General features: G+C 36.9%; 6 protein-coding genes, 1 non-coding gene and 1 pseudogene across 8 annotated transcripts in view; all 8 read left to right on the plus strand.

Annotated features, from left to right (window-relative positions):
* Window positions 1-2456: 2456 nt before the first annotated feature.
* LOC132316019 (AUGMIN subunit 5-like) lies at window positions 2457-18714 on the plus strand. The gene is made up of 10 exons (XM_059814503.1): window positions 2457-3398; window positions 4187-4729; window positions 5878-6016; window positions 6199-6372; window positions 8277-8486; window positions 10979-11164; window positions 12382-12541; window positions 14162-14357; window positions 15047-15179; window positions 16100-18714. Exons 1-10 carry the CDS (start codon window positions 2866-2868, stop codon window positions 16226-16228), a joined length of 2403 nt encoding a protein of 800 aa, XP_059670486.1. The 5' UTR covers window positions 2457-2865; the 3' UTR covers window positions 16229-18714.
* On the plus strand, window positions 17880-18714 carry LOC132316020 (cytosolic sulfotransferase 5-like; annotated as a pseudogene).
* Window positions 18715-49401: 30687 nt separating this feature from the next.
* LOC132316023 (cytosolic sulfotransferase 5-like) lies at window positions 49402-51010 on the plus strand. Its single transcript, XM_059814506.1, has one exon. The coding sequence runs from the start codon at window positions 49467-49469 to the stop codon at window positions 50388-50390; it is 924 nt and encodes a 307-aa protein (XP_059670489.1). The 5' UTR covers window positions 49402-49466; the 3' UTR covers window positions 50391-51010.
* Window positions 51011-52986: 1976 nt separating this feature from the next.
* Window positions 52987-54382, plus strand: LOC132316022 (cytosolic sulfotransferase 3-like). Of its 2 annotated transcripts, XM_059814505.1 has the most exons (2): window positions 52987-53503; window positions 53594-54382. In XM_059814505.1, the coding sequence occupies exons 1-2, from the start codon at window positions 53239-53241 to the stop codon at window positions 54211-54213; spliced, it is 885 nt and encodes a 294-aa protein (XP_059670488.1). In that variant the 5' UTR covers window positions 52987-53238; the 3' UTR covers window positions 54214-54382. The 2 variants fall into 2 exon arrangements, with proteins under 2 accessions (XP_059670488.1, XP_059670487.1); XM_059814504.1 differs by having other exon boundaries at window positions 52987-54377.
* A 2177-nt stretch (window positions 54383-56559) lies between these two features.
* On the plus strand, window positions 56560-58331 carry LOC132316024 (vegetative cell wall protein gp1). The gene is made up of 2 exons (XM_059814508.1): window positions 56560-57076; window positions 57204-58331. The coding sequence occupies exons 1-2, from the start codon at window positions 56911-56913 to the stop codon at window positions 58109-58111; spliced, it is 1074 nt and encodes a 357-aa protein (XP_059670491.1). The 5' UTR covers window positions 56560-56910; the 3' UTR covers window positions 58112-58331.
* Window positions 58332-59218: 887 nt separating this feature from the next.
* Window positions 59219-59291, plus strand: TRNAV-UAC (transfer RNA valine (anticodon UAC)). The gene has a single exon. It is a non-coding gene; the product is annotated as a tRNA-Val (tRNA).
* Window positions 59292-65982: 6691 nt separating this feature from the next.
* On the plus strand, window positions 65983-100001 carry LOC132316025 (auxin transport protein BIG). Its single transcript, XM_059814509.1, has 14 exons — window positions 65983-66392; window positions 66493-66599; window positions 70483-70648; window positions 70742-76824; window positions 78958-79575; window positions 79703-79880; window positions 86662-86896; window positions 86970-91517; window positions 91597-91819; window positions 92266-92670; window positions 94222-94365; window positions 96559-97584; window positions 97841-98344; window positions 98977-100001. Exons 1-14 carry the CDS (start codon window positions 66149-66151, stop codon window positions 99763-99765), a joined length of 15270 nt encoding a protein of 5089 aa, XP_059670492.1. The 5' UTR covers window positions 65983-66148; the 3' UTR covers window positions 99766-100001.
* Window positions 100002-110633: 10632 nt separating this feature from the next.
* LOC132316026 (rhamnogalacturonan I rhamnosyltransferase 1-like) overlaps window positions 110634-113898 on the plus strand; it is a 4348-nt gene continuing 1083 nt past the window's right edge. Inside the window, exons 1-7 of the mRNA XM_059814510.1 lie at window positions 110634-111723; window positions 112329-112396; window positions 112523-112611; window positions 112734-112899; window positions 113002-113291; window positions 113550-113754; window positions 113832-113898. The exon at window positions 113832-113898 is cut by the window's right edge and continues 91 nt beyond it. Of these exons, the coding sequence (XP_059670493.1) occupies window positions 111468-111723; window positions 112329-112396; window positions 112523-112611; window positions 112734-112899; window positions 113002-113291; window positions 113550-113754; window positions 113832-113898 (1141 nt within the window). The 5' untranslated portion in view covers window positions 110634-111467. The remainder of the gene's footprint in view (window positions 111724-112328; window positions 112397-112522; window positions 112612-112733; window positions 112900-113001; window positions 113292-113549; window positions 113755-113831) is intronic.

Consider the following 113898-nt stretch of genomic DNA (forward strand, 5'->3'; position numbering starts at 1 on the left):
GTAGCTGTCTCACTCTCACACCGACGATTGGTGTCGGCCACCGCTTTAAATGATTAGTCGCCCTTTTGAAAAGTTTAAGCAAATGAGACGAAAAAAGTTCGGCCATGAATTAAAAAAGATCTGCAAAGACAAAATTACCCTTCTATAGTGCAATTATTATGTCTCTGTTTTTCTAAGAAAAATTGGCATGAACCCATCACACACACTCTTTTTTACCCACAGGGAGGGGGCAAATATCTTCGGTCACCTTTGAAGACAAGAAAGTTGTATTATTGGACTAAATGCTCTTTAGTAACCCTTTTATGTCCAACGTATTAGAACTATCAACCAAGTAACCGGTTAGATGATCCCATTAAACAGGTTAATTTATGGGGTAAACTTATATGGTGGGTTCATTTTTGTAATTTTAATGGGGGGTTTTCTTCATAAATTTTTACAAATTTAAAATACCCTATCGCACCAATGACAACCAAAGGAGCAAGATCTAGTTCAAACTAAACCATGTGTGCCATAGAATGGCTCAAACAAGATAAACAAGGTCCTTTTACTTTGAAGTCAGGAGATCGAATCACAATGATACCCTAATGGTAAAGATTCTCATCTCACATTTTGGAGATCCGGAGTTTGATTTTCGATCCTTTGAGTCACCCCCATAAAATTTTTTCAATAATTACCTGGTGAATGTTGCACGTGCTTAGTAATGAATTGTAGGGTGTTCTAAAAGGCCCGACACTTACTATCATTCAAAAAAAAAAAAAAAACCTTTTACTTGAAAAAAATATGAGTAAAAAAATATATATATACTATATGCAAAATATACAAATACCTCCTCATATTGTTCTTCTATAAATTCCTTACATAAAATAAAAATAAAAAAAACTTTAACTTGGGGTATACACTCGTATAAAATTTCACTAAGTTACAACTTCAGGTTAAAAAATATGTATTGTAATAATAGTATAATAGTACGGTTCGAAAGCGAGATCTTACCTCCCGGATCCCTTACTAATGTTGCTATGCCTTTCAAAAACTTATTTTTCGAATCTTTTGTCAACCACTCTATGTCTTGGAACAGTAATATAAATATTAGATAAGACTTTTGAGAAGAACAAAGGTTTTGGACAACAATGCTAATGCCGTCTTGTTGAAGAGCCTCTTGAATCCTTCATCGCATAGGACAATTTAACACGTTGTTTGGACACTATGACCCTTTTTTGGGTAACGAATAAAGACTCGTACAGTATTATTGCAATATAGGAGTTATTAATGTTAGACTACCAAACTTGTCCTTTTGTGACCGTGATTTTTGGTAACATTTTGAAAAAATTGGAGGAAAATGAATCAAACCCGTCACACTTGGACAATCTTAAACTATTGAAGAGTAATTTTTTTTTAGAAACATTTAAATGTAACATAATATATAATACTTTTTTTAATTGGGAGCGAGTTTGGGCTCCTCGTGTCCGCAACCGTTTAAAAATATTGCCTTCGTCCCCGCCCAAAATCGCAGAAACAGGGAAACTTTTCATTCCATTCCTGCAACTGTTTAACATTTTTATTGAAATAGATTTACTATTTTTTTTTTCCCCTCTTCTTCAGTTTTTCACCGTTGCAACTATATACTGAGAAATATATACTAATGAAATAAATGTACTTAACTAATTTGTCTATCTAAATGGGGCGGGGCGACCTCCTCCCACCCCTCCTCTCCCAGCCCCCGCACCAAACTCACACGGTTTTTATTACATCATATCATCCTTGTCCAAATAAGTTAAACGGTCTCCCAAAATCACCAAAAACGAGATGGATAACCGCAGGAGTGGGTCAAATTACCATCCATACTTATGATCATGAATTTTGTTAACTTTTAATTAAAAAATCAAACATATTATGAAAAATGATTGACAATATATATATATATATATATATATATATATATATATAAGTTAGAACTAACAATTCAATGTAAAATAAGTTATGAATATCATTTTCAAATATCTTCTAAAGTAACACTGAAAATATTATGAATATCATTTTCAAATTTCTTCTAAAGTAACACTGAAAATATTTTTCAAAATACATTTTATCTCCAAAACAACACAACTCCAAACAAAAAAAATTATTGGTATTTTATTTGTTTGTTGTTGTTGTTGTGTTTTTTTATTTATTTTATTTTATTAGGAGAGTAACATATAAAACCGATAATTTTTTGTACGACTCCAATTAAAGTGAATCTCTATTTTTGATGCGATTAAAGTGAATCTCTATTGTTGCCACATCAGTTGGTAGCAAAAACAGATATATCATTTTCTATTTTCTATTTAATCTTATATACCCAAAAATATAAAAATAAAGGGACTAAAAATAAAAAAGAAACGAAAAAGAAAATAGACACTGCAGCTAAACCAGTATTATACGAGTAGATGATTAATACGATCTATCAACAGGCGGGACCATCTATTTGAACTTTCATGCAATTCGACTCGCTACGGTTCGAACTTCTTGTACGATCTTATATACATACACAAATGTATATACATCTTCTTCCTTCGCCGACCACATCCAATTCCAAACACTTCAAAGATTACGCAGATCTATTTACTCGTCCTACACCTCTTCTCTCTCTCTTCACTTCCTCTCTCTAGAAATCTAGGTTTTAGTCGTTAGTGGTCTCTGTACTCGTTCCTCAAATTCAGCTTTCACTCTTTCTATATATCTATCTATTTCTATATATTTTTATGATTCTATATATGCACATGATCTTCTATTGGTCTTCAGATTTGTGAATTAGGGTTTTGAAGTAGAATGTAGTGATGATATATATTTTAAATTTGTTGGGATTTTAGAACCCTAGATTTCCGCAGAATGCAGAGCTCAACGAGCTCGGTGGCCCAGCCTGAGGCCATACTCGATTGGCTACAGAAGGAGATGGGGTATCGACCGTTGGGTCCGTACATTGCGTCCAACAAGGCGGCAATGCCATCGATTGACTCGCTTCGCAAGGTTTGCCGCGGAAACATGATTCCAGTGTGGAACTATCTGTTGCTGAGAGTGAAATCGGCGAAGACGGTGGACAATATCCGGCGAAACATACTGGTTCATGGTGATGACGACAGTGGTGGCGGCGGAAATGTTGATCCTGTGAAAGCCGGCCAGGTGGGGAGGAGTAGAGGGAGGAGAAAGGAAAAGTTGGGTCTGGGAGGGGAAAGTTCGAGTTCCAGTTCAGTGGACGGTAGTAGAGAGATTGCGTTACAGGAGAGAGAATTGGCGGAGAAAGAGGTGGAAAAGTTGAGGCACATAGTGAAGCGGCAGCGAAAGGAGTTGAAGGCTCGGATGTTGGAGGTTTCGCGAGAGGAGGCAGAGCGTAAGCGAATGCTTGACGAGAGGTCAAATTACAGGTTGAATATCTCAACCTTTTTCACAGTACTTTTTCCATTCATAAAAGAAGTCCTTTACTCAGTGTTGCTGCTGCTAATGTGGGGTGCTAGAAGGGAAACAGTAGAGCTGGTATATACATAATATGTTATATAATATAGGAAACTGCACTATGACCTATGAAATGTTATAACTTTTTGCTGCATTGTAAATTTATTGATGGAGCATAGTTGACACACTCTACTTTGTTTGGATACGTTATATGAATTTGAATTCCAGAGCAAACGGTTAGTTACTAAGAGAGGATAACACAATGGTGGAAGCTATTGGTTTTATTTTGTAAACCATGAAGGGATGATAAGAGGAGCTGAAACAAGCAAGTCTTTTGTGTTTACCCGAAATATTGCACCATGTGATTGTACTGGATATACTTGGGCACATTGCTTCTAACTTTAATTTCAAATAACAAACAGTTAGGTGGTCAAAGAGGAAATTGAAATAATAGATGAGTACCTTCTTATGCTAATGCCAATTGTACTTCTATATATGCCAACTTATGTTCGCTTGGAACTCACTTTATTTTGATAAAAAGCTCTGAACTTGATCCTTAGATAGTGCGAAACAACCAATAGATGGTTGGAGAGGAAAATCAAGCAATTAATTTATTGGGTTTTTCATGTTGTGAAAAAGAACGTTTATAAGGTGTATTGACAGCTTGGCAAGAGCTGCAAGACTTTAGTGACTTGTATCTGAGTTATTGTAGTGTCAAGTGTATTTAGAATATATTTATATTTTTCTACTCGTAGTGCAGGCACAAGCAAGTGATGCTGGAGTCCTATCATCAACAATGTGATGAAGCAGCAAAAATATTTGCAGAGTACCATAAGCGTCTTCGTTACTGTGTTAATCAAGCAAGGGATGCTCAGAGTTTGAGTGTTGAGTCTTCTGTTGACGTGACTGACAGTTTTGGTACAAAAAGCGAGAAAGAGGCTGTTTATTCAACTGTTAAAGGCACCAAATCTGCAGATGATGTCATTCTTATAGAAACAACTAGTGAAAGAAATATCCGAAAGGCATGTGAATCTCTTGCCATGCAGATGATTGAAAAGATCTGCAAATCATTTCCGGCTTATGAAGGAAGTGGAATACATTTTAATTCCCAGTCAGAAGTCGCAAAGTTGGGTTTTGATTATGATGGTGAACTACCTGGTGAGGTTGGAGATGCGATTATGGACTGCCTGAAGAGTCCTTCCCAGTTGCTTCAGACAATTACTGCATACACTCAACGTCTGAAAACTCTGATTACTCGAGAACTAGAGAAAATTGATATTAGAGCTGATGCAGAAACCTTGAGGTAGTATTTATAACTCAATGTCTTATTTTCTTGATTTTTTTGGTTCTGTAACGCATAGCTTATGGTTTAATAATCAGGGGTATTTGATCCTCTGAGCTGTATATACTGATTATGCAGTTATTTAGTATTTATCCTTGTATCCATGTCGCCTTTCCATTTCAATTTGCTCAATGGATAAATATTTGAAACTTAATATTTCCTGTCAGAATGAACAGAGCTTTTGTTGCTTACCCTAATACTGGGGACAAGGCACTGGTTAAATATGGAATTCAAATATTTCTGCAATTATTGGGAATTCTTTTACATATATCTCAGTTACCATGGTTCCATTTCAGATGAATGAGCATGCTTGGTTGTGCTCCCATAATGAAATTTGAATGTTCATTTCTATTAGCTTATTGAGTTGTTCATATAGTTTTCAAACTTTACCTTAATAGCAATACTTGGGAATGGATTTTGGTTGCCATTATACATTCTATATATAATGTAAGCCTAAATTGATCTCATTTTTTTGAAATTGATAAATGAAATATGTGAACTGGTTGGAGAAGGTCAAAGATCATACATCCTGCCAATTCTGTAAGCAAAGATTTTTGGGGATTGTATTTTGGTCAAATAGGACATTTGGTTTCTGAATCCCTTCAGATGAATTTTTTGTTTTAAAATTTAAAGCATCTAGTTTATTGGAATCTACATGATAGGCTCTAGTTGACATTCTTTATGCTGACATGTATCAGCAAGGCACATATGGATTTCTCATGTTACGTTGGGCACCACTTTCCACGTTACAGACTGATATCTCCTCGTGTTATTGAAATGACTCAAAACCAACCATTGGTAGTGATTGATGCATTTGCAAGTGCAAATGTTTGACTATTTATATTCAAATTTAGTCATACTATATCCTAGAAACTTGTCAATCTTGTCTTATCAAGTGACTTTCATTTGTCTGTCTTGACTTGAACTATTCCGAGTGCTGAACTTTTCCCTAAGTTGACGTGTGCTTGATTTTTAAGTCTGCTGTATTCTAGGCACAGGGATGACATCTCTTGTTGTTACATTTAAGTGCATGTTTTGGTCTAGTCTCATTCTTGCTATGCTAAAGTACATAGCTTATGTCAGACTAATTTTCTCATCTTCTTAATCAGGTACAAATATGAGAATAACACAGTAATGGATTCTTCTACTGATGTCAGCTCATCGTTGCAATATCAACTTTATGGCAATGAAAATATTGGAAATGATTTGCCTTCAAGAGGAACGCAAAATCAACTTCTTGAAAGACAGGTCTTTTCTGAGTTTGCTTTAATCTCTTTACTACTAAATTGTTTCTGTTTGGAGTTGTAATATTTTACATATATTTGGAAATCTTCCCTGAGTTTAGTAATTATGATTGTTTTGTTGCTTTTCTGAGTCCAGATTTTATCTCTAGGTGTACATTGTTATCTAACATATCCTTGTGCTTACAGAAAGCCCATGTTCAGCAATTTGTGGCTACTGAAGATGCACTTAACAAAGCTGCAGAAGCTAGAAATACGTGTCAGAAACTTATAAAGCGTCTGCATGGAAGTGCTGATGCTGTTTCTTCGCACACACTTCTTGGAGGCACGCCACAGAATATGGGCAGTCTCAGGCAACTTGAGGTAATACTTGTTCGGTTATCACACTCGCTTCATACTCACTTCTTGGAGGCACATCACAGAATTGTATTGGGTGTAATTAGACGAATGTTTTCCAACATTGAGATTCAAAAGAGCCTAATTGTTCATGAGCAACTTTTGCTTGATTTGATTAATTCACCAAAAAGTTGAGTTGAGCAGAAGCTTGGCCTGTTTTAGGCAGGCCAATGCTTGAATTGGTCAGGTTTGTGAAAGATGGCATATACAGTCTAGAGTTTCAATTCATTCCACCTTTCTGGGACTTTGGAATCTTATAAACATTTGGATGGTTCGGGGCTTCAAGGTTTCAACTTCACATAAAAATAATCAGGGTTTCTGTGTCCTTTATCTGAGGTTTTTAGTTCTCCTACCCCTCCTTTTTTCCCATCATAGGTAAAATGATTTGTATTGTTATTTTGATTAATTTTTAGTTAAATATAGTTCTTTTAGTTTTCTATATTCATTAAATTTTTGCAGTAGTTAGGACGCTTATTTTTGGTTTGCCTTCAAATGAATTAATTGGGTTCATTTTATGTATGGTTTTAATTTGAAATCCTAAACTAACCGAATCCAGCCTATGGCTAGCTCTACCTTGCTTCCTTTGCCTTATCCTAAGGTGGGTTTCTTGTTCAATCTGTTTGCTAATGGAGTGTGTATAAATTGGGTTCTCTTTGACTGTCTTTTTTAATGCATGATTTTTATATTTGGTTAACTTCATTATAGATTACTTGATCAACTCAATGTAACCCACCGGATGGTGGGTCCTAGCCCCATTGATTTTGACTTTGTGAACTGTGGATGGTGACTTGAGAATGTAATGGAGTTGAGTTAAACTTTTTCACTAGCTGCTTGTTATGGCTAAAAGGATTCAACTCAGAAGTGCTTGAGATGGAATGGCTAACCAAGATTTATGTAGCCAATCCTATGCTGGGATAAAGTTCAATTTAGTTGAAATCATTATACAGAGGTATATAATTGTGGTTTCTTGTTCCCAAAAAAGAAAATAATATGATAACTGTGACGTTGTGGCCCGAATTTTGTTTTGACCCGACCCGGGACGCGATGCGGCCCGGGTTCGACCTGAAGAATGAGAAAAAAATTGACATATTTTCCTCTTGTGGGTTGTGGACCCTGTTTTGGACTCTCTTGTAGCCCAATTTATAAGGGCATTTAGGGTTTGGGGTGTGTAATGCGAGAACACTGAAAATTGCAGGAAAGAGAGTGAGAGTGAGAGCGAGAGCGAGAGCTAGGGTTTGGGGGCTGAAACTTGCATTTTTCTGTTTTTTACATATTGAAATCTTTCGCCGGATCTTCACTGTGGATGTAGCCTTATGCCGAACCATGTAAATATCTGTGTTCTTTGTGTGTGGCATGTTTACTTTTCTGTATTGTTTCTTAATCTGTTCTTGGTTTGCGACATTTGTCGTTACATTTACCTTGGTTTAGTGGATCATGTGGCCCTGAAAAAAGTGGAAAGGAGTAGCAGCATTGGTCTTTCTGTGCCAAATAATTGCATTGATGCTGAATTGTATTCAGTCTGCAGTAATAGCTTGAAACAGGGAAATAGTCAACGCATTCTGTCTTCGAACACTTAAGGGTGAACTCCCCAGTACTATAAAGACCCTTATATGGATATCTTTAATTAGAGAAAATTCCACAATGTTATTCTCTCTTTAATTTGTTTAATTGCTGGTAGAAATTCTTATATTCATTTAAACTCAGTTTTCATCTTTTTTCTGCTTAAGGTAAAATTCATGACTCTGGCTTATATATATTTCCAAGTGTATCTTTTTTTTTTTTTTTACAAGTAAAAGTGTAATAAAAAGTTATTTCCAAGTGTATCTGCAATTTGTGCCTTCTTTTAGCAATTCTTGTATTTCTTTTTGCAGTTGGAGGTGTGGGCCAAGGAAAGAGAAGCTGCTGGCTTGCGGGCTGGCTTGAATACATTGATGTCTGAAATACACCGGTTGAATAAATTATGTGCAGAGAGGAAGGAAGCTGAGGATTCTTTGAGAAAGAAGTGGAAGAAGATTGAAGAATTCGACGCACGCAGATCTGAACTTGAATCCATATATACTGCTTTACGTAGGGCTAACATGGTAAGATAGCTGTGTTTGGATGTCCCCTATTACGAAGCTCTAACTCAGTTATGGTTATTTATCAGATTGTCATGGAATTAACTTCATAATGATATAAAATTCCAGTGGGTATATTCTTGTCAGTCTGTTGTTTCCTTGGACTGAAGCATTGCAGATTTCTATCTTATGGAAGGGAAAATCAACTTGTGCAGCAACTATACATAACATTATGTGTTTACTGCTTCAGTCCCCCTAACGCACACACCCCACACCACCACCACCGGTCCACCACCAGCAGAAAATAAATAAATAAATAAATCCCCACTATTGCTTATTTGTCTAGTTATTTTGTTCAGTTGGACCACCAACTGAAATCTCGTTATGGATGTGAGACTGCTACTAGGGTTAGCACTGGGTTGGTTATTGTTTGAACATGCCAACTGACTATAATATTCATATGCAAAAATTTGTAGAATATCTGAACTATAATTGGTTTAATTTGGTCAATGGTTGCATCCGACCTATTCATAGAGTGAATCAAATTTGTTTATTGAATTGGCTGAGAACCTGGTTGCAAAGGATAGCCCCGCAGGTCCTGGCTAGTGTTACTAGCTGCTTATATAATGAGTATACCTACTTTCTGAAATAAACAATGCAAAATGGATTTATTAGTACATTTGTATGGGACGGAGTTATTATATTACTAGACTATGTAAGTGATCACAATATTTAATTACATTTATTTATGTGTAATTCATGCTCAGAAGGCTGTTTATATGTATTATATTACTGATTTACTCCATTGTTTTTTTATTACTTTTCTCTTCTTGTATTCCTTTCGATATTTTATCATGACATGCCATGGGAATGCCTTGGCATTTCATTTATATGAAAAGAGAAGAAGAAAGAGTAATTTCCTTGGATCTTGAAAGCTTAACCTTGAACTTTTATTCAGAGAAAACCTTAACCTTACATGGCCTCTTTTTCTTTTACTATCTTCACGGTTGTTTGGCGGGGCAGAAGAGTGGGGGAAAGAAAAGAGGAAGGATAAAGGGAAAGGAAGAGAGGAGAGAAGTACTTTCCATTTGGCCCACCATACTTTTGTCCAAATGCGGGTGAAGGGTGAAGGGAAGGGAAAAGAGGCTTGTTTTTGCCTTCAAATAACTTGCCTTTAATATGAAAGTGTATCTTGTGATGACAAAAAAATCCTTTTCCTTCCATGTTCATCCAAACGAAATGAGGAATAGGCAACTTCCTTTCCCTAGGAATGTCTTTTCCGTTCCTCCTGCCTTCCCTTCTAGTTTTACATTCCTGGTACCCAACAAATCATTCTTCTTCTTTTCAACTAACAATTTGAAAATATTCCTTACACACACACATACACACTCACAAAAAAAAAAAAAAAAAAAAAAAAAAAAAAAAAAAAAAAACGAAAAAAGAAAAATGAAATTTGGAAATATTTGATTTTTCTCGTTCACCATGCTTCTTATAATCAGCTTGCTGCTTCAACCCTGATCTGGCAAATACATGGCATACCTTTCTACTTTTGATTCCTTCTGATCTTTTTGCCATGACTTATACACAGTTTGTTTACCCTCTATATGTCTTTGTGTTGCCTTTACTAATTGTGTCATTACCTTGCCATAGGGTCAAATTGTTGCATATTTGGAGTGGGTACTGAAATTCTGTATCAACCTATATTTTAGGTATAGAATTGTATACAATCAATTTATCGAGGGACACCTGTAGCACCACTTGTCCTGTGAATTTTTGTCATTCAGTTTGATGGTGCTGTATAAAATCCATGGTTACTAAAGTTTTTTTTTTCCTGAAAATTTATATTGTTGTTTCATTTTATGTCTTTCTGTTTCTATTTATTTTTTACCTTTTATTTTAAATAATTTACATTATTCTATGGCCTCATTCTGTTAGCTTAACTGGTTTATAATCTGGATCTTGAGGTTGTTATATTGTTCTCAGTTCACCATTTAAAAGCGAGAGAAAATGGAAATACTTGAGTATTATCTATAAGCTAGGCATAGAGGGCATACCTTGTAGCTTGTCGCTCATATTTTTTTATATCAAAAGTGACTATGATGTCAATATGTTAGATGATCTTCTGTAGACAATGCAAATATATGGTGAGTGAGGTTACGTTACCTACTTACCTTTTAGGATTATACCTTTATTTAGCATTTACATTGTACATTTCTTATAGTTTTCTTTGTTTTTTAGGAAGCATTAATTTTAAAACAACTTACCTTCTAATAAATGCTTATCTTTAAAAATCACAGGTGTGGGTTCGTGATCCGTGTTCGGTTTCCTTACCTCATCATATTTTTTCTTCTACACATTTAGTTATTTTTTTCTATCTCTGTTTTTTTCTTATGTTACATGTGCATCTGGTGACATTTTAGGGAAAGAACATGCAAAAACGAACATTCCAAACAGACTAATAGTAGTCTCCACTTAAAACTGTAGATAATCTTATGTTGCTTTCTCTCACCTTTTAGGATGCTGCTACATTCTGGAATCAGCAGCCATTAGTGGCAAGGGAGTATGCATCTAGCACCATAATTCCCGCATGCACAGTTGTTGTTGACATATCAAATAATGCAAAAGATCTTATTGATAGAGAAGTGTCAGCCTTTTATCAAAGCCCTGATAATAGCCCCTACATGCTTCCATCAACCCCACAGGTATGTAGAATTTCAGAATACAATCTTTTCTATGATTTTATTATAACTCCTCATTATTGTAATTAGTAGCAATTATAGTTTCTGGAGTGTTTTTGTGAACTTTTTGCTGATGAGGAAATATTAAGTGTTATTATGTCTACTGTAAGGACTGAAAATTCACTGCTTATTATCTAGTTATACTTTACCCCCTCAGGCCCCAACATGCAATTTTTACCCTATGGGAACTCTCAACCTTCCACTTTGGGATGTGAGGGGATACCACTGGACTAAGTTACATCCTATATATATATTAAATACCATGAATTAGTGTTTGAATTTACAGTTCTAGATTTTAAGTCTGAAATTGCAAGATTGGAGCAAACAGAAGTATGTTTAACTGTTATTGATGTATTTGTCATGAACATATTTGAGACTAAAGAAGAAAGATCTGATCACTTGCTTCATATGTTTAAAGTCAATCACAAGACTTATCAATACTCATGGTTAGTGTTCTATTAACAAGGAGAGAAATATTCACAAGTTTTGCACTGGTATGTAACTTATAAAATAAAAAAAAAATAAAAAAAAATGTTTTGCACTGGTATGTAATGAGGTGCCCTGTACCAACTGTGTTTTGTCAACCATTTGTAGTTTAATGGTCAAATTTAACTTTGTGTGAAACCTGATCATATATGTCTAGACTAACGTGCTCATGCTATATCACTTCTGACATAGCTATTTTATAGCTTCCTACCATAAAATTTTGGCGACTTTATAGGTTGCTCTATTTGACATCCAATTACTGCTATTCCACTATATTTAGTGCCTGCTTCCAAACTCAATTGTTCCTCGAAAAATTCGTTGATCATTATGTCATTGAATGTGTTATAGGCTTATAGCTCGGTAAATATTGTTTCTACTGGCTTGACTATTAATTGAGGCTTTATTGGTTATGTATAAAGAAAATGTTGATTTCATTCCTGCTTTACCCTTCTATGGTAAATTCTTGTCTAGTGGTTCTACAGGAGGCGTTTCTTTTCTTTTTTCTTAAAATCATTCTGGACAGTTCTTATCTTCACCTTAATAACGACACGATATTGTTAACACTTCATATCATGGTAAATAGTGGATTGCACGTGATGACTGTACTACGGTTTAGTTTATAAATCCTATACTTAATTGGTATATCTTTGCAGTTGTCTAGTGCACTTATATGCCCTTTAATTTCAATCAATCAGGCTCTCCTGGAGGCCATGGGTGCTAATGGGTCTACCGGACCTGAATCAGTTGCTGCTGCAGAAAGGAATGCTGCTCTGTTGACTGCAAGAGCCGGTGCCAGAGACCCATCCGCAATTCCTTCTATATGCCGCGTTTCTGCTGCCCTTCAATATTCTGCTGGTGAGTCTCTATTCATCTTTTTAGAAGTATGCCTTAGATGCTTTCTGCAATATTGTGAAAGCTTGGACTGACAAACCTTCAGTCCCGGGTTTTTGAGTCTAGAGCAGCCACTTTGTGTGAAACAATGCCAAATTTTTTAGTCTGACTCCACCTTTCTCCTCCCTGTACCATGTGTCAAATGGACTTACATTGTGTGATGACCTCTCTTTTAGAAGCATGCCTTACTTGTATTCCTTCTCCACGGCTGATGTTGGTGAGACCAGATCATCCGTGCTAAATGCTACAAGTCATTTTTGTGCCTTCCTTGTCTTGACATCTCATCCTTGGCCAATTGGGGCCAAGCTCAAGGTTTGCTTGGTACCTGATCCGTAGCGATGCCTCAGCCTATCGGAGGGGTTGCCTTTCATGGGGCAACACAATTATAGACATCAGCCCTGACCATTAGCAAAAACCTGTGTCACAAAGGGAGAAGTATGTTGCCTCTAATTTGAGAACTGTCTACCAAAAGCATTAAAATATTAACGGGCTTGTGAAAAACACTCTTTGTGCACCACTAGAAAAGGAAAAGTAGAAGAGCAACTTTTGTTGGATGTCTCATTTATGTAATTAGTGACTTGGGTCAACCCAAACCAAGGACTATTTGATCCTCCTCAACTCTCGCCCTTTCCTCTTTCTTTTTTTTCTTTTTTTTTTTTTTTGTTTTTGTTTTTTTGTTTTTTTGTTTTTGTTTTTGTTTAATACTGAACAGAGCCAGATTCAAACCCCATCATATGTAATAAAATATGTGCACTTTACAAGTCTGGGGAAAACATAAAATTGGAGTACGAGTGGGATTCACTTGTCATAAGATTAAGGTGCAAAGTCTTATAAGTTGTAACATAGCAGGGGAACCTATTAATCACAAATTTATTAACACCAAGGGCTGTAACCTAGTGGTACTTCTTCAGCTTCTTGCCAAGGTAAAATGTATACGGAGTGTGTGTATATATATATATATTACTCACAAATTTATTAGTCTTGGAGCTAACAGCTGAGACTCCTTCAAGATTCTGATCTCCTTGACTTATCAAAAAAAAAAAAAAAAAAGATTCTGATCTCCTTGATTGAAATTATTCGAACTTTAAATTAATGGTTGATGAGTTTTTTTTTTCTTCTTCTTTGAAATAAATCTTGTTAGTTAATCTCGGTGACACTTACTGGAGATCACTTTTTAGCATATCGGAGCTGACATGTTTTTGATTCATCATAGGCTAGATTTCTTTAAAAATCCTGTTTCTGCTACTGATGATCTTTTCAGATTATCTTCCTGTCCTCCTTTCCCATTTCCTTTCTTTTTTTCTTTTCCTGGCAATCAAAGTCCCCTTTTCCCATTTCAGTACACTTATAGTAGTTAGCAGTTTGAAAAATAAAGGAAACAGTCTTCCTTTTACCTAGCAAAATGAAACGTTATTCTGTTACCATGAAAAAGTAACTATACAAAGCTAAATGTTTTTGACTAGGTAAATTTAGGAGTATTCTCTTTGCTTACAGAATTTTGAAATTCTTCAGATGCCTTCTAGGTGGCAATGTTATCCTTCTTTTACTCGTGATTATCCCAACTAAGTTGTCATGTATTTTTAGGTCTGGAAGGTTCTGATGCTGGTTTAGCATCAGTATTAAAGTCCCTGGAATTCTGTTTGAAGCTTCGTGGTTCAGAGGCTTGTGTGTTGGAGGACCTGTCAAAGGCAATTAGCTTGGTTCATATGAGGCGGGATCTTGTTGAAAGTGGACATGCAATGTTAAATCATGTTTTCCGTGCACAACATGAGTACGAAAGGTATGCTTGAAGTTGTTGCCTTTTTATTTATTTATGTCCAGACAGAGCTGGACACTGTATAAATCTAACCTTTTGAAAACCTTGCATCTTGCTGAAAGAAAATTTATATTTTATATAAATTTATTGAGCGGCCAAAGAAACCCATTGAAAGTTAGTCAAGTAAGAAGTGCAGAGCCGGCACTTCTATGAACGAGCCATGTCCATGCTGGACATCAATACTTTTTATACAACAGTTCTGGATATGTGTTTAACACATCTTTGAAGTGTCCATGGTTCAACAATAAAATTCTTAAATTTAAATATGAAGCCAACACTGCTTAAGTAATCATAATATGACCAAGAAACCTTGAGTATTAGATGGGACTTTCTTCAAGTATAAAAAAAATTATCATTGTTAAGGAAAATTAAATTCAGGTTTATATGGGATTTATAAGAAAGATTGACCATATCTAAAAACAAAAGTCAGACACAAGAAAGTTTTTTGAAAGTAACAAACAAATACCCCCATCCTTCACAACTGCCACCATATGTGCACTCACAGATCATCATCATATGCACACTCACAGATACAAACACAAACCAACTCATTGGGTTCCCCTTTTCCTATGTTGTTTAATTCTTTATATTTTCAATTTGTTAAGTCAGACATTGTATGGTTTTGCTTGATGTTCATTGACTACCTCTTCCAGGACAACAAGTTACTGTTTGAGTTTGGCTGCTGAGCAAGAGAAAAATATAACAGAGAAGTGGTTACCAGAACTAAAGAGTGCAGTCCTGAATGCTCAGAAATGCCTGGAAGATTGCAAATATGTCAGGGGCTTGGTATGTTACTTCCACTGCTCTGTCATTTGTTGCTATAGTTATAAAAGGTGTCCTTGCCATTCACTGAAGCTTATTATATGATTTACAGTGTGCTTATGCCTGACCTCCCAATGGATTAGATCCTTAAATCAATTTTCATTCTTCTTTTCTGTTAGGGTTGGGGTGGGTATAAAGTACCTTCTAAAGTGGTTTTCTATTTCAGCATTATTGTGCTTCAAGCAAACCTGTTACACACAATTTGACTTATCTTAAGCTTGCTTTAATTTTTATGTCACCGAAAATGCATCTGTATTGGGTTGTTTTCTCCCTTTGATTTCTCTCTCTTGGAAAAAGACATGTAACTTCTGACATTGAATTCTTTATCTGATGGGATTGCTTGAAGTTGTGACCACATAATTGTTGGTTTCATATAGTTCACGTATTCATAGTTTTTGATATGAATAATCAGAAAGACACGTGACTTTCGTAAATCATTGAAAGAGCCAAATGTGCCCTATCCCTCTCTTATGAAATAACGTCTTTTAACTTGGATGACCATCATGCAAGGGACAACAGGATTCAAACCTCACTTTCTGTGAAGAAAAGGAACCCGTAGTATTAACCTTATCTTAATTTTTGTGTATTTAAAGTATTATTATTAATTATAGAAAAAAAAAAAAATTTATTGTAATGAGTCTTGTTAAAATGAGAACTGTAATTTTTTAAAAAATAAAATAAAATAAAATAAGAAAGTACATAAAGAGATTTTTTTTCCAGACATGATGGTTCTGAATATATAAATTCAGTAGTAAGTAATTTTTTTTATTTACTTTTGTTCTCAATACTTCTGCATTTGATTTACAGCTATATAGTTTTATTTTATTTTGTTATCATTCTTATTTTTTGATTTATCTGTTTATTATCACTGCACTCTTCTGCAGCTTGATGAATGGTGGGAACAACCTGCATCAACTGTTGCTGACTGGGTTACAGTTGATGGGCAAAATGTTGCTGCTTGGCATAATCATGTGAAGCAACTTCTCACATTTTATGATAAGGAACTTCTGTGAGTTAAACTTCTAGGCTACAAGAGCAATTGGTTTTGTCTCTCTTTCTCTCAGCTGCCTCCGTTCCTTTCCTACTTCCATGCCAAATTTGGATACCGTCAGATCTTTGATGGAGTTTGCAGGTCCCGGATAAACCTGGAGCCACAAGTGTTGGCGTTTGCTGAGGATATGGCTACGATTTCATTGTGGGAAAGAAGATAGGGAAGGGGGCGAGCAGAGGTGTTTGAGGTTACTGTACGAGAAATTATTACATGGTCCGGTCAATCACATGAAAGCGAGTTTGAGTTGAAATTGACATAAAACTGACACATTTGCTTATGTGTCAGCACATGATTGGTCCGGACCAATGGTCCCAGGACCATGTAATATCGCTAGTGTGCACCCACATCATTATTTTCTCCTCCATTTGATTTTGTAGATAGTTCTTCGTACAGAAGGATCTTTTGTGTATTAATCGGACTAATAGTTGTTGGGTACATGGGGGGCTTATTCTACGTTGTATTTTGTTAGGGTCGAGTAAATTCATGGCATTGAAATGGCAGAGTGTGATTTAACTGTAGAAATTGTCTTTGTTTTTTCATTGTTTTGTGTCGCATGTTCCAAGTAAATGAAAAAGTTGATTGGTTTTTGGGCAATTATTATGATAACCCCCGACAACAAAATAATCAGTAGTCTGCAGTTCTGCACCATGTTTTGCAATTATTATGGCACATGCATGTCGCTATATTAGACGTGGTCCTTTATTTGCAGTTATTGATACTCAACGACCACTCTACATTGGATCCTTTCTATGTTATCTGTGAAATGATTTTGAAGAATAGCAATGGCAGATTTCTCTGAGAATAAGTTCTAGCACCCATATCTGTAATTCAAAGATTGGTACTGTGACCTGAAATTCATGCTGATCGCAAATGTACGTGCATATTTTAGTTATTCCGATTTCCTTCATTATTCAGGGTAAATTATAATTCAATTTTATACGGAGATCCATTTGGGTTTTAATTTTCAGTCTCATTATAAAGATTTGGGTGGTGTTTGGGTGAGTTTTTTAACATCAAAAGTCCTTCGATGAATAAAGACTTTTATAAGGAATTTTGCTAAAAGGAATTTATAAGAAAAAAGTTGTTTGGTTAATGCATTTTTTAAAAGCTTTTTAACTATTAAATTATATTTTATATGACAATAATACCCATATCTTTTTACGGCATTTTCATTCAAGCCCATCTTCTATGACCACTCTTTCCAAAAAACTTTTGAATCATTTGTTACTGTTTACAACATGAAAATTAGAATGAAGTAAACAAAAACTACGGCAACAAAGAACATCATTCAATGGCCTATTGCTGACAGAAAATTTTCAATTTTTCATCCACATTTCAATTCTTGACATAATTTTCTTCCTAGTTAGTTGACAGAAATTTATAGACCCATTTTCAATTTTTCATCCACATTTCAATTCTAAAAGGACCATCAATATTAGTTGTATCCTAAATTTTATCACTAACATCTCTGCAAATACATCCACGTGTCTCTCTAAAAATTTATGAAAATTCAACTTTGAAGCCTTTTTCCTCTCTCTCCTCTTTCCATTTTGAATCAATTAGAGAATAGATCACTACATACATGGTGGCTGTTTTGAGGACCTTGGAGATAAGTGACCCATCCAAACGTGCTCATCCCATCTTTAGAGATCGAAGTCTTTGCAGATAACTCTACTTGCAACATCTCAGATATGCCATCCCCTAGGCTCTTCCGAACTCACGCGCCTTGCACAATGCTACCGGAGTCCGTCCAAGACTTCCGGCTGCAAGATTGTGTACGTCACTAGGAACCCCAAGACACATTTGTGTCAACGTGGCACTTCATGAACGCGAGGAGGATGCCAGGCCAAGGGGCGTTCCCCATCGGTGAGAGTTTTGAGAAATTCTGCAAAGGGGTTCATAACTACAGGCCCTTTCATGACCATGTCCTAGGGTATTAGAAGGAGAGCATGACGAGGCCCGAGAAGATACTATTCTTGAGATACGAGGATATGAAGAGCGATGCGAAAGGGCAAGTGAAGAAGTTGGCTTCATTTCTTGGAAGACCTTTTGCCAAAGAGGAAGAGGTTGACAGGATAGTGTGGATGTGTAGCTTAGAAAGGTTGATGAACTTGGAAGTGAACAGAAATGGTGTGGACCCTTCTGTTGGGATTTTGAAGAGTGCTTATTTCAGGCTTGGTGTTGTTGGGGATTGGAAGAACAGCTTGTCCAAGGAGATGAAGGAGCAAAAAGATGGAAGGCTCTGGTTTAGATCTTTTAATTTAGTAGTTTTCTTGCATCTTTTAATTTAGTTTGGAACTATTGTTAATTTTTCTTGCATGCATCTCTTGTATTTGTCCACTTGTCCTAGTAGAAATTTAGAGAAGTTTCTCACCTCATGAAACTTCTCTAAAACAATGTATGAATAACACCAAATCTTTAACAAAAAATTGTTGAATTTTCAAGTAATTTTTTATTTATTTATTTATTTTTCCATCCACACACTTTTGGTTGAGAGGGAGATCCCCTGTTTTATGTTCATGCTTCCAAGTCTATGATTGGAGGAGCCAATCCATACTGATCCCTGTGCTGGATTAGGTAACATAAGGCAAAAGATAGAAACTAAATGGAAACCTCTATCTTCACTTGCAATGGCAACTATCAATTCACCAAAGACGACGACTTCTACTTCTGCCTTATTTGATGACCTCCCTCTACAAAAATATAGGGGTCGAGTTGATCTCTATCAATGGGAAATGCTTCTGGTATGCACTTCCACGCCTTGCAGCTGCCATGGAATTTCTTCATCTGACCCATAGATAAGCTTTGGACTGTCAAAATGCCTGAAAAACTCTTTATAACTAAGTTGTGCGCGCAGATTGAATCACCTTGGGAAGTCACAGGACTTGTTAACCTCTTGTTATTTTGAAAGTACTCTTTTTCTATTACATTTTTTTTTTTTCTTCGCGTTCATAGAATAGAACCAAACAGAATTGTGACTTCCATAGATCTGGTAAACCTGAAAAGTGAGGCAAGACAATGAAAACAAACAAACTATAGTAATCTATACCATCTAGTGTTTTCAAAGAACAGAACCATAGATTTGGTAAACCACTCATTTATATGGCCATTTTGTGAAATTTATAAAATCATTGACAAACAGACATAATATAGTAATCTACAACGTCTTGTCATTTTAGTATATGCAATTTTTGATACTCAACAACCATAATATAGCAATCTACACAATCTGGTCCTTTTAGTCTATGCAATTTTTGATACTCAACAAACCACTCTATATTGAATCCTTTGCCGTGAGACATTCTATGTTAGCTATAAAATATGTCTTCTGCAAAGGATGATCTACCTTCACTTGCAATGGCAACTACCAATTCACCAAAGACTACTTCTACTTCTGCCTTATTTGATGACCTCCCTATCGAGAAATGGATGGGACTTTGTTCAAGTATAAAAAAAATTAGATGGGACTTTGTTCAAGTATAAAATTTTTTTTATCATTGTTAAGGAAAATTAAATTCAGGTTTATATGAAATTTATAAAAAAGATTGACCATATCTAAAAACAAAAGTCAGACACAAGAAAGTTTTTTTGAAAGTGACAAACAAATGCCCCCATCCTTCACAACTGCCACTATATGTGCACTCACAGATCATCATCATATGCACACTCACAGGTACAAACACAAAACCAACTCATTGGGTTCCGCTTTTCCTATGTTGTTTAATTCTTTATATTTTCAATTTGTTAGGTCAGACATTGTATGGTTTTGCTTGATGTTCATTGACTACCTCTTCCAGGACAACAAGTTACTGTTTGAGTTTGGCTGCTGAACAACAGAAAAATATAACAGAGAAGTGGTTACCTGAACTAAAGAGTGCAGTCCTGAATTCTCAGAAATGCCTGGAAGATTGCAAATATGTCAGGGGCTTGGTAAGTAACTTCCACTGCTCTGTCATTTGTTGCTATAGTTATAATAGGTGTCCTTGCCATTCACTGAAGCTTATTATATGATTTACAGTGTGCTTATGCCTGACCTCCCTATGGATTATCTTTAAGCTTGCTTTAATTTTTAAATATTCAAGTGTTATGGGATGAGGGTGTCACGCCCCGCAAACTCTAATACAAGTCCAAATACATTAAAATACACCAGGATCATAAAAAAAAGGGTCAAGTGCAAAAAACACCCTTATACTATGCTTACAGTGCATATTGCACCCATCCCGTGCAAAAAACACCCCTAAACTATGACATTTGTGCAAATAAGTCCTATTTATAAAAATTGAACTAAAATACCCTTAGTAACACATTTTATAATATATATATATATATATAATATTTTGTGAAATGACTAAAAAGGGTTTGCCCCTTTTTCTTCTTTATCTTTGTTTGCCGGTGCAGAGAGGGAAGGGAAGATTGGAGAAGACCCATCGTCTCCAGCAGGCTTCCTTCCATTCAAAACAACTATTTAGCTTAAAGAATTATATTAAAACACTAAAATATGTAATTTTACAAATTATATATATATGTAGATACACACACACACACACACACACACACACACACACGAGTCGACTAACAAACTGGGGAAGAGGTTCAAGCATCAGATCGAACGCTGTAATACCCCTAGTTTTGAAAGGGATATAATCGAAATTTTATTATTTATTTTATTGTTTTCAGTATTTATTTTATTATTTTTAAGTGCTTATGTGGCTATGTGTGGAATTTGAATGACGGGTTGTTTGAATTGATTTGTGGATTTAAATAGATTGTTTTCTTTACTTGTATTTTTATTTGATTTAATTGATAAATTGTTATTTAATTGACTTGTCTGATTATTTCTTTGTATTTTTGTTTTCTTTAATCAAATTAAATAGTTTTTAATTGTGTAAATGTTTTATTGGTTTTTGAATGGAATTAATTGGATTAATGGAATATTCTTAGTTGTAATGAAAAATAGGGTTTAGTCTCTTACTATCTCACGCCGACTAAACTGGGCCTCAATTAGGTTTTCTATGGTGGATTAAGATTAGGCTTAGGGTTTTGATTAGTGCCTATATATATATACGGTAGTATGTCTTCAAAAAGGGTTGAGAACCCTATATACGTATAGTGTTGATAGAGAGAAAAACAGAGAGAGTAACAGAGAGTTACAGGGAGAATTACAGAGAGAGATAAAAGGAGAAAGTCTAGGGTTTTGCCTTAGGCTAGGGCTGAACCAAGGAGGAGGAGGAGCAGAGGTTGACTTGTGGGTAAAACCAAGAGTAACAGAGGTGGAACGGTCGTCGGAGATTTCATCGGAAAATTCAGAGACGGTTAAGGCAAGTTCTATTCTGTCTCTCTCCCCTTGGCCTGTGTTTTGTGCACTCTTAGATGGTCTATAGGGTGTTAATTAAATATTAATTGAGTTTTTGCATGCCTATCATATGCCAAAATAATCATATGTATATGTTTACAATATGTCTGAAATTTTCCTCGCATCTCTGTTCTTCGTTGTTAGTTTTAAAGTATGAAACTGTTATGGTTTTAATTGTTGTTGTGGTACTTACTATTGTAAACCAAGTACCGGGATGACAATGTATGAATATTAGATTGTTAAAGTTAGTCTTAAGGAAGAACAGAAGGGTAGGAAGAGGCCGGAGATGAACAGATAGTGCAAAACGAAGAAAGAAGCGAAGCAGTGGCTCAAAGGAGGAGAGAGCCGGCTCCAGAAATTTGGAGGCGGCTCCCCCCTTTTTGGAGGCTGCTCCAAATTATTTTGGAGTAGGCTCCAAACACTTTGAGCCTGCTCCAAAAGTTTTTGGAGCAGGCTCCCTTCAAATTAGACATTCTGACATTTTTTTTTTTTTTTTTACGAACTGTGGTTATTGCTTGAGCATGGGAATTGTTCTGATGGTTCTGGGATTTCACAGAGGAATTAGGAAGTTGATTTTTGGGTGTTATTAAGACCTTAAATTGATTAAAGTTGACCTCTAAGTCAATGGGACAAACAATACAAAATTATTAAACTTTCTACGCTGTTAACGGATAGAAAAGACTAAATTGTTAAACCTTGTTTTAAAGATTTAACGGATTGTAGGATGGACTCTAAACATGATATTAGGCTATACTAGAGCCACATTAAATAAATTAATAGCTTTGCACTCTTGGAGTTAATCATAGGAAAGTATATAGCGGTGCCGGCTGTTAACGGATGGAAGGGGTTTAATTGTCTAATTTACTTTTTAGCAATTTAACGGATTATATATATATTCATAAATCTTATTTTTGGTTGCATGCTAGGGTCATTATATATCATGTTTGATCTATGCATACCTTGGATGTTAATTGTTGGAAATATTAATTCTGTACTGCGATACATGGAATTAAGCTTGGAGTTGTAACTGCTGTAATATTAAGCACTACACAACAATTATTGGGATTAGGGTTTGGACTTAAATTGCTAAATTAGTACTTAGGTTTCGTTAACCTAACTGGAGGTTGGTCTGGAATTAATTGAAGAATTAATTGTGTATATTTTTTTCAATTACTTGGATGGATGCTGGATAATTAACTTGATGAACTATTAAATCTTGTTTTGTTAGTTACATGGATGGATTCTGGATTATAGATGATGAACTATTTAAATTATGTTTATTATCTATTTGGATTATATGGATGTGTTTGATGTACTGCATAAAATGTTGCATCATTTACGGATCATATGCATGGTATGTACCGGTATGGGACGGTGACATACGGAGGGACGGATTAGATCAAAACACTAATTCCAACCCATTCATACATACGAAATGGATTAACTAAAACAGTTAAATCCTATATGGTTTCATGTCCTCTCAACTAAAATAGTTGAACGACATATTGGATGGTTGTTTATATTTTCTGTTAATAGGAAGGATAGGGATTTAATTAAAATATTTAAATCCTAATTATATGTTGTGTTTTGGCAACGAATAGTTGACCGGCTCAACATTGTATTTGGAAGGAACTTATATATATAATTGGAGTAGGGATTTAATTAAAACACTTAAATCCTAATTTTATGTCGTGTCATGGCAACGAATCAGTTGAGCGGCACTACATTGGTTTGGATGGGAATTTATATATATAAATTATGGTACCGCGATTTGAGCTTGAGTCTCATAGTCGACGGTTAGGGAGCTAGCTACGTTGGTTGAGGTATACCCTGTTAGGCTTAGGTAGTCATGCCCACTCAGGTGCGTATTGCATGTTACCTTCTATTCAGGTTGAGACCCTCAACATAGTTAGTGAGAGTCCTGTAGTGTGGATATTTATTTATCTATTTATGGACTATATAGATATGGTTGAGACATCTAGGATGTATCTGCGTATCGGGTCTCTGTTTGGATTGTAGTTAGGATAGAACTTATTCGTGGGCCTGACTCACTATTATTTTTCAGGTAACGGACGGTTCTAGGTCTTAGAGCTTGTTCGTGCTGAGCAGAGACGTCTTCTCATTCTTCCGACGACGTAGGCGGTTCCTGTATGTTTTAGCATTGGATTCTTTTTCGGTGGTTCATTTCTCAGTGATGATTTTATTAGGGGTCCACCAGATGGATTCCCGAGTTGTATTAGAAATGGAGAATTTGGATGTAACAGACCAGTTCTTATTTATAAGATTTATTTTGAAGTTTTCAATAAAGGATTTTCATTTAGTTTCTTTCCAGCGAATTTTATTTACTCATGTTTATCTTAATTATGTTTTGTGTTCGGTTATTGCTAATTGATTTGATATCATCGGGTAATCGGGCGTGGGCCTGGCCAACCCGCATCCGGAAATCCGGGGGTATCACAAACGCCTTGTGTTGGAATTGTAAAGAATACCAGATTGATGCTAGGAAAGGGTTCAGAATAGGATATCCATGGTGGGTCACTTTCCGGTCAATGAGCTCCGGCGGGATGGAGAACTCGTCGAGCATGAAGAGAGGTATGGAGCCGGCGGGGATGCACTTGAGTCTCGAAGAGAAAGGTCTCGATCCCGAGGTTGGAGGGTGTCAAAGTGAAGTTGCTGTTCTTGTGGGTTGACATCGTCGAGGTGAATCGGAGGGGCAACGACCTTGAATTCTCCGTCGGGATTGCATTGGCCGAGTTCTCGATTGACAACTTTGAGGAGAGCCCTCAATGTGGGTGTGGATTCGATTGTGACAATCGACAAGTAAGCAAGCTTAGAACATACCCTTTTGGTGTTTCTTCGTGTTAGTTTAATTTTTTGTGATGGAAAGCATCTGTTTTGGAACTTTTGAAATGCTTTGTGATTAATCCACATGGGTGTAACTTACTTTGGTGAATTGTTGGTATTTTAATTGATTTGCTTGACTTTGTTCATTGACTTTAATGGTTTATTATTGAGCAATGCATAGTGGGAAAATAAGTAATTTCAGACCGTCGGCAGCCTCCACCTCTCCCACTTCGATCTTGGTATCAACAAGATGGGTTTGGTAGGGGTATTTTTGGAAGAGCAAAAAGGGTAAAATGGGTATTATATTAATTGATGGATGTTTTTGCACAAATTGAAAAGAATAAGGGTGTTTTTTGCACACCTTTTTAAATAGGGGGTAATATTGCTATGAAATGTATAGTTTAGGGGTGTTTCTTGCACTTACCCCTAAAAAAAATGTCATTTTTGATACAAAGTCAATTTCCTAAAAATACACAAAAATTCTCCAAAATAAATAAAATAAAATCCTACAACGCCGACTCTTCACCCTAAGCCTGTATCTAGCAATCCCCGTTCATCTTCGGTACCTGAAACTGAAGGGTGGTAAGACAAAAAGTCCCAGTAGGAAAAGCCATAACAAGAATTTCATGGAGGTTTAACAAAATAGCTTCACAAAGTATACATATTCATGTGAGTATATGGATAAAATAAATATGCATTTAATCAAAACATTTTATAAAATCATTTGAAGCAAAACCACCCCATGCCATTCAAGGTATAGAGAACCCTACACTGAAAAAGAATTATTTCTACCCTGGATCATCAAGTCATCAAACTTCTGGACTCTCTTCTGCAACTCTCGACTCCCTCACTATCCTCAAACTCTTTCTATCCCTCAAACTCCCATTGTCTTAGCTCTTAGCTCACTGTCTCTCAACTTTCCTCTATTTTGTTTTTTTTCTTTCTGTTTGCCTTTGCACCAAAGCCACAAGCCTAATTTATAGGCAAAACCATATACTCAACCCACCAACCCGCAAAAACGGGGGAACTTTCCTGTAATGTTTATTCATTTATGCAAAAGTATAAAAGGGATATTTGGTTTTTTTTTTTTTTTAGTGGGCCTCATAAAGCACTAAACACATTTTGTATCACCAAGTATCATTTTGTGGCCATGTTCTCTTCAGCTTCAGGACTGAACTCTTCTGTCTCTTCTTGATTTTCTTCTTTTATTATTTTTCTACCATTTCAACTCTTGATTTCTTACTCATCTTTTGGAAATTTTAGTTTCCATTTGCGGCAAATTGAAGCCCACGACGAGATCTTCAAATCCATACCAGCAATTTCAGCTTTTGGCCATTCTAGGGGGTCCAAAAATTGAGACCCATTTTGAGGGTTTGAGGTGAAAATTGGGGGTGCATAAAAGTAAGGTAGGGGTTCCTAATTCATGAGATTCTTGCTCCCTTGTGAATTATTCTTGGTTAATTATAGTTAAACATGCTTAATTTGAGATGAATGCCTCTAAAATGATTTGGTTTTGTATATGGAATTCATGATTATGTATATATGTAGATTTGTGTGAAAAACATACTTAAAATGTTGATTTTATATGCTTGTGTGTTTGATAACTTGTTAAAACTTACTATGTGGAAAGCATGCATAAGTGTTAATTTTTCATGCCTATGGTGTTAGTAACTCATTAGAAATTGTTAAATGGAAGCATTCTAAATTGTATAGTATAAAAGTCTTTCATTTGTCATGGCATTTGAGAAAATATGTAATGTTCATGCATGTCATTGGGTATGAAAATGGAGAAAGTTATTTTGAAATGAAAAAGGGATTTTGGGGAAGAAGCTTTGATTAAAATGTTTTATGAAAACCCGGTTGCTGCGGGGGTAGCAAATGGTCGGTGTGTTAATATAGCTCAGAGGGAACTAGCGAGATTGCCCTAACGTGGTTGAGCTAGTGTGATACCCTCAGATTTCCGGATGCGGGTTGGTAAGGCCCACGCCCGATTACCCGAGGATATCAAAACAATTAGCAATAATCGAACACAGAATAATTATATCAAAAGAGATAAATAAAATTTGCTGAAATGAAAACTAAAAGAGTAATCCAATATTTGAAAACCTCAGAAAAATAACTCCATTGATAAATAAGATATTTCAGATACAACTGATTCACCACGAACACATATCGTTCTCTAATACAATTCGGGAATCCATCTAGTGGACCCCTAAAATAACCCACTGAACTCAAAAGACGGGAAACAAAACCCAAGTCTACACACAAAATATACTCCTATGTCATCGGTGGAGTGAACAACTGTATCTGCTCAGCACGATCAAGCTCTGCAGCTTGGAACTAACGAACACCTGTAAAGAATAATAGAATAGTGGGTCAGGCCCACGAGCAAGTTCTAATCTAACTGCAATCCATACAGTGACCCGATACGCAGATACACCGTAGATACCTCACAATATCTATCTAGTCCATACATATATATATCCACACTATGGGACATTCACTGAACTACAATAGGGGTCTCAACCTGAATAGAAGGCAACATGCGAAAACGCACCCAAAGGTGGGCATGAGTACCTAGACCTAACAGGGTACACCTCAACCTACTATAACTAGCTACGCATCCACTGCATATACGCGTCCTAACCAACGAGTCTGAGACTCAAGCTCATCTCGTGGTACCATAACCATATATTTAAAGTCCATTCAAATCCATCCATAGGAACTCCAATAAATCGTTCAGCTTATTCAGCTGCACAGACTTATATAAGGTTTCCAATAAGTCGTTCAGTTTATTCAACTGCACAGACTTAACTATAAGGAGAATTATGTTTTTATAATTTGTGCCCTTCTTCCCAAAATAGGTAGGACTGAGTATTCTGAATCAGTCTGTCCCCAGTATGCCACCGTCCCATACCGGTGCATACAATCCACAAAATCCATATAACTGATAGAACATGTAAAACTGTTCACCAATTTAAAATCCATAAGGCAGGAATTAGCATTTTAAGCTAAACCATACCTAGTATGCCACCGTCCCATACCGGTGCATACAATCCTCCATATCCAGGTAAATTACAAGGCATAAATAATAAGCGCGTAATTTATAGTCCAAAACCAACCATCCACATCGTTACAGAATAGTATTTAGTATTTCAACAACTTAAAACCAAAACCATGTAAATTACAGACTATGAATGATAGTACAATAATTTAAAATCCAAAACCAATATCCAATTAATTGCAGAAGATTTTTAAATGTTTCAGCAATTTAAATCCAAGCGTTAAACCATATAGTTGCAAGAAGCAATTAATAATTCAACAACTAACATACAGAGAATGCATAGATCACCTCTAATATACCAATGACTCTATCATGCATTTAGAATAAATTCTATAATCATATTATAGTCCAATAAATTACTAAATTAATTTAAGCAATTTAATTCTTTCCATCCGACAACAGGGTACTAAGTTGTATACTTATATTCTGTTTTATCGTTTAGCCAGAGCCATGCACTATGCCCTAAGTCCAATCTATTAATTTAAAAGACTTAACTGTGCTTTTAAACTTAATTTAGAATCATTATATAACACCTTAAATTGTCACATTAAAACTAGACAATTAATTTCCTTCCAGCCGTTAACCGACGCGTAGGGGTTGAATAGCACACTATTAATTCCATTAATATAAAGAGGGTATTTTATGCCATTCAAGACCTTAATTACATCTTAGAATAATTATTGAAAACCCCCATTAATGTTTCAAAACTGTTCATGAACCCAAGTGCTCCAACAGTAAAGTTTTTACGCCTTAGAAATAAATCAAAAATGAATTTCAGAAAAGAGCCTGCTCAAAGTTTCTAAGGAGCAGGCTCTTAGAGCCTTTTTTTTTGCATGGAGCCGGCTCCATGGTTGGTGGGAGACATCTCTCTCCTCCATGAAGCCGTCTCTTTCCCTCTCTGCAAGCTTCAATCCGTTCCTGCTCTGTTTCAATCCGTTCTCTTCATCTCTGGTCTATTCCTAACACTCAATTGGTATTTAAATCTGATCTTGGGAGTTTAATTAACATCCAGTAGCATCCCATTAGTTTGTTACAATATTTGAAATCAATTGCAGAGATTTAAACAAAGCCATTAAACTAAGATGATTAAATTACAATACTGAAACTAATTGGTAGGATCAGTTCTAATCCATTCCCCCTGTCCTTCATTACCCCTGAACTTAGGAGTCCTATAACATCCCATTAACATCCCCATAGTTTGTTTACAGTAAACAAAAACAAGTACAGTACACCAAATACAATAGAACTATCATGCTTTAAAGAACGGAACTGGAAACAGTCATGCAAAAATTATATCAGTTTTAATTTCCACACAAACATACCATTAATATAGCATACAATAATATGAAGTTCCAGTTAATGATTTGTTAAATCCTAGAGGCTACCTAGGTGCACAGAACACAAGCCAGAGGGAAAGAGGAAGATCAGAACTTGCCTCTGTAATTGTTGGTTTGCTTTCCTCTGTTCTGGCCACACTGAAATACTGCTTAGCCTCCTATTACTTCTGTTCTTCCCTTCTCCTAGGTCTGACCTTGAAGCTTCAGTCGAAAAGCTCACAAACTTGCTCTGTTCTCTCAAAACCTCACTCTGTATCTCTCTGTGTTTTGATACTTGAATAGGGTTCTCCAACCCTTCCTTCAGATTATAACCGTATATATATAGGCATAGATAAAACCTAATTCTAATGATAATCTAATATAGAAAACCTAGATTAAACCCTAATCGGCCATAGGATAAAACCTACGTTATAACCCTTGTCTGCTTCCAACTACTGGACCTCTTAACAGAAAACCTAAATAATTATTAACGTAATCCAACAAAAATTAATTAACTTATTATATTAAAATTAAAATTACTAAATTACTTCAACTAATGAAAAAAAATACCAAACACATTTAAAAAAAAAAATAAATAAAACAATTCAAAAACACCAGAAAACAATTAATGCAAGTATACCTCCATAATTAAACAATTAAACCACAATTAAATCAAATAACAAAGTCAAACAATTACACACTTAAACAACTAGTCACATAAAAAATGAAATAAAAATACCTGAAATTCCAATTTTATCCTTTTTAAAACTAGGGGTATTATAGCTAGCTAGGCCAAAATGACGCAGCAGGGGTACCAAGGGTTAGGGACACTAGCCAATCATTCTCTCGTGTTACTGCGGGGTCACCAAAAGGCAGGTTATATAAACAGTTTGAAAGTGATGGATTTGAATGATGAAAATGGGGAGCGATATTGGCATGCATTGCATTTCATAGCATCATATTGTGTATGCTAGGATTGGATTTAATGTTGTACTTTCCCGACATAGTATGACCCCGATTCCTATTGTCCTATTCCTTGTTTGGATTCACGGGGACACAAGAGGTGTGTCTTAGGCACCACCTACTGAGCAATTTTGCTCATCCCTTTTTATTTAACAATTTTTCAGGAAACGGGAAAGAAGTGGCGGATGACGTTCCACCACAGGCCTAAATTGGATTAGAAGATTGTTTTGTTATTTTTGTATTTAAGTCCCATATTTTTTGAAAAATCTTAGTTTGTTATATTTGGTATAGAAATTTGTGAACTCTTGTTATTGTAATTATATTTATGAGCTATAATTTTATTATAAGTGGTCTAAACGTTGTAAGACATGGACTTTAGATCTTAACCGTGTATTGTTGGGACTGTAATCACGATATTTGGATTAAATGGTATGTGGATGTTCCACGATGAGATGAACCATGTTGAGGCATGATGAATGGATGAAATGGATGCTGGAATGTATTATTTGCATTGTGTTGGGACAGGTTAGATAAATTTTGAAAGTCCAAGAGAGACCTTTGCATTTTTATGCATTTAAGCAGGTTGTCGTAGGACCCCTTTTAGCGGAGGTCATGCCGATTTTTCTTTTATAAATGGTATCAATTTAAGGGTCGTTACAAATTTGGTATCAGAGCCTTGGTTCGAAAAGCATTAGGACGATGAGTAGAGACCTACCTAGGGTTGTCTAGGAAGTCATTTGCATTGTAAATTTCTTATTTGCAAAAGTGTTTTGCTATGTGAAAAAACATGCTTAATTGTTTCCTTGCTTACGTGCTTATGTGTTTATATTAATGTGTTCATTGCATAGTATTGCATGCTAAGTGTTAATATAGCATTCTTTTATGTTGAGTTGTTCACGGTTGGACTTTAGTTTTATCGTTATTGAACTGTTTTCTTTGTTTTATAGAACGATGTCACGGCGTGAAGAACCAAGGGAAGTTGGCCCTAGGCCAACAAGGGGTGATGTTGGCGAGAGCTCTAGCTCCAATCCGGCGGAGCCAGTTGATGAGGACACACTTCTTAGGGATTTGATTGCCCCAAGAGTTATTCCTACAAGGAGGGATAATGTGGAAGTACCCGTTGAAGAGGGTGAAAGTTCGGCGGAACTAATATTGAATCGCTTATTGCAGAGAGCCTTGAGGGCTACAATTACTTCTCATCCGCAGCCAGTACCTCAACCAGTACCACAACCTGTAGCCCAAGTTGAAGAGACGCCAGCACAGAAACGTCTTAAGATTATTAAAGGGTTTTCTCAGTTGATGCTGGTAATGTTTGAAGGTGGTGCAGATCCAATGGAAGCGGATGACTATATGGATCAAGTTGAAACTCAATTGACTTCTATGGGTGTGACGGATGATCACTTGAAAATCATCCCAGCCACTTACAAGTTTTCAAATGATGCCAAGTTTTGGTGGAAGTCGGTCACAAATCAGTATAAGATTGAATAGATGAGTTGGGATAGGTTCAAGGAGCTGTTCTATGAGAAGTATTTCCCTACTTCCAAGAGGTGGGAGTTAAAAGATCAGTTTATTGGCCTTATCCAGGACAATATGTCAGTGACAAAGTACGAGAACAAGTGTACCTCACTCTCTCGCTTTGCTCCAGAGATGGTGAGTAATGAAGTTGATAAAGTTTGGAAGTTTATCTCCGGACTTGACTACAAGATGAGGCCGTTGTTAATAGCACAGGGCATCAAGGTTTATTCTGAGGTAGTGGAAAGAGCATTGATGCCAGAGGCGGAGGCCAAAGATAAAGATGTAAGAAGGGAACAATGGAAGCAAAAGAGGAATGCAGGGTCATTTTTAGAGGGACCTTTAGGGAAGAGGAACAGAGGTGGTTCATCTCAGTTTCAGGGGCAGGCGTCTACATGATCTACTCCTACCACTCCTATGCCAGCTGGGTCAGATAAGAGTGCAGTTGTTTGTTATCAGTGTCAGCAGCCTGGATATTACAAGTCCAGATGTCCTATAAACTCGACCACAGTTTCTGCGCCATCGAGAGCTTGTTATGGGTGTGGACAGCAGGGTCATTTGATTTGAGACTGTCTAAGTCAGGGAGCAGGCACCACTAGTGGCAGAGGGTCACGGTAGAGACCGTCACAGTCGGCTACAGTTCAGTCAGGTTTCAGACCACCGCCACCATCACAGCCTGCCATGTCTTCTCAGGGTTCACGGCCAGTTAGGAGGGATACTCCTACTATGTCAGTACAACATTCAGGTGTTCAGGTTGGCAATTCTCAGGCACAAGCACCACAGGGATGTGTTTTTGCACTTGCACAAGCTTATGCATCTTCTTGTCCATTAGTTCTCCGAGGTATATTTCCAGTGTTTAGTTCTTGGGCCCGTATTTTGTTTGACTCTGGTGCATCTCATTCCTTCATATCATCATCATTTGCACTTGCATCGGGGTTGGAGGTCAGTTTCATAGATCGGGCATTATGTGTAGATATGCCAGTTGGGGTTTCAGTGTTTTTGAGCGGAATTGTGCGGGATTGTTCCATTGTGATAGCCGAACGGACCTTTGTGTTTGACCTTATCCTCCTGGAGATGACTAGCTTTGATGTCATTCTCGGGATGGATTGGTTAGCTTCCTTTCGTGCCACGATCGACTGTTTTAGAGGTAGAGTCACAGTTTGCACTCCCGAGGGAGACTGTTTCTTTTTCGTGGGAGATCGGAGTGATTCCCACATTTCATCGTTTTATGGAGTTCGTGGACGGAGTCGTAGTGATTACTTCTTGGCTAGCCTTATAGCCGAAGAAGATAATGTTGTTGAAGAAGATTATCCTGCAGTTGTTCATGATTTTTTGGATATATTTCCGGAGGATTTGACAGAGTTGCATGCATACCGAGAAGTGGAGTTCACTATTGATTTAATGCCAGGTATAGCGCCGATTCTATGGCACCGTATCGTATGGCACCAGTTGAATTGGAAGAATTAAAGAGGTAGTTCGATGATTTGAGGATGAAATGTTTCATCTGACCGAGTGTGTCACCGTGGGGGGCACCGGTCTTGTTTGCTAAGAAGAAAAATGGTTATTTGAGGTTGTGTATTGATTACCGGAAGTTGAATCGTGCTACCATCAAGAATAAGTATCATTTGCCAATGATAGATGATTTGTTTGATTAATTGAGAGGAGCCAGTTGTTTTTCGAAGATTGACTTAAGGTCAGGCTACTATCAGTTACGGGTTAGGGATGAGGATATCCTGAAGACGGTGTTTCATACTCGGTATGGACATTATGAGTTCCTTGTTATGCCTTTTGGCTTGACTAATGCGCCAGCGGCATTCATGGACTTGATGAACCGCGTCTTTCACGATTACTTAGACCAGTTTGTGGTAGTTTTCGTGGATGACATTCTTGTGTATTCACGATCTCGGGAGGAGCATGAGGTCCATTTGAGTATTGTTTTACAGATTTTGCGGGAGCACCGATTTCATGCCAAATATGAGAAATATGAGTTTTGGCTACAGGAGGTGAAGTTTTTGGGACATGTTGTTTCAGAAGGTAGAGTATCGGTGGATCCATAAAAGGTTGAAGCAGTTTTGAATTGGGAGTAACCCAAGAATGTTTTTAAGATCCAGAGTTTCCTTGGCCTAGCGGGTTACTATCAGAGATTTGTGAAAGATTTCTCCCATTTGGCAGCCCCTATGACCCGTTTGACCCAGAAATTGATCAAATTTGTCTGGAATGAAGCCTGTAAGACATCTTTTCAGGAGTTAAAGACAAGATTGACTACAGTTCCAGTGTTGTTGATACCTAAGCATGGCTTGGGTTATGTGATTTATTGTGACGCTTCACGTGATGGTTTGGAATGTGTGTTGATGCAGGATGGTAGAGTAGTGGCTTATGGGTCTCGACAGTTGAAGACTCACGAGCTTAACTACCCTACTCATGATTTAGAGTTAGCGGTAGTTGTATTTGCCTTGAAGTGTTGGAGACATTACTTGTATGGTGAGAGATTCGAGGTGTACTCGGATCATAAAAGTCTCAAGTATCTTTTCTCCTAAAAGGACTTGAACAACAGACAGAGAAGACGGGTTGAGTTCTTGGAGGACTACAATTTTGACTTGCAGTATCATCTGGGCAAGGCAAATGTGGTAGCAGATGCCTTAAGCCGAAAATCTCGTGGGACTCTGGCCTGTTTGGATATTCGGAAGTGGAAGATGCTTAAGGATTTGGCAGAGATGGGATTGTATTATTTTGATGACGATGTTGACAGTGAGCCAGCATTCTTGTTTAGTCTTGTGGCTTAACCTACTCTTGTTGTACGAGTGATTGAGTCACAGAGACAGGACCCAGATTTAGATGTCATTCACTCTTTGATCTTCAGTGGTGAGACAATGAAAGATTGGGCCTTGCACATAGATAGAGGTCTACGGTTCAGGGGTTTGTTGGTGGTTCCCATGGTTTGTCGTGAGGACGTCTTACGGGAGTTTCACACTTCCCGCTTTGTAGTTCATCCAGGTGGTACCAAGATGTATCACAATTTGAGACGTCAGTATTGGTGGAACGGGATGAAGAAAGATGTTGCTCAGTTTGTGGCTAAGTGCCTTACCTGTCAGCAAGTGAAGGTCGAGCATCAGAGACCAGCCGGTTTGTTGTAACTATTACCTGTAGCGCAGTGGAAATGGGAACATAGTGCTATGGATTTTGTGACAGGTCTTCCAAGGTCACGGAGGGGCAATGAAGCCGTATGGGTCATCGCTGACAGGTTAACCAAAACGGCTCACTTTTTGCCTATTAAGGCAACAGATGATGCAAAAAAGCTTGGTGTACTTTATGTGAAGAAGATTGTAAGGTTGCATGGAGTTCCAGTAACCATTGTCTCAGATAGGGATGCCAAGTTCACTTCGAAGTTCTGGGAAGGACTTCAAGCAGCGTTTGTCTCAGCATTACACCTGAGTACGACATTCTATCCATAAACGAACGACCAGTCGGAGCGTACTATCCAGATTTTGGAGGATATGCTTAGGGCATGTTTATTTTCATTTTTATTTTCCTTTTATATTTATTTTTTTAATTGCATTTTGTTATGTTGTGGGGCCTAGGTTGACTAGTGGGTAAGATATGTGTGTATGAGAATGTGTGTGATATGTATATCTGTGTTTGTATAGAGAAAGAAAGTGTAAGATAGACCAAAAATCCTCTCATTTCTCTCACTCCACCGACACTCTCTCTTTTCTCTCCCATTCTTTTATTTTTCATTTTACTTCAACCATTTCACCTCCAACCTTTGAGATTTTGAGCTTGTATAGAAGGAAAATTGACGGGGACTACGAGAGGAACAAAACCCCTCAATCAATTTTGGATTTGGAGCACATTTTTCTTTTGGAGTAGCTAAGGTTTGCTTCTAGCTTGAGGTAGGGGTGTATTGTGCTTATAACCTAGGAGTTCTTGGAATTTTATGACCATTGTGTGAGTTATGCATATACTTATGTGTGTGGGTATAATTAGAGAGCTTATATAATGATTTAATTGCATGTCCATAATGTTTTATTGAATTTTTATATCAATTTTTATGTGTAATATGCTATTTGTTCCATTGTTGATATTATGGATGTTAATTAAAGTCCTAGATCTTAATGTGTACAATTTCTTGTAATTAAAGTGCCTTATATTTTGTGTTTATTCAAGGAATTATCATGTATTTGTTATTTTGTGAAGGTTAATTTTGAAGATGTATATTTCTATGATGATGTTAAGCATGGCTATGTGACCGAGAGTGTGGGTGTGTTTTGAGTTATCCCGTTAATTGATTTCGACTTTTATTTTCAAGTTGGCATTTATGTGTTATTGCAACTTGTGAATTTATGTACATTACACTATATTATTTATGTTTGTCTTGATGAATGAATTAATATTATCTATGCTAGACTAGGATGATCCTATTTAGGTTCCCCTTGAGACTAGACGTTAGGGAGCATGTTCTTGTGTTGTATGACCATGCAATGTTTGTAGAATTTTGAGAAACCTAGTTTATATTCATAAGACATTCCTACGGAGCAATTCGTTGCTCACCTCGTTGATTCTTATATTTTTCAGGAAAGGGCATTGCCCAAGAGAAAGTTCCTCATCCCTAGCTTGATTGGGATCTTGACAACATTTTTGAGCTACTTGTGATAATTGTGACATCCATTGTGTAGCTTACTTTTGGACTTGTATTTTGACACATGGTGTATTTTGGATATTATATTTGATGACATGTTTGTAATATTCTTTTGGATGAGGGAAATGACGTAGGAACTTACCCATCTATCTTTTGGAGTTCTTATGGAATTTCCTCTCTTATCTTTACTCATGTAATCCCTTAACATTATTTCTCACCTTATGGATTGTAATGAGGCCATGGTGGCCATGACTTATATAGTGGGATTAAACAATTATTGTTTAAGTTGTGCACATGTGGGTTCATTTGGATAGTCTAATATAAATGGTTAATTAATCATGCTATTATTTATTTTATGAAACTATTATTATTATTATTTATGTGGTGGATGACACCGGTTTTCTCCAATTGATTATTTATTTACTCATTTGAATATAATTAATTAATTATTTATTTAATTATCTATTTTTATTATTATTATTTTTTCTTCGCAACCCAAGTCGTGGAATTCGGGGTGTGACAACGTGGTATCAGAGAATTCAGGTTCAAAAACCTAAGGACGACAGGTTGGGTTTATTTCGTGTTCCATGTTTACATGATAATTATTTGTTACGTGTTTATGTGTTTAATTGTTTAAGACATTTTGTTTTATGACTTAGCATGATTTATATGTTGTCGCATTATCATGCATTGTGTTTCATGCTTCCATTGAGTGAATTGCATGGGATTGTGAGCACTTCCATTTAATTATTGACTTACATCTATATTCATCTGTTTCCATTGTACTTATAGAACCATGCCGCCTAGACGTGAGACTGGAGAGACTTCGCGTCCTAACCTTGGGGAGCATGTATATGAGACACAACTTCTTAGGGATATGGTTCACTGTAGGAGGGATAGGAGCAAAGGCGTGGGTGTTGACCCACCACCTACTTCTTTTGATGGCACACAAGTGATAATAGAGATAACACGTGGATTTATAGTGGCCATGGAGGAGATGGTTCGGAGAGTTACTGCAGGATTGAGACCTCCAGAGCCGGTAGTGGCTAACCCGGCTATGGATTACCTCGTGATGTTTCAGAGGCTCAAGCTTGAGCCATTTACAGGGGGTTTTGATCCACTAGTTGCAGAGTTTTGGCTTGATTAGGCGGTCAAGAAACTTGACAGTATAGCGGTACCCACAGATCGGTTAAGGATCTCTCTAGCATCTTTTTCATTCACAGGTGATGCCAAAGTTTGGTGGAGATCTATCACCAACACCCATGATATTGAGATAATGACTTGGGAAGTCTTCCAGGGGCTTTTTTATGAAAAGTATTTCCCAAGGACTACAATGAGGGAAATAAGAAAGAAGTTTGATGGCCTCTACCAAGGGAGTATAAGTGTCATGGAGTATGAAAACAAGCTTACGTCTCTCTTCCACTATGCACCGACTTGGCACGGACTGATGAGGACAAGGCCTTGAAGTTTCAAGATGGCCTACACCTTAACATTAGGCCCCATGTTTCAGTCTTGGATTTGAAGGTCTATTCTGAAGTGGTAAGGCGGGCATTGCTTGTGGAGGCAGATGACAGGGACTCACAGCTGATTAGGGAGTCCAAGAAGTATTTCAGGGGTGAGGCTTTATCTTCAGGGAGTCAATCGAAGAAGTTTAGAGGAGGAAGGGGCAGTTCATACTCACAGGGGTCTCGGTAGCAGGCACGTCCTGCACCCAGAGTTCCCTTATCTTTGGGATCCACACATGAGGTAGTCTGCCACCATTATCATCAGTCAGGACACATCAGGCCACGTTACCCACAGCTTCAGACACCTACCACACAGTCTTTTGCTGCTTCGACTGGACTTTCGAATGCTTGCTTTAGTTGTGGTCAGACGGGACATTTCAAGAGGTAGTGCCCATAGAGGGGGAGTGGATCACGTGGTGGTACGGGATCACAGTTCAAACAGTCACAGTCATCCGTGGTCCAGTCTGGATCCAGGGTTCCTCAGACACCACAGCCTGCAGCTTCAGTTCAGGGCCCACAACCTGCTGGGGGCTCTAAACCTAGTATGTCTTCACAGCAGTCAGGGTATCAGGATGTTGGACAGCAGGGTTTAGGAGTGCAGGGTAGAGTTTTTGCTCCTCCCCAAGCGGGTACTTCAGTGGGACCTTCAGTTGTTTGAGGTATATTTCCTATGTTCAGTTCTTGGGCTAGAGTTTTGATTGACTCAGGTGCATCATATTCATTCATTTCATCATCATTTGCACATTCATTGGGGTTAGAGATCACATCCTTGGATGGGGTTCTTTGTGTTGACACATCGGTTGGAGGATCAGTTACGTTGGATAGGATTTGTCGGGGTTGTGCTATTGAGATAGTAGGGCGGACATTGTGGTTCGACTTCATTCCTCTTGAGATGAAGGGTTTTGACGTCATTCTTGGGATGGATTGGTTGTCTTTTTTTCGAGCCACCATTGATTACTTTCGAGGGAGGGTGACCATATGTACTCCCAATGGAGATTGTTTTTACTTTGTGGGAGATCGAAACGATTCACACACTTTGACCGTTTATGATATTGGTGATTGGGGTCATCACAGGTTCTACTTGGCCAGCCTTTTACTTGAGGAAGAATGGAGTCTGGGTGATAGTTTTCCAGCAGTGGTTGGTGAGTTCGTTGATGTTTTTCCGGAAGAGTTGACAGAGTTGCCTCCTATACGGGATGTTGTGTTCACCATTGACGTCATACCCGGTACTGCTCCCATCTCTATGGCGCCGTATCGCATGGCACCTGCGGAGTTGAATGAGTTGAAGAGCCAGTTAGATGATTTTAAAGCAAAGGGCATCATTCGCCCTAGTGCTTCACCGTGGGGAGCACCGGTTCTTTTTGTGAAGAAGAAGGATGGGTCTTTGAGAATTTGCATCGAGTATCGTAAGTTGAACCATGCTACGATCAAGAACAAGTATCCTTTGTCGAGGATAGATGACTTGTTTGATTAATTAAAATGAGCTAAGTGTTTTTCGAAGATAAACTTGAGGTCGGGCTACTATCAGTTGAGAGTCAGGGATGAGGATATCTCTAAGACCGCTTTTCGCACACGGTATGTGTAATAACCCTAATTTTAAAAGGATATTCCTGGTATTTAATTTTTGATTTAATTATTATTTTTATTTGATTAATTGTTTTATTGTGTTGATTAAATTGTTTTATTGTGTTGATTAAATGTTATTTGTTTAATTGGTTTTAGTTAATTATTTAAATTAATTTAAGTGCTGAATTTATGTAATGGGGAGTAATTAACTGTTTAATTATTAAACTGATTTAATTGTTTTATTTAGTTAATGTACTGCTTGTTTTCTTTTATGGTAACTTAGGGTTTCAGTGATAACTTGGATTAAAGTTCACGTAAAGGTAGCCGCCGTATGATACAACTTGATAGTTTCATGGGCCGGTTAGGATTGGAATTAGGGCTTAGCCTCTAATTATATATGGATTAGGGTTAGTGTTAATTTACACCTATAAATATATCCAAAACGGTGGTTTAGGGTTTAGAGAAAATAAATGTGCGTTCTGTAAACCACAAACAGAGCCTCTAGTTTGGTAGGGAAAACCAGAGAGATATAGAGAGAACCGGAGTGAGAATTTGGGTGGTTCACAAAACAGAATCAAGGAGGGAAGTTTGGTGTGTGCTACTGGACTGCAATAGGAGCAGCAAGGGTGGTTTAGCACTCAGAGACGTGGAATTAGTTTTTAAGTTTGAGACTCAAAGGCAAGTCTCTGTTCTTCTCTTTCCCTTTAATTCGTGTTCTGTGCATGCCTAGTTAGACTCCAGGGATTAATTAAAGGCTAAAAATGGATTAAACAAACATTATATCAAGTCTTGTATGCATGTATGAATTATATAAATCTCGTTGAAATAAGTGATTTGTATAATCCTTGATGTTTTTGTTATTTGTTCTTCCCGGTGGTTGCGTTTAAGTTCTGATTAAAATTGAGATCATGATTATGTATTGATGACTTGTAATTAATCTGGGTCTAAGATTGAACCCTGAATCAAGTATTAAAAATAGTATTCGACTTCACTGGATAAATCTGTTTTGAATCACTTAAGTTTTTAACTGAGATTCTGTAGTTGTTGCTTCAAAAGGTTGTGTTCAATACATGTTATGGTGGTATGTCAGTGGTTTGAGATGTACCTAGAGATTTGAACCTAGAACAAGGATTTAAAAACACCATAAAGGCTCTGTTAATAATCGGAGTTGGAGAAGAAGACGCAGAAACGAACGACGGCATCTAAGGGAGGAAGAACAGACTCTTCCTACTCTTAGAGCCGGCTGGGAGCCGGCTCTTGCAGCCTTAGAGCAGGCTGGGAGCCGGCTCTTGCAGCCTTAGAGCAGGCTCTTGGAGCCCTAGAGCCGGCTCTCACTTTGTTAGAACAGGCTCTCAAATTTTGGAGCCTGCTCTTGCTCAGAAATTTCATACTGTGTGATTTTGTGCATGGTTTGGACTGTGCAGAGTATTGAGACTTCGTTTAAACTGTTTTAAATGTTGTATGGAACTGTTTTAGACCTAAACTTAGTATAGAGTAACATTAATCTAAACTGGGATTAATTGAAGGAGCAATAAAAAGTTTAAAGAAAACTTAGTCAATTACACACTGTTGTATCCACTGGAACTTAGCAAGTTTTATGGATGATTTAATTATGTAAAATCATGTTTCCACAGGGTTCTAAGTATAGTGAATTAATTAAAATTACCTGTGCTTAGTTTGGGTTCAATTGATATTTAAATTTCTATTAACTGTATTAATTCATGGATTATGTTGGAGGATGTGAATGCTTGAATTTAATATAGCAGTTTACATCATTGGAATTGGATTTTAGGCTCTATAGTGAATGCCTGTTATTTATGTATATGCATTAAATTTATTTTGTGCATATTCTGGAGTATAGTTGATGACTATTTAATACTATATGGTCAACTGTGTTAACTGGAGGATTGTATGTACCGGTATGGGACGGTGACATACTAGGTATGGACTAGTTCAAACACTAAGTTCTACCTAATTTGGAATAAGGTATGGATTAACCATATTGGTTAAGTCCATCACCTACTTGTGTTATATCAATAAAATAATTGAATGACGTACTTTGGATTCAGGATGGATTTGTTACATATATCAAACCATAATACAATGGTTGGTATTTTGTATTGGGAGTACGGATTTTATATATATTTATTATATGGTGCCATGGTATGAGCTTGAGTCTCAAGACCATAGTTAGGGCACGTATATCGCCTAGGATGGATAACTGGACAGTAGTTGCCGTTCCCTAGTAGGTCTAAGTACTCATGACCACGTTATGTACGATTTGCATGGTATCTCTACTCAGGCTGAGACAGACCTACTGGACTAGCGAGCGTCCTATAGTGTGTACTATATATACATATATGGACTACTCTAGATATTGTTGAGTCTTTCTAGGATGTATCTGCGTATCGAATTCCTGTTTGGATTGTAGTAGATCAGGACTTGCATGTGGGCCTGACCCACTCTTTATTTTTCAAGTGTTCGTCGGTTCCAGAGTTAGAGCTTGAACGTGCAGAGCAGATACAGACATTCATTCCTCTGACTACGTAGGAATCTTTTTTATGTTTAATAATAGATTAATTTCAGTTGAGATTTTAATAAGGGTTCACTGAATGGATTCCCGAGTTGTTAAACTTATGGAGTTTGGATTATCGGATTAACAATTTTATTATTGAGGATTTCTAATTTTATTATTTTAGTTTCTTCCAGCTCATTATATTTTTCTTATTCACTTTGTATTCTGTGTTCATTAAAATATTAATTATTGGATATTCCCTCAGGTGTGGGCCTGGGCCTGATCAACCCGTGTCTCGGATTCGAGGGGTATCACAGTATGGCCATTACGAGTTCCTTGTGATGCCATTTGGTTTGACCAATGCTCCAGCAGCTTTTATGGACTTGATGAACCGTGTGTTTAGTACCTATCTTGATGAGTTTGTGGTGGTATTTGTTGACGATGTACTCGTGTACTCATCTTCGGAGGAGGAGCATGAGTCTCACTTGAGAATTGTGTTGCAGACCCTTAGGGATAACCGGTTGTATGCCAAGTACGAGAAGTGCGAGTTTTGGCTACCAGAAGTGAAGTTTCTTGGACATGTTGTCTCAGGAGGAGGAGTGTCAGTTGATCCTTCGAAAATTGAAGCAGTGATGGATTGGGAACGTCCGAAGAGTGTAATTGAGATTTAGAGTTTCCTTGGCCTAGCTAGCTATTATCGAAGATTCGTTCAGGATTTCTCTCGTTTAGCGGCACCTATGACTCGACTTACTCTCAAGGGAATCAAGTTTGTATGGAATGAGGCTTGTGAGCTAGCCTTTCGGGAGTTGAAGACTAGATTAACTACGGCTCCAGTTTTGGTGATTCCCGAACGTGGTTTGGGTTATGTGATCTATTGTGATGCTTCACGGGATTGTTTGGGTTGCGTCTTGATGCAGACGGAATGGGTGGTTACTTATGGGCCTAGACAGTTGAAGACTCATAAGCAGAACTATCCAACTCATGATTTGGAGTTGGCGGTAGTGATTTTCGTATTGAAAGGATAGAGACATTACTTGTACGGGGAAAAGTTTGAGATTTTCTCCGACCATAAGAGTCTCAAGTATCTTTTCTCACAAAAGGACTTGAACATGAGGCAACGACGATGGGTGGAGTATATGGAGGACTATAATTTTGATTTGCAGTATCACCCAGGAAAAACTAAGGTTATGGCAGATGCCTTGAGTAGGAAGTCACATGGAAACTTGGCTAGCATTGCTATCCGGGAATGGAAAATGAATGAGGATTTTGCAGAGATGGGTCTGTATTTTAATGATGATGATGCAACAGCTACTTTGTTTAGTTTTGTGGCTCAACCAACCTTTGTTAGCGGGGTAATTGAGGCACAAAAGCAAGATAACGAGATTGAGTCCATTCGCACACGGAATTCAGGTGGCGAGTCTGTAGATGGTTGGACATTACATTCAGATGGAGGTCTTAGGTTCAAGGGAAAAATGTATGTCCCTTTGCCTTGTCGTGATAGTGTCCTTCAAGACTTTCACCATTCTTGACTTGCAGTTCATCCAAGTGGTACCAAGATGTATCACAATTTAAGACGTCAGTTTTGGTGGAAGGGTATGAAACGGGATGTTGCACAGTTTGTGGCCAAGTGCCTTTGTCATTAAGTGAAGGCCGAACAACAGAGGCCAGCGGGTTTGTTGCAACTATTGCCAGTAGCGGAGTGAAAATGGGAGCACATTACCATGGATTTTGTGACAGGACTTCTAAGGTCAAAGAAGGGGAATGACGCCATTTAGGTCATAGTCGACAGGTTGACAAAGGCAGCTCACTTTTTGCCTATGCAAGTATCTGATGATGCAAAGAAGCTCAATAAACAGTATGTGGGGCAGATTGTCAGGCTCCATGGGGTTTCGATGTCTATTGTTTCAGACAGGGATCCACGGTTCACTTCACATTTTTGGCAGAGTTTTCAGGAGGCTTTTGACACAGGGCTTCATTTTAGCACAGCATTCTATCCTCAGACTAATGGTCAGTCAGAACGTACCATTCAGATATTGGAGGATATGCTACGAGCTTGCATCTTAGATTTTGGAGGCAGTTGGGACGATCACTTGCCCTTGGTAGAGTTTGCCTACAACAACAGTTTTCAGGCCAGCATTGAGATGGCATCTTTCGAGGCATTATATGGCAGACCTTGTAGATCTCCAGTTTGTTAGACCGAGGTGGGAGAAATAGCTGCCTTGGGTCCCGACATTGTTATTGAGACCACGGAGAAAATCAAGTTGATTCGACAGCAGTTGGTTACGGCTCAAAGTAGGCAGAAAAATTATGCTGACAAGAGGAGGGGACCATTGTCCTTCGAGGTGGGAGACCATGTTTTTCTCAAAATCGCTTCACGCAAGGGATTAATGCGTTTTGGACGAAGTGGAAAGTTGTCTCCTAGGTTCATTGGGCCATTCAAGATTTTGGATTGTGTTGGTGAGGTTGCGTATCGCTTAGCCTTACCACCATATTTAGATAAGGTTCACAATGTCTTTCATGTTTCTATGTTGAGGAAGTATGAGCCAGATCCGTCACACATTTTGAGATAAGCCGACATTGAGGTTGATGAGAATGCGACTTACGAGGAGGGGCCAGTGCAGATTCTCGATACTAGGGAGCAAGTGTTGAGAAACAAAACCATTCCATTGGTCAAGGTTTTTTGGAGGCATCACGGAGTTGAGGAGGCTACCTGGGAACGGGAGGAGGAGGTTCACTCCAAGTACCCGGATTTGTTTGCAACTTAAGGTATGACCTGATTTCGGGGATGAAATCCCTTTAAGTTGGGGAAGTTATGATGACCAAGTTTATTTTCATTTTTATTTTTCCTTTTATATTTATTTTTTTAATTGCATTTTGTTATGTTGTGGGGCCTAGGTTGACTAGTGGGTAAGATATGTGTGGATGGGAATGTGTGTGATATGTATATGTGTGTTTGTATAGAGAGAGAAAGTGTAAGATAAACCAAAAATCCTCTCATTTCTCTCACTCCACCGACACTCTCTCTTTTCTCTCCCATTCTTTTATTTTTCATTTTACTTCAACCATTTCACCTCCAACCTTTGAGATTTTGAGCTTGTATAGAAGGAAAATTGACGGGGACTACGAGAGGAACAAAACCCCTCAATCAATTTTGGATTTGGAGCACATTTTTCTTTTGGAGTAGCTAGGGTTTGCTTCTAGCTTGAGGTAGGGGTGTATTGTGCTTATAACCTAGGAGTTCTTGGAATTTTATGACCATTGTGTGAGTTATGCATATACTTATGTGTGTGGGTATAATTAGAGAGCTTATATAATGATTTAATTGCATGTCCATAATGTTTTATTGAATTTTTATATCAATTTTTATGTGTAATATGTTATTTGTTCCATTGTTGATATTATAGATGTTAATTAAAATCCTAGATCTTAATGTGTACAATTTCTTGTAATTAAAGTGCCTTATATTTTGTGTTTATTCATGGAATTATCATGTATTTGTTATTTTGTGAAGGTTAATTTTGAAGATGTATATTTCTATGATGATGTTAAACTTTTACACACTTGAAATTTGATATAATGATAACATGAATTTAAATGACTTTAAAATACCTAATTTGTTGACATTGCATCAAAGAGTATGCCATTATAATGATTTGGACCATATGACATAGATTGTGTGATTAGTATAATTTATGTGCACATGTGAAGTGCAATTTGGGCATATCATAGTATATAGATTATTTTGTGGACTTGTTTATTGATTTTGGGAGATACTCGGGGGTTGTTACTTTGAGAATGCTACGGCTCGGTGCTCGCGGGTGAAACATGAGTTTCCCCACTTTATATTGGCCAATCGGTTAGTTTCCGGTGGACTAGTAATCCGAAAACGACTATTTTTATTTAGGCACATAGCATGGCTATGTGACCGGGAGTGTAGGTGTGTTTTGAGTTATCCCGTTAATTGATTTCGACTTTTATTTTCAAGTTGGCATTTTTGTGTTATTGCAACTTATGAATTTATGTACATTACACTATATTATTTATGTTTGTCTTGATGAATGAATTAATATTATTTATGCTAGACTAGGATGATCCTATTTAGGTTCCTCTTGAGACTAGACGTTAGGGAGCATGTTTCTTGTGTTGTATGACCATGCAATGTTTGTAGAATTTTAAGAAACCTAGTTTATATTCATGAGACATTCCTACGGAGTAATTTGTTGCTCACACCGTTGATTCTTATATTTTTCAGGAAAGGGCATTGCCCAAGAGGAAGTTCTTCATCCCTAGCTTGATTGGGATCTTGACAACATTTTTGAGCTACTTGTGATAATTGTGACATCCATTGTGTAGCTTACTTTTGGACTTGTATTTTGACACATGGTATATTTTGGATATTATATTTGATGGCATATTTGTAATATTCTTTTGGAGGAGGGAAATGATGTAAGAACTTACCCATCTATTTTTTGGAGTTCTTATGGAATTTCATCTCTTATCTTTACTCATGTAATCCCTTAACATTATTTCTCACCTTATGGATTGTAATGAGGCCATGGTGGCCATGACTTATATAGTAGAATTGAACAATTATTGTTTAAGTTGTGCACATGTGGGTTCATTTGGATAGTCTAATATAAATGGTTAATTAATCATGCTATTATCTATTTTATGAAACTATTATTATTATTATTAGTATTATTATTATTATTATTTATATGGTAGATGACACCGGTTTTCTCCAATTAATTATTTATTTACTCAAGTGAATATAATTAATTAATTATTTATTTAATTATCTATTTTTATTATTATTTTTTTTCTTCGCGACCCGAGTCGTGGAATTCGAGGTGTGACAATTCACCATTGCAACTTTTCTTTTAATAAAATTCAATTGTTATTTTAATATTATTATATAGGGTACTTAATATATCTGGGAAATATATATATTAATGAAATAAGGATATTTAAATAATTTGTCTATCTAAATGGGGCGGGGAAGTGCGGAGCGACCTCTCCCGCCTCTGCACCAAACCCGCGCTGGTTTTTATTGCTTCAAACAATTCACGCCCAAATAAGCAAAACAATCCCAAAAAATCGCCAAAAACAGGGAGGGGTGGATCGAATAACCGCGGGGGCGAGTCAAATTGTCATCCTTAAACCCACTACTTTCCTTCTTTATCTTCCCATTTCAATACCAACCTGCCGCCACCAGGGGCGGAGCTAGGATTGTAAAATAGGGAGGGCTAAAAACAATTAAACCCATGATTGCTTAATGTGTCATCCATGCTCTAAATATATAATTATCATGCATCAGTTATTCAATTAACCCAATAATTTACAACCTTCTAACACATTTACACTTCCAAACTCTAACGTATTTTCACAGTCAAAAATCCATTGAAGTTTGTTTCATACAAGTATTAAAGCAAAAAACTACAAGAATGCAAGATATATATGTTCCTTATCAATAAATTCACAATAGAAAGTAAGACATATGTGTTCCGCCTCTGACTAGTTATTAATCCATTATATAGTAAATTACCCAATTTAACAAGAAATTATCAAGTCATCAACAAAGCCCCCCCCCCCCCCCCCCCCCCCCCCTTTTTTTTTTTTACAAAAATAAAATTCAATATTTCATTTGATTAACAATAATACTCCATGATATCCATCCACCTATGCCTTAATGCCTTATACACGAAGAGTTTATGTCTTGTTCCATAAACTAATAATGTGTTTGATTTATTGGGTTGGGCCCTATTATATTTTCTTATGGTTTATTTTGTGATTGGACATGTCTATGGTTTGTGGGCTTACTCATATTTAAGGCTTGACCTTTGTAAATTTTATTACTTTTTTTATTTATAGAAATATTATGAATTGGGCTTGGCTGATATGAAGAGGAAGAGTAGTACATAAGCTTATAGGAACAATAGTATTAAATTTTTTTTTTCAATTGGACTTGGGCTATAGCCTAAGTTAGCCCATTACTAGTTCCTTCCTTGGCCGCCACCTGCTCTCTTTCTTTCTCCATCATCATATTAAATATATATATATATATATATATATAAAAGTAACAAAATCAATGAACCCATCAAATCACTTTTCTCTCTTTTACTCCTTATATAAAATAATCAATTACCCATCACATGGCTTCCAATAACAAATATATATATATATATATATATATATATATATATATATAAGTAAATCAAATCCAATCTCTATGGGACTCGCCCACCATCTCAGTTTCCTTTCCCATTTCAGCCACAGCACCACCATTTGATGCCCAAAAAAGATTTCGTACAAAACTCCACGAACTTAATGAATAATTTATTAAAATTAACACTAAAGAATAAAATATTAATAACCCAAAATCACCAATAAAAAATTTTAAATACTCAATCTTGACTAAAACTCATAAAATATAATTTAAATAAAAATCTAAAAAATCCGCGTTATCACAGAGGGAGTGTGTGGAAACATGTAAAATATATTATTTGAAAAAGAAAAGTGAACTATTATTTTGGGACAGATAAAAAAAGAAAAGAAAGAATGACACTTATTTTGAGACGGATGGAGTATAGAATTCGATAAATTATGTAATGACCAACTTAGTTTAGTCCAAATTTCGGTTCCATGGAACCGTTGAGTGAGGAAGATGATGAAGCCGTGATAATAACGAGACGACGACGTCATATGTGTGGTTCTGAGAAAATAAGAGGCCGGAATCACCAATGAACAGGACATTGATATAGAAGATGGGAGGAGGCGGCATCACCAAAGAAGAGATGAGAGGTTTTTCATCAGACGAAACGAAAAAAAAAAAAAAGATGGATAGGAGGAGGCGGCTTCACCAAAGAAGAAATGAGAGGTTTGGTAGGTTTAAAACTTTACATTATGCTTTATTGCTTTTGTGGTTTCCAAGAAGTCAATGACACCAAATCCAGCCCTCGAGGCTTGGACAGGTTGGTAAGACTTGAAACTGCCACACACAATGCCAGTGATCGAATCTCGCCGCATCCCTTATCACCTTCGACTAACCTGATGTTATAGCTTTGGGGCCGGCTACTGTATCTCCAGTTTGATGTCTTTGGGGTGGGTCTGAAGGGCTTTACCTAAGGGAGTTCTGGGTCATTAAAAAAAAAAAAAATGACACCAAATCCAATAATGGGACCACCTGGTTGGGGAATCTGATGTCCACTATACAATTAAATATATATGGCAGACAAACTTGACATTTCATGGTATGTACTAATATAATATATCACTATACAATTAAATATATATGGCAGACAAACTTGACATTTCATGGTATGTACTAATATAATATATATACGGTTCTGATTTTCCCAGTTCGGTTTGGTTCTCACGGTTTCATGATTTCACGATTTTTTTGTGCATCCCTTTCTCTCATGTATAGCCTATGCGTAAAATTATTTTGAAAAAAAACAAGTGCAGATTTCTTTCAATATCCCAAATATATAACTAAAACCTCTATGTTTCCAACATAAACAACATTTCCTACAAACCCATCGGTTAGAACCAATCTAACCTGGAAACTGAGATCTAATGTGTGCCTCACTGAGCCTTTGTTGGGGCTACTGACCCAATCAAACCTGGAATGTCGTCACACCATATGATTCAACATTTAGCATTAATGTGCACCGCATGTGGGATCTGTCAATTAAAATATACTATTTTTGTGCAAGTATTATAAAATATGCATGTCAGATGTTGTCATTGCAAAGGTCATCTATTTGCAATTATTGATACTCAATGATAATTGCAAATAGATTTTTTAGTATAAAATATGTTGCGAAGGCAATGGATGGTCTATCTTCACTTGCAATGGCAACTCCCATTTCAGAAAATATTTACTCTCCTTCTACCTTATTTGGTGACCTCCCTAAGGAGGAATGCATGGGATTTGATCTCTACCAATGGGAAGGCTTCTGGTACTACCTTCCAAACCTTGCAGGTGCCATAAGATCTCGTTCGAGCTTCCAGGCACGTGATGAGGACGTTATCTTGGCGTCCTCTATGAAGACTGGCACCACCTGGCTCAAGGCTCTGATACCATGCATAATGCACCCTAATGTTCGTAGTATTGGTGATGGTGATGGTGATGGTGATGGTGATGGTGATGACGATGATGATTCTGATCCGTTGCTCAAAAACCATCCAAACGCGCTCATCCCATCTTTAGAAGTCCATATCTTTGCAGAGAACTATACTTACAACATCTCAGCTATGCCATCCCCTAGACTCTTCCGAACTCATGCGCCTTGCACAATGCTACCGGAGTCCATCAAGACTTCCGGCTGCAAGATTGTGTACATCACTCGAAACCCCAAGGACACATTTGTGTCAGCATGGCACTTCATGAACACAAAGAGGATGCCAGGAGAAGGGACATTCCCTATAGGTGAGAGTTTTGAGAAATTCTGCAGAGGGGTTCATCTCTACGGGCCCTTTCATGACCATGTCCTAGGGTATTGGAAGGAGAGCATGATGAGGCCTGAGAAGATACTATTCTTGAGATACGAGGATGTGAAGAGAGACACAAGAGGGCAAGTGAAGAAATTGGCTTCATTTCTTGGAAGACCTTTTGCCAAAGAGGAAGAGGTTGAGAAGATAGTATGGATGTGTAGTTTAGAAAGGTTGAAGAACTTGGAAGTGAACAGAAATGGTGTGGACCCTTTTGTTGGGATGTTGAAGAGTGCTTATTTCAGGCTTGGTGTTGTTGGGGATTGGAAGAATAGCTTATCCAAGGAGATGGAGGAGCAACTTGACGAAATCACGCGCCAAAAGATGGAAGGCTCTGGTTTAGATCTTTTAATTTAGTAGTTTTCTTGCATCTTTTAATTTAGTTTGGAGCTATTGTTAATTTTTCTTGTATTTGTCCACTTGTCCTAGTACAAATTTAGAGAAGTTTCTCACCTCATGAAACTTCTCTAGTAAATTTTTTTTTTTTTTTTCATCCACACCCTTTTGGTTGAGAGGGAGATCCCCTGTTTTATGTGCATGCCTCCAAGTCTATGATTGGAGGAGTCGATCCGTACTGATCCCTGTGCTGGAGTAGGTATTCAAAGCTAATATAAGGCAAAAGATAGAAACTAAACGGAAACCAATCCCGACCTCTATCTTCAGCAACTATCAATTCACCAAAGACGACGACTTCTGCTTCTGCCTTATTTGATGACCTCCTAAAGAAAAATTTAAGTTGATCTCTATCAATGTGTGTTGGCTGATTGATGGGCACCTTGGTTTTGATTGCTTGTAGTCACCATCTTGATTGATCTTCTTCAGAGTTTGTTTTTCCGTCAATAAGCTTCACACCCAGTTTGTTCTTGATCGAAATCAAGCTTTGATACCACTTATGTTGGTGTAGGAATGAAAGAGTCAACAAATATTATTATTCTTGTATTTAATTCTTTGTTGTGTTGATATATCTTAACAACAAATCCCTTATACTATATATACTATTTTCTCAAAGACCTTTAAACTTTTCAAAACAATTCTCAACCAGACATATGATACATGCACTCACTTGATACATGTACACTAACAAATACATAAATAAACGCAAAATGCATAATGAACATGGCATTAAATTAATTTTAACAATGGGAAGGCTTTTGGTATGCACTTCCACACCTTGTAGCTGCCATGGCAGCACGATTGAGCTTCAAGGCACGTTTGTGGTTTTGTTGAAATTTTTTTTTTTTTTTTTTTTTTTTTTTCAGTAAAATATATATATTTTTCATTTTTACTTTTTTGGTGCTTGTCAAAGGTCTAGATTGAGTTTGAGGTCGAGTACGTCTATCGGGCTGGACGTGAAAAATAACTTGTAAAAATTAATGGTAAGTTATTTTTATTAGATTTTAATTTTTTTTTCTTAGTAAATATTTTAGGACAACCAAACGCCATAAAATTAAAAAATCTAAAAAATATTTTAAATCCAAACACACAGAGCCTTCATTTAAGAATTTATATGACATTATATCTGTTCAGATGCAGTATCCAAGATCAGTATGATGATTGTATAAAACTTATCTGATGTACGAATAGATAAAAAGGTTAACTGTGTTTTACACTAAAAAAACATAATCCTAAATGGTCACTCCTTCATTTGCTTTCTTATGTTCAACACTAGCAGTTGTTGTTGATGTTGATCCTAGTATAATTTCAACATATTCAGAATACTTGACAAGAACAAATCACATGAATTGGTTGTATCTTGCTGGACTCAACAAGAAAAAAATGCTTCTGAAATCAGGACCTGTTTGGTTTCCTGGAAAATTATTTCCTAGTCAAGATCCAAATGGTTATTACTTCCAATGCTAGTATGAATCACCTTGGGAAGTCACAGGACTTGTTACCCTCTTGGTTTTTATTTTTTAATTATTATTTAAAAAAAAAAAAAAAAAATTCCAATGCCACAACTCATAATTAATCTCTTCCACCTCCTCATCTATACCATCACCCTCAAGAGACATCCCAAGAACTCAGCCTACCTCTTGAAATAAGTCTATGGATAATTCTTTTGCTTTTTGTAAACGATAAAGACATTGTCTTGGATCTCTCCAAGCTCTTCTTCTGGTATCCAACTCATCCTTATTAGGTGCATTATGCATATAGGTTTTTCCGTAGTTGCCAGTTTTGCTTCCAAAGTTGAGGAAGAAGTGCTGATGAGACAAGTGACAACTTCTCAAGGCAATGGTTATGGCAGAAAATAATTTTTGTAGAGGTATAATAAAATCTTCGTCAAGTCTGCATTATTATTAATGAAAGTAGTTTTTCTGATTCTATTTCTAAGAACAATTTGTTCTTGGACAATAGAAGTAATGAAAATTCTTAGAAAATCCGTTTACTTCAATAATGCACCATAATGCTCGTAGAATTGGCTATGGTGATGGTTATGATGATGATGATTCTGATCCTTTGGTCAAAATCATCCAAATGCACTCATCTCATCTTTAGAAATCAAAATCTTTATATAGAGAACTCTGCTTACAACATCTCAGATATGCCTTCTCCTAGATTCTTTCGAACTCTTGTGCCTTATACAATGCTACCGGCTTCCATCAAGAGTTCCAGCTGAAAGATTGTGTACATCACTCGAGATCCTAAGGACACGTACATTTGTATCACAAGGAGGATGCCAGGAGAAGGTTCCCTATGGGTGAGAGTTTTGAGACATTCTGCAAAGGGGTTCTTGGAAGGAGAGCATGATGAAACCTGAGAAGATTCTATTCTTGAGATGTGAAGATATGAAGAGAGACACTTGAAATGTGACTTTAAAGTAAAAGCAGTTACTCTCAAACTCAAAGAATTTATGCTAAATTGATACCAAAATTTTCAAATGTGGCCCCTGCCATCACTTTATCTTAGTAAGACTTGCTGAAACTATTATTGTTCAATTCAATCACAATGAAGTTTACCATCACTGTATTGAGTAGAATTTAGTAATAAGCAATTCAATGGTTGTTGAGAAAAGGGGCTCTTTGCCCCCACTCTAACCTGGAAAATGAGACCTAATGATTCACCCTTTAGTCAGTGTTCCCCACTATCTTATGCAATTATTGGAACTTTAATAATCAACCCATATTGATGCCTTTGCTGTATAAGGTATTCAAAGTTAATATATAAACTAAAAGGAAACCAATCCCAACCTGTATCTTCACTTGCAATGGCAACTATCAATCCACCAAAGACTACTTCCACTTCTGCTTTATTTGATGACCTCCCTACAGAGAAATGGATAAATCTTGCTAATCTCTATCAATGGAAAGGCTTCTGGTATCGACGTCCACACCTTGAAGCTGTCATGGAAGCTCGATCCAGCTTCAAGGCACGTGATGAAGACGTTATCCTGGCATCCTCTATGAAGACCGGCACAACATGGCTCAAGGCTCTCATACCATCCATCATGGACCCTAATGCTAGAATAGTTGGTGAGACTAATAGTGATGATAATTCTGACCCTTTAGTCCAAAATTTTCCCAATGTACTAATCCCATCTTTTGAAATCCAAATATTTGCAGAAAACTCCACCTACAATATCTTAGACATGCCTTCTCCTAGACTCTTTAGAACTCACATGCCCTACGCAATGCTACCGGATTCCATCAAGACCTCAGGCTGCAAGATTGTGTACATCACTCGAGATCCCAAGGACACTGTCCTGTCACTGTGGCACTTCATGAACTCAATTAGGAAGCCAGAGGAAAGGCCATTTCCCTTGAATGAGTTTTTTGAGAGCTTTTGCAAAGGGCTTCATCCCTTTGGGCCTTTTCATGACCATGTACTTGGTTATTGGAAGGAGAGTATGATGAGGCCTGAGAAGATACTTTTCTTGAGATATGAAGATATGAAGAGAGACACAAGTGGTCAAGTGAAGAAGTTGGCTTCTTTTCTTGGAAGGCCTTTTGCAAAAGAGGAAGAAGTTGCTAAAGTAGTGTGGATGTGCAGCTTTGAAAGGCTCAAAAACTTGGAAGTCAACAAAAATGGGGTAGAACCTGATGCTGGGTTTCCTAAGAGTGCATATTTCAGGCTTGGTGTTGTTGGGGATTGGAAGAACAGCTTATCTATGGAGATGAAGAAGCAGCTTGATGAGATTACTTGTAACAAGCTTGAAGGCTCTGGTTTAGATCTTTTAAATTAGTTAGTGGTTATTGTTTGTCTTGCATATTGTACTGGACCTACTACTAGAAAATAAAATTACAAAAATGTTTCGCACATATAGTGCAACCCATATCTAAATTATAACCACCACCAATTTTTATTTTTATTTTTATTTTGTTAACCACCATCTGCTCTAAACGATGAAGTTCTTACAGGGAGTGTCACATTAATATTTATATCCTCTAACACACCCCTCATGTGTGTCCTTCTTTTTGGTTCAACATGTGTTTCAATTTTAATTATCAGTGACATTTGTCTCTGGTACCATGTTAACCACCATCTTTAAAAACTTAAGCTCATAAAGAGGGTGTCACATTAATATTTATATCCTCCAACATTTTTGACAAAAACTAGTGGCATCTTCAACTACTTGGGTTAATTTAAAAACTTTCCACGGGTACTTGATCCCAAGGATTTTTTTATTTTTATTTTTCTTATTAACAAAGAAAATTATTGCATAGAGTATTGTTGAGTTTCATTACCATGAATGCCTTCCCATAGTTTTATCATTGGTAAACCTCTAAAATGGGTGTTTTTGAATTGCTGAGCCAAAGCTTGTTTGGATGGTGGTCAATAGTGAAAACAACTAAAGATGGCCATTTAGTCCAGTGGAACTAGGAAGAGGTGGGAAATGAAAACATGGTCATGAAAAAGTACCTCACTTTATTGAGCTTAGGTCAGTGAGACCTAAAATTGGGGCCTCTAAAACCCAAGAATATAGGGCATTGTAGGGGCTATTATGGAAAATTGAACCTGGAATTACATAGCTGAGTTAAGTCCATTTTTTGTTTTTTGCTTTGGTTGGGTCCTATTCTGGGAAATTGCTCTACTTAGAGATAAGTTAGGTTCTGTTTTGGTTTCTTCCAATCATCACACTTCATGTTTCTAGTGAGCAGTCACACACCCCTTTCCTTACTGCCATACTGCCCTTAAACCCATCCCTCCATAGAGAAAGAGAGAGAGAATCTTGATATAAAATCGGACGGCATTATTTCAACGACTATAGATTTGGAGCCAAACAGGTATCACCGCATGTTAGATTGCATTAGCTGGGGAGGTAGAAGAAATATTGAGATGATTCCTTTTCAATGTGAACTAGACACATGTCCTGTATCCCCACGTACATATGACTCACTTTGGACACTTCTCATCGACTGTGAGTCCGATCGAGCTACGCGTTGTATTGCATTATTGCAGAGGATCCTTACTCTATAGAGACCACCCATGTTTCTACTTTGTAACATTGGAACATTCATGATTTGACAAGCAGACATAACATTAAAGAGTCTCTATAACTCATCCCGTGATGAGACATAGACCCGTGAAGAGAGAGAGAACCTCTGTTGAGACAAAACCATCACTTTTAGCATCTTTAATTAACTGAAGACCTTTTTTTTTTTTTTTTTTCATTATCACAACTGTTTTACTAAGAATATTTACAACGTTTGGAATTACATTTGTTGCAGTAGAATGTCTTCATCTGACCCAAAGATAAACTTAGGACTGTCAAAAAGTCTGAAAATCTCTCTGGGTTGATAGCCAAGTGGTGAAAATTAAATAATAGTATATATTCATATGTGCACAAAATATTTAACTTGGACACAAATATGTGGTGTTGATTTCACTTAAGAATTTGTAATAATTGGTGCACTGAAAACAATATATCTATTCACATGCAATATCCAAGATGAGTATGATGACTGTATAGAACTTGTATGATTGACATATTGATAGAAAGCAGAAATTTCTTGACATTAAGCACAAATCACATCACTTGGTTGTATCTTGCTAGCCTTAACAAGAAGAAAGTTTTTTCTGAAATCAGGACCAGTTCGGTTGCCTAGAAAATTTGAAATCTAATTTCTTGTCAAGATCCAAATTGGTTAAATAGGACAGTCTCATTGCTATTTGCTACACCATTATGATACTGATACTTATTTTAAGGGGTGCGAATGGTTTAGGTGCCATTGTAGGATTTGGGAGGGGTCAGATGTATGCAATCTTACTTCTGTTGTAAAGAGACTTTTAAATTTCAAACTCGTGACCTCTAAATCACAACGGAGCAACATTGCCGTTGCGCCACGGACTATCCTCGAGAACATGTTAAACACTATCTTAGGATATAACACATATCAAGTGTCTCATGAAAAAACATTACAACTGTGTAAAGCAAACATATGGCATGACCATGCATGCAAACCACCACCTCCAATTCAGTTATTATAAATCATAAGAGTCATAGCTCATGAAATATGTGGCCACTAGCTATATGGATCTCGTGAACCAACAGCTCTTCTAGCCAATTCTACATCAAGAAACAACAAACTCAATAAAGTTAAATAACAAAGAACAGCAAAGCAGAGCCAATCACTCTCGATCTCTATCATCTTTCCATCTCAAGATTTCCTTCTTTTTGTGTGTTTGGTTGCAAGGAAATGAATCTACATTCACTGCTTATAGTTTACAGTTGACAGGTTTGTGCATGAATGACATAAAGAGGCTTAGCCCCTTGTTTCATTTCACATTATAAATTAAAGAAACCTTATCTTTTCTATCTTAGACAACTAGGAATGACACAATAATACATTCTAGTACAGAAACACACACTTGATATATATATATATAAGCCAATCCACCTAGTCATTGTTAATCATATTGGAGAGATCGAAGTTTCGAAATGTCTTGGTTCCTGACTATCATCATTCTCAGCTTCATCACATTTCATAATCTGGCAGACGCTAAACATGAGAAGAAGCAGCTTCCATCTGCAGTTGTTGTTGGCACTGTTTATTGTGACACATGCTTCATGGAGCAATTCTCAAAGACTAGCCACTTCATTTCAGGTTCATTTCAACACTAGTGAATTTAATTTGTTCTCTTTATATATATATATGCACACACACATATATCAATACTAATTTTCAATTGAGAGGGCTAAAATATGTTCATTGTCGGGAAAATTGTGCTTAGGTGCATCGGTTGCAGTAGAATGTGGAGGAGACACAAGTTCAAGAACAAGTTTCCGCGAGGAAGTGAAAACAAATGAGCATGGAGAATTCAAAGTTCATCTACCCTTTTCAGTTAGCAAACATGTCAAGAAGATTAAGCAATGTTCGGTGAAGTTGATCAGCAGCAATGAGCCCTACTGTGCTGTGGCATCAACAGCAACTTCGTCTTCGCTCCATTTGAAGTCGAAAAAACAAGGAACTCACATTTTCTCAGCAGGGTTTTTCACATTCAAGCCTCTAACACAGCCAGACCTATGCAACCAAAAACCAAGTATAAAAAATTCCAAGGAATTCAATTCCATGAAACCTTTTGTCCCAACTCCTCCTATTACAACATTTCCACCCACAATTCAAGACCCTCCAACACCAGTTATACCACCCATTGATCTGCCTACGCTTCCACCACTGCCACTACTCCCTCCTCTGCCACCACTTCCTGGATTTTCAGATCTCCCAATCCCAACAGTGCCTAAAAAGCCAACACTTTCAAAAACCACAAACAATTTAAAAAAATCTCAATTTTTAGATCAAAAGGAAATCTCCTCAGACTTTTTACCAACCATACCTCTCTTTCCTTCACCACCGGTTTTTGGAATTCCGAATCCATTTCAGCCGCCTTCACTACTTCCTCCTAACCCTTTCCAGCCACCACCTTCCTTGATTCCTCCCAACCCTTTTCAGCCACAGCCACCACCTTCAATATTTCCTCCCAACCCTTTTCAGCCCCCATCTTCACCGCCTACTTTCAATTTGCCACCATTACCGGGCTTGACTCCATCATCACCGCCGCCACCACCACCCTTCACAATTCCTCTCCCTCCATTCCCATTTCAACCATCCCCTGGCTTCCCTGGTGTTCCACCAGCTTAAAGCCTTTCCTTGATTAATATATAATTATCTAGTCATGTATAATTTTATGAGAATAACTGTCAGATGTAGCTCAATTCTACCTTTTTTTTTTTTTTTTTTTTTTTTTTGGGTTTTCATAATGATAATATGGTCATGGCCTTATTTTGGCAGAACAATGGGGTTGACTGGAACACGTAATGTGAATGTTAAGTATCAATGAGAATTGCAGGATATTAAATCATTTGTATTTGAAATAAAGCTGAAGCTCCAAAAATGCAACAATCATTTTTCAGCAGAAAATTCACTCTGAGACGGTTATGCAACAGTCACTTCATTAAGAAAACTAATATAGCTTATTAATTCAGCTGTCCCTTAGAAGCTAACTGTTAAATATTAGTCTTCTCTATTTCAATATGCACCCTCCATGTTTAAGCCAAGATTATAGCTTAATCTTCTTTTCTTCAAAGATCAATACTTTGATAGTACCTCATTGGAGTGGCAGCATAACAAATTGCAAGTTTTGTTTTATTGTTATGACAATAAGAACGCAGTCAAGAAACACGACAGTAACCACACTCCACACAAAGAAAATAAAGATTTATATAGTTCGGCGTAAAAACTACATCCATGAAAAAGAACCCATGTAAGACAGGAGGTTGCAACTTTCAACTCCCAAACCCTCTTTCTTTGTCACTCTTTAAATTGTGTCTCTAAGTGTTTTCTCATAGCATATCCTAAATCTTAATCTTCTGAATTACGAGAGTTCTCAAAGTAGTAAGAAAAAGATCGGTCAAAAAGTAAAAATTGAGAGGCAAGGGATTTGAGCCCAAACAAAATTAGAGCCACGACTTCACATTTAACATGGCCAAAAATAATATTCGCCCATCATTTTGTTAACCAGTGCAAAACTATCAAAACCCAAAAAGGAGAACTGGTTACAGTACATTAAATTGGCCTTTGTCAGAACTTAAAACTTTCATCATGGGCTTTAATCAATCAATTCAAACAGGCCATGTGGTATTGACAACATTGTTACATTGGACTCTTTTGACAAAAATGAACATATCCAATTTTTAATGTATAGCTGGTTATGAACTTATGATTAATTCATTCTAATATGACCAAGCGGTTGCTGTGGTGTAGTGGTTATCACGTTAGTCTTACACACTAAAGGTCCCCAGTTCGATCCTGGGCAGCAACAGGCCTTTCTTTCTTTTTTTTATTGAATAATTAACTAGCAACCTTTATTTATTTTTTTTTTATTGTTTTGCTACAACTTATTGCCCTCTCTTTAAATCATCCACATCTTTAATTATCTTTTATTTATTCTTTTGTTGGAACCCCATTTTTTTGAACAATTTTGCTCCAACTTATGAAAAATTATTTTGTCCCGAAACAATCATCATTTTAGATGGTGATTGGCGGAGACCATATAATAATTTTTCGCGACTTATTCTCCTCTCTCTCTCTCTCTCAAATTCTCCTACTGGAATGCCATTTCTTTTCTTTAAAATAGGATAAAAATGAAAACAATAAAAAACTAGTACCTGAGCTTGGTTTTTTAATGAAACATCAAAAAGCATTGTGGATTGCTGGCTAAGAAAACTAAAAGTCTAAGAAAGTAAAAGCAGATAAAAAAGAAGCCATGTGATACATCAGCTGACAAAGGCATGGAAAAAAGAGTAAGAAAAGTTCAAAAAAGTGGGGGAGGGTGGGGTGAGGGAAGAAAAAGGACTTGACCAATTGCAAAACCAAACAAAAGTACTGGCAGTAAATTAATACCATAGGGATCACACCACTCCACCAAAGAAATAACTTTTCACATGATAGAAAGGTTTGGTAGTCTACTTATCTTTCTCATTACCTTTTTTTTACTCCTTTTGCCTTCCACTTGTGACATTCTCCCGTCCCCAAACTTCGTAACGCCTTTATTGCAGTCAAGTCATCCTACTCATTGGTTTATAGAAGAGTTCGAGAACTTGACGTGACACTGAATCGATTAAAGAATGGATCTAACTTTGATATTAATTATTAACAGGTCGAGTGATTTGCAATTCTATCAAAAAAAATTAAACTATTAGAGGAGACTTACACCTAACTCAAATATACTCATTCACCTCACCATTCGAATCCAATGTGGATCAAGTCCAACTTGTAACAGTTAGTACCATTTCCATAATTCTTGCCATACTATTAGATTTGGATATATATATATCCAAATCTAATAGTATATATATCCAAATCTAATAGTATGGCAAGAATTATGGAAATGGTACTAACTGTTACAAGTTGGACTTGATCCACATTGGATTATATATATATATATATATATATATATATCCAAATCTAATAGTATGGGTCGCGCTTTGGCAAGAATTATGGAAATGGTACTAACTGTTACAAGTTGGACTTGATCCACATTGGATTATATATATATATATATATTGGATAATTATATATATATCCAAATCTAATAGTATGGATCGCGCTTTGGCAAGAATTATGGAAATGGTACTAACTGTTACAAGTTGGACTTGATCCACATTGGATTATATATATATATATATATATATATATATATATATATATATATCCAAATCTAATAGTATGGGTCGCGCTTTGGCAAGAATTATGGAAATGGTACTACCTGTTACAAGTTGGACTTGATCCACATTGGATTATATATATATATATATTGGATAATTACCTACTAAATTTTAAATATAACTAAGATTTTAATGTTAATGAATCTACAATGGTCTCTATGTAACATTTCGTGTGTTTTTCAATATGAGAGTTGAACCTTGAATTATGACGTTCAAGTATGATAAACTAACTTGAACGTGGCTCGAAAAATTCTTCAATATTGTCATTCACCAATCTGTCAAAATGAATTTTTGGTTGCTTAGAATTTGGAGGTATTCATTGATATATATAATTTTTTTCTCTTAATTTTGTATTCATCTTCTAATTATATTAATTATTTTCTCTATGGCTTTACAAATTATAAAAGATAATAATTTTGTTGGGGGTAGATTCTCAGTAATTGAAATTAGAAAAAAGACAAGTGAAGGGCATTTATGGGATATGATATTTTAGATTGGGTCGGTTGCCCTTATTTATCAAACAAATTACTAGTATAATTTTAGGGATGAGTCTTTTATAAAAATATTAATTTTTTTTTGGAGAGTATGCCTTTATTATTAAAAAATGACAATTACGCCACATGCCTTTATTATTAAAAAAATGGAGACTAATCTCCCACAGAATTGACGATTTCACTTGAGCGTACTGGGTTGATTATACAATTATGGGTCGAGCTTAGAAAACACTTTAAAATAATTTTAAATTTTAATTTGATTAAATTATTTTTACTATATCATTTTATAAAATATATAAAAATAAATAATTTTATAAAATGATCATAACAGATACGATTGGAGGATGTCCCTCTCGTGCAAAAAACATCCACAAAGTTTCAATCTGATGCAAATAAGTTCCTCTCAAAAATTTAAACCCTAAATTTACTAAATTACTCTTACTGAACCATTTTATAAAATATATAAAAATAATAATAATTTTATAAATGACTAAAAATGACACTATTGGAGGACGCCGGCGGGCAAGTAAAGATAAATATATAAAATAAAAATAAAAGTATGAAAGAAAAGTAAAGATAAAAATAGAAAATAAAAAACAAAAATAAAGTGTAAACTAAAGAAAATAAAATTTTGCCACACTCCGAAAACCAGTGCACACTGATATTGAGATTTTTTTTTTTTTTTTTTTGGTTTAATAATGTTGGTATGAAAAAAAAAAAACAAAATAACGAAAAAAAAATTTAATAGAAAAGAATGAACTAGAATCTCAAAAAATTCAAATTCTTATTCTACATATTCTCAAAGTTTTTTTTAAAAAAATGTTTAGAAATATATATAGAGAAAAAAAGTTTCAAAAAAAAAAAATATATATATATATATAAGGTAATGTGCACATAACACCCTATACTATGAGATTAGTAACATATATACCTTCGGCATTCTTAGAAGAGTAAAAGGAAAAAACGGGTATTACAATATTAATTTATGTCAGATAGGCTATATTTGCACAATATGAAAAGATTAGGGATAACTTTTGCATACTTTTTCAAATAAGAAGTAAAAGTGCTACACGAAAAATACTTTAGGGGTGTTTTCTACACTTATCCCGTTTAATTGTAGTTGGTAAATACTTATATTATTATGCACTTGGAGCAATATATATGGTACTTACAATGTGGGGGCATTTTTATTCCCCATATATCATGCAATTTTGATTTGCAATCAGACATACATGTTTCATTGAGTAAATCATATACTTGACATAAGAAAGCACCATTTTTACCTATTTTTTATGTATCCAAAAAAAAAGAGGTTAATATTACTGTTTACTTCATATCTTCAAATTTTTTTCTTTTCCCCTTATAATGCTCAACCATATCATCCTATTTCCCCTTGAATGCATGACAATGAGTTGGCTAACACAATGACTAAGGGTATGTTTGGAATGTAATTTTTTTTTTTTTTTTTTTTGGATTTATTTTTTCTCTGTATATTATGCAAATTTGAATTGCAATAAAAAATACTCGTTTTATTGAGTAAATCAAATACTTAGACATATGATTAAGGTCCCCTCGGTAAAATTTAGTAAATATTAACAAATAATTAATAACGTGTATAAAACATTATTTTCTTCCAACTTTTTTTACCGTATTCTTTTGTTAAATGCTGAAAAATGATCAATGTCTTTTATTTTTATAACATGTATTAAGTGCATGAACCATTTAACAATATTTAAAAAGCTGAAATTTAAGAAAAAATTAAAACTGTATTGACAAGGTTTTGAAAATGTTGTAGATTAAGATAAAAATAATTTGTTGTAAAAAATAAGTATTTAACAACATATAAGTATGTACCATTTAAATTTTGGGTTGTTAATAATCATTTTTCTTGTAGTGCAAGCTTTTTCTGTGGAAGGTTTAATGGTGGTTTTCAATGATATCCTCTCTCTCATTAAGGATTGTGTGGGTTTTTCCCTTGCTTGGGTTTCTCGTTGAAGGAACGTCGTAACTCATGTGTTGAGCAAAAAGGCTCTTACAGTCAAATGTGATGATGTTGAGTTGAACATATGGTTCCAATGGTTGTTAAATCTTCTTCTCTTTTCTTGTGAATGAATTCTTTTTCCTTTTTGTCAATACACACACACACACACGCAATATACTCGAGACAAAAGAAACCGCCATTTCTACATATTTCTTATTTACTTATATAAAAATGAGTCGTGATACTCGGGCGAAAATATTAAACTAATTTGTTAAGTAGAATTTACAAAAAAAAAAAAAAAAAACAAATTAATATGACAATCATATGGTCTCACTAGTATGTCCATTAAAACAACATGAATTTTCAAAGGCAAAATTACCTTATAATACATTCTCGTATCCATCCTATCTTTGTTATGATTACTTAAGTGAAATCATCGTTTCAAAAATAACTGTAATTAAAAATCCCTTAAATTTGTTTTATAAATTTTATTAGAACACTATATCTCTCTAAATAGATGTGCAATTCAATATCCATAACTTTGTTTTTAAAATTTTTATCAAAACACTCCCCCTCTCCTTTATATATATATATATATATATATATATATAGATGTTTAAGAATATGGAAAATTATATAGATAGATGTATAAGAATATACAAAATTTTGCAAAAGTTAAAAATAAATAAATAAATAAAAACCAGCGAGGGAGCCCCTGCCCTGCCTTTTTTTATTTCTTACAAGATTTCTCCCTAAAATTCTAAATTTCTAAAAATATATGATAAAATTTTCTTGTACTTTTTAAATTCTTTTGATTCCTTATTAGAAAAAATGTTATATTCCCTTTTTTAGTTAAATCCTAATTTTGTTTTCTTTTCAAAGTACTTTCTTTTTTCTTTATTTTTTTGTTAAAGACTATGATGCATCGTTAAAGCGACTAAGTCTAATTAAATTAATGAAAAGCAATGGGCAGTTGATTTTTTTTTTTTCTTTTACTTTTTTCATAAGTACACTACACCCCTTGAAATCCTGACTTGACTTGATCAACACCCTTATACAAGAAATCAATAATAGACTAAATTGAATTAGCTCGTCAATTCCAAGTATTGTAAAATGATATATTTGTGTATCGGGAAGAAAATAAAGAATGATTTGATTATAAGATAAAGATGGATGAAGAGAGATAATATGGGTAATTGAGATTCTTGGTAATTAGGATTCTGTAAGGATAATTTTGTCTTTAAAATTTTATATTTCTAAGTATAGTACAATTATAATAACACATTACTATCGGAGTGACACATTATCATCGACTTAAGTTTTAGGTTTGAGTATTCGGTATAAGTATCATTTTTTTATACAAATAGATTAATATTAGTGTTTATTTCCATATCTTCTGTTCTTTCCCCTTTTAATACTCTACCATGTCATCCAATTTTTTTTTGGAAGATATGGCAATTAATTGGCTAACACAGTGACTAGGCTTAGTTTGGTGTATTTTTTTGTTTTTGGGTTGTTGTTTTTGTTCTTTTTATATATATATATTAATTATTTTGGGCCTAGCAGCATTATTTTGGATCGTAATAGCTGTGAGTAGTGATTTGTTTTATATACTACCGAAACATTTTATGGTTCAAAGTCAAAAAACTAATTTAATATTTACATGTTTCTGCACCCTAAGAGCAACACTATGACAATGAACAGTACTTGAAAAAGAAAATTTAACTTTCTAAAGAATTATAAAATAGCGGTTTTAAACTTAGATATTATATTTTTCAAATTTATAATTTTTTTTTACAAATTGTATTTTTTCATATCTTTCACTTTCAAAAATTTTACTTCAAATTTTATGTTATCAAACGTGTTTCCAATCACTATTAAAAACCACAACATAAACATTATATCTTTTTCGAATGAAAACAGTAACACAAAATATTTTGTGTTTCTAAGCAGGCCTTGAGCTGTGGAAGGAACATTTAGGTTGATTGTTCTCATCCCCCAATCTAATCTCTTTTATTGTTAAATAAAAAAAATCCTTCAATATTCTTATTTAATAGTATTCAATATTCTTATTTAATAGTAGTGGTCGCATATGAAACCATAAAATGACAAAATATAAACAATGATTATAACATGTATAAGGAAATAAAATAAAAATGAAAATAAAAATAAAAATAATTTCAAAGTTTTGTCTCAAAATTATACCCATACCCTAAGTCATATATAGTAGGAATGGGAGCGAATTTGAGAACAGGAGCGTAAGAGCGGCATAATTAAGTTATGAATAATGAGAATTTGAGCAAGAGTGTGCACGAAACGTAAGAGTGGGAGCGCGTTCGGAATGTGAGGGTGACACGTTGTGAAGAATTGTGTAACTTAGCCCATACCTACAACTACATATGTATTTTTAATATTTTAATAAATACATTTTTTTATTAAAAAATGTTACTACCTCCGTCTCAATTTAAGTATTCTTTGTGGGGAGTATTAACTTTTAAGGAAACAAGAAAGACATGCATTATTTGTTTAGAAAATTACTAATTTGTCCTTTTAAGTTTTGAATATTTAAGTTTAAAAATTTAAATTCAAAGGATATATATGTAAAGATGTGAAAAAGAAAATGAATTATTATTTTAGGACAGACAATATATATATATTTTTTTTCAAAATTCACTGATTTTTGCAAAGAATGACTTCGAAATTAAGCAAATGCTTTAGAATACATTCCTTTCTGGTTGCCCAAATGTTATTTCACCGCCTTTTAATAACCATGTAGTATGTAATATATATATATATACATCATCATTTCCACTGAACCCTCCGCTTAAATCTTTCAATAAATCCTCTCTCTCTAACTTCACCTCAATCTTTCTCTCTCCCAAACTTAGCTCTGCAATTCGGGAGCTTCCGCTCTCCGATCAGACTCGTTTAATGCACTGATCATCAAACCACACACTAGTCCAATCGCTTCACAGTCATGGCCGAAATTGCCAAACTCGTCGAAGCTCTCTTCGAGGACAAGCCATCTAGCGATCTCTCTCAGAGACTTCGCTTCGATTCGTCAATCAAGCTAGGGCTCGAGAAGTTCTACTCGATCCTCACACACGGCGTCGAAGCTATCGGAGATGGAAAAGTAGGGCTGGAACGCTGGGACGAGTCTCAGAATCAAGCCGTTGGTTCCGTAGCCTGCGCGATAGCTTACGCCACTCGATCTCTCTCAGGTACTCTATTCATTTCCATCCAGTTCCACGAGAATTATATGCATATGTATATAGAGTTGAATTTTGTAATCAGTTTTGCGTTTATATTGTGATTGAACAGTTGAGCATGCGGAGCCTATAATTGTTGCTGTGGTGCAACAGTCGTTGAATTTCGCAATATGCTATTTGGAAAAATCAATGCGTAGCAGTGATGATTTGACTGTTCAGGTTTGTACTTGTATAGCTTCGTTTAGTTCACATGAGCTACTGTTATTGTTTGATGGAAGCATAGAGGGGATTTTAATACCTAGAATTTATAAGTTTTTCTTACTAATCAATCAAAATTTTATTACTATTTTTTTTCTTTTAAAATAAATTTGTTGATGTCCCTGTAATAAATAGATTAGGTTCATAGGTGTATCTGCTCTACATCAGCTAGTTGCAGAATTGCATCATGTTTGGAAATTAATTTCTAGGAAAATTGTATGTGGCCTGAATATCAGATTTGTTTTTTTTTACAGAATAGATATTATTCTTGATTAGGTGCTAGTTTCGTTTGTTTGCTTTTTTTTTTTTTTTGAAATGGAAAATTTAGTTATAAATTCGAATTTGCATTGAGTGAAAATCATTGTTTTGGTTAAAATGTTCAATAATGTTTGATTATTGATAGTAGTGGTTTATCTTCAATTCTTGTTTCTTGTCTAGTAGGTGCATGTTGTGGCGATGTCAATTGATTTCCTAGCTTTGCACAACCAGATAGAAGTGGATGTATATATATATTTCTATTAAATTTTATAGAATTTGCAGGGTCTCTGTTTATTTATTTACCAATTTTATATTTGTTCATTGCAACACATATCAGGTATTGTTTATTTTGGACATCTTCAGTTGGACAATTTTTTTTTTTATGGGGTGTTGTTGACTATTCACAAACACTGAACAAAGGTTGTGTTTTATTTAGTACAATTTGGAATATCTGATGCCAACCAATTGAATCACCTAATTTTTTCATGTCCAAAAAAGCCCCAAAAAAACTCATTTTTAGATGTCACAAGTCTTTCAAGCTGGAAAATAAAATATATCAAATTGGTCGGCAAAGGTGCTATGTAATACAATATGGAATGCTACTACAAGATTTCCATGAACGATTTCAGCTTTTGAGGCAATTGGAAGCTCCCAAATTGATATGCAAGTGAAAGAACTGGGTCCACTGCCCATGTGAAGTTGGTAAAATTAGTGAATGAATAAGTTCGTGAGAATTGCTTCACTTTGAATTGTTACCTATTTGGAACCTAGCTGTTTCCTGGTGTTTTTATTTTATGTTAGTGCATCTTATATATTTTGAATTCATAATCTTTTAGGTTTTGCCAAAAGTTGTAGTCGACAAGCCATTTGCAATGGTGAAGAGATGCTACTTGATATGTATATAAAGTCAGGAACTGCCTTAGTTTATTTGTCTGTCTGTTTGTTTGTCTTTTTTTTTTTTGGTGCTATGTGGCACAGTGTTATTAAAGGCTCAAGGCGCTAGAGGTCCTTTGGAGCCTAGGCGCACGGCGAGGCGCGCGCCCGAGTGAAGTGAGGCGTACAATTGAAATTTTAAACTACCATAGTAGCATTCATATCTCACAAGTCATATCAATATTCTAAAAATTAATATCAACTATAAAAAAGTAAATCCATCAACTATATAAGCATTCAAGAACCATAAAATATAGCACAAATTTGTTTTCTTGAAAGGCAAAACAGAGTATAAAAAGAAATAAGTCTATTAAAAAAATCTGGTTACAAGAAAAGAAAAGAAAAAAATAGAGCCAAAAAAAAAAAAAAAAGAGGCAGAGACAAAAGAAGTAGATGAGAAAAGAGAGTGTGTTAAAGAAGAAAAAGGAGAAAAAAATAGAGCCCAAAAAAGAAAGAAGGACAGAGAGGAGAGCTAGACGGAAGAAAGAAGTAAACAAAGATGAGAAGAGAGGAGTAGAGGAGAAGAGAAGAGAGAGAAGTAGAGGAGAAGAAGAAGAAAGAACTGACATGGCTTTGTCATTCGTCTTTGCCACTAGGGCTTTGTCGTTGCTCTCATAGTCACTCTTTTTATGTTTAGTCTTGGACTTTTTTATTTGTTTATTCTTTTGAACAAAAGATCCTTCTTTGATATGCTTAGGCTTTCTTATTTGTTTATTAAGTTGCCAAAAGTACCATTTTTGGCTTAAGAGATAGAACAATCATTTAAAAAAAAAAAACAAAAAACAGCGAGGCGCACCTAGACAATTAGGATGAGGTGCAACCGAGGCGTGTGCCTAGTAAACATCAGTTAGCCTGGGATAACAATAGGCGCTAGACCTGCGCCTCGAGCTTAGGTGCACGCCTAGGCGTGCCTTTAACAACACTGGCTAGACTACACTCAAAACTCACAATATATAGCAAATTTTTAATTAATTAGGCAATAAATTGAAAATCCATTAGATTAGGGAACATAATTTAGGGAAAGATACTTCTACCAAGCATATGTATAGAATAAACCCTATAATCAAGCAAAATAACCATAGATGAACACAAGCCCATAACCAAAATAACCATTGATTTGGATATATAATTTCACACCTCCTTATATACATCGATAGAGCTTAGCATATGTAAATATATATGTATATAACCAGACTCTTCGCATGGGTCTTCTAGATTCTTCCTCCCCAAATCAACTCCACCCTCATGCCGCCGGTGGAGCTGGTGGCTCGTTCCCATCATGATCTCCACCATCCAACGGCATCAACAATTTGGTGATGGAGCTTTGTGCCGACGGTGAGCTTTTCAATTGGATCATCGCCAAGGCACACTACTCCGAGCGTGCGCTGATATGTGTTGCCAGATAGCAACTGTTGTGCACAACTACCTGGTCTTCTGGTTGGGAGGTGGTGGTTCGTCAATGGGTGAAGAGAAAGGGAAAGGGTAAGGGTAAGGGTAAGGGGGTTTGGAGAAAGTGGTTGGGTGGTGGGCGAGGAAGGGCTCGTCTGCACGAAGAGAGAGAAAGTCCCTCAATCTCGCCAGCGTATTTGCAATCAACGAGAGCATGATGAGGGCGACTGATAGGTTAGAGGGAGAAAGTAATAAATAAATTAAATAATAAAGGGTAATTGTGATGGCTGTTTTTGGTCATTTTCCACCTTTGATATTTTGTCATAATTAATGAATTAAATAATGAAGGGTAATACAGATATTTCACTGATTTTTTTTTAATGAAAAAACTGACGGGGTGTCATTGTCCAAAAATGAGTTAACTTTCATCTGCTGTCAATTGAGCAAACTTCGGGGGGTGTGTGTGTAATTAACCCTAAATGTTATAGAGAAGAGAACAAAAGTTTACTTTGCAACACTGCTTCATATTAATCAACTTTGATCTTTCTCTCCCCTCAAAAACAGTAAGTCTGCTTCAAACTACTTGATCTCTTATCCAAGTCCTAGTGCTCATTTTGTTTTCCCCAATATCATAAGCTCTTCCACAAAGCTTTAATGACCAGACTGCCCTCAGTATGTTATAACACGATCTTTTCTTATGTAAATTAAAATTCTAATGGGTTGTGTGTTCTCATTAACTTTTTTCATTTCAATGTTTGCGTCTGCTATTGTAATGTGCTAGCACCGATGGTGTTATGCGAATTAAAATTTCTTTTGATTTTTTAGATTTGTGAGGGCTAATGTGCTTCAAAATTATTGCAGAGGGCATGTGGAAGCTTATGTGCTCCAAATGTTTTTCTATTTTATTTTTTATTATCTTTTTATGAGTATTAGGCTTATTCTTTATGCACTTTGTAGAAATCTTAAGATGCACAAATACCATCAAGTATCAGCTTTTTCATTGTGTAGAATCTTATGATTTTTATTTGATTCTATGATCTGCTAGGATCTGATTTTAAAGGCTCCCCATCAGTTCAACGTAGGATCCTGACATCGACGACCTTTTTTTTTTCCTTGGCATACTCTTTTTTAATAGTGACGATGGTATCTGTCATTATTCTGTTTCAATATTTTGTACGGCACCTTGTGTTTTGTGCATGTCTCTCTGTCTCTTCGTCTGTCTTATCTTCATCTGTTTTCTGACTACCTGTTGTTTGATTCACAGAATAATATGGTACAGCTGTTGGAGACAGCTCTAGTTGAGGGAATGGATAAAGAGTCTGATACATCGCTGCCTCATGCCGTGAATACACTTATAGACTCGTTACCGATGTTTTCTATTGAAACTGGTAGTATTGAGTTGCAGAAACACAATACATGCACGCTTCAAGGTACTGCTGGTGTTAACTTAATCAAATCTTTCTATTTCATTGTTTCAGACTAAGATTTTCTAATCCATGTTTTTCATACTTGCTTTGAAAAAGGGGGAAGTTGCTCAATGGAAGAGAAACCAGTGGATCGGCTCCTTTTGACATTAGCTTCTGAATGCATGCAACCTGATCGTACAACTTCACAGATTGGCGGACCCAATTTTCACCAGGATTTCTATAAGTTGATTTCATTATCTCAGCATTGGGCAGTTGTTCATTTGGGATGCATCAAACGTCTCATTTTACTCTGCAAAGAACTATTTGAACTTCCAGATATGTTTGATGATAAAACTGTGGGTACAAATTTTCACAAGGGATTATTTTTCTGTGTGAGGATACTCAAGTTACTCAGTATTCTTACAAAGAGCATTCCATATGTCGAATACGATGTTGAATTGTTGAATGCTGTTGCTTCATTTGTTGGTGTTCTGCCTAGCTTGTTCAGGCCAAAATTTGACTTTGTAAACATTGATGCTACTTCTGAGAGTAGTTTTGAAAGTCCCGTATTGTTGCTGTTGGATGAATTTCTTCAAATTGTCCGGAGTATTTTCTGCAATAGCTTTGTATTTCAAAACATCCAGGCATGTGTAGTAGCTTCTATGTTGGACAACTTGGATACCGTTATATGGAGGTACAACAAGTCTGCTGCTAATCAAAAGCCCCCACTGGCTTACTTTCCCCGGATTGTTATTTACATTCTGAAACTCATCGAGGATGTTAAAAAAGAAACACATCAGGAGTTCGATAAAGAACACATTGGTAGTTTTGATGATTTCCAGAAAAGTCCCCCTTCATTCCATGCTTGTTTTGAGAAAGTCTCTTTGCTAAAGAAGCACAGAAGTGAGGAACTATTGAAAATAATATTCTCTTCATCAAATCAGTGGGTGGACAATCTGATACATCTTGTTCATTTTCTTCATTCTGAGGGCGTGAAATTAAAGCCAAAATTGGAGAGATCATTTTCCTGCGGTACAAAAGTGGTCAGTACCTCTGAACCAGAAAGTGCGGTTTGCCATGAAGAAGAAGCACTCTTTGGAGACCTTTTCTCTGAGGGTGGTCGCTCAGTAGGATCTGCAGATGGAAATGATCAACCTACTGTTGCAGTCAATTCTGTCTCCAACTTCTGTAATATGCCAATTCAAGCTGCCACGGAACTGTTCAGTTTTCTAAAATTGTGTGTGTTTAGTCCTGAATGGAATCCTTCTATATACGAGGATGGTTGCAAAAAGCTTAGTAGTTGCCATATTGATATTCTGCTTTCAATTCTCAACTGTCAGGCTTGCTGTTCTGAAGATAGGACTTTTGATAGTGGTGTTGCTTTACAAGAACAGAGGAAGATTGGGTATACCTATGAACTCTGCTTTGAAATTTTGAACAACCTTCTCTCACTCCATGCTTTATCTGATTCACTTGAAGAGTACCTTGTTGAGCAAATCCTGAATATTGACAATGGTGTTTTTGTTTACAATGACCAGACCCTAAGCTTGCTAGCTCATACTCTTATCTGTAGGGTTGGTTTGGCGGGTAGTCAACTGAGAACCAAAATTTACAAGGTATTTGTGGATTTCATCTCCGAGAAGGCAAAAAGAGTCTGTTCAAGCTATTGTAGCCTCAAGGAACTTCTAGAGACTCTTCCATCTGTGTTTCACATTGATATTCTTCTTATGGCATTTCATTTGTCCTCCGAAAATGAAAAGGCAGCATTGGCAAACTTCATATTTTCTTCCCTTAGAACAATTGATTCTCCTGCTGCTAGTTTTGATAGTACACAACTGTCATGCTGGGCTTTATTAGTCTCAAGGTTGGTTTTAGTGTTCCGTCATATGATATTTTACCCCCATGCTTGTCCTTCATCATTGCTTCTGGAGTTGAAATCCAAGTTGAGGGAGGCCCCACTTACTCGATCATGTCCTCCTAGTAATGTAAATGATCATGTGTCATCTTGGGTATCAATTGCCGTGGAGAATGTGATGGGTTCATGTATCAAAGAAGGGTCTGTCAGTAGTAGCTTGCTTAAACAACTGATTGATATTGCGCCCCTCCCTGCTTCAATATGCAGAAATGACCTGGCAATTGAAAGGTTTAATCTGAAGTGGGGCGATGTATGTGGCTCTTTTTCATGTATTCTGGGGTTTTGGAGGGGCAAAAGAGCTGCAATGGTGGAGGACCTTATTCTTGAAAGATATATATTTGTGCTATGTTGGGATGTTCCTATCACCGGCTCTACATCGGAAAATTTGCTTCCCTTTTGGTGTGGCCTGCAGACCATTGACACCTCAAATATGGAGCATTTCTTCTACTTTAGCCATTCAGTTCTAGGCCACTGTGGTATTATTGGTGAGGGCATTAACTTTCCACAGGTGGTGTTTAGTGTGCTACAACAGTTGCATTCTGTGCAAACATCAGGGGACATTGGGGAATTAGGCTGGGACTTTTTGAGGAATGATTCATGGCTGTCTCTGCTACTGTCATTACTTAATGCTGGCATCTGGGAATATTGCAGAAAGAATGCAATTAGTTCGGTTGGTCCAATCTGGTCAGAGCACACATCTAGTGACAATGAGTTTCTTAGTCTTGCCGATGGCCTGGTTTCCAGTGTCTTTGGTGCGAATCAAGTAGTACTGCTGGTGAGGATATTGTCTTCTTTGTTGAGCAGATGCTTACAGGTTCATGAGAAAGCTTTCCTTGCAGCCTTTGATAATGGCCAGTACTCTTCTGACGGGTTTTCGCCTCTGTTACTTTTAAAACATATTGGATTTGACAAATGCATCCAAAATGAGCTCCTTGACAAGGGTGGATTCAGTCCTTGCCCGCTGGAGTCTGTTTATGACATTTTGTTGAAGTTGGATGGAACTGTCGACAGAATGGCTTCGGGAATCCGATCTAAGGTCTTCTGGGAAGTTTTGTTGCATGGTTTTCCCTCTCATCCTCACACACCCAGTGGAATTCTTGTTTCTTGTATTCTTAGCATTAGGGGAATCATTTGCTTTTTAGATGGGCTGCTCAAGATCAAAGATGCTAAAGAAATTATCTCCAGGGAGACTGAGGTACTTCGACAGATTCTTGATTCAGTCATGGTGGTCAAGTCTGATAGGATTTTTGAGAGCCTTCATGGAAAATGTGAATCTGTTTATCACAGCTTGAGTGCAGGCTTGGAATGGCCTGATTGCAGCAATTTGTTTATCCTGAAGAACATGGAAGAATTTTTAAAGAATATCAACGCTAGAGAAGTCATGGATGGCAGAATTCATGAATTGATAATTACCAAGGCTATTGATATCATGGATAGCTTAAGGAAGGAACCTTCAAGTGCTGTCATTGTCAAAATATTCCTCTCTGTGGAAGACATGTCTGAACAGATCAAGGTTCTGTATGGCTCACAATGCGGTGATTTACTGGTTCTGATCGATTCACTGGATAAATGTAACTCTGAATCTGTTGACATAAAGGTTCTTAACTTCTTCGTTGATCTCTTATCCGGAGAAATGTGTTCTATTATTAAACAAAAAATACAGGAGAAATTCCTTACCATGAATTTGCTTTGCCTGTCAAAATGGTTGGAAAAGCGGCTGTTAGGTTCCATGATTGAAGCTTCAGGTGGGATCACCAGTGCTAAGGGCAGTTCGGTTACTCTGAAAGAGTCAACCATGAATTTTATTCTGAGCCTTGTATCCCCGTGTTCTGAATTTCTTTCTAAAGAAGTACACAGTCACTTGTTTGAAGCTATGCTGGTTTCACTTGATAATGCATTTATGCTATTTGATAATCAGACGGCAAAGTCCTTCTTCAGTTTCGTTGTTCAGCTTTTAAAGGGGGAGGCTTCAATGAAACAACTTCTGCAACGGACTGTGATGCTGATGGAGAAGCTGGCTGGTGATGAACATATGCTTCAAGGGCTGAAGTTTCTGTTTGGCTTTCTTGCTTCTGTTTTAAATGATTGTGGGTCTACGAAGCATACCACTGAGAAATCTACTGGGAAGTCTTTGTCTAGCAATAGTTCTGGGGTGGGAACTCTTTCTTCTAGATCTCTATGTTCGAGAAAAAATTCTGCAACTTTGGTTCTTTCTGCTAATCAAGAAGGCGGGTCCACGTCTCTTGAATGTGATGCAACTTCTGTAGATGAAGATGAGGATGATGGAACTTCTGATGGTGATGTGGGTAGCATGGATAAGGATGATGAAGAGGATTCTAATAGTGAAAGGGCTCTTGCTTCTAAAGTTTGCACATTTACATCCAGTGGCAGCAATTTTATGGAACAACACTGGTATTTTTGTTACACATGCGATTTGACTGTATCAAAAGGCTGTTGTTCTGTGTGTGCAAAAGTTTGTCATCGTGGTCATCGTGTTGTGTACTCCCGCTCAAGTCGCTTCTTTTGTGACTGTGGAGCTGGTGGGGTTAGAGGTAGCAATTGCCAATGCTTGAAGCCTCGAAAATTCTCTGGAAATAGCAGTGCACCTGTTCGTAGTGCTAGTAACTTCCAGTCCCTTTTGCCCTTCACTGAGGAGGGAGATCAGCTGCCTGATAGTGATTCAGATATTGATGAAGACGGTTCCGTAGACCCAGATAACTCTATCAGGTTATCTATTCCAATAGAGGTTCAAGATGGTATGCCATTGTTACTTGAAGAACTTGACGTTGAAGGAAGGGTACTTAAACTTTGCTCTTCGTTGTTGCCTTCTATAACTAGCAGAAGGGATTCTAACCTTTCAAAAGATAAGAAAGTTATACTGGGTGAAGATAAACTGCTTTCTTACAGTGTTGATCTTCTGCAGTTGAAGAAGGCATATAAAAGTGGGTCATTAGATCTGAAAATAAAGGCTGATTATTCAAATGCCAAGGACCTTAAGGCCCATTTAGCCAGTGGTTCTCTTGTTAAATCCTTACTCAGTGTCAGTGTCCGAGGTCGACTTGCTGTTGGAGAAGGTGACAGAGTAGCTATATTTGATGTTGGGCAGCTGATTGGCCAGGCCACCATTGCACCTGTGACAGCAGACAAGGCTAATGTGAAGCCTCTCTCTAAGAATGTTGTTCGTTTTGAAATTGTACATCTTGTCTTCAACCCAGTGGTAGAGAATTATCTTGCTGTAGCGGGCTATGAAGATTGCCAGGTCCTTACTGTAAGTCATCGTGGTGAGGTTACTGATCGTCTAGCCATTGAACTTGCTTTGCAAGGTGCCTATATCAGACGTGTGGATTGGGTTCCAGGTTCTCAGGTTCAGCTAATGGTGGTTACCAACAGGTTTGTCAAAATATATGATCTATCTCAGGACAACATTAGTCCCATGCATTACTTCACATTGCCGGATGACACGATTGTGGATGCAACACTTATTGTGGCTTCCCAGGGAAGGGTTTTTCTTATTGTCCTTTCAGAACTTGGATGCTTATTCAGGCTTGAACTGTCGATGAAAGGAAATGTTGGGGCCAAACCATTAAAGGAAGTAATTCAGATTCAGGATAGAGATGTGCAAGTGAGGGGCTTATCTTTATACTTCTCGTCGACTTATAAGCTGCTCTTCCTGTCCTATCAAGATGGAACCACCTTAGTTGGCCAGCTAAATCCTGATGCAACATTTCTAACTGAAATATCCTCCGTGTTCGAGGATGAGCAAGATGGTAAGCTGCGACCGGCTGGATTGCATCGTTGGAGAGAGTTGTTGATTGGCAGTGGGTTATTTGTTTGCTTCTCTAGTGTGAAATCAAATGCTGCACTTGCTGTTTCCATGGGGGAGCATGAATTATTTGCACAGAACTTGCGGCATGCAGGGGGTTCAACCTTGCCGTTGGTTGGGATAACTGCTTTCAAGCCATTATCCAAAGACAAAATTCACTGTCTTGTTTTACATGATGATGGAAGCCTTCAGATATACTCACACGTTCCTGTTGGGGTAGATGCTGGCACAAGTGTGATGTCAGAAAAAGTTAAGAAATTGGGTTTTGGTATTCTTAAGAACAAAACTTATGCTGGTTTAAACCCAGAATTCCCACTTGATTTTTTTGAAAAAACAGTATGCATCACAGCAGAAGTGAAACTGAGTGGTGATGTCATCAGGAATGGTGATTCTGAAGGGGCTAAACAAAGCTTGGCATCTGAAGATGGATTTCTAGAGAGTCCCAGCCCTGCAGGATTTAAGGTATTATTGTCTGGTTTAGCTTGCCATATTGTGTTATTCTGATCTTCGCTCTTTTCACCTACAAGTCTGTTTAATTTCTGTGGTTTATGTTGTTATGTTTTTCTTCAGTAACAACAGTTTCTTTCACTGCATATTTGTGGTGGAAGTTGGAACCAGCATCAGCAATATTGTAATTCTTAGTGGAACCAGCATCAGCAAGATTGTAATGCTTAGTCATTACCATTTTCATATGAATTGTTTCTAATTCCATTTATAGATGATAGTACTAGAGTTTTGATATTCAAATGGTCTTGATAAAGACTCGCATGTCAATAATGTATTCAAGATTGTTTTAGTTTAGTCGTTGATCATAAACCTAAAAATTAGTAGTATGGAAATTGAGAATAATGCTGATTTAGACATTGCATCGTTAAACACTAAGGTTGAGCGAATGAAACATTTTTACTATTTATTTATATTTATCATATTTGTTGTGCAAGTAACTTCTGTTCGAGTTATGTGATTTTTTCAGTTAAATATTTTATGTTACTTCATTGATGATTGAACAAATATTTGTAGTGTCTGTTGATATTGGGTTAAAGAACAATGATGAATACTTTAATAACGATGAGAGTACCAATAAGTAGAGACCTAAGTGGAGAATTGAGCTGTCACACAAGGACCTCACTTTGAGGAGTGAGGAAGAGGTGGTGGGGCTAAGCTTTGGTAATGTCTTTTGAGCCAGAACACTTGGTATTAGTTTCGCTCTTCTCTCTTCTAACTACCATTGTTCAGGTTATTCACTCTGTTTATACTAATAGAAAGAGTCTAAGGACCCTTGGTCCAAAGAATTATCAGACATTTTCTTGCCTATTTATTTTTTATTTTTGCAAATCTCAGAGGTTATGATTATGGGTGTTCTCATTAAATGCGGGGACTCCTAAGTTACTCCACGCATCTGCCTCTTTAGAGATCACCTCCACTTCCTTTGTGGCAGGCCAAGAGAGACTGCAGTGGGAGTCTCTCGACTTCCCTGAGTGCTCAGCCGCCTGGCTGATAGGCTTCTCATTCCATTGGGGGAATAATAGTGCAGGGTCATGCCCCAAATGGACTCCGGGGCACATTCCATGACAAATTTTCCCACAGTTGGGCCCTTTGGAGCTTCAATGCTTCCTCGAGGTTTATTTGTAAAGAGGAGCTACTCAAGGGTCTTCGACTCTTCCCTGGGGTTTATCTGCAAAGGAGCTTCCCGAGGGCCTTCATTATTCCCTCAAGATTTATCCAGAGAGAGGAACTAGTATTTATTTAGTCGGTTTTGAGGCTTATGATTTGTTCAGAGGAAGTCATCAATTATTTTAATGAGCATCCTCTGGAGGGCTTAGGGGATTCCCTTGAGGCTTTATCTATTGCCGTGGCTGCACCAGTAATCTCATTTGCAGGAGGAGTGATCGCTAGCTTCAAGTTATTGACTAGAGGATTCTTTAGCCACGGGGTCACATGAAAGATTGCCTGCAGAGCGGGACTTAGTGTGATATATATATATATATATATATATTTGTGTGTGTGTGTAGATATAAATATAGAAATTAAAAATGTTTATTGGTGAGTCATCGGACACATGTCGAAATGCACGCCATGTGGCGATCTTATGGCACAAGGTCATAGCACTGGGTACCTACAGTCTTCCCTTCCTTTTTGGGTGAGTATAATTTTATTAATGAATGAGAAGAAGATTTGGCAATAGATTTGTACAGACACAAGTATGAACGTGAAATAGCACCGGCTTAATGTTACTTTGTCTGCAAATAAATCATGTGGTTGTTGTACCCATGTTTGGATCATCCTCAGTTGTGGAGAGGTTCTAAGAATCATCTTCCTTCCAGCCTTTGATATTGTTTTGATTCTGTCTTGTAAATACATTTATTTGATGAATTACAAGTAGCTACTTCAACTATGGCATAGAACTTCTCCTTGCTTGCTTGTTTCTTTTTTGGTTTGTTTTTCTTGCATTTAAATTCTGATTTTAACTTAGCTTAGTTCATTAGTACTCTTTGTTCCTCATGACTGTTTTCTATTTAAATTCTGAAACCTTTGATTTTTCTGAAATGTTTAAATATTTTTCTTAGTTTAATATTGTTTGTCTTTCTTTCTCAGATAACTGTTTCCAACTCAAATCCTGACATAGTCATGGTTGGTATTCGTGTGCACGTGGGTAATACATCGGCAACCCATATACCCTCCGAAATCACTATTTTTCAGAGAGTGATAAAATTAGATGAGGGCATGCGGTCTTGGTATGATATTCCATTTACTGTGGCTGAATCACTTCTTGCTGACGAAGAATTTACGATCTCTGTTGGGCCAACATTCAATGGCTCTGCATTACCCAGAATTGACTCATTGGAGGTTTATGGCCGAGCAAAGGATGAATTTGGTTGGAAAGAGAAGATGGATGATGTTTTGGATATGGAAGCTCGTGTTCTTGGTTGTAATTCTTGGGTTGCAGGATCTGGGAAAAAATTCCGTACTACACAATCTGCTCCTATTCAGGAGCAGGTGGTAGCAGATGGCCTGAAACTTCTATCTAGGTTTTATTCGTTATGTAGGCCAAAAGAATGTTCAAAAGCTGAGGAAGTAAGACTGGAGCTGAGCAAACTCAAGTGCAAACAATTGCTAGAAACAATATTTGAAACTGACAAGGAACCCTTGTTGCAAGCCGCTGCTTGTCGTGTCTTGCAGGCTGTGTTTCCCAAAAGGGAGATGTATTACCAAGTAATTACTTAATGTCAGACTTTCATATGAATTACCACTAGTTTCTTTCTTTATTTTAGGCTTTGTTATTTATGTATCTGTTTGTACACAAGCTTGTTGAATCACTAACTGTAACTTTTTTGCTTAGGTCAAGGACACCATGCGTCTGCTTGGTGTGATGAAATCGACCACCATTCTCTCTTCAAGACTGGGTGTTGGTGTTGCAGCAGGTTGGATTATTGAAGAGTTTACAGCCCAGATGCGTGCAGTTTCTAAGATTGCACTGCACCGCCGGTCAAACTTAGCTACTTTCCTGGAGACGAATGGTATTTTGAATATTTTTTCACATTTTAATTTTTGTTGCGGGTATGCTTTCTATGGTGCTTATGTTGGATTTAGCTGCACAAATCAGAATTTTATAGGTTTAAATTTTGAGTATTACTACTTGAAGCTTAAAATGGGATTTCCTTTTCCTTAATTTTATCAAAGGGTTAGAAAATGCTGTTTCAGTGTTTGGGCTGCTGTTATCCTGATTGGTTGCTTGGGGGCGTGGTTGGCAAGTGTAACCCTTTCCTCCTTTGGTGGTCCCAGTTGTACATATAGGTTCAGGAGCTGCTTTTTTCTGCTCTTCCCCTCTTTGTATTTGTAGTAAAATAAAGTTTGTCCAGAATTGACGCAATGGTAAAGTTACTCCATTCTGACCTGGAGGTCACAGGTTTGAAATAAGGAAACAGCCTCTCCGCATGCGGAGGTAAGGCTGCGTACATCTAACCCTCTCTAGACCATGCAATGGCGGGACCTTTTAATGTTTTTAATCAGAAGGATCAATTGACACTTTATTCTGCTTTATTTTAAGATTGTTTTTCTTTCTATTTTTATATATATTCTGTTGTGGTCAACACGGTAACATGGTATCAAAAATTTTTGCAAAGTCATGCATACACAAATAGCCCCTTGAAACTCCTAATGAGGTCGTTCGTGGATGTCGCGAGGTTGCCCCGTCTGTTTCAAGGCGGATCTGTTAGATCTGCAAACACTTATCGAGGGCATTCGTTTTTTCTGGATAATGATTCGGTGGAAAGAAGAAGAGAGGACCTTCGATCGTGTTTGGTAGGAAAGTTCGACAAGGATGTGGGTGATTGGGCTCAAATCGCGGCTTGGGCTTCTCGTGCTTGGAAGGTTTCTCCCGGGGTTGTTATCTCACCTCTACCGGATTCGTTGTTGCTTTTTCATTTTCCTTCTCCAAAGGAGGCGTCTCGTGTGCTTAAAAAAGGTCGTCATGTTTGGGGGACGGCCACACTTCGATTGGAATCTTGGTGTTTTAGGGTGGGGTGTTCCTAGGTATTGAAGGGTAAGGGTCTGAAGTTTGTGACGTTGTACGGTCTCCCGCTCCATCTTTGGAGTCATGCCCTGTTTGTTATGGTCGGCGATCTATGCGGTGGTTTCATTTGGGTGGATGCCGATGAAACAATTGACGCTGAAAGGGTTCGCATTACAGTGTCCGACGGCAAGGTTTGTCCTCCTTTTGTTTTCATCCACGATGATCGTCTCTGCTACAAAGTGAAGGTGTGGGAAGAGAAGCCTCTTGAGCTTGTTCCGACAACGGATAGCTTGGAAGGAGGTGATGGTTCGCACCTGCTAAAGGAGAAAGAATGGTTAAGGTGGGAATCGTTGGGGAAGAAAGGTTTGGCTGAGTTTCAGAGATGGGAGGAATGGAGGGACGATTTATGGAAGCAAAACTCGGACTGTTTTAGGAGGTTTTTCTCTCTTAGAAGGAAAGAAGGCTTATCGGATGGAACTGGTGTTCGAAGGCAAGAGAGATCCCGGGAAAGGCATAAGGAGGGTGGTCTCATCGGTCTTGGCCGGCGGGCGTTCATGCAGATGTGGAGAAAGGAGCGTCGTTATGATGTTTCTCACGTCAATCAAGCGCGTGGGAGGGTGAGTGATGAAGGCCTTACACGTGGTTGGCGCAGAAGACTTGGCCGTTCAATGTGGATGACAGCTGCATCCACTTTTGTTTCAAAGTCTTGGGCTACGAATAAAAGAAAGGCCGAATTTGGGGTTAAGTCGGTGGCTGGGCCTAATTTTGGGCTGAGGGATAAAGTGCCATCTACTGGGCCGGATGAAGGTAGTGCGGCCCAAACTTTGGATGTTGTTTGTGGTGGACAAGGATCCGTTGTTGTGGGTTGTGAATTGAAAGAAAGGACCGGATTCTACTATTGTTTCTTCTGGGCCAGTGTTGGGCAACCGGTTTGGGCCTTTAAGTGATGGTATTGATATCATTGAAGTCCAGTCGAACAGAGAGTTTCCTGAAGGCTCTAGAAGAAGTAGACGTGCTAAGGGGCAGGTGCAGGGCCATCGTATGAAGAAGAAAGTGATATTTCCCCTTGTGCGCAAAAAATGGTCTCGAAAGGAAAAGCAGAAGTGGATTCCGGCTTCGCAGTTCGCCGCTGGATCGGGTATGTCCTTTGCTTCGCCTAATCACTCTCTCTCTCTCCCTTCTTCTTCCACTTTTCATCCTTACGGGGTGTCTCGAAGGAGTTTGGTGCCGAAAAAGGGAGTTGTGTCTTCTGTGTCACAATGTTTATCTCCGGTTTTTGAGAAGGAGCCGGTGCTTGGTTTTGAGAAAAGACATGGTGACGATGGTGATTTTGAGGTGGGTTCCACTCGGTTGTGTGATGTTAACAGTGATGGATTTACTGTGTGTGTGGGTCGGGATGTGAAGATATGGATTGATGATGTTTCAGCAGCTGTGCTCTTGAATGAATTGAGAACTCATCTTGTGTCGAAGGGCCCTGTCACTAAACGGAATGAACGTTTGGCCGAGGAGGTGTTTGGAACTCCTCTTTCTTGTTGCTCTCCATCTCTGTCTTTTGTTGAGTTTGGGGAGGATGGGTTGTGTTCCTCTGTTCATGGGGATGCGGGAATGGTTGTGTGGAACGGATGTGAGTCCGATGTTGACTTGCTTACACCTTTGGCAGTTGTTAGACCAGAAGAGAATTTTGCGGAAGGAAGGGGATTTGATGTAGAGTTGGCTGATTCGGAGAATGATTGGAGGAAAGAAAATGGTGTCGAGATAGGCTCTCTTTTGGGTGTGTCATTTGAGGGTCGGATGGAGGAGGCGACTAATCTATTCCTAGATGTTCTTAATGCTCAGTTTGCTGATAGAATGGATTGTAGGGGGAGTGCTCCAGTGGTGAGCGAGGAGAGAGGGGTTCCAAGTCCCTCGACTGTTGTTACTTATGAAAGGAGGAGGAGGGGGGCTAGGGAGAGGGCCAGTGGGAGGAGGGGTGAGACGGTTAATTCTACTGTTTCCCTATGAAGCTCCAAATTCTCTCATGGAATGTCCGGGGTCTTAATGACCTGGTTAGAAGGAAAGTGGTGAAATCGGTGATTCAGAAAGCGGGTGGTCATCTTGTATGTCTTCAAGAAACAAAGATTGCTTCCATGAAGGAAGTGATTGTTCGAAGTTTGTGGGGTGGGAGATTCGTGGAGTGGTGTGTGTTGGATGCGGTTGGCTCTTCTGGTGGTATCCTGATTATGTGGGATGTCTGTTGGATCTCTTTGCTGGATTCTCAGGCTGAGCGGTTCTCGGTTTCCTGTCTTCTATCCATGGTGGAGGATGGCTTTCGGTGGGTTTTTTCTGGAGTTTATGGGCCTACGGAGGATAATGAGTGCCTTTTGTTTTTGGAGGAGCTGGGGGAGATTCGTAGGCAATGGTCGTTGCCTTGGTGTATCGGGGGGGATTTCAACGTTGTTCGTTCCCCTTTTGAGAGATCGACAGGGGGCAGATGGACAGCTGATATGGAGGCTTTCTCACAGTTCATTGATGCTTGTTGCTTGCTTGATTTGCCTTTGGTGGGTGGGCCTTTCACTTGGTCCAGTGGTCGTTCTCCTCCCTCACTTTCTCGTCTTGATAGATTTTTGGTGTCGAGTGATTGGGAGGTGAAGTTTTCTGATGTTGTTCAGACCATTTTGGCTCGTCCTTTGTCTGATCATGTTTCGTTGCTGTTGGACTGTGGCGGGCTGCGTAGCAGAAGATCCCCATTTAGATTTGAGAATATGTGGCTTCGGGCTGAAGGTTTCTTGAAGCGAGTTCGATCCTGGTGGGCGGGGTATGGAGTGGTTGGCACTCCGAGTCATACTTTGGCAGGCAAGTTGCGCTTTTTGAAGAATGATCTTAAAGTCTGGAACAAAGAGGTGTTTGGTAACTTAGTCTGGAGAGAGAATCGGGTTCTCTCTGAGATAGCTGACATTGATAAGATGGAGAATCAGGGTCTTTTGACGGGTCCTTTGAGACTTAGGAGGGTGGAGTGTCAAGTAGAGTTTGTTGAGATTGCTGTTATGGAGGAGATTTCATGGAGACAGAAATCTAGAGCTTTGTGGCTTAAAAAGGGTGACAATAACACTAAATTCTTTCATAGACTTGCTAATGCTCACAGAAGGGGCAACCACATTGGGAGGATTAGGGTGGATGGGGTGGTGATTAATAAAGAGGAGGAGATTAGTAAGAGCTTTTTCCGAGTACTTTTCGTCTTTGTTCACTGAGTCAGCTGATTGGCGTCCTTTGCTTGATGGGCTTCATTTTGACTCTATTTCGGGAGAGGAGGGCTCTGTTTTGGAAGAGCCTTTTTCAGAAGAGGAAGTTCTCTCTACTCTGAAGAGCTGTAATGGGGATAAAACTCCTGGTCCGGATGGTTTTACTATGAGGTTCCTTTTGGAGTGTTGGGAGGTGGTTCGTGAAGGTGATGGGTTCTTTTCATGCCTTCCATGCACAGGGTTCCTTTGAGAAAAGTTTGAATGCAACTTTTATTGTTCTTATTCCGAAGAAGGGAGAGGCAATGGATGTTAGAGACTTCCACCGTATTAGTTTGGTGGGATGTTTTTACAAGTTGATTGCGAAAGTCTTGGCCTCTAGGTTAAAGAAGGTGATGGATGGTGTCATTTCTGACTCTCAGAATGCTTTTGTGGGAGGTCGGCAGATCCTGGATTATGTTCTTATTGCCAGTGAATGTGTTGATTCCCGTTTGAGCAGCGATGTTCCGGGTGTTCTTTGTAAGCTTGATATTGAAAAGGCATACGATCATGTGAGTTGGAGTTTCCTTCTCTACTTGTTAGAGAGGATGGGATTCGGTGGGCGTTGGAGGAGATGGATTCTTTTTTGCATCTCTAGCGCTCGTTTCTCTGTCCTTGTGAATGGAGTGCCGTCGGGTTTCTTCTCTAGCTCGAGGGGTTTGAGATAAGGGGATCTGCTTTCCCCTTTCCTGTTCCTTTTTGTGATGGAGGCTCTTAGCAGATTGCTAAAGAGGGCTGTGGAACTGGGTTTTTTGAGTGGCTTTCGGGTGGGCAGGAATGTTGCTAGTCAATTGGAGGTTTCTCATTTGATGTTTGCAGATGACACTATTGTGTTTTGTGATGCGGATGAGTCCCGGTTGAGGTATTTGAGATGCGCTCTGATCTGGTTTCAAGTTGTTTCTGGCCTTGAGGTTAATGTTGGTAAGAGTATTCTTGTGCCTGTTGGGGATGTTCCGGAGATTGAGGTGTTTGCTCACATCCTTGGCTGTTGCACTGGCTCTTTTCCCATTTCTTATTTAGGATTGCCTTTGGGTGCTCCGTCGAGATGTGTGGGGAGCTGGGATCCGGTTGTGGACAGAGTCGAGAGGAGGTTGGCGGGTTGGAAAAAGCAGTACTTGTCCAAGGGGGGTCGGGTTACCCTGATTAAGAGCACCCTTTCTAGCCTGCCTACATACTTCTTCTCTCTGTTTCAGATTCCTTCTTCAGTGGCTGAGTGAATTGAAAGATTGCAGTGCAACTACCTTTAGGGGGGGAAAGGTGAAGAGTTCAAATTTCACTTGGTTCGATGGGAACAAGTGTGCCGTCCAATTCGGTTTGGAGGCTTAGGGTTTCGGAGGTTGTTACCTTTTAATAAGGCTCTTCTTGGTAAATGGCTCTGGAGGTTTGGGATCGAGAGGCATTGGTTATGGAGGAAAGTTATTGCTTGCAAATTTGGGGAAAGTCGTGGTGGGTGGTGCTCCCTGGAAATGCGTGGTCCAAGGGGAGTGGGAGTTTGGCATTGTATTCGGAGGGGTTGGGATGATTTCTGCAAGCATGTTCGTTTTCGTATTGAAGATGGAAGGAGGATCAGTTTTTGGTTGGATCTCTGGTGTGGGGATCTCCCTCTTGCTCTCGCGTTCCCACGGCTCTACAGGATTGCTTCTCATCGACAGGCCATGGTTGTCGACTGTTATCATCTTGATAACGGGAGACTGTCTTAGGATGTTCGTTTCAGGAGGCATTTTCAGGATTGGGAGATCGAGGATGTTTCTTGTTTTCTGGAGTTGTTGTATAGCCAGGTGTTTTCTATTGGGGGATCAGATCGGTGGTTCTGGATTCCTACCTCGCATGGCCGTTTTGAGGTTAGGTCCTTTTTCAGATGCCTTTCGTTTGGTCATGGAGATCCTTTCCCTTGGAAGTCTATTTGGCGGTCCAAGGCTCCCCGCAAGGTCGCCTTTTTTGCTTGGACCTCTGTTCTGGGTAAGATTTTAACTCAGGATAATCTGAGGAGGAGGAATCAGGTGGTGGTCAATCACTGTTACATGTGCTTGTGTCATGAAGAGAATGTTGATCACCTCCTTTTGCATTGCAGCATGGCCAGAGATTGTTGGGATTTGATGCTTCGTTTATTTGGGGTTCATTGGGCTATGCCTTTCTTCTCTAGAGGGTTGATTGAGGCTTGGAGAGGCGTCTCTGTTGGGGCTGGCATTAGGGATGCTTGGAGGGCTACGCCGCTCTGTATCTGGTGGTGTATTTCTTGAGAGAAATATGAGATATTTTGACGGGAAAAAGAAGCCTGTTTCTATGCTTAAGTTCTCTATTATTTCTACTCTTTTTTGTTGGGTTTCAGGGAGAGATTATAGATCTGTGGAGGAAATTATTGTTTTTTTGGCCTCTCTGAAGGTCTAAGGCGCCCTCTGGCCCTTGTGTTCCTTTTGTTTCTTTGGGTTTCACTCCCCTTTTTGAGCGTTTTTAATAAAATCTTACTTATCAAAAAAAATATATGTATATATTCTGTTGTGTGTTTAATATCCTTATTATCACCTGATGTAGGTTCTGAAGTGGTAGACGGGCTTATGCAAGTTTTATGGCGAATTTTGGACATAGAGCAGCCTGACACACAAACTATGAACAACATTGTAGTATCATCTGTCGAACTCATTTATTGTTATGCCGAGTGTCTTGCTTTGCATGGAAATGATGCAGGGGAGTGCTCTGTTGCCCCTGCTGTTTCGTTATTCAAGAAGCTTCTGTTTTCTTCCAATGAGGCTATTCAGACTTCTAGCAGGTAGTAATGTCTCTTTTAGATGTACTTTCTTATCTTTGTCTCTCAGGTGTTTACCCTCTCTCTCTCTATCCAGCTTGGCTATATCATCAAGATTGCTTCAGGTTCCATTTCCAAAGCAAACCATGTTAGGTACAGATGATGTAATGGAGAGCGCAGTATCTGCTCCTGTGCCTTCTGATATTACAACCTCAGCTTGTGGGAATGCTCAGGTCATGGTTGAAGAAGACTCTATTACTTCATCTGTTCAGTACTGTTGTGATGGTTGCTCCACTGTTCCTATACTTAGGCAGAGATGGCATTGTACTGTTTGCCCTGATTTTGATTTATGTGAGGCATGTTATGAAGTACTAGATACAGATAGGCTTCCTCCACCACATTCCAGAGACCATCCGATGTTAGCAATTCCTATTGAAGTAGAAACATTAAGTGGGGATGGCAACGAAATTCACTTATCTACAGATGATTTGAGTGATTCGAACTTGTTGCCAGTAATTGCAGATGTCAGCTTGCAGAATCCTGCTCCATCAATTCATGTGTTGGAACCCAATGAATCTGAAGAGTTTTCTGCTTCACTGATAGAACCTGTCACAATTTCAGCATCAAAAAGGGCTTTAAATTCTTTACTTCTCTCTGAGCTCCTTGAACAACTGAAAGGATGGATGGAGATCACATCTGGGCTTCAGGCTATCCCTGTTATGCAGCTTTTCTACAGATTGTCATCTGCTGTGGGTGGGCCTTTTGTGGACAGCTCAAAACCAGCAAGCTTAGATCTGGAGAAACTAATAAAATGGTTTTTGGATGAGATGAATCTCAACAAACCATTTGCAGCGAAAAACCGTTCTAGTTTTGGAGAAGTCACCATCCTTGTTTTCATGTTTTTCACCCTGATGCTACGAAACTGGCACCAACCTGGCAGTGATGGTTCTATTCCAAAATTAAGTAAAACAACAGATTCACATGACAAAAGCACAATCCAGATTCCGCCTTCCCCCTCAGTTTCTGGCACATCTTCCTTCGATGATCAAGAGAAAACTGACTTTGCTTCCCAGCTGCTTCGAGCTTGTGGTTCTCTTAGGCAGCAAGTTTTTGTTTATTATCTAATGGATATTCTGCAGCAGCTGGTGCATGTTTTGAAATCCACCTCTGTTAACTTTGACACTGCACACGGATTGAGCCCTGGTTCGGGATGCGGGGCTTTGCTAACAGTCAGAAGAGAACTACCAGCAGGTAATTTCTCTCCATTCTTTTCGGATTCATATGCCAAATCCCATCACACCGACGTATTTGGGGACTACCATAGGCTCTTGGTAGAAAATGCTTTCCGATTGCTTTACAGTCTGGTTCGACCAGAAAAGCATGACAAGGGTGGGGAGAAGGAGAAGATTTACAAAACTCCTTTTGGTAAGGAACTGAAGTTAGATGGATATAATGATGTTTTCTGCAGTTACATCAACAATCCTCATACAACTTCTATAAGAAGGTATGCAAGGAGGCTTTTTCTGCATTTGTGTGGTAGCAAATCTCATTATTATAGTGTTCGAGATTCGTGGCAGTTCTCAAGTGAAGTTAAGAAACTTTACAAACACGTAAGTAAATGTGGTGGCTTCCAAAATACTGTCCCATATGAGAGGAGTGTTAAGATCGTGAAATGCCTGACTGCTATTGCTGAAGTTGCTGCTGCACGACCTCGAAACTGGCAGAAGTATTGCTTGAGGCACGGGGATGTTTTACCCTTTCTTATGGATGGAGTTTTCTATTTTGGGGAAGAGTCCGTCATTCAGACTCTTAAACTTCTAAATTTGGCCTTCTATACTGGAAAGGACTCTAGCCACTCTTTGCAGAAAGCTGAAGCAGTGGATGCTTCGAATAAATCAGGAACACTGGATTCGAAGAAGAAAAAGAAAGGAGAAGATGGAACTGAATCTGGTTTGGAGAAGTCTTACTTGGATATGGAGTCCGTGGTACACTTCTTCAGTGCCAAGGGATGTGATGTCCTGAGGCAATTCATCGATTGTTTTTTACTGGAATGGAATTCAAGCTCTGTGCGCACGGAAGCGAAGTGTGTTCTTTATGGTGTATGGCATCATGGAAAGCAGTCATTTAAGGAAACTGTGTTGGTGACTCTCTTGCAGAAAGTGAAATGCCTGCCAATGTATGGTCAGAATATCATTGAGTATACAGAACTTGTGACCTGCTTGTTGGGGAAGATACCTGACAATATATCGAAGCAACAGAGCTCTGAAATTGTGGACCGCTGCTTGACTTCTGATGTCATTAGGTGCATCTTCGAGACGCTTCACTCACAAAATGAGCTTTTAGCAAATCATCCTAATTCCCGTATATATAACACTTTGAGCGGGTTGGTGGAATTTGATGGATACTATCTTGAGAGTGAACCTTGTGTTGCTTGTAGCTCTCCGGAGGTACCCTACAGCAGGATGAAGCTAGAAAGCCTGAAATCGGAAACAAAGTTTACCGACAACCGCATCATAGTGAAATGCACTGGGAGCTACACCATCCAGAGTGTGACCATGAATGTTCATGATGCTCGAAAGTCCAAATCTGTGAAAGTATTGAACCTTTACTATAACAACAGGCCTGTGGCTGACTTGTCAGAGTTGAAGAACAATTGGTCCTTGTGGAAGCGTGCAAAGATCTGCCATCTTGCTTTCAATCAGACTGAGCTAAAAGTAGATTTTCCAATTCCAATAACTGCATGTAACTTCATGATTGAGCTGGATTCCTTCTATGAAAATCTTCAAGCTTTATCGCTGGAACCATTGCAATGCCCACGTTGCAGCCGACCTGTCACTGATAAGCATGGGATATGCAGTAATTGCCATGAGAATGCATATCAATGCAGGCAGTGCCGTAACATTAATTATGAGAATCTGGATTCTTTTTTATGCAATGAATGTGGGTACAGCAAATATGGTCGTTTCGAATTTAATTTCATGGCAAAACCAAGTTTTACTTTTGATAACATGGAGAATGATGAAGATATGAAGAGGGGACTGGCTGCTATAGAATCTGAATCAGAAAATGCTCATAGGAGATATCAGCAGCTTTTGGGCTTTAAGAAGCCTTTGCTCAAGATTGTCTCAAGCATCGGAGAGAATGAAATGGACTCCCAACAAAAGGACTCTGTTCAGCAAATGATGGTCTCTCTGCCTGGACCTTCATGTAAGATAAACCGTAAAATTGCTCTTCTTGGTGTTCTATATGGTGAGAAGTGCAAAGCAGCTTTTGATTCTGTTAGCAAAAGTGTACAGACACTTCAAGGGCTTAGACGGGTTTTGATGAATTACTTGCATCAGAAACATTCTGATAATGCAGTCACCTCGTCAAGATATGTTGTGTCCAGGTCACCAAACAGTTGCTATGGTTGTGCTACTACATTTGTCACACAATTTCTTGAGATACTACAGGTGCTATCAAAGCACCCAAACTCCAAGAAACAACTTGTTGCTGCTGGCATCTTATCTGAGTTGTTTGAAAATAATATTCATCAAGGTCCTAAAACAGCTCGTGTCCAAGCGAGGGCAGCACTTTGTGCTTTCTCTGAGGGTGAGATGAATGCCGTGGCTGAGTTGAATAGTTTAATACAGAAGAAAGTTATGTACTGTCTTGAACATCATCGCTCCATGGACATTGCCTTGGCTACCCGTGAAGAGCTGTTGTTGCTTTCAGAGGTGTGTTCTTTGGCAGATGAATATTGGGAATCAAGACTGCGTGTTGTCTTCCAATTGTTGTTTTCTTCTATTAAATTGGGTGCTAAACATCCTGCTATATCTGAGCATGTTATTCTTCCTTGTCTGAGGATTATATCTCAGGCATGTACACCTCCAAAACCTGATGTGGTGGAGAAGGATCAAGGAACAGGGAAGTCTGCCACTGTTTCACTGTTGAAGGATGAAAACAATTTGAATCCATCTGGGTCTTTAAGTGGCCTTGTCAGTGGGAGTAAATCTGTCCAGGAGTCATTAGAAAAGAGCTGGGATGGTTCTCAGAAGACTCAAGATATTCAATTACTAAGCTATGCTGAGTGGGAGAAGGGAGCGTCGTATCTTGATTTTGTAAGGCGGCAGTATAAAGTGTCTCAGGCAGTCAAAGGTGTTCAGAAGTCTCGGCCTCAGAGACATGATTACCTTTCTCTCAAATATGCTCTAAGATGGAAGCGGCGTGCTTGTAAGACATCTAAAAGTGAGTTGTCATCATTTGAGCTGGGCTCATGGGTTACGGGACTTGTATTGAGTGCTTGTTCTCAGTCTATAAGATCTGAGATGTGTATGCTGATTAGTTTGCTTTATGCACAAAGTTCATCAAGACGGTTTCGGTTGTTGAATTTACTTATGTCTTTGTTACCGGAAACCCTTTCTGCCGGTGAAAATGCCGCTGAGTATTTTGAATTGCTCTTTAAGATGATAGATTCAGAAGATGCCAAGCTTTTCTTGACTGTGCGTGGGTGTCTGACTACAATATGTAAGTTAATAACTCAAGAAGTGAATATTGTTGAATCTCTAGAGAGGAGCCTGCATATTGACATCTCTCAGGGATTTATCCTTCACAAACTTATAGAGCTCCTCGGTAAATTTTTGGAGGTTCCCAAGATCAGATCCAGGTACGAGTACTTATCATGTTTTTTTTCCTGGTAAATGTGTCATCTTTCATTTTTTATGTACTTATTATCTTGATGCCAGATTCATGCAAGAGAAGTTGCTGTCACAAGTCCTTGAAGCCTTCATTGTCATTCGCGGCTTGATAGTGCAGAGGACAAAGTTGATAAGTGATTGTAATAAGCTTCTAAAAGATCTTCTAGACGGTCTAATGCTTGAGAGTAGTGAAAATAAACGCCAGTTCATACGGGCCTGCATTAGTGGTCTGCAAAAACATGGAGAGGACAGAAGAGGACGAACTTCTTTGGTATGGGGGAGAGACTTGGTGTTCTGTTACTTTTTTATGTTGTCCCCACTTCTGATTTTGTCTTTAATGGTTTTCTAAACAACTATAGGCGTTAACTTATGGGATTCATTCTGATTAATCTGTCTTCCATCAAATTTAAACTTATGGGATTCATTCTGATTGATCTGTCTTCCATCAAATTTAAACTTATTTTTTAGAAACTTTTTTTCTAATATGTTTCGTTTAATAGTATAAATGCCTGGCAAACTTTGTGAATTTTGTTTTTGTGTAGAACTTGGGGTTCGTTTTGGTGATTCCTTTCATTGCTTATTAAACTCAAAAACATTCTTGGAAAAATATGCAGAGATTCATTTTTTTATTTTTTTACCATGACCTGTATAGAAGAGAGCTTACTTGTATATTGATCTGATTGCTAACTTACAATTAATTTTCATCTATATCTGCAGTTTATCTTGGAGCAGCTCTGCAATCTTATCTGCCCATCAAAACCAGAGTCTGTATATCTTTTGGTTCTGAACAAGGCTCACACCCAAGAAGAGTTCATCAGGGGATCAATGACCAAGAATCCTTACTCCAGTGTTGAGATTGGTCCACTGATGCGTGATGTTAAAAACAAAATCTGTCACCAGTTGGATCTGTTAGGTCTTCTTGAAGATGACTATGGTATGGAATTGCTAGTGGCTGGAAATATCATCTCTCTTGATTTGAGCATTCCTCAAGTTTATGAGCTAGTTTGGAAAAAGTCAAATAGTCAGTCTTCAAATGCAACAGCTAGCACTACCTTGCTAGCCTCTACTGCTGTCACATCATCCAGAGATTGTCCTCCAATGATTGTGACTTACAGGCTTCAGGTTTAGTTCTATTATTTTATTCTGTACCTTTGAAATTTTTCCTTTTGGTTGTCATGTCAAGTGGGTTACTGTTCACCACTATGTATGCATGTAAACGTGAAGCAGTGTGGAGCAACTATATATATAACTCGAAGCAGTGGGATTTTCCCAAGCAAACAACAAAGCTATTAATATTGAATCAACTAGATCATAACATTCATTCTCCAGTAGATTGAATAAATGCCGTGAATCTTTCAAGAATTAATAATTTGTAAAACATAGGTGTTAAAATTGGGAACCTCAATAACTAGTCTACTATGAGACTTGAATACCCGTACAAGATGTTATGTAGTGTTTGATTCTTGTTGCATTCTCTTATGGAAATTATAGTTCTTAGTAGTTTTTGGTTTTGGGAACACTATAATTCATGAGGTGAGGTTTTCCGAGTCTCTTAGATAAACACCATATTCAACCTTCTTTTTCATTTCTACTACAGATATCTACTCTTAACCATGGCTCTGATACCAATTGTTGGATTTAAATCATAAAAAACTTGTAAAAGTCCAGAATAATAACAATATGTAAAGAGGGGAATTCCTTAATTGTACCTTATTGAGAATTATATATTGGAATACCTTGAGAATTCTATAGGAGATCCTTAGACTTATATATAAACAACAACACGAGGATGATTTCTCTACAAGCAAGGACATCTAAGCCTCCATTCCAATCATGGAAACTTAAACGCCAATGTCCCTTAATGAAAGATAAAAAAGGAAAGAAACTTAAATGCCAATAGTCTTTCTCAATAATGGATCATAAATGCTTAGTCAAGTAATATATTGGTCTAAACAGTTTTATGGTCTCAAAACTGATTTCAGCCAAGATTCGTGCAAATATAATGTGGTTTTTACAGCATTTCTTGAGATGTGTAAACTGCATATCATCTAAAAATGGGCCTCACTATGCTTCATACCATCATGATACGTCACTTGAATATATTACAACCACCATCATCCTCATCTCTAGTGTGAAGGTTTATTAGTACGGAGCCAATCCCATATCTCCCCAAGCTATCCTCATGGAGTGAGAATCACTTCTACAGGCAAACTTTAGGAATCATATTTAGAGTTACTGATGTGATGCCCATCCACATCTAGCCAAAACAACCTGATGGAACCTGATGCGAGTGTAATACCACTCCAAAGCAAATATAACAGCACATACACAAACCACATATATAAATAGTAGAATAATAGAAATGATGAATAACTTTATTTTACATGTAACTGTCACATACATTCCATCTCACTAGTCATTTTGCTGTATTATGGTCAACATTTTTTTTTTTCATGTTTGGGGGAATTTGTACAAGTTACTCTGAAGGGGTTCATGTACAAGGATGGTATGAAGTTTTGGCACTTCATTATTTATTGCTTTTCAACCTGTTTGGAGCCTAAAAGTTTTATTTTTTATTTATTTTTTATTTTTTTGTGAAAAGTTCAAATGGAGAACTTGATTTAAAGATCGTTGATGTATTCTCATCTTAAAAAATGCATTAAAACGTGGCAGGGGTTAGATGGTGAAGCTACTGAGCCCATGATCAAAGAATTGGAGGAGGATAGAGAGGAATCTCAAGATCCAGAAGTTGAGTTTGCAATAGCAGGCGCAGTTCGGGAATGCGGTGGTTTAGAAATTATTTTGGGCATGATTCAGGTGTGTGCTTATGAATTATCTTAATAGTATAGACAGTATCTTTTACTAATGTAATTTGAGGTTTATTTCGCTCTATCTGGTTTTGCTTCGTCCTTCCGTTGTACAAAGTTTCACTTTAGAAATTCTTTTGTTTAGTCAAAAGTTGGAAAAGCAATTGAAATGACAATGATAAAGATGTGGTAACATATCGAAATGTTTGGGGGCTTGACTAGAAACAAATAAAGCTGTTCGTTGTTCATGCTCGCCTCAATAAAATAATGAGCTCCAAAATATGATCAAGCTTGAGCTCCAACATATTGAAATGTTTGGGGGCTTGACTAGGAAGCAAATAAAGTTGTTCATTGCTCATGCTCGCCTCAATAAAATAATGAGCTCCAAAATATGATCAAGCTTGGCTCGTTTTATTCTTTTGCTGATTTTGGGTTGTCCAACAGCCACAAACACCCCCCCCCCCCCCCCCCCCCCCCCCCCCCCCCCCCCCCAAACACACACACACACCCCAATATTATAATAATAGTAATAGTAGACAAGTTTAACATACTTGGCACGAGCTTAATAAAATAATGCATTTTAAGCTGATCTCAAATTAGTCTAAAGCCGATTGTGAGCCGAATAACTTAATTCCTTTTAATAGGCATATTTATTCTTGAAGTATTAATGAGGTGTCCTTAGTCTAGGCGATATCACATACCCACATTGTGAAAATGATGCCGAATCAAACAGAAGGTTGTTTTGAGAATAGGCCTACGTGAATACTCTTATGTCTCAATGTCAAGCTAATGAATAGAATTCCATTTGCTATTATAAAGGAAAACTGGACGACGTAAATCATGCATACGTGCAAAAGGTGGTGTATAATGGTGAGGTGTTACTATATATATATATATATATATATAGTAACAGGCATGCAAGTCATCCTACAAATATGAACCAGAATATAAACCAATATCCTTTAATGCTATGAAGCACGGATACTTCTCTAGGGTGTCATGTCAGTACTAGACACTTGGACACTTATTGGATACGCAATATGGCTCAGACATGTGTTGGATACAACTAGAAGTATCCTGAAAATTGAATATTTTTATTTTTTGGTTGGACATGGCTGGGATATGGCATTGGACACAACAATGATATGTTTTGGACACTTTCAAGATATGGCAAGTGTGTAATCACTTTTTTTTTTTTTTTTTTTTTTTTTTTTTGAAAAAATGGGATTCAATGCAATTTAAAATATATTATGGGCTTATTAAAAAAATAATATAAAATTTATGAAAACAATAACAACAAACATCTAGCTCTAAGCTCTAAATTAGTGATTTTATTCATGATTATATGGATAAAATGGCAAAAAAAAAAAAAAATTATATATATATATATATATAATAATGTATTATATTATTATTTTTTGTTGTATCCATGCTGTACCTGTGACCTATTTTTTTGAGATTTGCTGTATCATGATGTCCATATCGTACCAGTGTTTGGTGTCCGTATCCGTGCCTCCTAGCTTTAATGCAGCAGTAATTTATTATTATTATTATTATTATTATTATTATTATTATTATTATTTTTCTAGTTTCTGTATTGATTTGTCACCTGAAGATTGAAACAAGTTTCTATGTCCTCAAGAATGTATAACTAGTAGAATGATATTATACATTATTGTGTTTGTCTCATATATAATGGAATAAAAAACCTGGTTTTAGTTTTGCGTTGCAATTTTCTTCAGGTTGGAGGTAGAAATCTCAGATTTATAAACAGAGTGGTGATATTCCTTTCTTTCCCAACTAGTAATGGAACTATGGTTTCTTGAAGATGACATGTAATTGCTCTTGTTGCAAGAGTCGCCGTTGGTTATGAATTCGTATATGATTTTTTTGGTGTAAGGGTGTCAAATCACATCTCTGCTGGGACTTCTAAAAAAAAAAAAATTACTTCTCTGCTGGGCTGTTTTGTTTTATTTTGAGATGGAACTTCTGTTACATCATGTATGGGATACACAAATAATACCACGTTGTTAGTGCATTATCCAGATGTTTATTATTGTGTTTTTATTAATAACTATTTCTCTCTTTTTTAGTCTAATCTTATTCTGTTTCAAGTTCATCATTGAACATTATCACTGTTGTAGAAACTGATTCAATATTTCCACACCTTATTTCTACACCTGATATTGGTTAAAATATGCAGTGTTTACGAGATGATTTGAAGTCTAATCAAGAGCAGTTGGGTGTGGTGCTTAATCTCCTGATGCTCTGCTGCAAGATAAGAGAAAATAGAAGGGCATTATTAAGCCTGGGCGCTTTAAATGTCCTCCTTGAAACAGCAAGGCGAGCCTTTTCTGTAGATGCCATGGAGCCAGCTGAAGGCATTCTTTTGATTGTGGAGAGTCTGACATTGGAAGCAAATGAGAGCGATAACATTGACATCACACAGTGTGCTCTTACAGTCACTAATGAAGAAACTGGTGCTGCTGAACAGGCCAAAAAAATTGTCCTGATGTTCCTGGAAAGATTGTGCCATCCTTCTGGCCTTAAAAAGTCAAATAAACAGCAGAGGAACACTGAGATGGTTGCAAGAATCTTGCCTTACTTGACCTATGGTGAACAGGTGGCAATGGAGGCACTCATCCAGCATTTTGAACCATACCTAAAAGACTGGGTTGAATTTGACCGGCTGCAGAAACAGTATCAAGACAACACAAAGGATGAGAGCATTGCCCAGCAAGCAACCAAGCAGAGGTTTTCAGTAGAGAACTTTGTTAGAGTTTCAGAGTCACTCAAGACAAGTTCATGTGGGGAGAGATTAAAGGACATTATATTGGAAAAGGAGATTACTGGTTCTGCAGTTAGACATCTGAGGGAGAGTTTTGCATTTACAGGGCAGGCAGGCTTGAAATCTAGGGCAGAATGGGCGTCGGGCTTAAAACTGCCATCTGTGCCACTAATCTTGTCTATGCTGAGGGGATTGTCGATGGGACACTTGGCCACTCAAAGGTGTATAGATGATGGAGGGATCTTACCATTGCTCCATGCTTTGGAAGGTGTGTCAGGAGAATATGAGATTGGGGCAAGGGCTGAGAACTTGTTGGACACTCTCTCTGATAAAGAGGGAAATGGTGATGGATTTCTAGCAGAGAAGGTTCGCATATTGCGGTATGCCACCCGAGATGAGATGAGGCGAAGAGCTCTAAAGAAGAGAGAAGAGTTGCTTCAGGTACAACATTTAAACTTGTGGCTTAATAAATCTGTGTTAAATGAGCTTTACTAATTTTCTTTGGCAAAATATTTGGCGGCTATAGAACTGTCAACACGCATCTTATAAGTATACTGAATATCATTTACTAGTACTTTCACAGTTTCACGTTAACTTCAGAATTTTCATCATGCATCTTAAAAATATATTGAATATCATTTAGTAGGATTTGTGCATTGCTAAATTGATCTGATCTAAAAAAAAATTATGGTAACAGGAACTTAGGATGCGACAGGAATTGACTTCAGATGGTGGAGAGAGAATTATTGTTGCTCAGCCAATCCTTGAAGGTTTAGAAGATGTCGAAGAGGAGGAAGATGGGTTGGCATGCATGGTTTGCCGAGAGGGCTACAGTTTAAGACCCACTGACCTACTGGGTGTCTACTCTTACAGCAAGAGAGTAAATCTGGGTGTTGGAACGTCAGGAAGTTCTCGTGGGGAGTGTGTTTACACAACGGTTAGCCATTTCAACATCATACATTTCCAGTGCCATCAGGAGGCTAAAAGAGCCGATGCTGCTCTGAAGAATCCGAAAAAAGAATGGGATGGCGCCACTCTAAGGAACAATGAGACTCTTTGCAATAATTTATTCCCCTTGAGAGGTCCCTCTGTTCCAGTAGCACAATATATCCGTTGGGTTGACTGGTATTGGGATAACCTCAACGCTCTTGGACGTGCTGATGGAAGTCGGCTCCGTTTGTTGACTTACGACATCGTTCTGGTACACAACCATCTTACACTCTCCCTCTCTCTCTCTCTCTCTCTCTCTCTATTTTTTTTACTTCTTTCTTCCCCCCTTTGGTGGTATCTAGGTTTTTCTTTTGGGTGTGTGATCACCTGAACATGAACTATGTGTAAGTGTGCCTCTATGTCATCCCATTCACACTGTCCCCATAATGTCACACGAGTGTGTTTTCATCCTATTTATAATGAAACCAACATCAGAAGCAAATTGTGAAGTTCTATCGTAAAGGATAATGGTCCTTCTCTTTATTGGAAGGGTGTTGATTTGTTGTTATTTGTGTTAATGCATTCACATCCGCCTTCATTTCAATGGTCATTGAAGTTTTAAGTTGCCCAGATTTTCATAATTCTGGTTGACATCTGGTTTTGGATGATGTGAATTGTTTGAAAAACATTGGAGATAGCCTTCCAGTCACTTAGGTTTTGAATTGGCGCATTAGTCATCATGATGGTCCTGCACCACTAAGCAGGCGTTTGATAGAAAACTCTGCCATCTAGGCACAGATAAATAATTTTTTGTAGTAATAAGAGTTGTGCAACTAATATGTGTAACCACTTGTAGGTATAAAGCAATCTCTAGGTCTGATGTTCATGTGTGTTGTCTTGCAGATGCTAGCTCGATTTGCAACCGGTGCATCTTTTAGTGCAGATAGCAGGGGTGGGGGAAAGGAAAGCAACTCGCGTTTTCTTCCTTTCATGATTCAGATGGCTCATCACCTTCTTGATCAGGGAAACCCTTCTCAGCAGCGCCTTACCATGGCCAAGGCTGTCACGACATATTTGTCCACGGCCTCAGTAGATACACAACCTTCTGTTGGAACAGAAGAAACTGTCCAATTCATGATGGTGAACTCACTTCTCTCAGAATCTTACGAGTCGTGGTTGCAACACCGCCGTGGGTTCTTGCAACGTGGAATATACCACACATACATGCAGCACACTCATGGCAGGAATCAAACAAGTGCTGGGAGATCAGATTCAGGAAGTTCAAGCACGGACCGCAAAAAGGAAACTGGTGGTGGTGATGATCTATTGCCCATCATTCAACCGATCCTCGTCTATACTGGCTTGATTGAGCAGCTGCAGCATTTTTTCAAGGTCAAAAAAGCAGCAACTGTGGTTGTGGCCCAGGCAGAAGGATCATCCGGAAGTGTAGAAGGGGAAGACAAAAGCGGAAACTTGGAAAGTTGGGAGGTGTTGATGAAAGAGAGACTGTCGAACGCAAAAGAGATGGTCGGATTCTCCAGGGAATTGCTGTCATGGCTTGACGAGATGACTTCTGCTGGAGATCTGCAAGAGGCATTCGACGTCATTGGCGTGTTGGCTGATGTGCTTTCTGGTGGGCTAACACGGTGTGAGGACTTCGTAAATGCTGCAATTAATGGAGAGAAGAACTGAGCATTTGATGTAATCAGAACTCAGATGTGTTTCTGATCAGTTGGTTATACCGTCGTGGATGAAGATGTAATTACGGAGAGAGAATTATCAACTGCCTTGAATTTTGATACACATTTAGTTGTATTCGTGCTTTAGTACCCATGTAGGAAAAGAACTGCCAAGTCCCTACTCTTTAAATGCTGAAATTGTATCTGTTGTACACACATTGTTCCGAGCTGAAATGAAAACTTTTTCCATGTTCTGGTGTTAATTTGTAAAACCCTAGGTTGCTGCTTTTATATTTATAGCAAAGAAAGAAGCAAAGGAAAGAAAATAATCAAGTTCTACTCTGATTTGCAGAATCAATATTTGAAGATTAATTCGTGTGGTACATGGAGGGTATGTGAAGGGCCGAGTTTCGTGGTTTTTATATTAAAGAGATTGGGTATGAGTAGGGCCAATGTGGGCCACGAAAGGTTTGGTTCGGTAGCTGGGCGAGCTTGGGGACGAAAGAGGGTTATGGATTTTGATGTTTACATTAGACAACGGGCCCAATAAGTTTTGGGCCGAAAAGATGAGTATGGGTTGAAGATGTAATGAACACCACCAGTTTTATGTTAAACAAGGAGGGGACTGTGTGTGTGTGTGTGATTTTATATTTATATATCCTGGTTTAGGGATTGCACTTTGAGTTATGTAGGCTAACCAATACAGCAGGGTTTGGAGAGGGTCAGATGTACGCAACTTTACCTCCATATGGAGTGGAGGTTTCCGGTTTCAAATTTGTGTGACCCTAATGTCACAATGTAGCAACCTTATCGATGCCGGACTTCCCAATTCAAATAGCGCACTTACTAAGAGAATGGGCAACCATGTTGGACTTGCGAAGAGACCATAGCAGCACCATACTCAAATTCTGATGAAGAAATGTTGTGATATCCCTTGTTTTATGGTACAAAACTTGAGCTATTGAGTGTTTCTTTCATATTTCCCTTTATGGTCCAATGATAGATGATGGGATATAAATTTTAAGGCATTCTTACATAAATCTGTCGAGTGTTTCTTGAGCTATTAAGTGTTTGTTTCATTTTTCCCTTTTTCAGCTATTGCTTTATGGTTTTTTTTTTTTTTTTTTAAATTTACATAAACAAATATGAGACCATCCCTTGCCCAACACAATCCTAACCTAACCTAATATTTATTGGCAAATGAAATGCCCTTCGCCAAAAAGAAAAGGAAATAAAAAGAATTGTAGTAGTAACTGTCAATAACTAACTAATCAGTTGGCCTAGTACAAATTATGGGTCATCTTTGCTTTGCTTCTACAACACAAACTCAAGCTCACTTATGACCAAAGCCTACTAACATATATAACTTGAGACTATTTGTGGAGCCTTTTAATACAATTTGGTACAAGGAGCCCAAACTATATATATATATATATAATATCTTATTCCCATATTCTTTTAGGTCCACTTTTTTTTATAAAAAAAAAAATTAAATAGTTTTAATTCGATAAAACTACATGCTACAAGACCATATAACAATTTTACATGCTCTCCAAATCCCATTTTTTATAATCCAAGTCACCACCTAGGTAGATGTGACATCTGAACTCATTGAATGGTTTTGAGTGCCAACTGTGACCATCAATGTAAAAATGAAGTTTCTTTGTCAAAGGTGGAAAAGAATTCTGCGAGTGTTGAAAGAAGAAGAAGCTAGTTGTCAATTATGAAAGCTTGACCATGAAAGTGAAACCAATCACTTGTCTTGTGTCCATAACCCACGGTGTTGATTAATTTGAAAAAAATGAATATCAAAATTACACCAATTAAGAACCTAACTTAATTATCATCTGCACTTTTCTCTCCGAGTTGAGAGAGAATCGTTGACAATCTTTTCTTGACATATTTGTCGTTAGTTATGCGATTCAATTTTTTGTTGAGCTGTACTCCGTACATTCGTGACTATGTAAACTCAATTTTTTAAATCTTGCGAGTCTCACAACAGGGCCCACAAATATAAGAATTGAGAATGTCAGTTTGTTAGGGTTGCAACAAAGTTCAGTGATATTTTCTCCATCCTTAATTGAACAAGATCAATGAGTGGATTATTTGCCAAATAAAATAAATAAATAAAAACTTTTTGTAGGGTTTAATTCCCATGCCAAAGAGGAGAAAGCATTAAATATCCGGTACCCTTAGAAGTGAAAGTTGATAGATCATGGATGTGATGGTGGGTCTCACTACATCCATGGGCTAAGAATACTCACGGATACCATACCATGAGGTATTTAATATTTTATTGCCAAACATATCACACCCATTAGTGTTTTCTCACATAGGCTTAAAGAGGAGAAAATTTTTATTGCGCTCATTGCATCGTAAAAGAGAAAAATTGTATTGTGTCTGTTGTACTGTGCAACGGGCATATCCTACCATTCATTATTATCGGCATGTGTAATACACGCGTAAATATATATATTAGACGGATGTGCTCATTGCTATGTAATAATGAGTGCAATGTATTTAAACAATGAAAATAACTAACAATCTAATTAATAGTGAACAATTTCCTTACATGCTATTTTTATTAGAGGTGTGCAAGCTGATCCTACACCAATAATGGACCACTATTATTATTAATTTGTTTGGTAAAGTACAAAGTAAATAACACCTTCAATCTTTGTTTTAACAAAATTAATATTATTATGACCTTGGTGTAAATGTATATAGTACAATTATATTATGATATTCATTTCATAATCATCATCTCAAATAACAAGTCACAAATTATTTATCTCATTATTATCATAACCATCATCAGAGTGAGTACTAACTATTTTCATTGTTGAGATTATAATCACATGACTTGACCAAAAAATGTTTTTGGAGTCTCCACCTGCAGTTATTTAGAAGATAAGATCAAAGTTGTGGAAATTAAATAAAGTCCACTTGATTGAGTGTTATTCAGATATGGCGCATTAATATCCTTTTCAATCACCTACCATTCATACCTAGTGCCACCATTTACTCTATTCTTGAATTGGTATATAATACGGAGTATAATGGTGGTGGTAGAGATTCGAGAGGTAAGTTTTTGACGTCTCGCTTTTGAACCGCACCCCTGATTTAAATAGTGAGTTTGTTCTAAAAAAAAAAAATCACATAAATTGCAAGAATAATAATAAAAATAAGAGATAATTACACTGACTTTCTCTAAAGTTTTGTCAATATACACTGACCTCCCCTCTTATTAGCCAAATAACACTGACCTCTCTTGAGATATGTATACTGCTAACATGGACCTCCCCTCCCTTAACAGAAAACACTGTTTACGAACATAAAAAGATGATGTCAGCAATTTTAAATTTCAAATTCCCATTCTACACCTAAAGCCAAGTAAATAAAGCAATTGAAATACCTAAAATAGCCCATAAGTATTTTTCCTCTCTCCTCACAGTTTCTCTCCCCCCACTATTTTTCTCTATGCACTCTCTTCCTCATAAGCGAGCACCAAGAACCAGCGGCGGTGAAGAAAAACATGGAACATCGGCGGCAAGTTTGAAGGACTGCCGTGCTCTGAACGGCGGTGAGTGCTAGCTTGGCAAGGAACGACGCGCAAAAACTCTGATAGTCAGCAAGGAAGACGTCTTACCGGTGGTTAAACTTGCAGACTTGCAGTTCCTGTTGAATCGCACCCGCGACGACAGCGAACTGTCGTTAGCGAGCTAGAAGTCTCCATTGATGTCGGCGGGAGTAGAACCTCAAAGCGCATCACCAAAATAAGCGAGAACAACTCAAAGAACATTTTCCGATGACGGAAAACCTCCATAAACTCCGGCACTGAGGTTGGCCAAGCCAATGTTGAAGTCTAGATTACTGGCATGTAAGCTTGGTGCTAGATTTTTTGCATTGGTAATAATAGTTGATGGCTAATTGTTCTGATCTCTCTCATTCTGTATATGTGCTAAATTTCTAGTACAGTTTTGCAGAAGTCAAAATTCAAATTAATAATGTGAGATGGTTGCTTGTGATTACATGAGTTAGCACCCAGCTGTTCATGCTGGTTATGTTGCGAATCCAAACACAATATGAAGAAACAGAGTGTAAGCAATAACACATGGTGAACTGAGAAGTTGCGTACGTCATTATTGGTTTCTGCATTTTTCGGGAAAATCACCTCGGATTCTTGGAGTTCTTCTTCCATGGAAAAGTATGGAATAAAATTAGAGAGAGAAATAAATGGGGGTGTTTGGAAATTAAGGAATTGGAAATGGGTTTCCTGAGAAGAGAAAGAAATGTGAGGGTGAGAGAGAGGAGCTTTTTGTCTTTTCATTGTGTTTGTAATAAATACAATATAGATATAATAAGGCTAGAAAAGTAATTTCAGTGGAACAGTTAACACCGTCCACCTAAAAGCTCTAACAGGGGAGGTCAATGTTATTTGACAAATAAGAAGAGAGTTCAATGTATATTAATAAAACCTCAGAGGAGTTCAATGTAATTATCCTTAAAAATAAAAATAGAATGTACTAGACTATGTTTGCATAGTATATTAGTATGGACATAAGTTTCCCAACCAATTTAGAAATAGTTGACATTATGTAGCACGAGTGTAAATTTTATGAGCAGTTGTGTGTGTGTGTGTGTGTGTGAGAGAGAGAGAGAGAGAGAGTGAGTGTGATATATATATATATATATATATATAGCAACTTGTGTTGTTTTGCCTGTGTATTGTGGGTGGTCATAAAATTATACTACTATTTATGTGCATTCCAAGTGGCGTTGTCTGCTGTTTTTTAATAATATAACTACAGGAGAGAAAAAAAACTATTAATCTTCTAGTCTATAATAATTAATAATGGTAACAACATTTTATTTTATTTTATTAAACGCTTCTTGGTTTCGCATTATTACATATGGAAGTATAGTATCACCTGAAATAAAAAAAAATTGGATTGGTCTGACACTCTCATTTTAAATTGGTTTGTCAAAAAAATACCCGTGCACTATTTGTAAAAGTCTTCCTTGGTATGTAATATATATATATTATTTTTAGTTTTTCTCCTCAAAATTATTGTCTTCAAGCTTTATCTCCTACAAGCGTGAGATGATAAACTGTGATACAATGGGATATAGGATGTTATAAATGCAGTCAATGTGGCTGCCATATATACATATATATATATATATATATAGATTTTTCAATTAAGCATAACTAGATAATTTTTTTTTTTTTCATTTTTATTTTATTTTTTATAATAGGACTTAGATTCGACCTCCTATTTTAAAAAATAAAATAGATATACTTTTTTATATATTACCAATAACTTTAGTTATATTTTTACTTTTCAAGTAAAAGGTTGAAGTTTAATGGGAGTGTATACGTCTATTTAACTAATTACTATAAATGTAAGAAAGATATACATAGTTGACTTAGCATTAATGGAAGAAAAAGAAAGAACTGATTAGCAGAAACGAAACATGTCTATGTAGTGGATAAAAGAAAATGAGTGAAAACTTGGCTTTTAACATGGTCGTGACTCTTGGGACAAAGAATGCATGCGTATATATATATATATATATATACACACATATATATAGGTGAATATGTTATATATACGTATAATGATTAATGACAAGTCAGTTTTGATAGGACAAATAATCACGGGCATTTTGTCATGCTTGCAAATTCAGAAGTTGATTATTTGTATGGACTATGGACACACTGTCGTAAGAGAGTTACATCTCCCATCTTAATCAAACAAATGAGGCATGAGTTATCAATTCATCACTTTAACACTCTATTATCAAAATAAAAATTGATAAAATAATAATAATAATAATAATAATAAGAAGAAGAAGAAGAAGGATGAGAATCTTTTAAATAAGACACTGACTTGACTCCAACTTTGATATTATAATGCTTTTTTGGGCCATGAGAAATAAATATATAGTTTCTCCAAAAAAAAAAAAAAAAAATTATTTTTTTATCTCCCATGTGTAAAATAATACTTTAAAGGTCACGTTCACCGACATAATTCACTTCAAACTTTACCCTATTCGTATAAAGAGGGTGCCTTGCACGGGTGGCCCCGTGATGTAGTCAGGACAAAGCCCCCGACCACCCAATTATTACCCAAAAATAAAATAAAATAAAATAAAATGGAGGAGAGTGATTCTATTGAAAATCATAGCGTGAAAAATCACATGGGCACAATTATTAATGGAAACAATTTATGTGTCCAAATAATTATAACTATAATGCACTCATTACATGCCCATTATAGTAAATTAATAAAGCAACAATTTAATTTGATTACCAAAAATAAGATTGGAAAAAAAATGACGAAAACATGTAGGTTTTATATGACTCAACAAATTTAAGTACATGTTACATGCATGTTTGTCCCATGCAATACGCACATGAAACCTTTGCTCTGGGCCTTAATCTCTCACCTTAATCAATGATCGACCTGTTCAAGTCATATAATTCATGTTTTTTTAAGTAATTATTAATTAGATGCAATTTTTTATTTTCTTTTTCCTTTTTCTTCTTTGGCCAGGATAGTTATTGCTTGGGTACAAAGAGGATTTATATTTTTACTTATTATAGTCACATTTAAATATGTATACGCAACATATTTGTATATGTAGATCAGTAGATGGTTCGGTAAAGATATGAAGTTCGTTATGTCTTCTATATTAATAAATCTATCTGGTTGAAATATGTATAAGAAAAAAGTATGAAGTGTTATATTTGTTTTATATATATATATATATATATATATATATATATATATATATATACCTCCAAGTTTGTATCGTTTATGGTACCTATGAATGTGAAGTTGTTGCAATCTTATGCTGTGTTGGATAAGAAGAAAGGAAGAGATGTGGAGAGAAAATAGAAAGGAATGAACAAATTTCCTTTGTTGAGTAAATATATATGATACAAGTAAAGAATGGAAAATAGGAAGGATACTTTATAAATTTTCATCCATGAAAAAACGGCAGAAAATAAATTTTATTGGATAAAATGGTTAAAATAATTTAAATGTTCCTATTCTCTTTTTTTTCTATCCAACCAAATAAAAAAAAGAAAATAATATTTCATCCATCTCCTCCTCTCTCTTTTCCCTTCATATTTTCTTTCTTATCAAACAGAACATTACTGTCCTCTTCTTTCTCTTTTACTAAATACATGTGTAAATTATATATGATCAAATCAAGTTTTACAAGTTATGATAGAGAGTTTGACTCTTATATTTTAAATTATTATATTAGTATATTTTATAAATGAGTTTCACTGCAATGCATCGGTCCAAAAAATCTTATTGTATATCTATAAAGACATTAATGCTCTCTTATTTAATACATATTACTATATAGTCTTTTATGCTTTTCTATTTTAACAAACTAAACTGCACTAAACTAAATGAATTGTCAATTGAAGAAAAATAATTACAAGGGCAAAGTACATAAAACCTTCCTTCGACTTGTAACATTTTTCAGTAAATCTTTCTTATCTATTTTTTTTTATCAAAGAATCCCCCTCGACTTGTAACATTTTTTTAATAAATTCCTTTTTTCTAATTTTTTACCAAATAACCCTCTCAACTATCTGAAGGGGTAAAAGAGTTGATATTTGAATCAAAATCCCTTTTATTTAAAATTTAATTCTCTCAAATTTCAAAAATTCATATCTCACAAATCGTACATTTAAAAATTGTAAATAATATATGCACGGAAAGCCTATGAAATAAGTATTCCAGAAATATAAGATTTATATAACAAACTTTTCATAACCAGAGAGAAATGGACAATCTAAAAATCTCTGCAACAATTTTATTTTATTTTAAAAAAATAAAATACTAGAGATATTTGCAAAAAAATTTCAAAATTATTCATTTATATATGGAGCCGAATATATAAAAAAAATTTAGCCCCAACAGAGGTCAATTTCATGAAATATCATATTTTGCATCAAAATATTTTCATTCTTTTATAGACTCACCATTTAAAAAATAACTAAAAATGAATATTCGGTCTCTATTGGGGCTAATTTTTTTTATATATTATGCTCCATATAAAAATGAATAATTTTAAAAAATTTCTTACAAATAACCCGAGTATTTTATAAAAAATAAAATAAAATAAGATTGTTGCAGTAGATTTTTAGATTGTCTATTTCTCTCTAGTTATGAAGTTTTGTTAAACAAATCTTATATTTCTGGAATCCGTGTTTTATTAGCTTCCGTGCATATATTATTTACAATATTTGGACGTATGGTTTGTGAGATATGAATTTTTGAAGTTCGAAAAAATTATGGTTTAAATAAAAGGACATTTTAGTCCAAATATAAACTATTTTACCCCCTAGATAGTTGAGGGGGGTTCTTTAGTAAAAAATTAGACAAGGAATAGTTATTGGAAAGGGTTACAAGTCGAGGGGGGTTCTTTAGTAAAAAATTAGACGAGGGGGTTTACTGAAAAAGATTACAAGTCGAGGAGGGTTTTCTATACTTTGTCTTAATTACAATATGTTTTCTCTTTCTGTTGTTAATTTGCTTTCTTCTACTAATCTTTTTCAATATATATTCATGTGTGTGTCGGCATGTCTTTAAAATTTAATCGTAATTAGAAAATATAAATTCTATCGTAAAAATTTGTAACTTATAGTTTAAATTATTTAAAGATTTAATAAAAAGAGTCTCTCAAGCTAATATATATACTGTCAAGATTAAATTCAAATTATTAAGTTATATTTGGGTTTGGATTCCATAATTATAAGCTTTGCTATTTTTTATCTCCTTCTTATATTTAAGATTTTTTCTATATTCAAAATTTACTTTTAGAATACACAAAACAACCCAATAAGCATTTTCCATACTTATATATATATATATATATATATATATATATATATATATAAAAGCTAAATTGGCCAATAAGCTGTACTACCATGGAAAAAGTCAAAAAAATGTCCCTCCCAATTGATTATGGAAAACATTGTAAGGATATTCATTCAATTTGGTGGTGGCCCCATTAATTCTTCTCATTAGTTGAAAGTATTAAAAAGTGGATGGTTAAAAATAAGAATTAATGATAAAAAAATAATAATAATAAAAAATAAGAATTAATGCCACAAAATTCAGTTAATGAGAGGAACTAATGGAGGCCTCACAAAGTTATAGAATAGTGAATACTTTGATTTTGTCGCAAACCAATTATTAGGCACGTTTTTGACATTTTGCTAGTGAAAATAATTTCATATATATTTATAAAATTATATATATGTGTGTGTGTGTGTATGTGAGTCAGGATGAACAAAGGTTCCAAATAAGGGAGCAGTCACTTTGTAGCTTTCTGTAATGCTCATCAATGCACTTTCTTTTATAAGAGATTCTTTCTACTTTGAGTGCTTAATACTTTGAGTAATTATGCTCGTTTGAGTTTTATTAATATTTTTACCATTTTTGTCACTAATTTATAGGATTTCAAATTTTCTATTCAATTATTATTTCAAACATATAATTTCTAATTTCTTAATCTAAATTACCAAAATTTCTATTCAATTTTTATTTCAAACATATAATTTCTAACTTCTTAATCTAAATTATCAAAATATCCATTCAAACATTATTTCAAACATAAGAATTTCTAACTTCTTAATCTAAATTATCAATATTTATTCAATGATAAGTTCCAACATACAATTTCAAACTTGTTCAAATATAGTCCAATTTTAAGTTCGAACATAAGATTTCAAAATCTAAAATATCAATCTCTATCCAATTTTAAGTTTCAAACTTCTTAATCTAAATTATCAATCTCTATCCAATTTTAAGTTCAAACATAGAATTTCTAACTTCTTAATCTAAAGTATCAATATCTATTCAATTTTAAATTCAAACAAAGAATTTCTAACTTCTTACTTAATCTAGATAATAAATCTTTTGCTAGAAAATCTATTCAAATGTTGGATTTTCAGAGTCCAAATCATCATATTGTCTAGGAATTCAAAAAGCACATTAACATGAATACATTTAAACCAGTATAACAAGTTAACAATACACTCGTTTTTAATTCAGTTAGTAAAAAATGTCACAAATTAAAACTTGCACACATATTCACGCTTTTATTTCTACTTAAAAGTGCACGAGTGAATGTGTCATGCGAATTAGGTTAAATAGTACAGTATTAATAATAAATTAACAACACACTCATTTTAAAAACCGTTTGTCAAAAAAGTCACAAGTTAAGACTTGAACACGTATTCACACTTTTATTTCTACTTAAAAGTGCACGAGTGAATGTGTCATCCTTACTAGGTTAAATAGCATAGTGTTAATAATATGTTACACCTGAACTATATTGAATTTTAAGAAATGTTTGAAGTAATGTGGTGTTATGTGTTTAATAATGACAACAATTGAATTTTTACTTAACTTACATTTTATATATTCTGATTTAATTCATATTTTTTTCACTTTTGTGGTTTCATACAAAATTTTCTTTAAAAGATCAACACTAGATCATATGCAATTTCAAAAACTTTTTTTTTTTTTTTTTTTTTTTTAAACGGTGATCAAATCTCTAAGTATCTAAAAAGAAATAAGCACATAAAGATTTTATTTTTTATATATTGGGTAAATAAGTAACCGCGTGAGACTCAACTCAATTATGCTGACCTGTCATATCAGAATGCCACATGTACCAACTTTTTACTGGTGCAGAGCAAAAAAATTGTGGGGCCAACTATCACTTTCAAATCAACTTCAGTTTTTTTACCGTGGTAAAAAGGTAAATCAGCAACTGTAAAAAACGCAACACCGACGCCGTAATTACAGGCAATTCAGTTTCTATACAAACGCCATATAATGAGAAGAGACCCCTCCTTTCACTTCTCTGCTCTAACACACAAACAAGCCTTTCGCACCAGTTTCCCGGCGATGATTCTCGCCGGAATCTGGTCGGAGAACCCATCGGAAACCCAATCTCTCAACAACTTCACCAAAACTATCACCCCTTGTGTTTGTTTTTGATTTGATTCAGTCCATCAACACAAATCAGAAGAGTTTGTGATTGGTTGTATGTCTGTCGTATCGTGCGTGACTACTAGTAATGCAAGTTCTAGCAGAATTAGAGAGAGAAAGCTTTTTGGAGTGAGAAAATCTTTGGAGGGTTTGGAGATTTACGGGTTGCAGTGCGTCAAAATTGGAATTTCTGTGAATTTTGGGTGTCTTTTTTTTTTTTTTTTTTTTTTTTTTTTTTTTTTTTTTGAGCATTGTGGTGGGTGTTCCATGAGATTCAAGAAATTCGAGCGTTTTTACAATTACTAAGTCGTCTGTTTTTTTTGTGGGTTTTGCTTGATTATTTTAGTGCTATTATAGATTTTCGTGGTTCGAGGCAATTTTTGCATATGTTAATGAAGTTCAGAGATTCGTCTTGTTTTTTGCGTTTAGATAACATTTAAATACTTGGATCAGTCAATAGTTTTTTTCATTATATTAAAACAAACATATCAGCATAACCAATTGAGTTTTTGGGTTGTTTTATACTGTCTTTTTTTTGTTGTTGTTGAATTTGGCATCCAAATATCACTGAATCCAAGGGTTTTTGATAGTTTGAAGCTCCGTGTTTCCGCAATTTTACAGTCGAAGTAATGATGGCACAATGTGTAGATTGAATGTGGGGATAGAGAGAGGTAGGTAGGAGATGGGTATGAAGTTTCTAGGGGAAGCTAAGGCGGAGAATTCGAAATTTATGGTTTCTCGTGCTGGAATGAAGCTATGGATAATTCGAGGAATGACTACTGTACTGCTGTGGACTTCTGTTATTCAGCTAATGGCATTGGGAGAAACGTGGGGGCCGAAATTGTTGAAGGGTTGGCCTTCTTGCTTTACTCCTTCGGACATGTTTTCAGATGACAGATTGTTTTCTGTTCCACCCAGAGTTCCTACTCCACCAAAAAGTGAGTTATGTGCATATGAATGTAGTTGAAGTTGTTCTTAACTCTTCAGATTGGAGTAGTGATTGATATATATGATGGATTATCACTAGGTGGAATCTATATATTTGTATTTCAGTATTTCATTTTGGGTACTCATATGATATCTTTTCTATCTTGTATTGTCGAATTTGAGATATGTTGTGTTTTGAAGCATGGAATCAGTGTAATGGAGTTGGAAATGGAGCAAAATTGGTTCAAAGTCTAATTCCAAGGCACCAATTCCATGCTTCTATACATAGCATTAATATTTTCATATCTCACTTATCAAATAGGAACAAAACAATTACATATGTTCACAGTTCACAGGCTTATATACTTGTGAATTAATTTTATTTGCTTGCTTAAGTTTATGTCATCGATACACTTTGAATGTATCATGCTAATAAGAAGAATTGATTTGTTCCAATTAACAATAACCTGCCTACCTGGAGAGTTTTTCTGTTGATATATCAACAACTGTCTTGCCAAATATTTTGGTTTATTTCTTGTTTTTCCTTTTATTGTTTGAATTTCTGAATATTCTAATTCTGTCTGTTGGTAAGCAATTCAATTACTGTTGTTTTCAGGGGTTTACAAGAATAATGGTTATATTATGGTTTCTTGCAATGGAGGACTCAACCAAATGCGAGCAGCAGTGAGTTGTTAGCTACTTTCTTTCATAACTAGTATCATTATGAGCATATATTACTTTCCTCTGTGTTTTATCTTTGATGTGTTGTTTGTGTTCTATTCTGCTCATTCTGTACATCATCCTCTGCAGATTTGTGACATGGTTACTATTGCCAGACATCTAAATGTCACTCTTATTGTCCCAGAGTTGGATAAAACTTCCTTCTGGGCTGATCCAAGGTAGGTTAAGCTAATTTTTTTACATCTATGTGAATTTGTGGCATAATCATCCGAGTCTGAGGGCTTTTAGCTTATGCATTAGCATTCTCAATAGTTGTTAATTATGTCTTTTAATGTGGCAGTGAGTTCCAGGACATATTTGATGTTGATCATTTCATTAAATCCTTAAGGGATGAGGTTCGGATATTGAAAGAGTTACCTCCAAAGCTCAAGAAAAGAGTTGAAGATGGAATGGTCTACTCGTTGCCACCCATTAGTTGGTCTGACATTTCCTACTATCATAATCAGGTTGGTTTACACTTTTAATACTGCTAGCAGTGGCTTTTTCGTTTCATGTTTATCTCTTTTACACATAATATGCAACTAATTTTCTGAAATTTTTGCAAATAGATTCTTCCTCTGGTGCAGAAGTATAAAGTTGTACATTTGAACAAGACTGATGCTCGACTAGCTAATAATGGGCTCCCTTTTGAGATTCAGAAGTTGCGGTGTAAAGTAAATTTCAGTGCTCTGAGATTCACCTCCCAGATAGAGGAATTAGGTAGAAGGGTTGTCAGGATTCTGAGGCGAAATGGACCTTTCCTGGTCCTCCATCTAAGATATGAAATGGACATGTTGGCTTTCTCTGGCTGTGCTCATGGTTGCAAAGACGAAGAAGTGGAAGAACTGACAAGAATGAGGTAATCTTTGCTCATTTTTTGATGAAGCAAGTAGTTAGTCTTTCATTTCATTTACCATCGTCCTGTTGCCTGGTTCTGTGGTTTAATGCTTGAACATCAGTGCCATTGGTGCACATTCGAGCCTCAGACAACCACTTTGTGAAATATCAAAGGATAGGTCTGTCTCAAGTCTCCTTCCTAGAACCCTCCTATAGCGGGACCAGAACTGGTTTATGTTTCTTATGTCCCTTTATTGACTGGTAAATCATACTTAACCAGATATGCTTATCCATGGTGGAAGGAAAAAGTTATAGATTCTGAACTGAAACGGAAAGAAGGTTTGTGTCCTTTGACGCCAGAGGAAACTGCTCTCATTTTAAGTGCCCTGGGTATTGATCGTAATGTTCAAATTTATATTGCTGCTGGAGAAATCTATGGTGGAGCCAGGAGATTGGAAAGTTTGGCAGCTGCATTCCCAAACCTGGTCAGTCGATAGAAACAGAATTTCGGTATTTATTGTTAGAAAATGCTGTAACAATTTGCTTAAAATATATGAAACAGGTCAGAAAAGAGACCTTGTTGGAACCCTCAGATTTGAGGTTTTTCCAAAACCATTCCTCCCAGATGG

The sequence above is a fragment of the Cornus florida genome, unplaced genomic scaffold (assembly GCF_030987335.1).
Source record: "Cornus florida cultivar Cherokee Brave unplaced genomic scaffold, ASM3098733v1 CherokeeBrave_3.0.0_Hap2_Chr07, whole genome shotgun sequence".
In the NCBI taxonomy this organism is placed as follows: Eukaryota; Viridiplantae; Streptophyta; class Magnoliopsida; order Cornales; family Cornaceae; genus Cornus; species Cornus florida.

What these genes read in the sequence shown, in the direction of transcription:
- LOC132316019 (XM_059814503.1), top strand. Translation starts at nt 2,866, where the DNA reads ATGCAGAGCTCAACGAGCTCGGTGGCCCAGCCTGAGGCCATACTCGAT. An exon ending in ATCAACTTCTTGAAAGACAG is followed by an intron (nt 6,017 to 6,198) that starts GTCTTTTCTGAG and finishes TTGTGCTTACAG; the next exon opens with AAAGCCCATGTTCAGCAATT. An exon ending in GCAAATATGTCAGGGGCTTG is followed by an intron (nt 15,180 to 16,099) that starts GTATGTTACTTC and finishes ACTCTTCTGCAG; the next exon opens with CTTGATGAATGGTGGGAACA.
- LOC132316023 (XM_059814506.1), top strand. Translation starts at nt 49,467, where the DNA reads ATGGGATTTGATCTCTACCAATGGGAAGGCTTCTGGTACTACCTTCCA.
- LOC132316022 (XM_059814504.1), top strand. Translation starts at nt 53,239, where the DNA reads ATGGCAACTATCAATCCACCAAAGACTACTTCCACTTCTGCTTTATTT.
- LOC132316024 (XM_059814508.1), top strand. Translation starts at nt 56,911, where the DNA reads ATGTCTTGGTTCCTGACTATCATCATTCTCAGCTTCATCACATTTCAT. An exon ending in GACTAGCCACTTCATTTCAG is followed by an intron (nt 57,077 to 57,203) that starts GTTCATTTCAAC and finishes AATTGTGCTTAG; the next exon opens with GTGCATCGGTTGCAGTAGAA.
- LOC132316025 (XM_059814509.1), top strand. Translation starts at nt 66,149, where the DNA reads ATGGCCGAAATTGCCAAACTCGTCGAAGCTCTCTTCGAGGACAAGCCA. An exon ending in CGCCACTCGATCTCTCTCAG is followed by an intron (nt 66,393 to 66,492) that starts GTACTCTATTCA and finishes GTGATTGAACAG; the next exon opens with TTGAGCATGCGGAGCCTATA. An exon ending in TACTTTCCTGGAGACGAATG is followed by an intron (nt 79,881 to 86,661) that starts GTATTTTGAATA and finishes CACCTGATGTAG; the next exon opens with GTTCTGAAGTGGTAGACGGG.